The 144,179-nt window shown below is 41.1% G+C and overlaps 1 protein-coding gene across 3 annotated transcripts; it reads left to right on the forward strand.

The window, feature by feature from the left end:
• Positions 1 to 22,357: 22,357 nt before the first annotated feature.
• Positions 22,358 to 100,893, forward strand: UBL3 (ubiquitin like 3). 3 transcript variants are annotated; one of them, XM_003414019.4, is made up of 5 exons: positions 22,358 to 22,623; positions 87,570 to 87,678; positions 95,190 to 95,276; positions 100,088 to 100,165; positions 100,464 to 100,893. In XM_003414019.4, exons 1-5 carry the CDS (start codon positions 22,597 to 22,599, stop codon positions 100,514 to 100,516), a joined length of 354 nt encoding a protein of 117 aa, XP_003414067.1. In that variant the 5' UTR covers positions 22,358 to 22,596; the 3' UTR covers positions 100,517 to 100,893. The 3 variants fall into 3 exon arrangements, with proteins under 3 accessions (XP_003414067.1, XP_064131359.1, XP_023408924.1); XM_023553156.2 differs by lacking the exon at positions 22,358 to 22,623 and adding an exon at positions 22,649 to 23,047; XM_064275289.1 differs by lacking the exons at positions 22,358 to 22,623; positions 100,088 to 100,165 and adding an exon at positions 22,635 to 23,047.
• Positions 100,894 to 144,179: the final 43,286 nt, after the last annotated feature.

Here is a 144,179-nt window from a genome sequence, read left to right on the forward strand (position 1 = left end):
GACTGTGCTGAATGTGAACAAATAACTGAAAACACAGGCTCTTAGCGAAGTTGGCTTAGAAATGTTAACATCATATATGAAAATGTTGGCGTAGCAGAACGACCTAAAGAGAAAAACCTAGACCATCAGTAATTGAAATGTGCATCACTGTACCCTCATTTCATGATGATAATTATACTTCTAATTTATTATCAAGGGTTAGGATGTGCTAGAAACTGTTCTAAGTTTTAAATTGATATACATTTAATGTAGTATTCTAAATGTCTGCACTTTTCTATTTTTATTATTCCTTTTTTCAATGGATGAGGAAATTGAATAACCCAAGTTTACACATTACACATCACACGTCTAGTGGAGTCACTGGGTGATGCAAACAGTTAAGTACTTGACTAGTAGTTAAAAGGGCAGAGGTTCAAACCCACCCAGAGGCTCCACAGAAAACAGGCCTGACGCTCTGCTTCTATAAGGTCACAGGCTTGAAAACCCTATGGAGCAGCTCTACAACAACACACATGTAAACAGCAGAGTGAGGATTTAAATCCAGAGCCCGTACTCTTAATGAATACGTTATTTATCTTTTCCTCTTAGCAGCTCGAATCCACCAGGCGCTTCTTGGAAACTCTATGGGGCAGTTCTACTCTGTCCTATAGGGTTGCTATGAGTTGGAATCGACTCGATGGCACTGGGTTTGGTTTTTTGGTTTTTTAGTACAATCTATTTGAGACCATTTCAGGCCTTCTCCTTTAACAGGAGCAGTAAGTCAAAGGTTGTCGTTGTGATAACCCAATGAAGTCTGACTTCCCCCCAAGGATGAGTAAACGGGCAGGAAGGGTCCTGGCACGCTGGCCTACCAGTTGCTAGTTGCCGTGGAGCGGATTCTGACCGTGGCAACCCTACGTGTGTCAGAGTAGGATTGCACGTCATAGGGTTTTCAACGACTTCATCTTTCGGAAGTAGATCACCAGGCTTTTCTTCTGAGGCACTTCAGGCAGGACTCGAACCTCCAACCTTTTGGTTAGTAGCTGAGTATTTAACCATTTGTGCCTCCCGGGGCCTCCTGTGCTAGACTAGATGTCCAGCTAACAGGGTGACCAGCCCTCTGGATTACTGTGACTCCCACGAGACACTTAGGCTCTGTGTAATCCCTAATGGACATGCAGGTGAGGTGCATGTTAAGTGGATTATTCAGTTTAGGAAACACTATCATGAAATTCAGCCATGTGGGCAGCTGCCCGAGAAGGGCTGACTGGAGAACTGAATCAGCGATGACGAAGCCGCTCTGGTTCCGGTCGTTCTCCAACAGTGACAACCTCACTGCTCGTGTGATACACTGAACACCTCCAAGAGCAAACACGAGGCTTTGGAGAAACCTCTCCTTGGTTCTTTTATCTCCTGTAAAATATTAACAGAATGAGCAATGCGTTTGTTGATAAAGCCCCCAAACCAAACCCACCGTGGGTCAAACTACTCCGTAGAGTTTCCAAGGCTGTAAATATTTCTGAAAGTCGACTGCCACATCTTCCTGCCCTGGAGCGGCTGGTGGGTTCGAACCACTGACCTTTGGGTTAGCAGCTGAGCTCTTCACCACTGTGCTACCAGGGCTCCTTAGGCCCCCCCTAAAAAAGGGAATTTACAATTCACGCCACAAGATTAGTGTTAAGAGTTCACTTGCCCACACTCAGAAATATAATGCTTATACAGAATTTTAAGAAAAAGTTTGGATAGAATTTTATTTCTTCGGGTGCTTAAAAAGGAATTTTTGATTGAATAATTCTATGATCGAGGGCCGATTTCGATGACAATGAAAACCAGGAATAATGATTGTGTTTTAGGATACCAATTTGATAATAAATTTTATACTTATTTGGTATATTTGTCATGACTTAACCCCAAATTATTTTGTAACTAGAAAATCACATAACGCCACTAGGAATCATTCCATCTTTTTGGTTCTTGGAACATTTTAGAGGAAACTCAGTCTCGTGTACGTTTGAAAATTTCAAAGAAAATGTGGCTGCTTCTCAAGAAGTTTCCGTTTCCTCATTTGTGAAAAAGGTGGAGATGATGTCATCTCTAAGGTTCCTTCCAGCTCCAGAGAAACAATACAAAACAAACCCACCCACTGCCATCAAGTCCATTCTGACCCACTGTGACTGGGGTCACAGGTCAGCTTTACAAATCACCACTCTCTTCAGGTATTTTTTATCACAAAAAAACTTGACTGGAGAAGAAGAGGCAAGGCTGCCAGAAGGAGTGGGCTCACACAGTGCTTCTCAACCATGGCTACAACCTCTTGGCATTGAGTCAATCTCGAATCACAACCACCCTATACCAAAAAAAAAAAAAAAAAAAACCGTTGCCGTCGAGTCGATGTCAACTCATAGTGACCTTATAGGACAGAGTGGAACTGCCCCACAGGGTTTTCAAGGCTGTAATCTTTATAGGAGCAGGCTGCCACATCTTTCTCTCTCCTTAACCACTGTACCACCAGGGCTCCTTCACCCATGGCTACACCTTAGAATTACTAAGGGAGCTTTGAAAAATACAAGCATAATTTCCCAACTCTGGTGATTCCGATTTAATTGACCTGGAGGAGGGCTCCAGCATCTGTCTTTTAAAAAGGCTTCCAGGGATCTTTATGGGGGGCCAGGTTGAGAATTTCTGGTCAGCAAAGTGTAGGGCTAAGAAGGGCTGGGAGTACTTGCAGTGTGTATGGACCTGGGGGCTCTTCAGGAGTAAAAGGAGCCCTGGTGAAGCAGTGGTTAAAGCGACTGGCTGCTCATTGAAGGGTCGGCAGTTCGAACCCACCAGCTGCTCCACAGTAGAAAAGACCTGACGACCTGCTTCTATAAAGTTTATAGCCTAGAAAACACTATGGAGTTGTTCTATTCCGTCACATAGGGTCACTGTGAGTTGGAATTGACTTGAGAGAAGTGGGTTTGGTTTTCAGGGGTAAAAATAGGTCGCCCAGCTTATCCTCTCTATTCCCTTGTCTTGTTAGGTACCCTGGAGTAGGTTCAATTCTTAGTGACCTTCCACACAACAGAACAAAATACTGCCCAGTCCTGTACCATCCTCACAATCTTTGTTATGCTTAAGGCCATTGTTGCAGCCATCGTGTCAATCCACCTTGTTAAGGGTCTTCCTCTTTTTCGCTGACACTTTACCAAGCATGATGTCCTTCTCCAGGGACTAGACCCTTCTGATGACATATCCAAAGTATGTGAGAGGAAGTCTCGCCATCCTTACATCTAAGGAGCATCTGGCTGTACTTCTTCCAAGGCAGATTTGTTCATTCTTCTGGCAGTCCAAGATCCATCTGACACCAGCAATGATATCCCTCGTTCCACATCCTCTTCTGAATCTGGCTTGAACTTCTGACAGTTCCCTGTCAATGTACTGCTGCAACCATATTTGAAAGATCTTCAGCAAAATTTTACTTGGGTGTGATATTAATGATATTATTCGATAATTTCCACATTCAGTTGGATCATCTTTCTTTGGAACGGGCACAGATATGGATCTCTTCCAGTTGGTTGGCCAGGAAGCTGTCTTCCAAATATCTTGGCATAGACTAGTGAGCACCCCAGTGCAGCATCTGTTTGTTGAAACATCTCAGTTGGTATTCAATCTATCCCTGGAATCTTGTTTTTTGCCATTCCCATCAGCACAGCTTGAACTTCTTCCTTTAGAACCAATGGTCACTGATCATATGGTACTTTCTGAAATGGCTGACAACCAATTCTTTTTGGTACAGTACTCTGTGTATTCCTTCCATCTTCTTGTGATGCTTCCTGAGTCGTTCAATATTTTCCCTGTAGAACTCTTCAAAATTGCAACTCAAGGCTTGAATTTTTCTTCAGTTCTTTCAGCTTGAGAAATGCCAAGTGTGTCCTTCCCCTTTAATTTTCTACTCCAGGTCTTTGTACATTTCGTTATAATACTTTACTTTGTCTTCTCAAGCTGCCCCTTGAAATCTTCTGTTCAACTCTTTTACTTCATCATTTCTTCCATTTGCTTTAGCTATTCCACATTCAAGAGCAAGTTTCAGAGCCTCTTCTGACATCCATCTTGGTCTTTTCTTTCTTTCAGTCTTTTTAATGACATTTTGTTTTCTTCATGTTTGATGTCCTTAATGTCATTCCACAATTTGTCTGGTCTTCGATCATTAGTGTCTAATGCATCAAATCTATTCTTGAGATGTTCTCTAAATTCAGGTGGAATATACTCAAGTTTGTGTTTTGGCTCTCGTGGACTTGCTCTAATTTTCTTCAGCTTCAACCTGAACTCGCATATGAGCAATTGATGATCTGTTCAGCAGTTGGCCCCTGGCCTTGTTCTTACTGATGATATTGAGCTGCTCCATTGTCTCTTTCCACACATGTAGTCAATTCAACTCCTGTGTTTTCCATACAGTGAGGTCCACATGTGTAGTCGCTGTTTATGTTGTTGAAAAAAGATATTTAAAAAGAAGAATTCGCTGATCTTGCAAAATTCTATCATGTGATCTCTGGATTCATTTCTATCACCAAGCCCGTATTTTCTAACTACCAGTCCTTCTTTTTTGCTTCCAGATTTCACGTTCCAATCAACTGTAATTATCAATGCAACCTGATTGCATGTTTGATCAATTTCAGACTGTAGAAGTCGGTAAAAAAAATCTTCAATTTCATCATTATTTTGTTATTAGTAGTTGGTGCATAAACTTGAATAATGGTCGTATTAACTGGTCTTTCTGTTGCCAGGAACTCCAGCATTCTCTTTGGTGTGACTCTGTCAGGACCAAAAGACAGAGACTGAGTTAGGGAGAGTGAAAGGCAACTTTATTGGTTGGCCAACCAAGGGCTAAGTGCCTTCCAAGACTGCTCACAGGCAACTTGTTGAGGCTGGTTTACATAGGCAAGATGAGGTACAAAATACAAGATGGTGTGCATGCCAGCACAGAGAGTTCCAGAATGAGTAAGCATTTTCTAGGGCTTGGGTTCGATTCTCCATGAAGGAGGAACTTAGTCATTTTTGTTCACTAGCATGTCTGATCTCTACCTGGGGTGGAGAATTTACCATGCATGAGGCAGTTAATGAGCTAAAGGTCATCAGGAGTGCCAAGATCGAGCTCAGGACCTGTTTTAGTCAGTTTTGGCCAGCCCGTGGCTGCTTCTTTTCAAGGAGGAAAGACACTACTCCAGGAAATGGGCTGGGTGAGGGGTTGTCTTGAGGCTAAGAAAAAATGGCTCAATGGCTCTAGTCCTGTCTTATTCCTTGTAGGCATGTGCATCTTACCCTATCACTGACAACACTGTACTCCAGGATAGATCTTGAAATGTTCTTTTTGGCGGTGAACGTGATGCCATTCCTCTTTATTTGTCATTGCCAGCATAGTAGACCATATGATTGTCTGATGCAAAATGGCCAATACCAGTCCATTTCAACTTACTAATGCCTAGGATATTGATCTTTATGCAGTCCATTTCAGTTTTGAGGACTTCCAATTTTCCTAGATTCATACTTCATACATTCCATGTTCTGATTATTAATGGATGCTCACAGCTGTTTGTTCTCATTTTGAGTCATATCACATTAGCAAATGGAGTTCCCAAAAGCTCTATGCCATCCACATCATTAAGGTTGACTTTAATTCAGGAGGCCACTCTTCCCAATTGTATTTTAAGTGCCTTCCAACCCGAGGGGCTCATCTTCAGGAACCATATTAGACAATATTCTGCTGCTATTCATCAAGTTTTCACTGGCCAGTTTTTTCAGATGTAGACTGCCAGCCTTTTCTTCCTTGTCTGTCTTAGTCTGGAGGCTCTGCTGAAACCTGTAGACTATGGGTGACCCTGCTTGTATTTGAAATACTGGTGGCATAGCCTCCAGCATCACCACAATATGCCAGCCACCACAATAAAAAAAAGAAAAAAAAATTTTTTTTTCTACCACAATATGACACTTTAATTCTATTCTTTATAACCAAACTCCTTCAAGAGCACAACCGTCAAAGCTACTAACATACGCACATTCATTCTGCTCTGCCCTTGACCTTAAAGAGTAAAGATTAAGGGAGGAGAGTCCATTGCAAAACCTGAAACAAATGGCATTTAGTTTCAGTGAAAAGACCTTGGCCAATTGTGGTAGGGCTTAACATTTCATGAGACCTTTCCTGGGTACCAGGCACTGTGTTGGGGGCTTCATGTAGGTTTTCTCATTAGAAGTTGGCAACCCCAACTAATGTCAAGCCCATGCATGTCAGAGTACAACTGTGTTCCATAGAGTTTTCAGTGGCTGACTTTTTGGAAGTAGATCGCTAGACCTTTCTTCTGAAGCCCCTTTGGGTGGACTCGAACCTTCAACCATTCAGGAGTCTCCCCTCCTCCCCTGTTCTTTCAAAATGCAATTCAGGTACAAGTACGCCCTGTTTTTCGAAAGTTAACTTTACACTACTTTGGTTTTACAAAACACCTACTGTTGTTGTTAGGTGCCATCGAGTTAGTTCCGACTCATAGCGACCCTATGCACAACAGAACTAAGCACTGCCCGCTCCTGCGCCATCCTTACAATCGTTGTTATGCTTGAGTTCATTGTTGCAGCCACTGTGTCAATCCACCTCGTTGAGGGTCTTCCTCTTTTCCCCTGTTCCTGTATTCTGCCAAGCATGATGTCCTTCTCCGGGGACTGATCCCTCCAGACAACATGTCCAAAGTATATAAGTCGCAGTCTCGCCATCCTTGCTGCTAAGGAGCATTCTGGTTGTACTTCTTCAGAGACAGATTTGTTCGTTCTTTTGGCAGTCCATGGTATATTCAATATTCTTTGCCAACACCACAATTCAAAGGCGAGAATTATTCTTTGGTCTTCCTTATTCATTGTCCAGCTTTCATTCACATGCATATGATGCGATTGAAAATACCATGGCTTGGGTCAGGCGCACCTTAGTCTTCAAGGTGACATCTTTGCTCTTCAACACTTTAAAGAGGTCCTTTGCAGCAGATTTTGATTTCTTGGCTGCTGCTTCCATGGCTGTTAATTGTGGATCCAAGTAAAATGAAATCCTTGACAACTTCAGTCTTTTCTCCATTTATCATGGTGTTACTCATTGGTCCAGTTGTAAGGATTTTTGTTTCCTTTATGTTGCAATCCATACTGAAGGTTATGGTCTTTGATCTTCATTAGTGAGTGCTTCAAGTCCTCTTCACTTTCAGCAAGCAAGGTTGTGTCATTTGCATAACGCACGTTGTTAATGAGTCTTCCTCCAATCCTGATGCCCCATTCCTCTTCATATAGTCCAGCTTCTGGTATTATTTGCTCGGCATACAGATTGAATAGTTATGGTGAAAGAATACAACCCTGACACACACCTTTCCTGACTTTAAACCAATCAGTATCCACTTGTTCTGTCCAAACAACTGCCTCTTGATCTATGTAAAGGTTCCTCATCAGAACAAGGCCAGGGGCTGACTGTGGAACAGACCATCAATTGCTCATATGCAAGTTCAAGCTGAAACTGAAGAAAATCAGAGCAAGTCCATGAGAGCCAAAATATGACCTTGAGTACATCCCACCTGAGTTTAGAGAGCATCTGAAGAATAGATTTGACACTAAAGACCTACTAGTGCCTGTTTTTGCTAACTGAAAGAAATCTGAAGATGATTTTTGCTTTTACAAGGAAAGGGAAAAAGTGGAAAGAAAAGCAGAAATATCGTTCAACATTTTGCAGCGAGTGGTTAACAAGGCAGTGAGCACCCTGAATAATGACAGTGGCATTGCCAAGCTTCTTCCCTGGGGAAATACACTCAGCATCTCAACAAGCCGCCATAGCTTTGAACTGTGTAGCAGGGATTACCCAACAAGCAAGGTGGGCACAGGCTTAATTGTGTTGATTTGCTGATCCGTAGTACACGAATTGAGACAGATAGGGCTAACTGTGCTGGCGGAACAAAGAGCTGTTGGAAGACTACCATCTAGAAGTTGGGTAAACAAGAACCACGCCCTGTCAACATGAGATAAGGCTGAAACAACCCGTGAATTACTATCTCCTTCTTAGTGTCTTTTTCTAGTCCCTTTCCCCTTCATAGGCTCCCACATGCGCAGAAGAACAAAGTGTGACCACTGTTTAACCTTCCTTAGCCCTGTGAACATGGTGCTGTAGTGCCAAAGATCAGCGCACTTGGGCTATATCCCATAATAAGTGATGCCAAGGGCTGCCGAGAGGATTCCATCTTGAATATCAGTGGGTTCCATCTTGGGTTCCAGATGCGTGGGCAACCTAAATAACATGCACCGCCATTCTGAGAAGTACCCAGCCCTTGAAAGAAGCCCACTAAATATTCATTACTCTGAAGTCCCCACCGAACCCATGTGAGCCCTAGCCTTTCTTCCCTTTTTGAGTCAGTCTTTTGGAGAGGCTTAGATCCCCGCTGACTCCTTTTGCTTGACTCAAGCAAAATAAAGCTTGCTGAAGATAAAGTTTCTCTTTCACCTGTATTCTTACTCAGGAAAAGACAAGGACCCTTTGTGTCAGATAGGCAACTGGTAACAAAAAAATGTGAAATTGTGTACCACAGATTAGCAAATCAACACCATTACACCCATGTGTACCTTGTTTACTGTAAACCCACGTGTACCTTGCTTACTGGTTAATCTGGCCCTGTGTGACCATCTGTAATGTATCTGGATTTATTTTGTACATCCGTTAGCAAGATGTGGCCTAAGGTATTAGAGTTTGTAATGTTACCAATTGCCAATCTGACACAAAGTGTCCTTGTCTTTTCTGAGTAAGAACACGGGCGAAAAACAAATTTTATCTTCAGCAAGCTTTATTTTGCTTGAGTCAAGCAAAAGGAGTCAGCGGGGATCTAAGCCTCTCCGAAAGATTGACTCAAAAAGGGAAGAGAGGCTAGGGCTCATATGGGTTCAGTGGAGACAACAGAGTAATGAATATTTACTGGGCTTCTTTCAAAGGGCAGGTACTTCTCACAATGGCGGTGCATGTTAATTAGGTTGTGTGCGCATCTGGGAACCCACTGATATTCAAAATGGAGTCCTCTCGGCAGCCCTTGGCATCACTTATTATGGGATATAGCCCAAGTGCACTGATCTTTGGCACTACATCACCATCTTCACAGGGCTAAGAAAGGTTAAACAGTGGTCACACTTTGTTCTTCTGCGCATGCGGGAGCCTGTAAAGTGGGAAGGGACTAGAAAAAGACACTAAGAAGGAGATAGTAATTCACGGGTTGTTTCAACCTTGTTTCATGTTGACAGGGTGTGGTTCTTATTTACCTAATTTCTAGATGGTAGTTTCTTTTTTTTCTTTTTTTTAGTCTTTTAACAGCTCTTTTGTTCTGCCAGCACAGTTAACCCTATCTGTCTCAGTAAGGGTTTTGTGTGTTATTTGGTATGATTTGGTGGGTTATTTTTTGGGTCTGAGAAAGCTAAAAAAATTTTACCATATAAATTAATGGTAATTATTCCTTCACTTTATGCCATTTCAGTTAATGAAAGGTTTCATGGGAATGGTTTACTTCCGGATAGTAGGTGAAACCTGTAACTTGTTACTGTAAATTATTAGTCTCTTTGAAAAGTATGTAAATCTGAGAGGTCTCCTCAAAAATCTGGCAACTACCTCTTTGAAATGTAACTTCAGGTGAGCCTCCCAGAACTTTCTGTTTCCTAGAAGGAGATTAGCATAAACTCAGGCGGCCCAGCCCTATCTCCTGGCCAGGAAGATCAGAAAATTTACAATTCTCTTGAAAACAGGATTGTAAGGGAATGTATCCCCTTAGCTATGCAGTGGTTAAAGTTCCTTTTTGTCTTTTCTTTAGCGGATTACATGTGATACATCACATTCTGGTTAAATGTTTATTCCGTAACAATATTTTTCTTTCTTTTCTATTTTTGTGGATAGGTTTTCTGGGTTGGGAGTAGAATTTGTTCTTAGTAACTTTTCTCTAATAGCTTCCATGAGAAGTTTAATATGGGTTTTTTTTTTTTTTTTTTAAGTAAGCCTTTGAAGTGACTTTTAAACTGGAATTAAGGGAGTCTTAGCTTAAGAACTTAGACACGGCTAGTCGTGGCACAGTGGTCAAGCGCTTGGCTGCTGATCGAAAGGTCTGAGATTTGAACCCACCAGCCTCTGTGAAGGAGAAAGATGTGGCAGTTTGCTCCCATAAAGAGTACAGCCTTGGAAACCCTATGGGCATTTCTACCCTGTGTTCTTGGGTAAAAACATCACAAAGTTTAGTAAAGCAAAAAGAAAGGTTTTATCTGGCATATATTCAAAGAGGCAAAAGTGGGAAATGGACAAGCATGCTGCCAGAGCCATGTCTGTCCAGCTTCAAGAAATGTTACAGAATAGGCAAGAATGGGAAAATGGACAAGCATGCTGCCCCAGTCTGAGAAACCCTACAGAGATCCCACTGTATATTAACGTTACAAAATGGGCAAATTCATTGAAACCTTCACCTTTTCACAGATTGGCTAGAAACCGTTAAGTCATTGTGATTCAACATTTTGAATTGTCTTTCTTAACAATCGTTGATAAGGGTTTCAGTAACAACAGTCAGGAGGATCTTCATTGGTCCAACAAATCTTACTCTTCACTAAAAGCTAAAAGAAAAAGATAAGAGTGGAAAGTATGTGGGTCTTTTGTGCTCTGTTTATTATTTCTTTGTGAAAGATTCCCTAGAAGAGGTTTCCCAAGATCGTCCTAGCTATTGTCTTGGTTAAGTGCTACGGCTGCTAACCAAAAGGTCTGCAGTTCGAATCTGCCAGGCGCTCCTTGGAAACTCTATGGGGCAGTTCTACTCTGTCCTATGGGGTCGCTATGAGTCGGAATCGACTCGATGGCACTGGGTTTGGTTTTTTGGTTTTCTTGTCTTTATACCTCAGAGCCCAGGTGATGTGTCCTTGCGAGTCCAGCTCCAGCTGGGCTACATTCTAGGACAGGGAATAATGGCTCCAGTATTATCTCCTAAATCACCTGTCCTATGGGGTCACTATGAGTCGGAATCAATGCAATGGCAATGGGGTTGGGTTTTGATTTAGAGCTGTGATGGAAGACCCTCAATGAGACGGATTGACATAATGGCTGCAACGACAGGCTCAAACATAGCGATGATTATAAGGATGGAGCAGAACCAGGCAACACTTCATTCTGTTGCATAGGGTACCAACTCAAAGGCACCTAACAACAACAACAGAGTTGTGATCTTCTTCAGCAATGGGCCCTGACCCTGGGGTATGACCATGACAGAGACGGTCTTTGATACAAAAGTCTGGGGTTCCAAGTGGCTTCAGACCAGGCCAGCTTTGGGCAAAACTGGATGGAGGCAGCAAAGCCTGTCTTCAATGCTCATGCTTCCATTTTCTCTACCTGTGGCTGGTGTTTTCCTGGAGCCCCTACCCTGGCATTGGTGCGAACTTTCTCTGCCTCTTGCAACATTCTTCTACTTCCTGATCTTTAATAAATGACAGTGGGTGGTATAATGAGATAATGAACTAAATTATTATCTGGTTAAAGGTTACTAGCTTTATATATGAGCACTGGTGGTGCAGTGGTTAAGTGTTCAGCTGCTAATCGAAAGGTCAGCAGTTTACCAGCTGCTCCTTGGAAACCCTATAGGGTAGTTCTACTCCGTCCTATAGAGTTGCTCTGAGTCAGAATCGACTCAACAGCAATGAGTTTGGTCTTTGCTTCCATCTAGTTCAAATTCACAAGTTTCCTTGAGAAGACCTGTATGGAATGATCCTCAGATGGACTTCATTCCAGGCCTTTTAGATGGCAGGTGGAGGAGTGATTTAGAAAATAATATTGGAATCATGATTCCCTGTCCTTGAGCATAGAGAATGTGACCCACCTAGAGCGGGCTCGAAAAGGTTCACAAGGACACATCAACTGGGCCCTGAGGTACAGAGACAATAGCTAGGATAATCTTGGAAAATATCTTTTAGGGATCCTTTCACATAAACTCATCAAGTAGAACACAAAAGATTTTTTCCACTCTTTTCTTTTTCTGTTAGCATTTAGCAAACAGAAAATTTGCTGGACCAGTGAGGACCCTCTTGACTGTCTTTACTGAAATCTGTACCAATGATTGATTAAGAAAGACAATTTAAAATGTAAGATCATAGTTTCTAGTCAACCTGTGAAAAAATAATGCTTTCAATGGTTTTGCCCATTTTGTAATGTTAATATATACTGGTGATTCTGTAATATTCTCTGGACTCTGGCAGACGTGGCTGTGGCAGCACGCTTGTCCGTTTTCCCGCTTTTGCTTATTCTGTAATATTCCTTGGATTTGGGCAGACATGGCTCCGGCAGCATGCTTGTCTGCTTCCCACTTTTGCCTTTTTGAATATATGCCAAATAAAACTTTCTTTTTGCTTTGTTAAACTTTGTGATTTTTTTCCCTACAACAGCAGATACATTTGAACAACTTTATGCAGATGTAATTAACTTGTCATAAAATTCACTCATTTAAAGTGTACAATTTAATGGTTTTTAGGATAGTTACAGAATTGTGCAACCATCACCATAACCTAATTTTAGAACATTTTCATCACTCCCTTCAAAAAAACCTTATACCCGTGAGCAGTCTGTCACTTGGGGGGAGATATTTTTAACAGGCCATGGATCTTATTCATTAGCCTTCCAGGAATTGACACTCATAATCTCTTAGAAGGGGTGTTAGAGATTTATTTAAACCTCCTCAGGTTGTTACCAATCGCCACTCTGACACAAAGAGTCCTTGTCTTTTCCTAAGTGAGAGTACACGTGAAAGGCAAACTTTATCTTCAGTAAGCATTATTTTGCTTGAATCAAGCCAAAGGAGTCAGTGGGGGACTAAGCCTCTCCAAAAGGCTGACTCGAAAAGGGAAGCAATGCTAGGGCGTATATGGGTTCAGTGGAGACAACAGAGTAATGAATAGTTAGTGGGCTTCTTTCAAGGGCTTGGGTACTTCTCGGAATGGCAGTGCATGTTAATTAGGTTGCTCGTGCATCTGGAATCCAAGATGGAACCTGCTGATATTCAAGATGGAGTTCTCTCAGCAGCCCTTGGCATCACTTAGGGGATATAGCACAACAGCACTGATCTCTGGCACTACATCGCCATCTTCGGAGGGCTAAGGAGGGTTAAACAGTGGTCACCCTTTGTTCTGCTGTGCATGCAGGAGCCTGTAAAGGGGGAAGAGACTAGAAAAACACTAAGAAAAACACTAAGAAGGTGATAGTAATTCACAGGTTGTTTCAACCTTATCTCATGTTGACAGGGTGTGGTTCCTGTTTACCTAACTTCTAGATGGTAACCCTTTAACAGCTCTTTTGTTCTGTCAGCAGTTAACCCTGTCTGTCTCAAGGTGAAGACAGTGAAGCTCAGAGAGGCCAAGTATCTTGGTAAACCGCACACAGCTAATTCCTGTCAGAGTGAGGTCTTTGGATTTCTGGTGAAGTGTTAAACAAAAATCATATTAAGCCAATAATAGAAATTGGTTGAAGTTTATTGAATATACAATTTGCAAATTGAGGTAACATTTTGACTAGAGTGTCAGAAATATTCTGAAAAGAACTTCCAAAATTAACTGATAAACAAATTTGTGGTCAGGAAGGTTTTTCATACAGCGTCGTCTTGAAGAACAATTAAAATAATTACTGACTCACCCTAAACATGGCTCCCATTCTGATCCTTAGAGTCTGTTTCCTGAAACTGACTGAATTCTTCAGAAGAGCAAAATACCAAGGCAAAATGGTCTTAATAGTTTATCTAGACCATTGTTTCACTCAAAGGTGGCTTTTAGGAACCACTTTTTCAAGACTGAAGGTTCAAAATGACATTTAAGGGCCATAGTCTGTATTGGTTACCCCAACTTCCATGAAAGCCAGAAATCTGAATTCCAGGAGAATTAAAATGAATTTGTCAGAGTTTATTTTTCTCAACACAAAATGCTGTGTCATTCACTTCCTTCAAACCAATGCTGACAGTAGATTAACGGTACCAAGATGTTATTCTTCCCTGCTGTGGTCAGATGGGCCCCCTCCTATAAACTTCCACCTCACCTGCCCTAGTCCAGAAGCAGAGAGTAAAGACAAGAGAGTGTGAAGACATCTGCAGGTATCTAGCTTAATGCTCCATCATGCAGTAAGTGTGTCAAGGAGGAGTTATAAAGAGCTTTATTGAGAATAATGCCTCAGCAAGTCTTAGAAGAGTCATTGTAAACACAGCTAGATGCAGCAACTTTACTTTTAAAAGATGCAGCCTTTTGGAGTGGTGGCAGCGGTAGCTGGTAGCAAACAGCAGCCTCATGGGTCAGAAATGTCAAGGGCTTCTTGGGCTGGTGGTGGGGGTCATTACATCCCTTCCTGTAGGGCTGCTGAAATACAGCAACAACAACAAAAAAAAACTCGTTGTCGTTGAGTCTACTCCGACTCATGGTGACCCCATGTGTTACAGAATATAACTGTTCCACAGGGTTTCCTTGAATACCAGAAAGATGTTTACCTGTGTTTTATTGACTATGCAAAGGTATTCGACTGGGTAGATCACGGCAAATTATGGATAACATTGTGAAGAACGGGAATTCCAGAACCCTTAATTGTGCTCATGAGGAACCTGGACATAAACCAAGAGGCAGTAGTTCCAACAGAACAAGGGAATACTGCGTGGTTTAAAATCAGGAAAGGTGTGCATCGGGTTTGTATTCTTTCACTATACCTATTCAATCTGTGAAGCCCTGGTGGCATAGTGGTTAAGTGCTACAGCTGCTAACCAAGAGGTTGGCAGTTCAAATCTGCCAGGCACTCGTTGGAAACTCTATGGGGCAGTTCTACTCTGTCCTACAGGGTTGCTATGACTCGTAATCGACTCGGCGGCAACGGGTTTGGTTTTGGATATTCAATCTGTATGCTGAGCAAAGCAATTAGGATGAGGATAACAGCTGGGAGAATCGTTCAGTGCTGAGAAGCTGTACTATATGAAGAAGAATACAGGATCAGGATTGGAGGAAAACTCAGTTAACAACCTGCGGATATGCAGATGACACAGCCTTGGTTGCTGAAAGTGAAGAGGACTTAAAGTACTTACTGATGAAGAGCAAAGACTACAGCCTTAAGTACAGATTACTCCTCAGTATAAAGAAAACAAACATCCTCCCAACTGGACCAATAAGCAATATCATGATAAACGAAGAAAAGATCGAAGATGTCAGGGATTTCATTTCTCTTCGGATCCACAAACACCACCGTGGAAACAGCAGTCAGGAAATCAAACAACATATTGCATCGGGCAAACGTGCGGTAAAAGACCTCTTTGAAGTATTGAAAAGCAAAGATGTCACTTTGAGGACTAAGGTGCGCCTGATCCAAGTCATGATATTTTCAATCACCTCATATGCATGCAAAAGCTGGACAATGAATAAGAAAGGGTGAAGAAGAATTGATACCTTTGAATTATGGTGTTGGCAAAAAATATTGAATATACCACAGACTGCCAGAAGAAGGAACAGGTCTGGTTTGGAAGACATACAGCCAGAGTGGTCCTTAGAAGCAAGAATTCTTCGTATCATGTACTTTGGGCATATTATCAGAAAGGACTAGTCCCTGGAGAAGGATATCACGCTTCGTAAGGTAAAGCGTCAGTGAAAAAGAAGAAGACCCTCAATGAGATGGATTAACACAGTGGCTGCAACAATGGGCTCAAACATAGGAAAGATTGTGAGGATGGTGCAGGGCCGGGCAGTGCACAGGGTCGCTACGAGTTGGAATTGACAACACCTCTTTTTTTACAACACAACAATCTTTATAGAAGCAGATCACCAGGCCTTTTTTTATGGTGCTGCTGGGTAGATTTGAGCTGGCAACGTTTCAATTAGTTGTTAGGTTCCAGCGAGTTGATTTCAACTGATAATAACCTCATGTGACAGAGTAGGAAACCCTGGTGGCATAGTGGTTAAATGCTACGGCTGCTAAGCAAAAGGCCAGCAGTTCGAATCCACCAGGTGCTCCTTGGAAACCCGATGGGCGAGTTCTACTCTGTCCTATAGGGTCACTATGAGTCAGAATTGACTCAATGGCAGTTTTTTTTTTTTTTTTTTTTTGGTGAGAGAGTAGAACTGCCCTGTAGTGTTTTCTAGGCTGCAATCTTTATGGGAGCAGATCATCAGGTCTTTCTCTCATGGAGCCACTGGGTGGTTTTGAACCACCAATATCTAGGTTAGCAGCTGGGTGCTTAACCATTGTGTCACCAGAGCTCCCTATGACTTGTAGTTGACTCAGTGCCAATGGGTTTAATCTTTACAGGAGCAGATCACCAGATCTTTCTCTCATAGAGATTCTGGGTGGATTCAAACTGCCCACTCTTTAGCTAGCAGTTGAGCTCTTAACTGTGATGACACCCAGGAACCTTGAAAAACAGCAGAGGAAGTGTGAACTGGTGCTTCTATTAGACCTGCCAGCTTCCCCTTCTTGCCTTTCTACTTACAGTTGCACTTAGGCCCCAGAGCACTGAACAGAGAGGTCACTGGATAAAAGCCAGGGCTAGGGGTAACGTTGAATATCGACTAATTCTTTTTGGTATAATGACTCTATAACAACCAAAAAGAATTAGTTGATATTCAGCCATTTCAAGAGGTAGCATATGATCAGGAACCGATGGTACTGAAGGAAGAAGTCCAAGCTGCTCTGAAGGCATTGGTGAAAAACAAGGCTCCAGGAATTGATGGAATATCAATTGAGATGTTTCAACAAACAGATGCAGCACTGGAGGTGCTCACTCGTCTATGCCAAGAAATATGGAAGACAGCTTCCCGGCCAATTGATTGGAAGAGATCCACATTTATGCCTATTCCCAAGAAAGGTGATCCAACCAAATGTGGAAATTATAGAACAATGTCATTAATATCACACGCAAGCAAAATTCTGCTGAAGATCATTCAAAAACGGCTGCAGCAGTATATTGACAGGGAACTGCCAGAAATTCAGACCGGTTTCAGAAGAGGGTGTGGAACCAGGGATATCATTGTTGATGTCAGATGGATCCTGGCTGAAAGCAGAGAATACCAGAGGGATGTTTACCTGTGTTTTTTTGATTATGCAAGGGCATTTGACTGTGTGGATCATAACAAAGTATGGATAACTCTGTGAAGAATGGGAATTCCAGAACACATAATTGTGCTCATGAGGAACCTTTACATAGATCAAGAGGCAGTTGTTTGAACAGAACAAGGGGATACTGACTGGTTTAAAGTCAGGAAAGGTGTGCATCAGGGTTGTATTCTTTCACCATACCTATTTAATCCGTATGCTGAATAAATAATACGAGAAGCTGGACTATATGAAGCAGAACAGGGCATCAGGATTGGTGGAAGACTCATTGACAACCTGCGTTATGCAGATGATACAACCTTGCTTACTGAAAGTGAAGAGGACTTGAAGCACTTACTGATGAAGATCAAAGACCACAGCCTACAGTATGGATTACACCTCAACATAAAGAAAACAAAAATCCTCACAACTGGACCAATAAGCAACATCATGATAAACAGAGAAAAGATTGAAGTTGTCAAGGATTTCATTTTACTTGGATCCACAATCAACAGCCATGGAAGCAGCAGTCAAGAAATCAAAAGACTCATTGCATTGGGCGAATCTGCTGCAAAGGACCTCTTCAAAGTATCGAAGAGCAAAGATGTCACCCTGAAGACTAAGGTGCGCCTGACCCAAGCCATGGTATTTTTGATTGCATCATGTGCATGTGAAAGCTGGACAATGAATAAGGAAGACCAAAGAAGAGTTGACGCCTTTGAATTGTGGTGTTGGCAAAGAATATTGAATATACCATGGACTGCCAAAAGAACGAACAAATCTGTCTCTGAAGAAGTACAACCAGAATGCTCCTTAGAAGCAAGGATGGCGAGACTACGTCTTACATACTTTGGACATGTTGTCCGGAGGGATCAGTCCCTGGAGAAGGACATCATGCTTGGCAGGGTACAGGGTCAGCAGAAAAGAGGAAGATCCTCAACAAGGTGGATTGACACAGTGGCTGCAGCAATGAGCTCAAGCATAACAACGATTGTAAGGATGGCGCAGGAGCGGGCAGTATTTCGTTCTGTTGTGCATAGGGTCGCTATGAGTTGGAACCGACTCGACGGCACCTAACAACAACAACAACAAGGGGTGGGGTGGAAGACTTCCCAAGTGTGTCTCAATATTCCTTCTGAACTCCCTGATTAGTTGAAGCACCTTCAACTGCCCTTATATCCTGGCAAGCTGTGGGGGAACATTCCTTGTGGGTGCTAAACATGGAGAATGAGTGCCCAAGTAACAGTCGTTGTTGGATGCCCTCGAGTAGACAGCAACCCCAAGTGACAGAGTAGCACTGCCCCACAGGGCTTCCTAGGCTGTAATCTTTATAGGAGCAGATGGCCAGGTTTTTCACCTGAAGAGCAGCTGGGTTGGTTTGAACTGCCAACCCTTTGGTTAGCAGCCAAGCGCTTAACTGTTGTTTCCCAGGGCTGCTTCCAAGTAACAGAGGCCCTGGAATTTTTTTTTTTTTTTTACAGCCTCAGAAACATCTAGATGTAGTCCCAAAGCCTGAAATCAGGATGAGATTTGGGGCCCTTTTTCCTCTGCCGTTTGTTTCTTTGGGAATCTATTCTATCTTGCTTCTCCCTGTCACCACCCTAACTCATCACTGGGTGACGTTGACTCCTTGGAGTGCTTGGAAATTCTCCACCCAGACCACTCAAAGGGCAGGTACTCCAAACATTCTGATGAGGAAAAACCTGACTATGGGAAATGAGACTGGCTACTGGACAATGAGTTCCCTGAGGATAGTGACTGGATCATTCCTTTTGTAAAACTTCTGGTGCCTAGCAGAGTGCCTGGCATGTTTGCTGAATGAGAGAATGAGTAGTGACATTTCACATCAAATGGTGCCGATTATTTACAAGGTGCATGATTTCATCCTCGCAACTGCCCGGACTTTGTCCCTGCAACGTAGGAAAGTGTTTTACAGATGAGGTCATACAGCTGCAGGTGGTTTTCAGACTCTAAATTCATGGGCATTTTTACACAGGTGGCACAACCAATAATGTGCTCAGTAGCTAACTGAAAGTTTGGTAGTGCTAAGACAGGGAGCAAAGGCCCTGAGATCAGAGGGTGCCTGTTTGAGAACTAGCGAAGAGACTGCTGTGGTTAGAGGAGAAGCAAGTAAAAGAGAAATAGACTATACTATCGGCGAGGTAATAGGGGGTTGAGTGTAGAACCTAGAGACTTAATAAGACAAGGAACAGAGGGGCCCCCAAATCTGCAAACAAAGTAACAAGAAGTGGGCCAGGGCACAGAAACAAAGCCATTCCCCAGAACAATGGTGCAGGGTATCTAAAAACAGCTTGCAAACTTCTTGAAAGTTGCCTTTCAAAACCAGCTGGAGAAAACCAGGACCAGGGACATGCGCAGAACATCCACCTGTGACCGCTGTGTGACCTTCCACCAGGGGCAGTCAGGGGCTGCAGCCCCAGCAGGGGAATTGAACCCAGGGAGCCAGAGATTGCACAGGCGCGACACCCCATAATAAGTCCTGCTACGAACCCCAGAGGCCTCCAGGACAGCAGCCATCTCGGAAAGCTGCTGCGTGAGCACCTTAGTTAACATATCCCTGCCTGTGAATAAACATGAATTTCCACCCCCCTCCCCCCAAAGAACTTTTAAAAACTGGAGCTGTCTTTTGTTCTGGGGTGTGGGTGGGAGGTAAACGTTGCTCTAGGCCCTCCTTGTCTCCGCTTGCACGCCTCTTCAATAAAGCTTTGCTGGTGTGGAAACCTACTGCCTTACCTGCTCATTCTTGACCAGAGAGAGGCAAGAGCCCGTATTCCAGTAACAGTGCCAGTCCAATTAGAAACACCTCTGAAGAAAGGTCTGCTGATCTACTTCCAAACATCAGCCACTGAAAATCCTATGGAGCACAGTTCTACTCTGACACACACAGGGCTGCCATGAGTAGAATTGACTTGGTGACAACTGGTTCCTGGTTGTTTCTATAGTACCCTGCCAAAGGACTAAGAGATTTGGAAAGAGAGATTCAGATAGATATTGGTAGCTTCTGCCTTGTGTTCCTAAACTTGTTGTTGTTGCTGTTAGGTGCCCCCAAGTCAGTTTTGACTCATAGCGACCCTATATACAAAAGAAGGAAACACTGCCCAATCCTGCTCCATCCTCACAATCGTTGTTATGCTTGAGCCCATTGTTGCAGCCACTGTGTCAATCCATCTCATTGAGGGTCTTCCTCTTTTTTGCTGACACTCTAACCCAGCACAATATCCTTCTCCAGGGACTGATTCCTTCTGATAACACGTTCAAAATATGTGAGACGTACTCTCGCCACCCTTGCTTCTAAGGAGCATTCTGACTGTACTTCTTCTAAGACAGATTCGTCTGTACTTTTTTTTTTTTTTTTTAGCAGTCTGTGGTATATTCAATATTCTTCTCCAACACTATAATTCAAAGGCGTCAATTCTTCTTTGGTCTTCCTTATTCGTTGTCCAGCTTTCACATGCATATGAGGCGATCAAAAACACCTAGGCTTGCATCAGGCACACCTTAACCTTCAAGGTGAGGCCTTTGTTTTTTTTAAGTCTTTAGAGAGGTCTTTTGCAGCAGATTTGCCCAACGTTGATTGTGGACCCCAGTAAAATGAAACCTAACCCTGGGGTAGACATATTTTTTACTTATGTCTCTCAATATTACCATAATTTTTAGCTATTTGCTAATCATTGTAGATGTTTCCAGTTGCCATTGAGTCAATTCCAACTCACAGTGACCCCATGTGTGTCAGAGTAGAACTGTGCTCCATAGGGTTTTCAATGGCTGATTTTCACAGCGGTAGATTGCCAGGCCTTACTTCTTAGGCATCTCTGGGTGGACTGGTACCTCCACACTTTCTGTTAGCAGCCAAGCACATGAACAGTTTACACCACTCAGGGACACTGCAGGTGTATCAGTTTTCAATTACATTATGAGTTAAATAGACTTTAGGGACTAACCTGGTAAACTGGTGAATCCCCATGTTTGTAACAGCCATTTCCTGATACAGATTTGGCATGATACACCATTGTATCTAATGTAGTTTTTGATAATTTCAATTAACTAGACTGCAGCTTTATGGCCCAGGGTGTTGAAGAAACACATGTTCAAACATTCTCACTACTTAATGAGATCCCTGTTTCTGCTGAACCTCTGTGACCTTAATGGAAATCGATGATTGCTTCTGATCTTCCAAATGTAATGGTGAGGGGGACCTAGGCGAAATCACTGTACAAAATGCTTTGAGATTGTAGGACTTCTGGAGAGCACGCTGTAATTAAAATAAATCATTTTGCTTAAAGCTATACCTTCCTAAACTCTGTGCAGATAGTGCATGAGGGAATTTCTCCCTGCAGACTTATTTAGCTCAAATAATCCCTTTGATCACAGCACTCCTCGTACAAGGTATCACCTAACTCCTGCGCGGTAGCTCAGCTCAAGCAGGGAAGGGAGCTTTCCTTTCCTAGCAACTGTTGCTATGGGGGCGTGGCTTGGGACTCGGGCGAGGACGCACTACGTGGCCCCCTGACCCCTCGCTCGCGCGGACTACAATTCCCATGATGCTCGCGGGTGGTCTCCGTAGGGACGCACTTGGTGGGGGGCGGAGGCCGCGGTTTGCGGCGGGGGGGCGCCGTGCTCTCCGCTTGTCCCCGGCTCCCGCTCGGGCCGCCGCCGCCGCCTCCGCCATGTTGGCCTGAGGGGCGATGACAGGAGGCGGCCGCGGCGTGTGGGACTGAAAAGTAGCGGCGGAAGAGGAGAGACAGGGCTCTGAGAGGAAACCATCGCCGCGTCTTCCGGGGAGCTCGGCGGGGAGGGGAAGGCGGAGACGGGGAGGCGGCGGCGCGGGAGGCGGGGAAGACGATGCGCCCCGAGAGCCGGCGCTGCCGCCGCCGCCGCCGCTGCCTGGAGGCGCCCGCAGCCTGACCTGAGGCCGGGCTCCCGTCGGCCCGAGCGCGCTCGCTGCCTCCGGCCCGCTTCGGCTGCGGACGAGGTCCATGCCCTTGAGCGCTCGGCGGCGCGGCGCGGCTCGGCTCTCGGTCTCTGCGCGCCGCCCGCGTCCATGTGTGGCGACATAGCGCTCTGTGCACTTCCACCCCGGGCGTCCTCCTCCTGCCTAATGAGGACTTGACTCGGAGCGACCGTGAATCATCGCCGGGGCTGGAGAGGAGGAAGGCGGACGTGACCCGCTCCCGCCCGCTCCATGCCCGTGTGTCACTCGGCGGGGTCCACCTGGCGCGGCCGGTCCTGGGGCTGCTGCTCGCGCTGCTGCTGTTGACGACGCCGCCGGGGCTGCTGCTCCATCCCGGAGTCCCCTCCGCGCCGGCCACATCCAGCACATCCAGCGCCTGGGGACTGGAGCTCCTCGGCCAGGCGGCGCTTGGGCTGCAGGATAACTTCGTTTTGGGGAAGCGCATCACGAACCCCTCCAAATCGGGAAGACTTCTGTCTGGCGTGTGACGATCTCTGCTCCGTGTGCTCGTTTGCTTTTCGCGTCCACGTCTGGGTAGCTATCAAACGGCAAGATGTCCAGTAATGTCCCGGCGGAGATGGTAAGTGGAGGAGGAACGCTGGCAGGATTGGGTCCAAGTGTGGTTTCCAATCCCGTCTGATCACAAGGGCCGCAGGCACGGGGTGAGGGTTTGCGGCGGACTGTTGGAAAGCCTCCGTGCTGGGGGATTTGGAGAAGTTGGGGCCCCTGGTTTTCCTCTTTTCGAAAGTACAGTTTTTAATCTGGGTTTTCTCATTTGGGTGGGCGTGTTTTTACACCATCGGGAGACAGTGGAGAAGTAGGGAGAATGGAGCGAGGTAGCTTGAAGTGGAGAAAATCTGTGTCTTTGCCAGAAGCCTCGAAAACACTTGCGTCTTAAGGCTTGGAAAGCGTCGATGGCAGTGGGTGTCCCTCCGGGCCACGGAGGGCGAGAGGGAAACGGACGGGAGTGGTGCCTCCGTGACCGAGGAGAGAGCATTCACGCAGTAGGTACACACTGGGTATTTTTTTTTTTTTTACGAGAACAGGGATGTTCTTTAAGAAGTCTGTTCGAATTTGTGTTACTTCCCTGTGCTTTCGGGAATTTCCGGGTGAGCAGGTGTGGCATCAGGAGTATTAAGGTGTCTTGGAGTTTTCACAAATCTAGACAGACTGTTTCTTTGCTCTCTCAGTGAACATTCCAGGACTTTTAGTACCAAATATTCGCCTTTTAAAGCCGATGAAACGCGTTGTCGAGTCTTTTATCGCTGCGTGTTTGGAACTTGAAACAAAGTCCTCTTCATTGGGGCTTATCTGCTTGTTTGTAAAGGTTAAGGTTGTGGCTCTTGGCTAACAGTGACTGTAGGCTTCCAGTGCTGGGGGGTGGGCTAGCCCGACCCTGAGACGATACATTGTAGCCCTGAGGGCAAACATAATGCAGTTAACAAGAAGGGGAATAATTCTCTTTGTTGAAAGAATTGACGTTAACGTAGTTACGCTCTCTTTTATCGAGTTAACGTTTGAGTGTGTATTCCAGTGAAAAAAAGAAATTGAACTTTGCTGATGATCAAATTTCCAGAAATGTCATGTTTCCATAGGAGCAAACCTTATTTACAGATATTAATTAAAAAAGAGCACCCTAAACGACGTTTTTTGACCTTGGTTTAAAGACATTTTGCTTCTGCTTTTCCATTTAATGTGCGATTTGAATGCAAAGGAACCATAACGTTCTGGCTCTTGAGTGGCCATTTGGCAGCCTCGCAGCCTGCTTCCTGAGCCTTAAAACCCATGCATTGTCCTTTTAATTTTCCTTTCACTTACGGTGTGCACGCAGGAGAATCGTGCCTGGTTCGGGCTGGCTGGACAGATCTCCAGGCTGCTCTGGAAGTTGTCTGGAGAGGTCTCTAGACAGAGCTGAGAAATGCTAGTTCTCTTGTTGGGGGAGTTCTCTGTGGACTCAAGCCCTCCAGCAAAGATCTGCTCTTTCTGAAGCCTCCATTTTACGTCACATTCGCACTGCACGATATGTTCACCCCAAGTACTATCTATTCTGTCACAGAAGTTGTCACGGAATAGGTATCTGTCATTAAAACAGTGCCACTGCTTTCCTGAGGCCCCGTGGTGAAGAAAACCTGGAATGTGCGTAGCTTCAGCCACAGACTGAGACGATTTGGGGAATATGGTGTTGATTCCAAGTCAGCGAGTGGAAGCTACTGTTCACATCAGGGAACTTGGAAGGAGCGGCAGGGTCTTGTTACACTAAGAAAGTAACAGCTGCCGTTAGAAAAGAGGACTGTGTCTCTGTTCTGGACTGGATTTGAAGGCCTTGATGATTTTTGTGTGCTTTGAGATCCGTTGGTGAAAGGTGATGTGCAAGGGCAGAGCGGTCTTATGTAATAAACATACAGTGCCCTGACGGTGCGATTTCAGAGCTCAGAGTAGATTGTGCTGAGCGTTTTTTATGTCTCCTTTTCTCGATGGCCAACTCGGAGGCCTTGAGACTGTTTTTCCTGGGTGAAGGCTCTATAAATCTCCATTTGCTCTTACTTGCCTTGCATTTTGGCTTAAGAAGTGCTTTTATTTGCTATGCACCTGGAATTCTCAACTTTTTGAAATATAACATGATAAATACTAGTTAGAAGTTGGTGGTGAAGTACTTCGTATTTGTTATACTTTTCACAGCAATAATTGATGATGAATCTGCATTTACATTCATGAATTGAAAATGAGAACAATTTTTACCACTCTTTGAATCTTGAATCTTGAAAAGCCAGTCCCTCCTTACCCCCGCCTCCCATCCACAAACAAAGTAACATTTCTTTGCAGCTTAGCTGTAAATTGATGAGGATACAGACTGTTACAATCCAGGAAACTGGCAAGTGGGAACACAGACTTTTGCCGGGGAGGTAAAATTTTAAGGTTTTGAAGCGCTGACAGCCAGCGTGTGCAATTTAGAAACCAACGTTTCGCTCTTCACATTTTGATGGTGCTTTTTGTTAGTTGTGTAGGAATAATCCTATTTCAGGGATGGGGTAGGGTAGTGAAGTTGTAATTGCTGTCACGTTTTCATTAGAGATAATTCATTCTTGAGCTACAGGAACGGCTGAATTGATTGATTTTTTGGTACAGTCATCTTATCGTTATGATTGTGACTGACTTTAAAATAGATTTTTTTAGCATTGGTTTTTGTTTGTAAATATAACTCACCTTTAAAATTTATTTTTCAACATTTAATAAATTTTTGCTTACCAGAAGGAGTCTCATATTTTTTATAATTCGAACTTAGTGAGTCAGTCTTTTTGGAGGGGGAATGACACACCTAGAGAATGGATTTGCTGTGCTTTTGAAGAAAAATAATTTACAGTTGGCACTTCTCCAATTAACGTTCAGTAAAAGTATGTCCTATGAATAGTATCAGTATTTTTACTTAAAATACTAGTTTTTCTTTTGCTGAGGGTAGTTGAGTTTGCACTAGGATTTACTAATATCACAGTGTAACTTATTTATGAAACGAATTTGAAAATAGCTGAACAGAATATTATTATATTATATTAAATGATTCCTTACCTTTTTTTTTCCTCAGCCAAAATCATAGTTCTTAATGGGGCGCAGTGTTCATTGTTTATGGTTGTTGAATGAATTATTTTAATGACTGTCAATTTTCTACAAGAGAACTATTTGCCCCTTATGTTACTAAGGCCTAAATCTGGGTAGATGAAGGTGGTAATTTTGCTGTACGGGTTGTCATTTCTGGAGAGTTACGAGGAAATAAATTATTGTATCTATAAAAGTATCGTATATAAGATGTAAGCTACCATTTAGAGCTTTGGACTAAAATTATACTTTACAATATCTTAAATCTGAAAACCCTTCCTAAGAGAGGTATTGGCATTGTGAGAATAATGGCAAAGCAATTTAGATATTTGAAACATTTTAGTTAATAAAACATTTAAAGAAAAGCCCCATCTCTTTTAAGGCTATTAATGTTGAAATTACAGTAGGTGCAGCAGTTTTTAGTTTTGAGTTAAAGGAGATAATGGCAATCTGAATTTTTTCGGTGCGTTTTATGTGCTTAATGAATATTGTGATTTCTGTTGTATCTCTTCCATCTGTGGAAGAAATATTGGAGCCCTCTGGTGGACAGCAAATTACAAAAATGAATTTCCTTTCAAATTGAACTTTTATCATTTTTCCAAGTTAAAGTGAGGTGATAGATGTAGTTTACACCAGAGAAGAATTGCCTTGCTAGAAAAAGGTCCAGAGAAGAGAGTATATTGCAATCTAACCCCCCTACCCCCACCTCCTGCCGATTTTCTCCCTTTACTTAGGGCTCTTCTTTCCCTATTGTCCTGTTAGAGATCTTACATCAAGTCTAAGTTAGGAAGTTTTATGACACTGAAGAGTAGATAAGTACCAGTTACACGTATAAGTGTGTGAATTGATGAACAGCTTAATAAATAATGCATGTCTAATGGGATGTTTCTCCAAATTGTTTTATTTGCATGTGTCTTATATTTGGTGTTTTGAATTACACATTTTTATCAACATAAGACAAAGTATTTTCCTCTGCTTCGAACGCCATCTCCTTTCCAGCTCTCTGAAGCCTTCCCTATCTCATGTACCTCCTCTGTGGAAACAGTTTTGTTCATTCTAACCCCCAGTGATCTTTCCTTCCTATAAGCTGTTTCCTGTCAGTGTCTTTGATGTTCTTATACAATATAAAATTTATATGAATATAAAACCAAAAAACCAAACCCACTGTCTTTGAGTCAATTCCAACTCATAGCAACCCTATAGGACAGAGTAGAACCTGCCCTATAGGGTTTCCAAGGAGTAGCTGGTGGATTTGAACTGCCAACCTTTTGGTTAGCAGCTGTGCCACCAGGGCTTCTATATGAATATAAGTCATATTTATTCTGTCTCCCATAGTTTCTAAAATAGAATAATAGACTTTAAAAAAAAAAACTATGTTGAATTATTTTCTTGACTGAGGAAACATTATTTTCTTTGTTATTTATGTTGTTTGTTGTTGCTGAGTAGATTCTGACTCATGGGAACCCCATGAGGGCACAGAGCTGTGCTCCATAGGGTTTCCAGTGGCTGTGACCTTTGAGAAGCAGATCAGGCATGTCTTCCAAAGCACCCCTGAGTGGGTTTGAACTGCGAAAGCTCTCCACTAGTAGTTGAGTGCTTACCCATCTGTGCCAACAGGGGACAGGTGAATATGCTCCATACTGCTGCTATCTACTACTAATTAGTAATGGTGTTAAATATGAAGTCTGTGATGTCTCCTTCTGTTGTTACTGTTAGGTGCCATTGAGTCAATTCTGACTCATAGCGACCCTATGTACAACAGAACCAAACACTGCCTGGTCCTGCCCCATCCTACAGTCATTGCTGTGTTTGAGCCCATTGTTGCAGCCACCACGGTGTCAGTCCATCTCATTGAAGGTCTTCGTCTTTTTCTCTGACCCTCTACTTTACCAAGCATGATGTCCTTCTCCAGGGACTGGTCCCTCCTGATGACATGCCCAAAGTACGTGAGATGAAGTCTCGCCATCCTCGCTTCTGAGGAGCATTCTGGCTGTACTTCTTCCAGGCCAGATTTGTTCCTTCTTCTGGTAGCCCGTGGTATATTCAATATTTTTCTCTAACACCGTAACTCAAAGGCATCAGTTCTTCCTTGGTCTTCCTCATTCATTGTCCAGCTTTTGCATGAGTATGAGGCAATTGGTAATACTATGACTTGGACCCTAAGTCCTCAAAGTGACATCTTTGTTTTTCAACACTTTAAAGAAGTCTTTTGCAACAGGTTTGCCAATGCAACACATCCTTTCATTTTTTTGACTACTGCTTCCATGGGCACTTGCTTCTATTATCACTTTATCTGTGAAAAATATTCTTTTACTCTTAAAGCTGAAACTTATTTTAAATTAGTGAATAAAGTACTGATGACTTTCCTAGTTTTCATAATGTAAAACACTAAATGTGATTTAGGAAACTGAAGTATACGCTTCTTAAATGTGCTCTTCGTTTTCAAATTTCTTGCATTCTGGGGAAAAAAACGAAAGTGATGGTAGAATTCACAGTAATCCGTAAACCCTGGGAAACAAGTCATTCTGAACCAGTGGGTTTCCTTAATACATTAAAGTTGTGTTTTGAATCATCCCAATCTAACAGCTTTGGGTTATTGTCCTGTTTGCTTAAGCAGAATGTACTGTGTATGAGTGAACTTATTATTAGCCATGTAGAGTCATCAGTGGAATGATCTTAATGCAGTTCAGTGAGCGTTTGTTGAAATAGCTCTCTGGGTAATTTTTAATTATTCTGTAAGCTACAACCGTGATACCCTCAGAACCTGACATAGATTGTAAAGCTTTGTGGCTCTTCACTAGATCCAAACCATTGCCATTGAGTTGATTCCGACTCATAGTGACCCCATGTGACAGAGTAGAACTGCGCCGTGGGGTTTTTTTGGGCTGTAATCGTTACGGAGGCAGAGCCCTAGTCCTTGCCCCATGGTGCTACTGGATGGGTTCTGACCCACCAGCAGCTTTTCTTTCACCCAAAGTTGCAAATCCTTTCTTTCCTGTTTGAAGCCTGGTTTACTAAATTTGTATTTCAGAAGATACACCCAGGTGGAGGGACTGAGGCTGTCTTGTGACCTGAGAGTAGTTGATCTCAGTAAAAGGGGTAGGGTAGGTACAGTCAGTCATATTAAGATTAGCCAGTGGTTGGTCTTCTATATTTCTGCCTCCTCTTCTCCTCGGGCAAACCCTGGTGGCATAATGGTTAACTGCTACAGCTGCCAACCAAAAGGTCAGCAGTTTGAATCCACCAGCTACTGCTTGGAAACTATGGGGCAGTTCTACTTTGTCCTGTAGGGTCGCTGTGAGTCGGAATCAACTCTATGACAATGGGTTTTCTTCTCTTTATAAGCCAGCCTCATTGTACCTAGCCTCTTCAAACCATTTGCTTTTTCTGGAATCAAAATGGTCTCCCTATATGCATATAGAATATCTGCTCAGAATAAACCTTATGTTCAAATTTTGCTGAGTTTTGATTATTTTTAACAGTTCCAACTACCAACCTTTAGCGCCACCCAGGGACCTTATTTCCCTAGGCCAGTCGTTTGTACTGAGTAAGGTGAAAACCAGAAACCAAACCCACTGCCATCAAGTCGATTCCAACTCATAGCGACCCTATAGGCCAGAGTAGAACTGCCCCGTGGAGTGTCCAAGGGGCGCCTGGTGGATTCGAACTGCCAACCTCTTGGTTAAGTGCCATGGCTCTTAACCACTACGCCACCAGGGTTTCCAGAGTAAGGTGAGGCAACAGTCAATTGAGTTGTGAGTATAAACATAGTAGACTTCTACGTTTGTTTTGTACCCAAAAAGGGTGAGGGTTGAGCTTTCGCATTAATGTATGGATGGCTGTGAGGCTTTCCTCGGTCCACGTTCAGGTGGTCGGGGGAGTGTGGTTTGTTGAGGGCAGATGTGGGAATTCTGTCACGTAGAGGCCAAGAGCAGCCCTGAGTTTCTCAACGATTTTGTACTTCTGTTACAGTGTACCCTGTGGTTACTTTTTAGAATACTTTAAAAAAGAAGAGTCTGTGATACTTTGCATTGACATAGGGAACCACTGTGAAATTGTTTTATACAGAGGTTCACTTGTCAGTGTATTTAAAAGAGTTTTGGAACTCGAAGATGAATTACAGGTTTTTATTGAACAAAATATGGAGTATTCTGGATACGCTGACCTGTTTCTTGATGGCAGGAGGCTATCACTAGTCTGCTTCCTAGCAGATGTCTGTGAAAAGGCAAGCTCTAAGTTGTTTCTTCAGGGCAAAACGGACATTTTAAACAGTAAGTGAGAAAATGCCTGCTTTTCAGAAGAAGCTAATGATGTGGGGAGAGCATTTTGAACACATACAGGTATTTCTAATCTGTTGAAAAATCCTCCTTAGCAAGAATTTCGGTGAACTTTGGACCCATTTGTAGGAAATTTAAAAAGCAACACCTTTATTTAGTTTGCAAAAATACCTGACTCCCATCAGGGAAAGTATTTTAATATTTAAAGATGTTCCTGTTTTAATAACATGGACATCAAGCAACTGACTTTTAAGAAAAACCTTGTCTGTTCGGTGGATAGAATGGAAAAGTAATATCATGACTTAGTAAACCAGCTAGTGACATGTTCTTCCACATAGATCTATGCATTTTGGTGAGCTACTAGGTTTTTTAGTTATGTCAGCTCTTAAAACCGAAATGACAAAATACCTTGAACTTCACAAATTGGGAATCCAAGGCTTTAAAAATAAAGAGGCGTATTCAATAATAGTGCTTTCATTCAATGTTAATAGTAGTAGTATTTTTTAGTGATTGCAAAGTTAATAACATAAAACTTGTGGAAGCCAGAAACCTGTGAGAGAAGGAAATCTCAAGTATTTTCCACTAAATAGAGAGTGATGGAAAAGTGGTGTCTGTACCCTGTCAAAGGCGGGAGACTTCTGAGACCTGGAAAAACAAGGCAATCCTCTCACAGGTTTCACTGTAGTTAAAATAGTTCATAGTTAAAATAAAAAGTAAAATTAAAACAGTATTTTTATTTTTTCATTTCCATCTTAGTATGTGCCTTATAAAATACACGGTATAAGTGAGTATAAAAAAAAATTTTTTTTATTATATGTATGTTGAAGGTATATGCTTAAATATTTTCTACTTGTGATATTCAATCAAAAAGTAGAAGCCACTGCAAGATAGCTTCAGATTTCTGAGTATTTTAAGTTCTTGAGTTTGATGTTTTTAGTTTTTCTGTCTCCTGCCTTACCGAGCAATTCTTTCTTTCTGTGGTCAGTATAAGGAGCCTGCTGGTGCAGTGGTTAAGCACTTGGCTGCTAACCAGAAGACAGACAGGTAGGTTCGCCGGAGAAAGATGTGGCAGTCGGCTTCTGTGAAGGTTACAGCCTTGGAGACCTTATGGGGAAGGTCTACTCTGTCCTATAGAGTCACTGTGAGTTGGGATCTACTTGACAGCATTGGGGTTTTTTTTCTTCTTTTTTTTTTTTTTATGGTCAGTATGCCTACGTAGCCCTCTATTTACAACAGCTGATTCTGGTTTGCTGTGGGTATGAAAGCCAGATTTCTAAAGTTTATTCGAATAATGTGTGTCAAAAATTGGAATAATATGTGTCAGGTAGTGTACAAGTTGGATTTTCAGAGGTTGCTCAACAAAAAAAGTGTGCGAGCTTTATTTCACAGACTTGATCCACATCCTTTGGTTGTTTAGAGATCTGTTAATTGGAGGAGGGCAGATTTTGGATAGTGAAGTACTAGGTGGATGACTAAGAAATAAAATGACACGTGTGGTTTCACTTCGAGTTCCTGGGGGGAGAGCTGGTGTTTGTCACGTACTTGCTCTCTACCAGGGGTGATGCTTGGTGCCCTACATTCCATTCAATCCTCACAGTGCCCCTGGGTACGTACAGGTGATATCACATCTTTATAGGTAAAGAAAGGGATAATGCCCACCGGGGAGGACCACCAGGAATGCCTAGGTAGTGAAAGGAGTTAGGGCTCTGAATTTGCTGCAGCCAGAAAGAGCACGTAGCAGAGGAACCACGTGGCATCTCAGTAAGCAGGGCGCAGTGTTTTGTGGGGTTGGAGCTCTGGCTTGAATGCTGTCATGCGTGAAGTGGAGGTGGCTCAGTAATTGGGCCTCTCAGCAGTCTTTGTTACAGAGGTGGGAGAAATGAGGTGGGCTGCAGAAGTCATTGGTAAGAGAGGCACAATTGCTCAGAGAAAGGGAAGTTGTTAGTCATTTTGGAGCTGTCCCGTGGCCTTGGTCTTCTGTTGGCCTTGTCTGTGTCTCTTGGAGACATCACAGTCTGATTATCAGCAGACTGATTTTTCACCTTCTCATAACCTAAGTTGAGAGAGGGTAAGGGACTTGTTGGAGGTCACATAGTTAATAAAAAGTAGAGCGAGGATAAGAATCTGGGTCTGATGGCAGTCCTGATAAGCACACTGTGACCCTCCCTCCTACCATACCTGAGCAAACAGCCCTAAATTCCTCAGGCACATTTTCCAAAGCGGAATGCTCAGATTCCTTCCCAGCACCTTGCTCCAGACAATCCTTGCTGCTAGAGCTAGCAATGGGATAGGGATGAAAGCTATTTTGTGTACCTCTGTAGTATGCTACGTAACCTCTGGGTCAGGATTATTCTCATGAAGGTGGGTTGTCTTACTGATTGCTAAAATTCAAGGGCCTTTTCTTTAACCTGTCGTATATATTTTTGTTGAACAACTGAGTATTTTCCTATTAATTTACCACTTGAAAAACTCTTACTGCTTTATATATGTAACAAAGAGATTGACTTATAAAGGACTTAATGCTTTCAGGGCATTTTATTTTTGTCTTCATACAGTGAGCTGCTTATATATGATGCAGAGTCTTTATTGATTAATTCAAATCTGATAGCATTTTAAAATGGCCTAACCAAAATATATACATGGGCAATTTTCTGACTAGATTTTGCGGAGAAAATGTTCTTTCTGCTGAAGAAAATTGCCCAAGTTTGGCATTATATCCTTTATTTATGTACCTAAATTGAGGTGGCAATTCATCATGTCTAGACAAAATGTTCTCTCATAAAAATATTTAATTTTCTTTACTTTCATTTAAAACTAGTGTTTTGTCGTAGACGTATTGCTTTCATAGCCTACTTTTTCCGTTTAGCCATTTCTCACGGTTATCTATCCATACAAATAAATAAAGAGCTTCATTGTATTTTTGAACTGATTCTGATAGATGTACATAAATTATTTAGCTAATTTTCTGTTCATGGGCATTTAAAAGCTATTATAAAAAATGATATAGTGAATATTCTTAAACATATCCCTGTCTTGTCTGATTACCATATTTTTTACCCAGATAGCACTGTGTTACACGTTTTTTGCCAACCGCACAACCCCTTCGTGCATTATTTTCCTAGGTGCGCTATGCCTATCTTTTACAAGGGAGTGTTATTTGCGAAAAATACGGTATTTCTTTAGGATAAAATTCTTAAAAATATAGCTACTGTGTTAAAGTATACTTATTTAAATTTTTTTCTGGGGAGGAGGGAGGAAAGATAAATATTCCCTAATTTTAAAGAACCACTGAATTTCTGGATAAATGTAACTTACTCACTATGCATTATCCTCTTAATATGCTGTTATTGTTGAGTGCTGTTAAGTAGATTCCAACAGCATGTGACAGAGTGGAACTGCCTTACAGGGTTTTCTTGGCTATAATCTTCATGGGAGCAGATCTCCAAGGCCTTTCTCCCATGGAGCCTCTGGGTGGATTCAAACCATCAACCTTTGGGTTAGCAGCCGAGAGCTTAACCCTTGTGCCAACAGGACTTCTTTTTAATATGCTAGTGTTGAGGAAAAGTTACTAAAAAGAAAAAATCTACTCCCATCCCAGGAAACCTCTGTACAAACATAATCCATGGGTAGAAAAGACAAGTTTTATGATTGAATAAATGTTAAACCAGAATGTGGTGTGGCACAGGCAGTTCTTTAAACAGATTGCAAAGACAAAAAGAAATCTTATCCTTTATGCAGCTGAGTGGATACAAGTCATTACATTCATGTTTAAGATAAAATTGTTAATTTTCCAGTATGTTATGGCAAGATACCTGAAGTTATGCTGATCTTCCAGGAAACTGGGAGGTACGGGTGTGAGCTTCCTTGATTACATTTCAAGAGATGGCTGCCAGGTCTTCGCAGAAACATCTTTGGTTTATGTACTTTTTGGAAATACAAAGATTTTACCATTATTGGTTACTATTTGTCTAACTAGTTAGTAGTTATCTGTCTTGGAGGAAGTACAACCAGAATGCTTCTTCGAAGCAAGGATGGTGAGAGTTGTCTCACGTGCTTTGGACATGGTTATCAGGAAGACCCTCAACAAGATGGATTGACCCAGTGGTGCAACAGTGGGCTCAAGCGTAGCAACGATGGCGAGTTTGGTGCAGGACCGGGCAGCGTTTTGTTCTGTTGTACATAGAGTTGCTATGAGTTGGGACCGACTCCACCAACAGCAACTAACAACAGCAACAACAGTTATCTAAAGCGAATTCTGAAAGGACAGGGCAATAGAGGAATTTATTCCCTTATTTTCAACATGGAGAATTGAACCCTCTAATATTCAGTTTGTATTTGTCTTTACTAGATTATGCTTTGTTTATAATTTTGCATGAAAAAGATTGACTAGTAAGTTGAATTTCTTACGAAGTATTTGAGAGATCTAGGTATCAAGGTTATGCTGACCTCTTAAAATGAGTTGAGAAAGGTTTTTGTTTTGTTTTTAATTCTCTGGAATAGCTTGTGAAGATTGGTTTTATTTCATCCTTAAGTGTTTGGAAGATTTCAGTGGCGAGGCCCTCTGGGGTTTTGTTACGGAAATTGAGACCATTCCTTCACTACTTACAGGACTGTTCCCATTTGCTGTTTCTTTGTAAATTTTGTCAAGTTTTGCTTTTCACAGAATTTGTCCATTTCATCTGAATTTCCCAATTTGGTGTGAAGTTTTTCACAATACCCTTTTTTTTTTTTTCCATACGTTACCTGTAGTGATGTCTGCTTTAAAAATTCCTCCCTCTTAGTGGTAATCTTACTGCCTCCTCTTTTTTTGATCTCGGTCTTTTCAAAGGGCCAATTTTCAGATTTAAAAATTTGTTTTGTATTGATTTCTGCTTTGGCCTTGATTTATTTTTTTCTGTTTTTTTTTACTTTAATTTACTGTTCTTTTCAACTTCTTGAGATGGTTACTTAAATCGTTATCAGTCTTTCTACTTTTTAAAATATATGCAGTTAAGTGTATGAAATTTCCCTCTAAATGCTGCTTTAGCTGGATCTCAAAAGTTTAACATTATATTTTATTATTACTCATTTCAGAATATTTTTAAGTCTTCTTTGGTGGTGTCTTCTTTGACCTGTGGATTATTTAGAAATATATTGCTTAACATCTGAACATTTGGCAATTTTCTAGATCTATTTTTGTTATTGATATCAGTTTACTACTACTGTGGACGAGGAGTCCCTGGGTGGTACAAAGCACTGGCCTACTAACCAAAAAATGGATGGTTCGAACCCACCCAGAGGTGCCTTGGAAAAAAGGCCTGGCAGTCTGCTTCCAAAAGGTCACAGCTATGCAGACTCTGTGGAGCACGGTTGTACTTTGCACACATGGCGTTGTGCTGAGTTGGAGTCCACTCAGGGGAAACTGCTGGTCTAGGACCATTCGTTCTGCTTCAGTTGTGGGTAACCTGTTGACACTTGCTTTATGGTCAATTTTAAGAAGACTGAGTGCAGTATTCTATATGTATTAATTAAGAAGATTTATTGTTGTTAGGTGCCATTGAGTTGGTTCTGACTCGTAGTGACCCTGTGTACAACAGAATAAAACACTGCCTCGTCCTGTGCCATCTTCACAGTCATTGTTACGTTTTGCTCCAGGGTACAAACATCACAAAATTTAGTAAAGGAGAAAGCAAGTTTTATTCAGCATATATTCAAAATGGTATAAGTAGGAAACGACAAACATGCCGCTACAGCCATGTCTGAGGGATGTTCCAGAATCATCAGTATATATTCACATTGCAAACGGGCAAAACCATTGAAAGAGTCACCTTTTCACAGCTTGGTTAGAAACTGTGATCCTACACTTTGTCTTTCTTTACATTCGTACAGGTTTTAGGACAATCAGCAGGGTCTTCATTGGTCCAACAAATCTTACTCTTCACTAAATGCTAATAAAAAAAAAGATGAGAGCGGAGAGTATATGGGCCTTTTGTGCTCTGCTTTATGATTTGTTTCTGTGAAAGTTTCCCTAAAAGGTGTTTTCCCGAGATTGGCCTAGCTATTGTCTTTGTACCTCAGGGCCCAATTGGTGTGTCCTTTGGAGTCCTTGTGAGGCCAGCTCCAGCTGGGTCACATGCTAGGACAGGGAACAGTGGCTCCAGCCTTATCTCCCAAACCAGTGTGAGTCCATTGTTGTAGCCACTGTGTCCATCCATCTCTTTGAGGGTCTTTCTCTTTTCACAGACCCTCGGCTTTACCATAAAATCCTTTAACATTACAACTTGAAGCTTGAATTTTTTCTTCAGTTCTTTAAGCTTGAGACATGCTGAGCGTTCTCTTCCCTTTTGGCCTTCTAACTGCAGGACTTTGGACATTTCACTTTCCTTTGCCTTCTCGAGCCGCCCTTGGAAACCTTCTGTTCAGCTCTTTTACTTTATCATTTCTTCCTTTTGCTTTAGCTACACCGTGTTAAATAGCAATTTTCAGAGTCTCTTCGGACATCCATTTTGGTCTTTTCTCCTTTCCTGTCTTTTTAATGACCTTTTGCGTTCTTCATGTGTGATGTCCTTGATGTCATCCCACAGCTCGTCTGACCTTCGGTTGTTAGTGTTCAATGTGTCAAATCTATTTTCGAGATGATTTCTAAATTCAGGCGGGGTATACTCAAGATTGTGCTTTGGCACTTGTGGACTTGTTTTAGTTTCCTTCAACTTGAACTTGCATATGAGCAATTGATGGTCTGTTCCACCATCGGTCCCTGGTCTTCTTCTGACTGATGGTCTTGAGCTTTTCCATCATCTCTTTCCACAGATGTAGTTGATTTGATTCCTGTGTATTCCATCTGGTGAGGTTCGTGTGTATAGTCACTGTGGATGTTGTTGAAAAAAGGCATTTCCAATGAACATGTCATTGGTCTTGCAAAATTCTGTCATGCAATCTTTGGGATTGTTTCTATCACCAAGGCCTTATTTTGCAACTACTAATCCTTTGTTTCCAGCTTTCACATTCCAATTACCCGTAGTTATCAATGCATCTTGATTGCATGTTTGATCCATTTTAGACTGCTGAAGTTGGTAAAATCTTCAGTTTCTCCATCTTTGGCATTAGTGGCTGGTGCATAAATTTGAATAATAGTATTTACTCCTTGTATGCATGTGGATATCATCCTGTCACTGACAGTGTTGGACTTCAGGATAGATCTTGAAATGTTCTATTGGCAGTGAATGTAATGCCATTCCTCTTCAGTTTGTCGTTCCCAGCATAGCACAGCTCAAAGTGAGAAGAAACAGCTGCAAACATCCGTTAATAATCAGAACGTGGAATGTAAGAAGTATGAACCTAGAAAAATTGGAAGTTCTCAAAAATGAAATGGAATGCTCGAAGATAGACATCCCAGGCATTAGTGAACGGAAATGGACTGGTGTTGGCCGTTTTCAGTCAGACAGTCGTGTGGTCTTCTGTGCCATGAATGACAAACTGAAGAGACAAGGGAGCGCATTCATTGTCAAAAAGAACACGTTTATTAATTACGTTCAAATCTGTATTACTGACATTTTTGTCTTTTTATTAGTTAGTTGAGAAAAGTATGAAAATGTGCAACTTGGCTTGTGATTTCATCTGTATGCTCTGAGATTTAGCTGTGGATAAATTCGAGCTTGTACTTTCCTGTTGGATTGATCCTTTTGACTTTATGACACTTTTGTCATTTTTATCTCTGGTAATAATTCTTAAAGTCTTAGTTTTATCTGATAATATCACTTTTTTGGGCTACTCTTTCAATGCTTTCTCTTTAACTCTTTTTTTCTTTTACTTAAGATGACTTTCTTTAAGGATTATATAATTGGATTTTGTTTTTTATTGAGTTTGATAATCTCATTTCTTTACATTTACGTGTGCTTCAATTTACCATCTTAATATTTGTTTTCTGTTTGCATCATTGGCTCTTTATAACTTCCCCCCTCATTCTTTCTTTTTTTAAATAATTTTTATTGTGCTTTAAGTGAAAGTTTACAAATCAAGTCAGCCTCTCACACAAAAACCCATTTACACCTTGCTACACACTCCCAATTACTCTCCCTCTAATGAGACAGCCTAATGGAAACCTTGGTGGCATAGTGGTTAAGTGCTACGGCTGCTAACCAAAGGGTCGGCAGTTCGAATCCGCCAGGTGCTCCTTGGAAACTCTATGGGGCAGTTCTACTGTGTCCTATAGGGTCGCTATGAGTCGGAATGGACTCGACGGCACTCGGTTTTTTTGTTTGTTTGTGGTTTTAATGAAACAGCCTGCTTTCTCCCTCCACTTTCTCTTTTCGTGTCCTTTTCGCCAGCTTCTAACCCCCTCCACCCTCTCATCTCCCCTCCAGGCAGGAGATGCCAACATAGTCTCAAGTGTCTACCTGATCTAAGAAGCTCACTCCTCACCAGCATCCCTCTCCAACCCATTGTCCAGTCCAATCCCTGTCTGAAGAGTTGGCTTCGGGAATGGTTCCTGTCCTGGGCCAACAGAAGACCTAGGGGCTCTGACCACTGCGGTCCTTCCAGTCTCAGTCAGACCATTAAGTCTGGTCTTATGAGAATTTGGGGTCTGCATCCCACTGCTCTCCTGCTCCCTCAGGAGTTCTCTGTTGTGTTCCCTGTCAGGGCAGTCATTGGTTGTAGCCTGGCACCATCTTGTTCTTCAGGTCTCAGGATGATGTAGTCGCTGGTTCATGTGGCCCTTTCTGTGTTTTGGGCTGGTGATCGCCTTGTGTCCTTGGTGTTCTTCATTCTCCTTTGATCCAGGTGGGTTGAGACCAATTGATGCATCTTAGATGGCTGCTTGCTAGCGTTTAAGACCCCAGATGCCACTCTTCAAAGTGGGATGCAGAATGTTTTCTTAATAGATTTTATTATGCCAATCTTGCTTTCTTATTTGTTGATATCCTTTTTTGTTATTCATTCTACATCCTGTTTTAGCTTGTTTGTCTTAAATTCTTTTGCTGTTCTTTTACTGCCTAACACTGCTGTTAGTTGCCCTTGAGTAAGCTCTGACTTAGGATAACCCCTTGTGTGCAGAGTAGAAATGCACCATAGGGTTTTCAAGGTTGTGACCTCTCAGAAGCAAATGGCCAGGGCTGCTTTTCAAGGTGCCTCGGGGTGGGTTCCAATTGCCAGCCTTTCAGCCAGTAGTGGATTAATGGATTATGCCACCCGGGATCTCCCGCTGCTTAACCTGGAGTTTACAATATGCATCTTTGACTTATTTGAGTCTGTCATAAATTATGACGGTGCCTCACAACAATTTAACCCCATTTGTCCCTCGTCCACTTTTTGCTTTGTTTTAAACTCTGAAGACATTGTTGTTGTTTTGATGATGACGATGGTGTTGCTGTTGTTAAAACAGCCCTTACTTATTCAGCTTGTCCTCACATTTACCCTTTCTGGAAGTCTTCATTTCTCCCTGTTTTACTGTATTTACATCTGGGTCATTTCCTTTTGTCTAAGGAGCTCCCTTTAGTATTTCTTTTAGTGCAATTCTTCTGGTGATGAGTTTTGTGTTCTTGTTTGCCTGAAAAGGTATTTATTTTGCCTTCATTTTTAAAAGACCTCTTCTTTCAGCACTTCTGATATGTTATTTTATTGTCTTCTAGCTTCCACAGTTTCTATTAGCTTTTCTATCAGCTTTTGGTCTTATTGTTGCTTCTTTTGAAGTTACTATGTTAGCCTCTAGCTGTTGTTAAGGTTTATTCTTTGTCTTTGGTTCTCAGCAATTTTACTGTGATGTGCTTATATGTGGCTTTTAGTATAATCTTCCTGCATGGTGTTGTAGAGCTTCTTGGGTCTGCCCTGCCTGTCTTTTGTCACTTTGGGAAATTCCTTAGGCAGTATCTCCGTAAATATCGTTTCCATCTTATTTTCCCCTTTCTTTCTGGGGCTCCAGCTACATGTATGTTAGATCATTTCATTGTTTCCATACTTTTTTCCTCTCTGTGTATCAGTTTGAATATTTCCTGCTGAACGTTCTTCCAGTTCACTTTTTATCTTCTCTGTCCAATATCCTATTATACACAGCTCTTTTTAGTTTCAATCCTAAAGTTTACACACATTCAAGTTATCTAGTGGAACTGTCTATATTTTCATCAAATTTTTTTTTAGTGTGTTACATGATTGTGTAAAGTTCCTGGCTAATGACTCTTAAGTCTAGATCATCTGTGTCCAGTTGTCATGTTAGGTCATAAAAGGAGAAACTGGCAAGGAGGAAGAGTGCTCAGCAGTAGCAGCTGTGAAGAATAAGGACAAATTTTAATACATTTTGTGTAATTTGGTGAAGGCTATATGGGTCAACTCATTGTCAAGTGTTTCCATGTGGTCACAACAGTATCAAATAATAGCAAATACAATTCTGATCATTTTCTTCCAAATTGAAATGATAGGCATAGAAGGATTCAATATGTCTACTTTAAAAAAAGTTATTACAATTTTTCTCTTTTTTTTGGAGCTTCTGCCTTCTGGACCAGGCTGCAGATTCTGGGTTTATTTATTTCATATTTTATTGTGTGTTAGATGAAAGTTTACATGGCAAATTAGGTTCCCATTTAACAATTTTTATACAGCTTGTTCCCTGACAGTGGTTACATTTTCACACTGTGTCAACATTCTCATTATTTCCATTCTTTTTGTTCAGTTGCCATTAATCTAGCTTCCCTGCCCCTCCATAGCTTCTCATCTTTGTTTTAGGGTAAATGTTGACATATAGTTGACTATTTAAGGAAGCACTGTATTCATGGGTGATATTGTTTATTTTATAAGGCCAATCTATTGTTCGGATGAAAAGTGACCACCAGGAGTGGCTTAAGTTCAAAGGGTATACTAAGGCAGTAGTCTTGGGGGTTGCTCTCGTCTCTGTCAGTCCAGTAATTCTGGCCTTTTTTAGGAATTTGAGTTCTGCTATACATTTTTCTCCCTTTCTGTCTGGGACCTTCTATTGTGTCCCTAGTCAGGACAGTCTGTAGTGGTAGCTGGGCACCGTCTAGTTCTTCTGGTCTCAGCTAGATGAGGCTGTGGTGCATATAGGTTATTAGTCCTGTGGACTAGTTTCTTGAGTGTTTGGTTTCCTTCATTCTTTTTTTTCCAGAGAGTTGTATCTTCCCAATTCTTTTGTCAAAAGATCTTGCTTTGCTACAATCTGGACAAGCATCAGTAGTACTTGATCTTTTGCTCTGAAATTGATACATTATTAATCCTGCATAGGTAAATTTCTCTATTACCTAATAACAGTGTTGTTGGTTCAGTAGCAGCCATTCAATTCAGTTCATGCTTTGATGCAGAGATGTTGTTTTCTTGTTAATTCTCCGTACCCAGAGAAAGATAATTTTACTAAAAATTTGGGGCACCTTGCCTCTCAGAGGTGCTGTCAGACTCCTCGCTGGCATAGGAAGCAAGCAAATGGCTGTTTCATCTCCCCAGGTACTGTCTACCCTACTCCTTTGGGACTTAGGACAGGCAGCCAAGACAAATAAACTGGGAGAATATTTTCCCAAAAAATCTTTATTCTGAAGTAGGGGTAGGTTCACTCGTAAGTTGTGCATAGTGAAGATATGGGCTTTTTATTGTGTTTTTGTCTTTTAAATTAAGCCAGGACATAAGTCATTTTTCAAGTAGAACCTGATGGATATCCAGCTGACATCTTTGTGGGATTGCTCCAGTGGTCACCCTAGGCAACAGAGTTTTGAAGATGGATGGGTGGGCAAAAGGAATATCATTCTACCCTGAACTTGTAAAACCCTCTTCTCATTTCACAGGTGACTTGAATAACACATAGATGTTATACTTATCTGAGAAACACACCAAAAAATAACCACAAGCACAGAAGACATCCTAGAACAGGGTCGCCCACTTTGACTCAGTTTTGAAAACATAGTCATTATGTATATGGTCAGATTATTATTAATATTAGCTAGAAGAATAGGAAAGCTACTCTTCTAAAAAAGAAATTTTTTTTTCTTTTTTAGAAGAGTAGCTTTCCTAATTTGACTTTTTTTTTTTAGCCTGAACATTTAATATTTTTTTTAAATAAACTTTTTAGAAGTTAAGGTAATCATAATTAAGGAGTAACAAATAGAATAATATGATTGCCATTCAGCAATAAGTGAACTGTAACTTATCTTCTGTAGTAAAAATGAATGACACTCATCCCTTCTGTGATTTCTCAGTGTATTTGACCAGTGGCTTCTAAAGGGGACCGTTTATCTGGCCTGTCTTGTTTTGTCCTTCCGTGGTCATATTTTATCTGTCTTCATTAAAAAATCTAAACTTTATTGCTTGTTTTTTTTTGTTTGTTTGTTTTACTTCAATTTTGTAACTGATTAGAAGGGTAATAGATTTATTGTAAAACATTTAAAAGACAAAACATTTTAAAAAAGTATCACCATTCATAAAATTTTGTCACTTGGATATAAAGGCTGTGAACATTTTTGCATTTTACCCACTAGACTATTTCTGTGTGTGCTGTATGTAAATGTGTGTGTACTTTTGATGATTCATTTTGAAATGTTGTGCTTTGGGGATTCCTTACAGACCAGATTTAAATATTTATGCATCCTTTCGTAGGCGGTGTGCATTCACTCAGAAGAAAACATTTTAAGTCTTTGCATTTTTCCAAAGAATAAAATAGCCTGCTGCTTTTAACACATCATATATGTACCATTTTTCCTTTTTAAAATGTAATCCTTCAGGGGGTTCTGTAGGGTCTAACATGGATATACCAGGGACTGGAAACATTTTTAACGTTTTAATGCAGTAATTCTCTTAAAAACAAAGCAAGAACTTAGCTAAGCCAGAGTACTTTATTTAAGTGGGATCAGGAGGAGGAGTTTGAGTTTATTTATATTTGAGATTTGTAGGGATGCTGATGCAATTTCACATAAGGACTCAACTTATTTACTTTTTCCGCCTTTGTTCAGTACTGTGCTTTGTCCCATTTCCAGGTTTGTAAATACATGTGTAGTACTAGACAATAATACCTTCATACATCTCTGTATTTGAAAAGATTTTTAAAAAGAATCTTATACTTAAGAATTTATTTATAGTGCATTTCTCCTCCTCACCCACCTGTTAAAAGTATAGATAAATTGTAAACGTATGACTTATACGGTTTATACGTACCGTTTGCTTGTCAGAAATCACATTTGTGTAAAGTTCGTTGACTTTATAGAAGCATTACTGAGTTCAGTCTCTGACAGTTCCTAAGCTGCTTTGCCTGCCAGATACATTCATCAAGGCAGCATATTCCAGTGATGGCACTCTCAATTTTATCCAAATTAAGGACAGCAACACTGTTTCTCAACAGTCCTGAATGAGAGCAGATTTCTACATTTTATACTTTAAATAATTTAGCAAAGGGCTGTACAAGACCAGTTGCAGTTACCAGAAAACTACTTATAAAACAGTTCTTAATCTCATCTAAATTTATTGAGAGCCATTGTTTGTTGGTGAGTCTCTTTGGGAACTTTTTGTGCAATCAGATAATTCTGATTATGTATTTCTTACGAAGTCAGTATGACACCATAAAGCAAGCGTAAGTTTAAAGAAAGCTAGTCAAAGTTTTTATGTGGGCTTCCATCAGAGAAGATATAAAGTGAGTAAAAGGTTTTTATTGGCGTACTAAACTCTGCCACCTGTGGGATCCATATTCAGTGAAAAAAATGATTCAGTGAAAAAAAAAGACGCACAGTAGAAAACCGAACAAAGAAAGTTAGCATGTTCTTTGGGAAAAAACAGGGTCTTCAGTCTCCAGGTAGAATTCAGTCTGCAAAGCAGTAGTAGCACAGTCTCTAACTTTGTTCCAGAAGTTTTAAACTTAGACCTTCCAATAAAGCTTTGTAGAATGGCTGCAAAAGGTGTCACATCTGGCTTCCTGAGCAGCTTGGTTAGTCACTCAAGAAGCATGATGACTGTGAAATGACAAGGTAATAATACTAAGAGTAATAACGTGCACGGTAAACAAGTTCTGTTCAGATAGTTATACAGCTTTACTATGTGAATGAATAACAAAGAAGGTATTTTGTTTTTCTCTGTGAAGAGTTTCATGGAATAAATCAAACATATGTTCTACAAATACTGGGTTAAAAAAAAGTGTCCAACATCGAAACATGCTCAGATTTCATAGCCTTTTGGTGCTTAAGTCAGTAGGCCTTCTTGTCTCATGCCAAGTTACTTTCAATATATAAATACGATTTAGCTGGCATGCATTGAGTGCTTCATGCATATTAACTCAGTAACGTTTTTCCACAAGGCTGTGAGGTACGTATCATTATTATCCTCACCTTGTAAATAAGGAAACAGAAACATGAAGAAATTAAGCAATTTGCTGGTAACTGGTGGAGCCAGGATTCGAACCCAGGCATTCTATTTCCAGAGCCTGTTAGGTAACAAGTGACATCTGTGGAATTCTGGGAAGGTGTGCTGTGCCATGAACACTACATTTACTGGAGATAAGGCAGTTCATTTTGTGTAAGCACGTAGTAAGGTTATACAGCAAAAAGACAGCGTTTGTCTCACAAATAAATGGCAAATAAGCTACAGGGTTGACTTCCATATCTTTAGTATGCACTTAAGTTTACTGTTTGTATCCGCTTAGAGTCATAACCTAGCCTACTGATTTGAGCAGTGTCCATAGTTAATTCTTGAGAAGTGAAGGATAATTGAAGGAGAAAAAAAAAAAAAAGCTTGATATATAATGTTTTACATGTGTAATGCCATTTCAAATATAGAAACCATGAATAAAAAATAAACTCCAGGATCGCAAGGAATCTGGGGAGCAGTCTAAACCTAAAATGAATTCTGTGTTACTGTGAAAAGCCAGCAAGAGCCTGCTCATCTCTGGTACATCTTTTCTTCACAGCCACTAACATACTACTGTCACTAGGGACTTCATTACAAGAGCTTCTTTTCAGAAAAGAAATAAAATACCATGTGTTGGAAGTGCTGTAAGTTGAGAGAGATGTTGGGCTTATCCAGACACCATAAATCACCCTATAAAGTTTATTTGTAGAACCTTGTACATTTCTGAAGTGGTTGACATTTTTATCCTTGCAGTTGTCTGTAGAGAAGGCTTGGACGGTGGGGGAATTATTGTCCTGGAGTTATCCCTGTGGCGGAGGTGGAGGTCTCGGGCCCTTTGACATTAATCAGTGTTGTTCATTCTTTTGAGGGTTGGGTGATCCTTGGATCTTTTCTAAATTATTTCTCTTATGTGTTCTCATCTAAATTTTCTTTTTTAAAAAATGTCCTTTCTTGTAGAAAAGCATAGTTTTTGGAAAATACTTATTTAAAAAATCTGCATAATTTGCAGTTTCCTTTATGTTAAAGAGGATTAGGGTGGAATTGTGACTAAGGTCACATCCCTGATCCAATATAAAGGGAGTTTCCCTGGGGTGTGGCCTGCACCACCTTTTGTCTTACAAGAGATGAAAGGAAGGGGGAGCAAGCAGAGAGCTGGGGATCTCATACTACCAAGAAAGCAGTGCTGGGAGCAGAGCGCGCGCGTCCTTTGGACCTGGGGTCCCTGCACAGAGAAGCTCCTGATCCGGGGGAAGATTGTTGAGAAGGCCGATGGAGAAAGCCTTCCCCTGGAGCTGATGCCCTGAATTTGAGCTTCTAACGTACTAGACTGTGAGAAAATAAATTTCTCTTTGTTAAAGCTGTCCACTTGTGGTATTTCTGTTATAGCAGTGCTAGATGACTAAGACAGGTTGTTCCTACTATTCTGTCATAATTCTCTTTATTTCTACCAAGTCAGTTGTAACATCCCTTTTCTTTCTTATTTTGATTACTTGCATCTTTTCTCTTTTTACTTCTCATTCTAGCTAAGGGTTTGTCAAATTTAATGGTATTTTCAAAGAACCAACTTCTCATTTTGTTTCCCTCTATTCTGTTTTTGATTTTATTTTTATTTATTTCTGCTCTGGTCTTTGTTGTTTCCTTTCTTCTGGTAGGTTTAGGCTTAGTTTGCTGTTCTCTTTCTAGTTCCTGGAGTTGTCAAGTTAGGCTGTTGATTTGAGATCTTTTTTCATGTAGGCATTTATTGCTGTAAGTTTCCTTCTGAGTACTGCCTTCACTGCATCCCATATATTTTGGTGTCTTATATTTTTATTTTCCTTTGACGCTAAGAAATTTGTCATTTCTTCCTTGACTCCCAAAGGAAAACCAAACCTGTTGCCGTCGAGTCAGTTCTGACTCATAGTGACCCTATAGGACAGTGTAGAACTGCCCCATAGGGTTTCCAGGGAGCGGTTGGTGGATTGCAACAGCCACCCTTTTGGTTAGCGCTGAACTCTTAACCACTGTGCCACCAGGACTCCTCCTTGACCTCACAGGTAGTTTAAATACTGAGTTGTTTAATTTCCATATGTTTGTGTGTTTTCCAGGTTTTTTTTTTTTTTTTCATCATTGATTTCAAGCTTCACTCTGTGGTGATCAGAGAACATAATTTTGTAGGATTTCAGTCTTGTTAAATTTATCAGGCCTTGCTGTGAGCTAAAATGTGGTCTCTACTGGAGTAGAATGTATATCACGCTGTTTGGGGTGGAGTGTCCTGTATAGAAACAGTTCTTGAACAGAGAAACCGCTTCGGATGATCAATTGGCTTTAATTTAGAAAATAATTAATTTTCCACATTCCTTTCTTATTGGAAGAAAAGAAATAGTATTTGTACCCTCTGGTCAAGTGACCTGGACCATTTGCTCTTTTTTCCTTTGCTTTGTAAGAGATTAGTAGTTATTTAAATAATTAATGTTAAGTGTCTCTCAATTCCTGTGGTTTGAAGGCTTTAAGATATTATTAACTTTCTCTTCCTGGCTGAAGAGGATGTGTGTGATAGTTTCTTATTTTCCTTAGTCATTCTAAATTTAGACTTCTTGATCAAGAATTAGAAAGCTTGTGAGCATATGTGGACTAGAGGTAAGGTATGACTGTTTTCTTATTTTTAGCTTTTTGCCCTTCCTTTTTTCACCCCACTGTGTATAGGGTCACTGTGAGTCTGAATCAACTTGATGGCAATGGGTTTGGGTTTTTTTGGGTGTAGCTAAGGGTGAGTGTAGAGCTAAGTGCTGGTGTAATGCAGCCCCTGGGCCAGAGCATTTACACGTTTTATGTTCTTCTATATTGTTGTTGTATGTTCTCTTGAGTCAATTAGGACTCATAGCAGAGTAGAACTGCCCCATAGGGGTTCCTAGACGATAATCTTTATGGAAGAAGATCACCAGGGCTTTCTCCCATGGAGCTCCTGGGTGGGTTCAAACTGCCAACCTTTCAGTTACCACCAGGGTTCCTTATATTCTGTCAGGATTGAACTGTGTCGGCGAAAAATGTATGTCAGCTTGGCTAGGCCCTAATTCCCAGTATTATGTGATTGTCTTCCATTTTGTGATTTGATGTAATTTTCCTGTGTATTTTAAATCCTAATCTCTGCCTGTGGTTAATGAGGCAAGATTAGGTTAGGTTAAACAGGATTAGAGTGGGATACAACACCCTTACTCAGGCCATAGCCCTGATCTGATGTAAGGAGAGTTTCTCTGGATGTGGCCTGTATCACCTTTTATCTTACAGGAGATAAAAGGAGAGAGAAGGGAACAGAGGGACAGGGACCTCAGACCTCCAAGAAAGAAGGACCTGGAGCTAGCGGGTTCTTTGAACCCAGGGTCCCTGCTCTGAGAATCTCCTAGATCAGGTGAGGATTGATGACAAGGACCTTCCCCCAGAGCCAACAGAGAGAAGCCTTCTCTGGAGCTGGCACCGTGAATTTGGAGTTCTAGCCTCCTAAACTGTGAGAGAATAAACTTCTGTTTGTTAAAGCCATCCACTTGTGGTATTTCTGTTGCAGCAGCACTGGATGACTAAGACGTATCCTGTACTAGGGACTTAAGACAGGGACTGAAAAAATCTGAGTGAACCATAGTGATTTGTGGAACTGGCAGCTGCATCAAATTTTTGAAATGTACTTTGGTCAGCAGTTCAGGCTAGAACTCATGAACTCAATGAAAGCAAAAGGTTAAAAAAAGCTCTCTAAATCAAATCTAATTTCGAATGCTAGGCTCTACAGAGAAAGCATTTCGAGTCTTACTGCCATTCGCCCAGTTCCTGGCCCTTTCGTCTGTTGTGGATTGGCGCTGGGACTGGCCCCGGGCCCAGGTTTGTACATGCATGCGTACGTGCACAGTGAATGTGTCCTTAAGGACCCCTTCTAACACACGGACGGTTTTAGAAGTGGTCTCTGCTGACTGGAAATGTTTTATCGGTGATTATGTTCTCCTACAGAGTTTGGTAACAGTGACATTTAAAAAAAACCAAAACCTCTAGAGAGCCAGTCCTTTCTGATACATTGAAGTTTACTTTTGTTTTTGGCCTCTTTCCTGTTCTGTCCTGACCCATTCTCCCATTCCCAGCGCCATGCCAACCCATCATAATACCAAACTGGGGCAGGGCAGAGGGGCCAAGCAGAGATTGAAACACAGAGGGGAGTCTGGACAGCTTGAACGGTATTTTTTAAAATTCAAGGTTTCTGCTGCTTCTGCATCTGTCACACTGGAGACAAAGTAAACAGGAAACTGGGGTTTCGTTATGACAATTTATGTTTTCATTTTTAAGCAAGATATGGCAGTTTGCTTTTTTTGTAGCCTACTGAACTGTAAATACAAAAGCCAAACCTGCTGCCGTTGAGTCGATTCTAACTCATAGCGACCCTGAAGGACAGAGTAGAACTGGCCCATAGTTTCCAAGGAGCAGCTGGTGGATTTAAACTGCCAACCTTTTCATTGACCAAGGAAATAACAACAGAGATCTCCAAACAGCAAAAAAATCACACCAGTGAGTGTAACCAAATTTATAAACTTTAACCCTAGAATATTTCCAGAGTTCAACGCTTTGAGTGTTTTAGCTCTTATTTAAGTTGTAGTTTAAAACCGATGATCTCAGCCTTACCTCAGCCTGTTGTAGATTGCATTGTGTCCCCCAGAAGCATGTGAATCAGCTTGGCTGGGCCTTGATTCCCAGCATTGTATGATTGTCCACCATTTTGTCATCTGATGTGATCTCCTGTGTGTTCTAAATCCTATCACTGTGATGTTAAGGAGATGGATTAACTGCAGTTGATGAGATCTACGAGATTAGATTGTGTCTTAAGCCAATCTCTTGAGATATAAAAGAGAAGTAAGCAGAAAGACAGGGGACCTCGTACTACCAATAAAGCAGTGCTGGGAGCAGAGCACAGCAGAGCAGGTCCTTTGGACCTGGGGTTCCTATGCGGAGAAGCTTCTAGTCCAGGGGAAGATTGATGACAAGAACCTTCCTCCAAAGCCCATGGAGAAAGCCTTCCCCTGGAGCCGAAGCTCTGAATTTGGGCTTCTAGCCTGCTAGACTGGGAGAGAATAAACTTTTGTTTGTTAAAACCATCCACTTATGGTATTTCTGTTACAGCAGCACTAGATAACTAAGACACAGCCTATACATCAGGAGATATACAGCAGGCAGCTCCTGTGATAAAGTCGCCTTACTACTAGTTTGTTCTGGAAGTGAATTCCCTAAACTCCATTATCGTATTCCGTAATAAAATCAGTTTCTTCAGTACCACGGAAACCCTGGTCGTGTAGTGGCTAAGTGCTACGGCTCTTATCCAAGACGTCGGCAGTTCTAATCCACCAGGCGCTCCTTGGAAACTCTACGGGGCAGTTCTACTCTGTCCCATAGGGTGCGCTATGAGTCGGAATTGACTTGACGGTAGTGGATTTTTGGGTTTTTCAGTACCATGTTGCTTTAATTGTGAGAAAGAAGGAACACTGTATAAAGCGGTATAATAATAAATCATTAAAACGATACTGTTAATCTTAAATAACTTTTTATGTATTTCCTTAATAAGTTTGCCTTTGCTTTAAGTTTTTAGGCTTATCCAGGCTCTGATTCTTATTGAAGATTATTTCTTCCTGCCTCATTGCAAAGAAAGACTTATGACTTGAAAAAAAAAAAAAAATCTGAGCAAAGAGAAAATAAAGGTAGAGTACTACCGTAGGGCTAACTAGAAGTATTCCTTAAGATTCTATTACAGATTAGTCAAGTTTGGCTAGAAAATTGACTCTGAGCTTCCTATGGGTATGGATGAAAAGAGATACTTGATCAAAGATAAGATTAGCATTGTTCATAAAATGAAACTGTAACAGTTGCTTAGGAATAGGACATTTTTTCCTGACACTGATTCTGAGGAATAGGTCTTCATAAAGGAGGCAGGGTGATAGCGTAAATAGCTCTCTCCAGGTAAATATAATAGGGGGTCTTGAGTGGCAAAACTTCTAGTCACAACTGGACAAAAAAAAATTTTTTTTTAATTCTGTTGCCGTAGAGAATATACATAGCAAAACAGTTCAACAGTTTCTACATCTACTGTTTAGTTACATTAATTACGTTCTTGGAGGTGTGCAACCATTCTCACGTTCCTTTTCTGAGTACTTCCTTCTCCATTAACATAAATTTACTGCCCCTTGAGTTGCTGTTGTCAATTTGATCCCATATATAGATAGTTCTTAAAATAGCATAATGCTCAAGGCGCACATTTTTTAGTACTTAAGTTAAACTATAGTTTGGTTTTAAGATGATTTCAGGAGATTTTTTTTTTTTAAAGGTTTAAAGATTATCTCAGGGCAGTAGTTGCAGGGGTTCACTCAACCTTCATGGCTCCAGGGATTCTTGAGTCCATGAGAATTTGAAATTCTGTTCTGCATTTTCCCCTTTGATCAGAATTTTTCTGTAGAATTTTTGATTAAAATGTTCAGTAATAGTGGCAGGGTGCCGTCCAGTTCTCCTGGTCTCATGGCAAAGGAGGCAGTTTTTCCTAGAGGTGATTAGCCACACATTCCACTGACTCTCCTTCTTCCTCTCCTGCTCCAGGTGAATAGAGACCAATTGCTGCGCCTTGGATGGCCACTTGTAAGCTTTTAAGACCCCAGGCACCACATAGTGAACTAGGAGGTAGAACAGAGGCACTAAACGTGTTCTTAGGGCGGTTAACTGGGATGTCCCATGAACCCATGACCCTAAACCTCCAAACCAAGAAACCAAATCCCATGAGGATTTTGGCTGTACATAAGCAGTGTCAGTAGCTACTCTTTTTTTTTTGATCAATGATATATATATATATATATGTCTGTGTTACAGATATGATTCTTTACAGAACAGCGCTGTCTAATATGCAAATAGCATATATAGTTTAAAAATTAATAGCCATGTTAAAAAAACTTTAAACAGGTGAAATTAATTTTAATAATATGTTTTAACCCAATATATCCAAAATACTATCTCAACAAGAAATCAACATAGAATTATTAGTGATTTGTTAACATTTTTTTCATACTAAGCTTTCCAACTCTAGTGTGTATTTTACACGTAACGATGTATCTCAGTTCAGGTGTCAAGTTTTCGTTAGACATACTCAGTCTATATTTTATTTTAATAATATGTTACTGTGTTTAAGGTGAAAGCTTACACAACAGTTTAGGTTCCCATTTAATAATTTCTACACAAATTATTCAGTGATATTGGCTACGTTTTCACGATGGTCATCCTCATTCATTCTGTGCTGGTTGTACCATTTCCAGTATTCTAATTTCTGTGTGTTTTATCTTTTCATCTTTGCTCTAGAGCATCTTTGACCATTTGGTCTCTTATAGATGATTTTCCTAAAGAAGCTCATTACTCACAGATGATACTCCCTATTTTTTGAGACATTCTGTTATTTAGCTAAAAGGTGACCTGAAAGGTTAATTTCAGTTCAAGGTTTAAAGAGTACCTGAAGGTGATAGTCTCAGGGAGTCCTCTAGTCTCAACTGGTCCAGTAAATCTTGGACTTTTTAAGAAATTGAATTCTGTTGTATATTTTTCTTGCATTCTATCTGGATCCATCAATTGTGGCCCTGATCAGAATGATTGTTAGCGATAGCTGGGCACCATCTAGTTCTTCTTATGTCAGAGTAGATGAGGCCATGGTTCATGTAGACTATTAGTCCTGTAGACTTCTTTGTTCTCAGAATCTTTGGTTTCCTTCTATATCTCTTTTGTTCTGGACAAGTGGAGACCAGTAGTTGCATATTAGCCTATATTTAGATTTCATAAATACAATGTCAGTAAATGAATAGAGAGAATTGTCGACATAGCCCTGATGGCCCTTTTGGAGAGACTTCTTGAAGGGCACAGGAATTAAGCAAGGCCTTTAAGAATGGAAAAGATTTAGATGGAGAGCAACCCAGGTATGAGACCATTAGTACAGTTTCAGCCGACATTGGAGAAGAAATTGGGAATGGAGGTGGAAAGGCAAAGTAGGGAGAAAATTTTGATTATTTTGGAGGTCGGTATGAAGACATTTTGGCATGTGAGAGAAGGTAGAGAGTCATGTTAAGAATGTTTTTAGCTGCAAAAATAAACAGACAAACTTTAAAAACCTAAATAATAGGTCCTTTATCAATAAAGATATTACATTATCTCACATAATCAGAAATCTCCAGGGCTGGTGTAGCAGCTTAGTGACGTCATCGGGTAGCCAGGTTTTTTCCTGTTTTTGGAGATGGGCGTTTCATACTTGTGTTTTTTGCCCTGTAATTTCAAGATGGCTGCTGTAGCTCCAGCTGTCACAACCAACTAAAAGGCAGGAAGGGCCAGAGGGGTAGAGTGGAAGGCATGGCAAATATGGTCCAACTACAGTATCTCTTCAGCAACTCTCTACTCTTATAGGCAAAAGATTAGCTCTCCTAGAAGTCCCCATCAGCCTTCCCTTACAGCTCATCGTGCAGACCTAGGTCACGTGGACGCCCGTAACTGCAGGGGAGTTTGCTATAGCTCTTATGTTCTCTTCCTGTATTAAACATCAATTCATTTAAAAAAATACTCTTACTTAGGAAGAAAGGAAACAACCATGGCATGTATCAGAAAATATTGTGTTTAGTTATTTAAAAAACAAACAAAAAACGTTGCCGCTGAGTCAACCCTGACTTATGGTGACCCCATGCGCGTGAGGGTTTTCAAGGCTGTGATCTTTGAAGTAGATCGCCAGGCCTTTCCTTTAGGTCACCTGTGAGTAGGTGTGAACTGCCGATTTTTTTCTTTTAGTCAAGTGCTTAACTTTTTGCGCCACCCAGGGACGTCTGTTTAACTATTAATAACTGCACAGTCATACTTAAACCAAAACCCATTCCCATTGAGTCGATTCTGACTCATATAGAGTAGAACTGCCCCGTAGGGTTTCCAAGGAGTGGCTGGTGAATTCGAACTACCAGCCTTTCGGTTAGCAGCCAAGTGCTTAATCACTGCACCACTAAACCCACTGCTCTCGAGTTGATTCCGACTCAAAGCAACCCTATAGGACAAAGAACTGCCCCACTGCACCACTAGGGCTCCAAAAAATATACCTAGTGGCTTAAAATAAGTGAGTAATAATAATGCTTTCTGCAACAAAAAATCTGGTAGGTGGCAACCCAGGGTTGGTACAGTGGCCTGAGAATACCCTCAAGGGACGTGTTTCCCTGCTCTACTCTTCTTAGCTTGTGGATTGCCTCCTCATGGCCCAAAGATCACTCTACTTCCAAATATCATACCATGTTCTAGGTGGTAGAAAGGTGGAAGGGCAAACGGCTTTTCTCTAGCAGTACTTCGAGAAGGTACTCCCTGTCCAGGTACTTTAACCTATCCTGCATTGATCAGAGTGTATCAAGGATCCGTGCATGGTGTTAGAAATTTAAGCTGATCTCCTGGAGGCCTTAATTTTGGAGGCTTGGAATTTATATTCGTTCAAAATGAATGGAGGAATACACCAGCAACGTAATAGCTAGCCTGTCTAACTAAGTAGTTCTTTGCCCCTCAGCGGCATGCATGCAGCCTCTTTCCTAAGCAGAATGCTGGTTCCCTATCATAGATTGTGCTTTAAACAACATTGGTTCAGATAAGGCAAATCATGTGCTTTAGCTGAATTCAGAGTATCTAGTTTACATGTAGAAAACTCACTCTTGTAGGAAAAATGCCTGTATTTTCACCTAGTAGAATATTAAGTGGTCATTACGTATTTATGAAGGCTGTGTACAAATACGCTGCGAACCACTGGGACTACTCTAAGTTGCTATCGATCTCCAGGTTACAGATCCAAAGGACATTTCTCAGTCCTCGTCTTACTTGACCTCTTAAGCAGCACTTAAGACCCTCTGGTTGTCCTTCAAAGAATTTCTTTTCTTGGTTTCCATGACCCCATATACATGGTTTTCCTGCTGTCTCATAAGCTATCCCATCGCAGTTTCCTTTGCCAACCCTTTATTTGATTTTTAAATGTTAGCATTCTTCAGTGCTCTCTCCTGGGCTCTCATGGCTTGTCTTTCTTCTCTCCTTTAGAATAAGATCAATTCCTAGGCTTTAAATATCACTTAAGGAGACCTGGTGGCACAGTTAACTGCTCAGCCGCTAACCCAAAGGTTGACGGTTCAAACCCACCCAGCCGCTCTGTGGGAGAAAGACCTGGCGATGTGCTCTTGTAAAGATTACAGCCTAGTGTGGGGACCGTGGCCTGAGGAAACATCTAGCTCAATTGACATAGTTTGTAAAGAAAATGTTCTACATTCTACTTTGGTGAGTAGTATCTGGGGCCTTAAAAGCCTGTGAGCGGCCATCTAGGATACTCCACTGGTCTCACCCCTTCGGAAGCAAGGAAGAATGAAGAAAACTAAAGAGACATGGGAAAGATTAGTCCAAAGGACTAATGGACCATATCTACCACAGCCTCCACCAGACTGAGTCCAGTACAACTAGATGGTGCCTGGCTACCACCACTGACTGCTGTGACAGGGATCACAATAGAGGGTCCTGGCCAGAGCTGGAGAAAAATGTAGAACAAAGTTCTAACTCAAAAAGACCAGACTTACTGGCCTGACAGAGACTGGAGAAACCCCGAGAGTATGGCCCCCGGACACCCTATCAGTTTAATAATGAAGTCACTCCTGAGGTTCACCCTTCAGCCAAAGATTGGACAGGCTCATATAATGAGACTAAAGGGGCACACCAGCACTGCAGCAAGGACTAGAAGGCAGGAGGAGACAGGAAAGCTGGTAATAGGGAACCTGAGTTTGAGAAGGGAGAGTGTCGATATGTCATGGGGTGGTTAACCAAGGTCATAAAACAATATGTATACTAACTGTTTAATGAGAAACTAGTATGTTCTGTAAACCTTACTCTAAAGTACAATTAAAAAAAAAAAAGGTTACAGCCTAGAAAGCCCCTATGGGGGCAGTTCTACTCTGTCATATGGGGTTATATGGGTTAGAATTGACTCCACGGCACCCACCAACAACAAATACCACTTAAATGCTGATGACTCCCAAATTTATATTTCTGGCCCAAACTCTCTCCTCTGAATTCCTTAATCATGTGGTCAGTTATTTATTTTACATGTTTTTTTCTTTTTTTAATCTCACAGACGTCTCAAATTTATGCTGCATACTAGAGATTGGCATCATCATTCCCCCAGTTGCTTAAAACATATGTAATCTTAATTCCTTAGTTTTCTCCATCATTTACATCCAATATCTCAGCAAGTAGTGTTGTTTTACGTCTAAAATATATAAAAACCAAAACCAAACCCATTGCTATTGAGTTAACCCCAACTCATAGTGACACTGTAGGACAGAGTAGAACTGCCTCATAGCGTTTCCAAGGAGTGGCTGGTGGATTTGAACTGTCAACCTTTTGTTTAGCAGCCATATCACTTAACCACTGTACCACCAGGGCTCCCTAAAATACTTACCTAATATCACCATGTTCTCATCACTGCTTCCACCCAGTCCAGCCTTTGCCAGCCTTCTAACTGGTCTCTCAGCTTCTGTTCTCCCAATAGTTTATTCATGTAACGTCCACGGTGATCTTAAATGTAAATTGGATCATGTACTCTCCTGCTTAAAACTGTGCTGTGGTTTCACATTACCCTTTGGGTGAGATTCACAGTCCTTCCCACAGCCCTCGGAGATCTGGCTCTGCTCGCTCCTCACCCTCTTACGTGCCACTCTTCTCTGTCCTTATTGCTTACCTCCTGTTTCCTCAAATGTGCCAAGTTTTTTTTTCCCACCCCTTTTCTGCGTTGCGGTGTTCATACATGCTGTTCCCACTGCCTAGAATGTTCTACTGCCTAATTTTTTCATTTCTGGCTCCTACTCCAGGTCTCAACACAAGTATCACCTCCTCAGAGAGGCCCTCAGTGAAGGCCTTCCTAAAGTTCCCCCTCTCCTAGTTCCCTATTCTAGATCACTGCTGTTTCCTTTATAGCTTGGTTACTTCTGTATCTGCCTTCCTCACTGTACCGTAAGCTACATGAAGTCAAAGACCTGTCTGTGTTGTTTAACCCCATGCACCCAGTGTGTCCATAGTAGATGCTCGAAATATATATTTTGAATGTATGATTAATACCATGGAGAAATGCTTTTATTTTTTGGAGGGCAAGAAAGAAAATTTTGTATCGAGCATCGTGTTAGTGGGGGCGAAACAACTCAGAAAAGGAAGGTGAAAGTGGTTGCATAGCTCAAAGAATGTAATCAGTGTCACTGAACTGTCCATGTAGAAACTGTTGAATTGGTGTGTGTTTTGCTGCGTATATTCTCAACAACAAAATTTTTTTTTTAAATCAGACTCCCGCTACCTAAAGACTAGCATTTTTAATGCAATTACAATAATCATTACATAGTTCTTTAAAAGAGTACAGTGCTCAAGGCAGACATTCTTTACTAGTTAAGCTAAATTATTATTTGATTTTAAGAAGACTTCAGGGGATATTTTTGGCTTAAGGTTTAAAGATTATCTCAGGGCAGTAGTTTCAGGGGTTCATCCAGCCTCCATGGCTCCAGAAAATCTGGATTTCATAATAATTTGAAATTCTGTATTTTCCCTCTTCTATTCAGGATTTTTCTATAGACCCTTTGATCAAAATGTTTAGTAATGGTAGTTGGGCACCATCCAGTTCTTCTGGTCTCCTGGCAAGGGAGGCAGTTGTTCATGGAGGCAGCTAGCCACACATCCATTTCCTCCTTCTGTTCCTGCCTCTCCTTCTTCTTCTGTTGCTCCAGGCAAGCATGATTTCATCTTTTTCAAGTTGATGACATATTCGAGTCGTTGATGATTATAATTAAAGTTCATGACATATTTGAGTCATTGATGATTATAATTAAAGTGGTGTAACATGGTATGTATGGAATACTGATTTGGAAATATAGCCCGGTCCCCCAGTAGGGAAAAAAGCAGAAAGAGACTGTTATTGTCAAGTGCAGACACCACTATTGACACAGGAGCTACTGAATAAAGCATTACCAATCACAAAAGACCAAAAAAAAAAAAAAACCAAAAAACCCCAGTGCCATCAAGTCGATTCCGACTCATAGCAACCCTATAGGACAGAGTAGAACTGTCCCACAGGGTTTCCAAGGACCATCTGGTGGATTCGAACTGCCAACCCTTTGGTTAGCAGCCGTAGGACTTAGCCGCTACACCACCAGGGTTTCCATCAGAAAAGACAGTAGAAGGAGATATGAGCATGCAGAAGCATGGATATCAGAGGCAAATTTTAGAATAAAGAAAAACCTTTTTAATACAATTTACATTTAAGGCAAGGAGCTCCTCACTTAGTGTTTATATTGAAGATCTTGATCCAGCTCAAAAAGGATTAGACTGGGGTCAGTAAATACAAGGCACCTTTGCCACTTTAGCTCTGTGCCCCCTGTCCCCGGTCCCCACCCCAGCCTTACCCTTTGCCTATCACAGACATGGATAATTAATCACAACCCATTTTACACTGAGCCAGAGATGGCTTCAGAGCCCTTCTTAATTGGAGTGTTTTTGGCAGCCACTATAAATCAATAGAAATTGGCAAGAATGATAAAAACTGTGTTCTAGCATTAGATATTGTCTGGTTATTGTCCTTTCTTAAATTGACTAATGTATAGGTTAGTTAAGTTCGCATATGACCATTCAAGAGGGGATAGACTACCCACTAGCTAAGGAATACCCAAACTCTGTTTTTCCCCCATGGTGTAGTTTTATCCTATTGGATAATTTGCATATAACTTACTAATATAAGATACAAGATGCTACTTTGTGTGCACATCAGTTTTTTTTCTAGAATGGCATTTCCAATGCCACGAGTTTTCTGGAAACCCTTAGTGTAGTATTAAGAAATGGTAGAATTGCTTGCAAAGAATTATTTTTAAATCTAGCCTGTGTATAATCTAATGTTGGATAGTGGCATGGAAATGGTATATAATGAATATTTAAAATAGTGCTCTGTCTTGTCATCTTCTTGCATGTCATGGTGTTCAACCATTCACATAATAGAAAATAAAGGGAGAACAAATTATCTGAAAATATAACAGCAAAAAGTTCGTAATACTCTCATTGTGTTAAAGGAGTGATTTTCCCCCCAAATTGAAAGAGACTATTTTTAATGAAAAAGTTATAGCCTACATAACCATGTTTCCCAAAGGTAAGGTGGTGTTAGTGACAGAAAGGCCTTTTTCAACGTAGAGAGGCCCATCCTTTCATCTAGAGTCCCTGCAGAGGGGGCCCAGGCCTATAAACATAACTTGAAAAAGCTCTGAGGTTCTGAATCTCCATTGCCCTCAAGGACTACTGAGATGTGGGAACTTTAGAAATGAGGTGAAAAATTAAAACTGAAGTTTGTTTTTCAGACGATTTTAATGTGGGGATTACTGTGGAAACCTGCTGGAACATTTAATTTTTTCATTGTTGTAAAATAGCAGACCTGCTTATTTTGATACATAAGTAAATCTGTTTTACGTAAAATACCAGTACTAGTATTTCAGAAACTTTAGATACCTTTTAATCATTGTGTAGTGTTTTTATAAAGGTTTTTTTAAAATTGTTAGTTTAACTTAATTGAAATGGTCTCATGGTTCTGATTCAGGTGGTAACTTTGATTTCTTTATTTTCTAGTTTTTTCACATTAGCTAAGGGGTCTTTGGATGCCTGAAATTCAGGATTATATGTAACCAAATTGTGTGTGTGTGTGTGTGTGTGTGTGTGTAAGTGTATGTGAGTCCCCCCGCCACACGTGTGTATGTTGATGAGATCAGCACAATGTAGGGTGATGGGATGAATCATAAATGGTTTATAAATATAACTCATGCTCCTTGTAGAACTTTGGGAAACTAGAGAAGAAGATAAGGTAGAAATTTAAAATCACTCATCACTCTATCACCCAGTGATAACAGCTATCAACATTTTACGTGTTACTTTTTTTCTCTCTCTGTCATGCTATAAATATAGTTTTATATTTTGCTTTGTAAGATTAACATTATGGAGTGATCATTTTCTCAGGTTATTAAATATTCTTTAAAAACACAATAGTTGAATCTTAATGTCATAGAAAATACACAAAAATGCCTAGCACAGTGCTTGATTATAGCATTCAGCAAATCTAAGTCACCTTCCCAGACCCAAAACCCAGTGCTGTTGAGTCAATTCCGACTCATAGCGACCCTACAGGACAGAGTTTCCAAGGAGCACGTGGCGGATTTGAACCACCAACCCTTCGGTTAGCAGCCGTAGCACTTAACCACTACGCCACCAGGGTATCCAAATTAGAGTTGAAAAATTCTTAGAAGATATCTTGAGTCTGATCCAGTCTTCTCCCTCGTGCAGCAGACACCTGCACACATCTGCAGAGGTCCTCACGGCGATGACAGGCTTGCCTCTTCATAAGCTAACGTGTGTCTTTTCTTTCCAGCTCTGATTATTTGCTTTCCTTTAGGTGTCCCATTGGTCCCAGGGGTGCCCTAAGCACTACCAAGGATTAGACTGTATACATTCGTCACTGTCAAAACCTTTCAACTCTGTATGAAGGTGGCTCTCCTGCCTGCTTTTCCCTAAGTCTTTGCTTCTCTGGGTGGGTTTTTCCCCCTCCTAACATTTATTTATTGTAAAAATACAGTAATTTAAAAAAAAATCAAAGTAAGGTCAGCTAGTTCACAGTCTCCCCTTTACACAACAAGTATTTTCTCTTACAGATTTTAGTTCTTACTTTACATGGTTTTAGTCATAGTTTAAAATGTAATTTTTTCAAAATCCTAATTCTGATAAATTGTGTGGTTCTCCTTCCACCCATTCCTTCTTTCTTTGTAGAATAGATCTTTCTTTAATTAAAAAAAAAAAAAAGTCTGGAGGTAAAATTCACATAACATAAAGTTAACCATTTTAGAGTGAACAGTGCCATTTAGTACATTCACAGTGTTGTGCAACTACCGCTACTATCTAGTTCCCAAACATTTCCATCATTCTCAGTAAAACTCCTTGATGATTAAAGCAATTTCCCCCACCCCCTTCTCCCAGCACTAGGAGTCTGCACTCGTCCCTATAAATCTGTCTGTTCTGGATATGCCAGGTAAATGGAACCATACAGTACGTGACCTTTTATGTCTAGCTTCTTTCAGCTTATTGTTCTGCTTTGGAGGTGCGTCCGTATTGTAGAATATTCTTCATTTCTCCTAGTACTTCACGGTACGTCGTTTCTCCTGAGGGCTGAGTGATATTCCATTGTGTGTGTGCGTGTTTTGTTTATCCATTGATGAACGTTGAGCTGTTTCAGCCCTTTGGCTGTTGTGAGTAGTGCTGCTGTGAACATGTGTGTACAAGTTTTTGTGTGGACATATGATTTCGTTTCTCTCTGGAGTAGAACTGCTGGGTCATATGGTAATTCTGTGTCTAACTTTTGATGAACAAACTGGTTCTCACATCTTTGTTTTTTAAAATCGTAATTTACTTTTAAAGGTCCTTAAGTGTTTAAGACCTATAGCTGTTTATTGCCTTTACTTGTAAAGAATTAAAAAAAAATAAAGCATACCAAATTCAATCTTTGATAAAAATTCCACAGTTTTAGCATTGTCCTCTTTAGTATCAGATATACCTAGATAGTTTTAGTCTTTTGTTCATGGAAAGTTAAAAAAAATAATAACTTGTAATTTTTTTCTGTATTGGAGTAACCCATCAAAATAGTCACTAAATAGATTCTTATGTTCAAATTTTTTAAACCTTTCAATTTAAATATACACCATGTGACCAGAGAGTCATTTTAGGAAGCTTTATTTTCAATTCATTGATTCTGCCATTGCAAAACATACTTTCACTTTTTGGTCATTTTATTTTTTGGAATATCCACAATTGTGCAATTTGTCCTTTTGAGATTTAAATCTATCTTGAAAACAAGCAAAACTCATTCAAAACAAAGGCTGATAAGTAAAATGATAAACTGCATAATATTGTTCTAACCCAGTAAAAAAAAAAATAAGCATAGGGAAAAAAACAAACAAAAAAAAAGCGCCAAATGGCATTTCTAAAATAATAAGACAGTCTTCCTATGAGTTAGAATTGACTCAATGGCAATGGGTTTGGTGTTTTGTGTGTGTGTGTGTGTGTGTGTGTGTAATGCGGAAAGGAGGTAATGCAGAAAAAGAAGTGGAAAGTAGTCCTAAATTGGATCTGAAATACATGTTTTGACTTCTTCTCCACCAGTGACAATTGTGTACATCCGGTCAGAGGGACAACTTTGAAGAAACATACTCACCTGCATATATAGTTGTCTTTTGTTACAGACTCTTAACTTTATAGTCTTTGTATGTGGAAGCATGTGGTTAAGAGTTATGGCTGCTAACCAGCAAGTCGGCAGTTCACATCCTCTAGGTGCTCCTTGGAAACCCTATGGGGCAGTATTCCTCTGTCCTGTAGGGTCGCCATGGGTTGGAATCGACTTGACAGCAGTGGGTGTTTCGGGGGGGGGGTTATAGGGAAGCAAAGAAATAAAATGTGGTATTGTAGTTTATTTAATTGAGATACCACTAAAATATTATACATGGCACAGTGGTCAAGAGCGTGATTGCTAACCATAAGGTTGGCAGTTCAAATCCACCAACTTCTCCTGGGAGACTCTGTGGGGCAGTTCTACTCTTTCTTCTAGGGTTGCTGTGAGTCAGAATCTACTCGATGGCAGTGGGTTTGGTTTTGGGTGTATATTTTCAGTTAGTCTTATTCTCAAATGATTTGAATTTTTTTTTTGCTCAGTACTTTAAAAGTGAAGTTATTCTATTGCCCTAGATTTCTCCAAGAATGTGATCTTGATAGTTCAACAAGTTAAAGGCCTTAGCCAAGTGATTATCACCCAGGGCGATTTTGCTCCATAAAAAAAAACCAACGCATAGGAGACATTTTTTATTGCCATCATTTATGGGCTGGGTGCCACTGGCACCTAGTGGGCAGAGGCCAGGGATAGTGTTATGTAGACTTTACAATGAATGGGACAGCCCCCACAACAGAAATTATTTGGTCCAAAATACCAATAGTGCTGAGATTCAGAAACCCAAAAACTATATAAAGTATTTATAAACATCTTAACAGTTTCAGAGTTCCTTTTGCTAAATTACTGCATTTGAGAAATAATTCATGTATGCTTTGTGAAGTAGCTGTGCCACGGCATAGTAATGCCACTTAGAAAGCTTTGTTTTTTCACATATTTTATGATTATGTGATTCAAGTTATATTATCCAGATTTCAGTTTTCAGAGTAAGAATGTCTAAAGACTGAAAAATGGGTAGAGTGATTGCAGATGTTTAGAGGACCTTGAGTGTTTGGAGTAAGGATTGGAGTAATAGTTGGTAAGTGGGTGGACTTCTTAGGGTGCCTCTGCAGTGGCCGCTCTGCTTCTGAGAGACCGCGTGGTGACCATGGTAATCACGGCCGCCTTCTCTTCCTCTCTCATGGCCTGATGATTTTATTGATGGACTTTAGGGAGGATGATCAGCTGGTTCATTAAGGGTATTTAATAATGCTGCCACAAATACCCAGTCTGTGCAAAACCAGCCAGTGGTGGAGAAGAAGTAGAAGGAAGTAAAGACACAACGGAATGGAAGGCACTGTGATTCCTGCCTTTGAGGAGTTTACTGTCTAGTTGAGGAGCGTAGTTTCCATACATGTTTAATTAATACTCAGAGGATTTATAGACCTAAATGTATGGGGAGCCTGATGTATAAGATAGGAAGTAATTGAGCAAGGTTAGAAAAAGGACAAATCAAGGGCAACCATTCTTTTTGATTGAAGCTAATTACTCTTTATATATAAATATAAGAAAACAGAGTAGAGTCTTAGAATTTACAATGAAAGTTTCGTATTTATTTTATTTGATCTTTGCAGTAGCCATAAAGATAGATTAACAGATATGTAAATTAAAATGCATCCCAAATGTATGTAGGTAATATATGTAAGGAGCCCTGGTGGCACAGTGGTTAAGCATTTGTCTGCTAACCAAAAGGTTGGCAGTTGGAATCCATCGGCAGCTCCTTGGAAACAGTATGGTGCAGTTCTACTCTGTCTTGTAGGGTCACTATGAATTGGAATCAGCTCGACGGCAAAGGGTTTAATATATGTAATGTAACTTTAACTTATAGATTTGAACATGTTGAGGTTGTGAAAATATATTGGGAATATCAGTATGAAATTAGAAATGGTCCATCTCTAGCCCCATCCTGTCCAGTGAACATAAATATGTAAGGACACCTTAAAGAGTAGAAGAGAGATCCCTCCCCCCCGCCCCAGATAACCACATCTTGATGAAGATATATCCTGTAAAGACATTACCAGTTGCCATCGAGTTAGTTCCTACCCTTGACTACTCCGTGTATGTCAGAGTAGAACTGTGCTCCATAGGGTTGTTTTTTTTTTTTAATTGTACTTTAGCTGAAAGTTTATAGCTCAAGTTAATTTCTCATTAAAAAATTTATACATGTATCGTTTTGTGACGTAGGTTGCAATCCCCACGATGTGACAGCACGCTCCCCCTTCCTGCCCTGGATTCCTTGTGTCCATTCATCCAGTTCCTGTCCCTTCCACCTTCTCGTCCTCCTTTGGGACAGGAGCTGCCCATTTGGTCTTGTGTATTTGATTGAAGTAAGAAGCACGTTCCTCACTTGCGTTATTGTTTGCTTTATAGGCTTGTCTAATCTTTGAAAAGTAGGGTTCCGGAAGGGTTTCAGTTCTGGATTAGCAGAGTGTTTAGGGGTTCCTCCAGTAAATCCGGTCTTTTTACATGAATTTGAGTTCTGTTCTTTCTGTTTCTCCTACTCTGTCGGGGTGGTGGTTGTTGGTAGCCGGGCACCATCTAGCTCTTCTGGCCTCAGGCTGTGGAGTTTCTGGTTCCTGTGGTCGTTCAGCTCCACAGGGCTTTCAGCTGGCTGGTTTTTCAGAAGGAGACTACTGGGCCTTTCTTCCTAGGTGCTTCAAGGTAGATTCAAACCTCCAACCTTATATACAGGGTAGCTTTGTATCACCCAGGGACCCCTTTAAAGACATTAAACTCCCTTAATTCTAAGATTCTGTGTTCTTCAAACCACATTTTTCTTCCAGCTAAGCCTGTTTCCTTCGCTGTGAGCATAATGTCTCCTTCATAATGCAGCAAAACACCCAGCACATAATTTTCTCTCTTCTCGCTTTTCTGACCTGAAATGTGTAATTTTAGTGGGGAGACAACAAAGACAGACAAGCAAACTAAAAACTAAACTATGGGGAATAAGAAAAATACTATAGTAATTTATAAGGCATTTCTACAAATTAATTTATAAATAATTAAGTTATAAATACGTTACTCATTCCATGACTTTGTAATTGAAATGCGAGTGGATAAAAAGGAGAGGTTCATAACAAACCGTGTTTTTTTATATGACAAGTACTTCCTACACTCCATTTTTTTTTTCCAAAAACCTTCCTGCAATTTCTCTAAATCTAGAATATAAAGCCCTCATGGAATAGCAGCTAAGTTTAGGATATTACCTGGTGAAAAGGCTGAGAGAAATTACAAATAATATCCCTTAGTAGAATGGCCTTACCCTTTCGTGATCACAATTCAGACTAAGTCATGAAAGAGTTTGAAATTAAATCATATATTATTTTAACACCTAAAAGAATCGTGAATAACAAATTATGGATAACATTACCGCAAAGAATGGGAATTCTAGAACACTTAATTGTGTTCATGAGGAAACTGTAGGTCAAGAGGCAGTCCTTCAAACAGAACAAGGGGATACGGCGTAGCTTAAAGTTAGGAAGGGTGTGCGTCAGGGTTGTATCATTTCACCATACCCATCCAATCTGTATGCTGAGCAAATAATCCGAGAAACTGGACTCTGTGAAGGAGAACAGGGCATCAAGATTAGAGGAAGACTCTTTAACAACCTGTGTTGTGCAAATGATTCAACCTTTCTTGCTGAAAGTGCAGAGGACTCTGATGAAGATCAAAGACCACAGCCTTCAGTAGTGATTACACCTCAACATAAAGAAAACAAAAATCCTCGCAACAGGACCAATAAGCAACATCATGATAAGCAGAGAAAAGATCGAATACTCAAGGATTTCATTTTACTTGGATCCATAATCAACACCCATGGAAGCAGCAGTTAAGAAATCAAAAAACTCATTGCGTTGGGCAAATCTGCTGCAAAAGACCCCTTTAAAGTGTTGAAAAGTGAGGATGTCACCTTAAAGACTAAGGTGCACCTGACCCAAGCCGTGGTGTTTTCAGTCACCTCATATGCATGTGAAAGCTGAATGATGAATGAGGAAGACTGGCCTCGAGACCATGGACTGCCAAAAGAACAAACCTGTCGTGGCAGAAGTACAGCCAGAATGCCCCTTAGAAGCAAGGATGACAAGACTATGTCTCACGTACTTTGGACATGTTGTCAGGAGAGTTCAGTCCCTGGAGAAGGACATCACGCTTGGTAAAGTAAAGGGTCAACAAAGGAGAGGAAGACCCTCAACGAAATGGATTGATGCAGTGGCTGCAGCAAAGAGCTCAAGCATAGCAAGGATTGTGAGGATGGCGCAGGACCGGGCAGTGTTTTGTTCTTTTGTACATAGGGGCGCTATAAGTGGGAACCAACTTGACGATGCCTGACAACAACAGAATTGTGGCCCTAAAAGATAGGATATATGTTGAAAAGCCTTTTGTGACTAGCTTCTTTTCATTTAGCATAATGGTTTTGAAGTTCATCCGTGTTGTGGTGTATGTCAGTACTTCCTTCCTTTTTATGGCTGATTACTCCATTGTTTGGATATATACCGCGTTTTGTTTGTCCGTTCATCAGCTGATGAACATTTAGGTTGTTGCCATTTTTTGGCTCTTATGAATAATGCTGCTGTGAACATTTGTGTACAAGGTTTTGTGAGGATATGTTTCAGTTCTCTTATGTATATATCCGGGAGTGGAATGTGCTGAGTTACGTGGTAACTCTATGTTCAACATTTTGAAAAGCTGATTTTCAGAGTGGCTGCACCGTTGTACATTCTCACCAGCAATGTTTAAAGATTTCAGTTACTCCACATTTTGTCTTATCTTCCTAGTGGGTTTGAAGAGCTATCTGGCTGTGGTTTGGGTTTGGATTTCCCCTGACTCAGTGATGCTGAGCGCCTTTTCACGTGCTTATTGGTAACCGGGTATTGCCTTTGGCTTGTGATTTTCAGGTTAAAGTTTTGTAAGTTTATAGGCAGTGCTAGAACATGTACGAGAATTTAAGGTTCACCATTTTTATAAACTGACTTTCTGAGATTTGTCAGGATTAGTAAGAACTGGGAGATTTGCCATCAGATAGGTAGTTGAAAGACTTAAAAAAAGAAACTAGAACCTATTCACTTAGTAGCTGCAGTTTAAAATCTAAGTAATTCATCGAAAGCCACTGATAAGAGATACATTTTGCCATATTTTTAAATTGTATAAAATTTTCAAGCTAGCTTTATAAGCTTAATGGAGGACTGACTTTAAATTCGTAACTCTCATAAATCAAATATTAATTTTTTAAACCAAAACCTAAGTAAATCTCTAAATGCAGTGAAACCTGTGAGAGCAGGAATTCAATGGGACTGCCTTGTTTTTCTGAGTCTCGCACATTTTCCACCTTTGACAAAGTGCAGTCTTACCACTTTCCTGTCATTTTCTCTTACTGGAAAATATTTGAGTTTTCCTTCTCTGACAGGTTTCCACCTTACACAGGTCCTGGCTTTCACAGGTTTTACTATAGTATTTTCTGTGCCTGAGAAAACAACCCCTGGCACAAAAGCTAACTCCAAGGGCTCCAAAAAACAGCTGACATCTTCAGCCTTTTATTACAGCAAAATGTTTATCATCGGATTGCTTCTGTCGTGCCAACTCGGGAGTGCAGTGGATCCTTTCCGCTTTCTTTATCTTCTGTTCTTTTCCTGTCTCTTCGGGCTCTCTGTCCTAGGACTCCAGCAGCAGAACTAAATTATTTTTAATGCCATTAAAATTATTTCTTCATTTAAAAAACGAAATTGCTGCTACCACTACTTCTTACAGGTACTTCTTGATATTGGTTTTACATAAAATGGGAGCTTGGACTTGGTAGAGACCTTGGGGTCTTAGTTTAGCTTGTGCTTGGACCAGTTGGCTTGGCGCATTCTTGGGCAAGTTATTCAGTTATAGGAAGTGTAGTTTTAGGAATGCCAGTGTGATTCACAAGTAGTTACACATCGTTTTAGACAGGTTTGATTACTCTGAAGCCAACTTGCAAATCAAGGAAGAAGCAGGCATTGTCCCTAATTTCAGGGTTCCTGTAGTGTAACTGGGCCCCTGGGTGGTACAGATGATTAAGTGCTCAGCTACTAACCAAAAGAAAACCAAACCTGTTGCTGGCGAGTCGATTTCAACTCATAGCAACCCTATAGGACATAGTAGAACTGCCCCATACGGTTTCCAAGGGGCACTTGGTGGATTCAAACTGCAGACCTTTGGGTTAGCAGCTATAGCTCTTAACCACTACACCACCAGTATTTCCAAAGACTGGTATTCAAATCCACCCAGAAGCATCTTGGAAGAAAGGCCTGTCGATCTGCTTCTGAAAGGCCACAGCCACTGAAAACCTATGGAGTAGTTGGTTTTCTACCCTGACACACGCAGTGTTGCCATGAGTCGGAATCATCTCCGTGGCAGCTGGTTTGGGTTTATAGTGTAATGGTAGATAATGTGTTCACTGCTGTTTGACCTGGAGGGAAATTTCCAGCTGGTCTGCTTAACTTATATCTTGGTCATGGGGCAAGCTTTTTCTTTCACACTCCTGTTCCCACACAAGGTACCCAAGTATCTAGGCATGTTGACCTCCCAATTGTCAGCAAGTTGTGGGCTCAGCAAGGAGTCCACACTCCAGCCCTCACTCCCCTCCCTTGAGTCCGAGGTCCTTTTTCTTTCCAGTTGAGAACTCTTAGTCCCTTCGTTTCTTTCACCCATCTGAGTTGTCATTTAGCATCCTCTCCATCCTCCAGCTCATCACCCCTGCCCCATTCTTCTTGTCTTTGCAGAAAAACTGGTCCTACAAGCACACCAAGGAATCTTTCTGATTCAGAACTCTGTTAATACTGTGGTTTCTTTAAATCTTTGTTTCCTGGAGTGAGGAGATGGTAGAACCAAGATGAATACTGCCAGGACAGCAGTTACGGAGGGAAATTTATAGAAAACAAACAGGTTGAAGTACCAGGCTAGAGCCCTTCCCCGGTAGGTAAAACACAAGACAAGGAACTGGAGTCGGAGGTTAATTCCGTGTATTTCTGGACTGATTGATTAGAAGAAGTTGTGGCAATATTTGCCCCGACAGTTAACTTCTTGACAGGGTATTTTTCTTCTCTTTTCTTTTTTAAAAAATCAGAACAACTCAGGTTTATTTGGGAAGCATATATTTTGGGAAGAAATGGGGGCAACCCAAGTGTTGCATCTTACTCAAGGGTCATGTTAATATAGACTGATCCTGAACTAAATTCTGGGAACCAAGCAGTTCATTAAATTATGTTTGACTGAGTGGTGAGACCATTTGAGTTTAGAACCAACAAAAAAACCCAACCCACTGCCGTGGAGTTGATTCTGACTCATAGTGACTCTATAGGACAGAGTAGAACTGCCCCATAGAGTTTCCATGGAGCGCCTGGTGGATTCGAACTGTCCATCTTTTGGTTAACAGCTGTAGCACATAACCACTACGCCACGAGGGCTTCCTTAACTTCAGAAGAACCTTAAATATTACATGAGCTGTCTGACTTCAAACCATGGTAGACTTTTGAAAAATTGGATGCTCTGTGGGCTGAAATTATCTTTATTTAAGCTGTCTTAATTATTTACATTAAAAAAAAAAAAACTTGCATCTTTGGATGAGTGCCACAAAGCAGCACTTTAAAGTTTATACAAGTTGTATTCTGCATGTATGCTAGATTGTCATTCTTGTATCTCTTAGTTAACAGCCTTCTGAAGTATCTGTATGAAATGTATTTATTTTGAAGCAGTTTTTAATACTATTACATTTGAGAATTTAAAAACTCATGACCGTATTTTTATGCAGATAATGCATACCTTCTTCATTTGTTTGCCAACCATTCCCTCCGCCCTCGAATTATTTTCACAAGTGCTGCTATACCAATTTTTTTTTTTTTTTACATGTTGCTGTAAAAACTAGTATAGCATGCTTACAAAAATACCTCGGGTGGGGTGGGGAGTGGTTGGCAGACCAACAGAAGGCACACATTATTTGCATAAAAATATAATAGTCCATCTTAAAATAATGTAAAGGAAATTTTTATAATGATCCAAGTGTATTGTAATTCTTGGCATCACAGCATTGTCTTTGGAAGCCTTGACTTTTTAACAGTAATGGTCATTCAGTTCACACATTTATTATGGCTTTACTGGGCTCATAGGTAAAATTATTTTTAAATGTACATGGTTTAGTATAATTCTTGTAGCCCTCATATTTTTCACTACATATTTGGATATGCTGTATAACACTTTGTTCTTATAGAAAATCAATGGAATATTCAAATCAGAATAATTTTGTGGAGATATTTTTATTCACATGAGAAAGCTAGTTAATATAACTGTAGGCAATTACATAAGATAGTTTATAGAGAAAACCATTTTTCATATTTTAAAAAATATTTTTTCCCTTTCCAGAGACTGTGGAACCTGATGTAGGATTTTAGTAAATAACTAACATCGGTTTCATTCTGAAAAAGATCTAAAGAGAAATAGAGAAGTATATACACCAATATTGGCCACCAGACAACAAATTCGGGTTGTATTGAGCTACTCTCAACTTCTCCCATGTTTCTTAGCTGAAAATGCCTTGATAGATTTGAAGAATACCTTCTGGAGACATACATCTCAGAATCTCTAAGAAACGCAATATAAAGCACTCTTTGAGACATAAATATAAAAGCTATGAATATCTCTTGTGATGTTTGTCCATCATCCTAAAACTAAGGTCTTCCTGTACAGATACTCTTGACTAGCTGCCCAGCTGCCCTTTGCCGATGCTGCCACCTAGTGTCCAGCATGCTGTCTGCCCAAGGTTGCTTTCTGCCACCCCGCTTTCCTCCTTTTTTCTTACCAAATTGTTCTTTAGACAATCTTATTTAACTCGTGCCCTCTCTATCTAGTTTGTTATCCAGTTACTTCAGAAGAACCTCATGCATTCTCTCCCCCTTCTTTCCTTCTCTCTCTTTATTCGATTCGTGGATCGAGAAGGGATCATACTTGTGGCTACGAGCGGTGCGATGCGTACTTTTGTATGTCTGTGTATGAAGGAAAGTTTCACTTTTGAAATGGCATTTGAGATCATAAAACAAAAATCATTGCCATCAATCTTTAAAGCCTTTGAAAATAAAAAGAATAATAGCAAAAACTGATAGACCATTGAGACAGTCACACTCCTAAGAACTTCTATATTAACCCATCTACCCTTACTGCAGCCCTGTATGGTCAGTACTGACTCATCCCCATTTTACAGATGGGGCACAGCTGAGAAGTAGAGAGCGAGGCTCGGACCCAGGCGGTACCTTAGAAGTTCCCTCATAATATTCCCAAAAGTCCTTATCGTCCTCATTTCAATTAAGTTAAATTTGCCTTTTCCTAAATACCAGCGTTCAATGCAAAAATTACCATTTTATTCTACTTTTTAAAACTTTTTTTAATGGCTATAGGCAATTGAACATAGTAGTTAAAAGCACAGACTCGGGGCCAGATCAGGATTAAAACCCATCTCTGCCACTTTTTAGGTGTGTGATTTTGGGCAGGTTATTTAATTTCTCTTTAGTTTCTGCCTTAGTAAAAATGGATGTACTCGTTGCCGTCAAGTGGATTCTGACTCAGAGCGACCCTGTAGGACAGAGTAGAATCGTCCCGTAGGGTTTCAAAGGAGCTGTTGGTGGGTTTGAACTGCCAACCTTTTGGTTAACAGCCAAGCTCTTAACCACTGCACCATCAGGGCTCCCAAAATGGGTATGATAATAGTAATTTCCCCATGGGGCTGCTGTGAGGGTTAAATAAGGCAATATATAAAAAAATCCTAAAGGGGATCTGGCACAGAATAAGGGTTATGTGTCTTAGCTATTATCAGTAATGTTACTACCTTTCACTGCATCGTTCTTGTTGTTGCTCAGTGCCGTGGAGTCGGGTCCGACTCATAGCGACCCTGTGCACACAGAACGAAACGCTGCCCGGTCCTGCGCCATCCTTACAATCGTTGTTATGCTTGAGCTCGTTGTTGCAGCCACTGTGTCAATCCACCTCTTTGAGGGTCTTCCTCTTTTCCACTGACCCTGTACTCTGCCAAGCATGATGTCCTTCTCCAGGGACTGATCCCTCCTGACAACATGTCCAAAGTATGTAAGACGCAGTCTCGCCATCCTTGCTTCCAAGGAGCATTCTGGCCGCACTTCTTCCGAGACAGATTTGCTTGTTCTTTTGGCAGTCCATGGTATATTCAATATTCTTCGCCAACACCACAATTCAAAGGCGTCAATTCTTCTTCGGTCTTCCTTATTCATTGTCCAGCTTTCACATGCATATGATGCGATTGAAAATACCATGGCTTGCTTGGGTCAGGCGCACCTTAGTCTTCAAGGTGACGTCTTTGCTCTTCAACACTTTAAAAGAGGTCCTTTGCAGCAGATTTACCCAATGCAATAGGTCTTCTGATTTCTTGGCTGCTGCTTCCATGGCTGTTGATTGTGGATCCAAGTAAAATGAAATCCTTGGCAACTTCAATCTTATCTCCGTTTATCATGTTGTTGCTCATTGGTCCAGTTGTGAGGATTTTTGTTCTTTTTATGTTGAATTGTAATCCATACTGAGGGCTGTGGTCTTTGATGTTCATCAGTAAGTGCTTCAAGTCCTCTTCACTTTCAGCAAGCAAGGTTGTGCCATCTGTATGACACAGGTTGTTGACGAGTCTTCCTCGAGTCCTGATGCCCCTGTTCTTCTTCATATAGTCCAGCTTCTCAGAGTATTTTCTCAGCATACAGATTGAATAGGTATGCTGAAAAAATACAATCCTGGCGCACACCTCTCCTGACTTTAAACCATTGTTTTGTCCAAACAACTGCCTCTTGAGCTATGTACAGGTTCCTCATGAGCACAATCAAGAATGTTCTGGAATTCCCGTTCGTCACAGTGTTACCTGTAATTTGTTATGGTCCACACAGTCGAATGCAGAGCAAGTGTATTTTAGTCATATTATTAGGTTAAATGTAATCCAGGTACAAAAATTTACAAATGAAGCCTTGGGGTGCAAAGATTTATAAATTAGAATCAGTTTGGATCAAATTAAGGAGCCCTGGTGGTGCAGTGTTTAAGTGATTGGCTGGTAACCGAAAGGTCAGCAGCTTGAACCCACTCCCCACTCCACGGGAGGAAGATGTAGCAGCCTGCTTCGGCAAAGATTACCGCCTTGGGAGCCCTGTGGGCTGGTTCTGCTTGTCCTAAGGGGTCACTATGAGTCAGAATCTTGATGGCAGTGAGTGGGATCAAGTTATTTAGTATGTGCTTGGTTAAAGCCATTGATTATAGAGTTGTTCCCTGAGGGCATTAGGTCCTTCACACATAAAAATATATGTATCAGCATCACCAACTCCATTCCCGAGTGAATAGCTTAAGTACTTGACTGTGAAATGAGTGTTCGTTATCCTTTCGTTCAGGAGCACCAAGAAAAGAATATTTGGGCTCATGTACGTAATAACTGTAGTCGCCAACTTGAGTAGAACTCTGCCTGTGTTATCTTGTAGTCCTGATGATGCATTTGATTGTTGCCCACAACTGCCGCATAAAGCCAGAATCACACGTACATCCAGTTTCACGATCTTGGGAGCACACACTGAAATGGACTTGCTAATTCGCTTTTGTAGGTTTCCGATTTATTTCAGCAGTCGCGTGGCAGGCAGATGATCAACAGAGGGCAAAAGAAAAGAAGTGTCCACACATAGGGAAGACGGCTACGAACAAATCAGACAATTATCCAAGGACTTGGGCTTGAAAAGAGCAGAATGCACTGTAACCAGAGAAACAGTTCAAGAATGAGAAGATCCCTGGCATTGCTCTACAAAATACCAAACCAGCATCTTTTTGCAAATTTAGAAACTTTGGTTCACAGTTTTAAAATAATTGTCTAAGGTTATGAGTTCACCAGGAGATAGATCCCAGTTGCCGTTGAGTTGATCCTGACTCACAGTGACCCCATGTGGCAGAGTATAACAGCCCCATAGGGCTTTCTAAGCTGTCATCTTTATGGAAGCAGATCGCCAGGTCGTTCTTCCGTGGAGCCAGTGGGTAGGTTCAAACCACCAACCTTTGGGTTAGCAGTCGAGTGCTTTAACCACTGCATCACCATTAAGTACGGCTGCCCTCTGACCTGAGCTATGTGCTTACCAGTGCCCACTTAAATATAGCCCACAGCCCTCAGGGACGTGTGAGGAATTTCAGAAGTTCATCTGTCCTTTTCCTTAACCATTTCTTTAACTTCTTTTCCTTTTTAGCTCTAATTTGGACTTCAGTACTCTGTGGTTCTGTTTTTCTCCTCAGCGCAGCCGTCTGTCGCCTTTTGTTTGCTCTCCACTGTAAACTGCAGTGTTCTGATGCTGCTGGACTTGTATCCTGTAACGGCCACGTAATATGGCCTCTCGGGGTTTTTAAATGAATAGTATGATGCATTCCCCTTCTGTGACTAACAATTAATGTATGCTAATTAACGTTTTTAACTTAGAAAGTGTACACAGTTGCAGAGTTTTATGCTATGTATATATTTTCTAATTTTATTTTGTTGTTGAAACTATACACAGCAAAACACGTCAATTCAACAGTTTCTGCACGTGCAGTGCAGTGACATTGATTACTGTATGCTGTATTTTATCCATAATTTCATTTCACACCACACAGTAACAGTAGTGCGTCTGTCACGCTCATCGATCTCGTCTCTGCTCGCTGTGCAGAGCTCTGCTGCCAGTTTGTCAGACCGGTCCGAGGTAAATCGACAAGTCATTAAGGTGTTCAAATTTAATCAATAATAATTAATAAAACACAACTGTATTCAAGTAAGAATTCTTAAATATTCCAGAACCATTAATTTATAAATGAGAACCTCGATGTTAAGGGCAGTGAGCTCGTGGCTGTCTGGGGCACCACTAAGTGACAGCATCACTCGTCACAGGTTGATGCCAATTGTCTGTGGGAGCTGAATGGGCTGCAGAGCACAGGCGCGGGAGGCGCGGGAAACAATCGTTTTCTTTATAGGAAGAGAATGTATTCTTCCTAAACAGGAGAGCTTGCTGTCACTTTCGAATAATGAGTTGACTGACAAGCATATTATAAAGAATTGGATGATTTTAAATGCTTTTTTCCTTTTTCCCTCTTCATGGCACTTGGTGTTATCACTGTGGTGTGTTTCAGGGCTTGTGGTCTGTGACATTGTGTATGGAAAACAAGGAGTATGTCATCCCCTAACTGTACATAACAGTTCAAAATATTAGGCAACTTTTTTAGGAACGTTGCCTGTAGTCTGGCATATGCTGGTACCTAATTCGTTCATTTTTTATTACTTATTAAACACCCATTGTTTTCAGGCCCTATGACCGAGGTTAACTACGTGAATTAATTTAGAATGCTCCACTTCTCCCTTTTTTGATCTTTCACTAGAATTTTTATTGGGAAACAAGACACAGCAAAACATACCTCATCTCTGAAATTGTTTTGCAGCCACACACATAAGAAATTATGCCTCGTGCTAAGAGAATTATTAAAAAGTTTGGGGATTGGTTGTCTTCCCCCAAGGACCGTGATTTAATTGGAGAGTTAAGACACATGTATAAACTGCATCTTTCTGCAGTGAATGATGTGCTGCATGTAGGGTGACCTTTTAATTGTCCAAGCAGAGGTACTTTTGAGGATAAAAGGAGGCACTGCTCATAATAACAGTGAGACAGCAAACATAAACCACAGTTGTCCCAGGCCATCATGGACATGTGACCGTCAGGGGTTGGCTAGAGCTCTGAAGGAGGAAGGAATGAGCAGTCTAGCTGGAGCCACATCAGCTTCAGCAGTGGCATTTGAATGGAACGAGAGCAATCAGGAAGTCGTTTCGCAGAGTCTTGGCAGGATGAGATTTATAATTAAAATATCAATTTGGCTGGCATAGAGATTTGGGTAGGGATCTATGTGATCTTAAGCAGTTGCTTAACCTCTTGATGTCCCAGTTATGTTCTGTGAGGTGGAGATAATAGTACCTGTCTCAGAGGGCCATGTAGGGTTAACTGTACCTCATGCAATGTACCGCGCGGAGCACTTAGCAGGGATTAGTAAGTGTTAAGATTTCTATAAGAGACTGACAGCTTTTCAGTGATAAAAGCTTTCAGCAGTGTGCAGGATGCACTGGGGCTAAGAGATGGGTGGCAGAGGGAATTTGAAAGAATTTAGTACCTGTGCGTGTAAGGGGAGATGAGATAAAAGGACAGGAGTCAGTGATAACTGCTCCTCCAAGCCTGAATTACTGGGAGACCAAGAGAATTCAGCAGAAGTGATTAAGTCAGGAGGAATACCTGTTATTTGGGGGCAAATAAGTTCAAATTTACACATTGACTTTGAGGGGAGAGGCTACTCATTAGAAACAGCCAGCCGGCAGGCAGTTAGAGAAATGAAAGTGATGCTCCATGTGGAATCAGTTTGGGGAGAGTCCAGACAGGAGACCATTGGAGTCTTGGAAGTGGGTGAGCTCTCTCAAGGTTAGAGTGTTGGAGTGGGGGAGAAGATTGATGCGGGAACCCTGACAGAAGCGCGTATTTGGAGTATAAGAGAAAGAAGAACTGAAAGAAGGATCAAAGAAGTGGGAATCCTTGCCCGACTCCTAATGACCTGGTAGAAGAGAGTAGAACTGCCGCATCAAGGGTTTCCAAGGCTGTAATCTTCATGGAGGCAGACTGCCACATCTTTCTCCTGCTGAGAGGCTGGGGGGTTCAAACTGCCAACCCCCTCACGGGAGGTAGTGTTCCAGAAAACACACTGGGAAACTTGGTGTAGAAATGTGGAACGTGAGCAAGGAGAGACTTTGAAGACGGAACGAATTGGTGCAGTGGTTAAGCGCTCAGCTGCTGACTGAAAGGTCACCAGTTCAAACCCACCAGCCACTGCGTGAGAGAAAGGTATGGCAGTCTGCTTTTGTAAAGATTGTAGCTTTGGAAGCCCTGTGGGGCAAGTCTACTCTGTCACATGGGGTCACTATGAGTTGGAATCAACTTGATGGTAATGGGTTTGGTTTTTTGGTCTTACAGGGAATTAAGAAGTTAATGATAAGGAAACGAAGGCAATGGGTTTACGTCATTCCACCTCAATTAATTCATATATAAAGTATGACTGACAAGAATAACTTGGTCATTACTGAATGTGTGTCCTATGTATATTATTTTCTAAATAACATGACCTTTTTAAAAAATGCTAACCATATGATATTAAGCTGCAAAGGACCTTAACAACCATCGAAAACAGTCCCTCAGAGAACTATTAGTATTCCTTTCATGAGAGAAAAACACACATTAAAATTTTCTTTTGTAGCGACAGCCATAGCGTCTAGTCTAAACCATTGTCTCCATGATGTTTTAAAAGTAGGTGGGAAAGATAAGCCTTCTTCACCTTTGTATTATAAGGTGTCCAACATATGTGAATTTTAGTCTAACTAACATAAAGACCATTCCCAGGGTCTGTCTTGCTCTTACAGTGATACAAATACTTGATTCACAATTGTGTTGTAAAAGGGGGAAAATAACTTTGATATCCTCTATGTAAGCAGATTATCTTAATCACTGCTCTTTCAACATTTTTGAAGATAAGATAGTATGGCATAGAGCTGATGGCTGCCTTTCTATTACAAATAAAATTTGTTTTCACATCAATACACCATACTCAATAAATTTGAAAATCAGTGAACAAATTTCTTTTTCAGTGACCTGTTTGTGTTAGCCCTGCTGCCTCCTGAGGTGGCTGAATGTACACCCGAAGTCCTGTAGAGTCGGGAACTATGTTTGGGTCATCTTGATGTCTTCTGTAGCACCTAGCATAGTGCCTTGTGTTCAGTCTTTGGAAGCATCAGCTGAAAATAGAACACTCTTCAACACTCTGGTATAGGCCCTGGGCCCATTCAGAGATCCAGGGTGCATTTTAACCTATGAAAGGCTCTGAGAAGGTTTGCGGTGAAGAAACTGGTTTGCCTGGTTTAATCCAGCATTTCCAGCTTTATTATACAGTCAGTACTCCCTAGAAGCTCCATGGCTCAGAGAAATGCAGGATTAGGTTTTAGTTAGTAAGTAGTAGGTTAATTAAGGAGTATTTCATCCCAGAGGTCGTGTGAATTCTCAGAGAAAAGAAAGCCCTTCTGGAGTGGCTGCTTAGGATATGTAGAAGGAACCAGGGGAAGATCACGAGGGTGTTTGGGAAGGCATTGAAGCTTGCTGGAACAAGCCCGGCCCAGGAAAGAGAAGACCTGGGTTCTGCTTCTGCCACTAACTAGCTACCCCGTCAGGGCCTCTTGCCACTCATCCTCTCCCTACCTATGAACTAGACAGGGATGAATCCTGCGATTCTCTCCAGTTTTTAAAATGATTCTGTGTTGAGTGATTAAGGAAGTAGTACTGAGAATTTGGAGCAGAAATAACTGCAATAAAGCGTAGATTAGGAGGGAGAGGGTCTGGGACTTGGCACGCACAGCAAAAGGGTGAACCCCTCCAGGGCTGTATTGTGAAGGGTTTCAAATAATGGCAAAGCCAACAAAGTGCAAGAAGTGTAGGCATCTAAAAGACCCATCCTGTGTCCTACCTGTGTTACCCCAGGTTCTTACTTGGCATGACTCCTATTGGCCAATAAACAAGAGAGCCACGTGGGAGAACAAGAAAGGCACCTTTATTTGGTCGTACAAGGAAATGGAGTCAGTCGGAGCTGCTGCTGCCAAGACAGCTCACAAAGGGCGGGTAGGCAAGTTACTTTTAAAAAAAGGGCGTTACAGGTAGGGAGTTCATACAAGTTACATCAGCAACATTCTTAATTGTACTAGGCAGGTGCAGTGGGGTTTACATATAACCTTCAAGCAAAAGCAGGATTCAAATGCAAAGTGGGTGGGGTGCGAACCCAGCAAAGGAAATGATTTTGCAGTACAGCACTGTAGGGGAGGAAGCCAGGAAAAGAATACAGCACTGTGGGGGCTCTGTCTCACCTGCATTTCATTGGAGTAGCTAGGTGATTAAAAAAAAAACCAAACCTATTGCTGTCGAGTTGAACCCGACTCCTAGCAACCCTGTAAGACAGAGTAGAATTGCCCCATAGGGTTTCCAAGGAGCACCTGGTAGATTCTAACTCCCGACCTTTTGGTTAGCACCCAAAGGTCAGCAGCCGTAGCACTTAACCTCTAGGCCATCAGGTTTTCCATTTAGGGAGAACAGAAAGTATTATATATATAGTAGGTACCAGAACACAGCCCTTGCTAGAACTACATCAAATGAGATCATATATGTAAGGAAAACTTCGGTACATAGTAGGTATTCAGTAAATGTTAGTTCTTTTCCCATCATTTCAGGCTGTCTTAGCAAAACACTTCCACCATCGTGTTTCATTAATGGGAGTTTGGACAGAGGGAAGAAAGAATTGTCATCTTCCTGAAATACATAAAAACATGTTATGAATAGAGAAAACAACTGCCCTCTCCCTCCCCCTAATGTCCCCTCTTGCTTAGCCATTGCCAGCCCCTTTTCTTCTATCCTGCTTTCACATCTGCCACATTTGGTTGATAGAACCAATTGTACTCAACTGTTGTTCTTAATTTAGTGAGTCATGAGACCTAAAAATCCTCTTCAAAACAAAGGTTTCCCTAGATACAAATCCAGAGCCCCAGAGGGAGTGCTTTGGTTTCGTTCAGGTTTTCTATTTAGTTGACAGGATATATGGGAAATTGGATTGCTGTTACATGTTGTAATCTGGTTAAAGCAGTTAGTTTGGGTTCTGTATGCAGGTTTTAAAGGGAGATCCCTATAACCAGGTTTTAAAGTGATATAGAACCATGATCTAATTCCGAACAAACATGTATTCTAAGATTATAGGACTTGGTACTTGAAAAAAATTAATTTTAAGAATAAAAACCAAAACCAACCCCATCGCGGTTGAGTTGATCCCGACTCCCAGTGACCCTGTAAGAAAGAATAAAACCACCCCATAGGGTTGCCAAGGCTGTAATCTTTTTTTTTTCTTTTTAATTGTGTTTTAAGTGACAGCTCAAGTTAGTTTCTCATACAAAAATGTATACACACATTGTTATATGATCCTAGTTGCTCTCCATATAATGTGACAGCACACTCCTTTTCACCCCACATTTCCCGTGTCCATTCAACCAACTCCTGTCCGCTTCTGCCTTCTCATCTCACCTCTGGACAGGAGCTGCCCATTTAGTCTCATGTATTTTTTCTTTTTTTTTATCTACTTGAGCTAAGAAGCACACTCTTCACAAGTATCATTTTATGTCTTACAGTCCAGTCTAACCTTTGTCTGAAGAGTTGGCTTCAGGAATGGTTTTAGTTCTGGGTTAACAGAGTCTGGGGGCCATGTCTTCCAGGGTTTTCCAGTCTCAGTCACACCGTTAAGTCTGGTCTTTTTTTTTTTTTTTAAACTAGAATTTGAGCTCTGCATGCCACTTTTCTCCTGCTCTGTCAAGGACTCTGTTGTGTTCCCTGTCAGGTCAAGGCTGTAATTTTGAAGCAGACTGCCACATCCTTCCCCCACAGAGCAGCTGGTGAGTTCCAGTCACCTACCTTAGGGTTAGCAGCCAAGTATTTAACCACTGCACTACCAGTTCTCAAGAAAACAGTTCAGTTTTTTCATGGAACTTTATATCAGTTTACCAAATTTATTTTAAAGTAAATAAATGTACATTGTGAAGTATTTAAAGGAAGCACATTATGTAGTTAGTGTTGTGATTTACCAAACCGATAATGGTTATGATGATGACAGTGAGAGGTAGTTTCTAATAGCTGACCAGCTGCTTACTACATGGCAGACACTAAGTGCTTTAGAATGCATTAGACACTTTGTGCGATATAATTTGAGTCTGAAATGTATCTAGAAGAACCCAAGGTTTGTTTCTTCACTGATGTGAGAGAAAAAAAAAATCAGTCTACATAGAAACCAAGTAGGCTAACTCACTATTATTGTTAATTCATCTTTATAACCCCAACAGCTTCTCGTTCATGCTCAGCACTCAAAAAGTAATTTATAAATAGCTGAACGGTTCATATAATTTAAAAAGTATTAAATGTTGCTTTGGAATGCGGTTGTCTATTTAAATTTTAAAATGAGTTAAATGTTCTGGAAATTCACATTCCAAGTAAAATTAAGTGACAGCGACGTTGTTAACATTTTACTTGGGCACTTAAGCTGGAGAATTCTCCAGCCTTCCTTTTTACCTACCTCGCAGGGTAGATAAATGTTTCTACAATTAAAAATAGGAAATCCCATTGAGTTTTCCACCTATAAAGATTTAATATCTATTAAAATCGGCATTGTGCTAAGTGCTAAAAAATAACAATGTAGAAAAAGGATGATCCCATAGCTTCAATCCATTTAGCAAATCTCAGTGTGTTTTAAAACTCCATGCCTCAGTCTACTGAATAAGAGTAAATTCATAGAAAGAATTCAGATATATTTTCTTACAAGTTAAAATCTGTTTTCACAATGCCTTGTAATATATAACTTCATAAATGTGACTGCCATGCCGTTTCATGGGGAATAAGAAGGCTTTCTTAGCTCCTCCAATTTAGTTTGAAATTCGTTTCCTACTCTTTATTAAAAATTGTGTCTCATTATTTCATCCACGGATGATTGGGCTCAGGGGCGCTTGCTTATGCCATCACCTCGCAGACGTGTAGGCCAGTGTGTAGATTTGGGGGCTGGGGAAGGAGAGCAGAGTGTTCCAGGCAGACAGAATGACATGTGTAAAAGCAAGTACGTTTTGAGGATCTGAGAGAAGACATATGTGGTTGCAGCTTGGGGAGGGGAAGAGCTGTGACTTGGTTCCTGGCACCCTTTAGCAGAATGCTGAACAGCATGTACTTTGTGGTCAGCAGACCTAGGTTCAAATCTCAACTTACCCACTGACGAGAGTGTATTATATCGCTAAGTGTCTCCAAACTTGTAACCCCAGCTCTTAAATGGGGGTAGAAATACCTGCTTCAGAGAGGGGCCAAACAAACAAAAAACCCCAGTGCCATCGAGTCAGTTCCAACTCCTAGCGACCCCGTACGACAGTAGAACTGCCCCATAGGATTTCCAAGGCTGTAATCTTTACTGGAGCAAATCCTCAGGTCTTTTCTCCTGCGGAGCCGCTGGGTGGATTTCAACTGCCAACTTTTCAGTTAGCAGGCAAGCGCTTAACTGTTGGGCCACCAGTACTCCTTCAGAGAGGGGTTAGGAGTAACTAAATAGAGTACCTTTTACAGTAAGCCACTTAATAAATAGTAAGCTGTTAGCATTTGGACTTTTTTTTTCACTGTACCATCCCATACTGTGGAATCTCGGACTCACAGGAGCTTCCTTTATATTATATTATATTATTATGTTTTAAATTCATCCAGCAAATACGTATCTGAACACCTACAGTTTCATACATGTACTAGCTACCCCTCCTCCCATCAGTAGCCTCTCTTACAGCTTCAAGGTTATGAAATCTTCAATGGATTTCATATTAATCTTTAGTAATTCAGGCACCAAGCACAGTGTCTCAGAAAGTGTTTGAATAAATGAATGATTAAAAGAAAGTTTATGAAATATATGTAATTACTGTAGTTTAGCCCTACAATTGTTTGAATAATTTCTTTTAAATCAGTCCTACGTAGAAAAATGAGTACATTTCTGTTCTCCCTCATTCATGTTTCTTGTACATTGCAGTTTAAAAAGATTACAATGTCGTTTATGAATCCGTAGCTCTAGAAAATGAAGGGAATATGCATATCTATTTTAAAATTTCATAGCATGGCTTAAAATAAGTCACTGATCAAGTAGCGATTTTAATACGATATTTTTAGAAAATGCTATTCATCTTCAACTGCAATGAAGAAAAATAAGCAGAGATAGACATATAATACCGTGTGGATTTGTAGTGAGCTGAGAGCCTGCTTTTTCATTCTGAGATAATTTTAGATTCACGTGCAGCTGTAAGAAATGATGCAGAGATACCCCACGTACCCCTCCCGCAGTTTCCCTAGTGGTGAATGCAGAGAGACCCCATGTACCCCTCACGCAATTTCCCTAGTGGTGAATATAGAGAGACCCCATGTACCCTTCACGCAGTTTCCCCTGTGGTGAATACAGAGAGACCCCGTGTACCCTTCACGCAGTTTCCCTAGTGGTGAATACAGAGAGACCCCGTGTACCCTTCACGCAGTTTCCCCTGTGGTGAATACAGAGAGACCCCGTGTACCCTTCACGCAGTTTCCCCTGTGGTGAATACAGAGAGACCCCGTGTACCCTTCACGCAGTTTCCCTAGTGGTGAATACAGAGAGACCCCGTGTACCCTTCACGCAGTTTCCCCTGTGGTGAATACAGAGAGACCCCGTGTACCCTTCACGCAGTTTCCCCTGTGGTGAATACAGAGAGACCCCGTGTACCCTTCACGCAGTTTCCCTAGTGGTGAATACAGAGAGACCCCGTGTACCCTTCACGCAGTTTCCCTAGTGGTGACATCTTGCAGAACTGTAGTACAATACCACAACCAGGAAATTGGCATTAATAAAATCCACGGACTTTATTCATATTTCTCCAGGTTATGTGAACTTATCTGTGTGTCTGCATATCCATTTGCAGGCGCTCTGGTGGTGCAGTGGCTAAGAGCTTGGTTGCTAACCAGAAGGTTGGCAGTTTGAATCCACCAGGCCCTCTTTGGAAACCCTGATGGCACAGTGGTTAAGTGCTTGGCTGCTAACCTGAAGGTTGGTAGTTTGAACCCACCAGCCACTCAGCGGGAGAAAGATGTGGCAGTCTGCTTCCGTCAAGATTTCAGCCTTGGAAATCCTGTGGAGCAGTTCTGTTCTGTCCGGCAGGGTCACTGTGAGTTGAAATCGACTCAACAGCAGTGGGTTTTGGGTGTATTTCTTGAGGTCTGTGCAGTTTTATCACATGAGCGGATTCCTGTGAACCCCACCACAGTCAGGATACACAGATCAGCTCTATCACAGGAACCCCTGTGCTGCCCCTTCATAACCTCAGCCCCCTCACCCCCTTCTTCCCCTTGTGTGCCCTCCCTGAACACCTGGCCACCACTGATCTGTTCTCCGTCTCTCATTTTGTCATTACGTAGATGGACTCATACAGCGTGTAACCTTGTAGGATTGGCTTTTTTTCACTCACCAGAATTCCCTTGAGGTAGATTGAGAGCTTTTTGAAAGTGATTTGCGAAGAGGGCCTAACCTGTCTCCCACTGGCCACTTGCTTGTTACTGTCCTTTGGCAAACGAGTGGGAATGAGCATTGCATATAGTAGAGGCACTTCTGCTGTGGTTTCCCCAAGGACTCGCATATGAAATAGGTCCCCCACTACTCATTCCATTCTTTAGAGACTCTCCCCAGAGAATCTGGGAATTCCTTTTCTGATAAGCATGCCCATTTCTCAGTGGGAAACAGCCATATTTCTCTTAAAGGGCGTGGTCCATCTCCGTAATTGTTTCATTTCCAATCACTGTTCTAATCCGACCCATCTGCCTTTCTCCCTCTTTCCTTCCCCTGAGTTTTTCCACCCTAACTAATTGGAAACAAATTATTTTGTGAATTAAGTTCTAGGTGTGTTGTCTCCCAGTTTATATAATCTGACCAAAAACAATCGATAATTTGGCTGAAGACCTTTTTGAACTTGATATCACATGCGTGGAAGGGTTCTTGCTGTTTCCTTTGAGCTTACTGGACACCATTGTGTTAGTTCTTAGCTCTTAGCTTAGTCTTGTTTTGATTTGTTTTGCCTCAAAAGGAATTATAAAATATGTAATTCATTTGGATGCTCTAAACCCTGTACCCTGGAACTTCATTACACAATAGGTGCGCTGTCTCAGACCAAGTCATTCAGAGTCCTGACAGACGATCTGATTTTTAGACCAGTGTGTACGTGAAATGTATCACATTTGAAGCTGTAAATGAGAGTATTGTTTTTAACCCATTGTCAATGTGTTGAGGACCCCACTACTCTACAAGCAGAGATTCTTTTAAGATATTTTATAGATTGACAGCTTGGCTTCAAAGAAGTAAGAAGGTCTTTCTTGCATTCAGTGTTTAAATAATTGAGACATTATCTTTTAAAGAACTAGCTCACATTTATAGGAATTGCTGAACATTTACTGAAAGGAGCTAGAATTGACATCTTTAATCTGACCAAGGCCTGGAAGGTTCTTGCTGTAAGACAGTAAAACATGGAAAAGCCGGAACCTGTGTAAGGCAGAAACCTGTCAGAGAAGGAAAACTCAAATGTTTTCCACTAAAACGAGTGATAGAAAAGTGGTGGCTGCACCCTGTCAAAGGCAGAAAACTTGGGAGAGCCGGGAAAACAAGGCAGTCCCATCTGGTTCCAGCTCTCCCAGGTGTCACTGTATATGCACTGAACCACTGACCAACCTATGTCTTCAGGTGTTTATCTGGATGATTGCTTTCAAGGTTTCATCTAAATGTAATGATGGGATTCGGTGTTTTGGTGTTATCTATCGTCCTAAGATGTACTTGACTGCAGACCGAGACAGAGTCATGCATCTGGGCAAGGAGCAGGGTCATCTCATAATAGATATCAATACAGGACCAAGTCAAGACTTACTTCCCTATCAATAACTCAGTCGTTTTCTTTATTAGAAAACTAAGTACAGTGTACAGGTTAACATGGCCATGCAGAATTAATTTTACTTGTCACAATGCCTTACTAAATGATAGCATTTCTATAAACTGTGGCTTTTTGCTGACAGTAAAGCCCCAGAGTCCAGCAAATTCAAGATTGAGGTGTTTACACAGTGGAACCAGCCACACACCCATATGACCACTGAGAAGAGGCTGCGTTCCGTTCCCGTTTCATACACTCCCTGCCCTGTGCCCAGAACCCTACAGCCTGGGTTTGAATCTTAGCTCCGGCCCAACCAACCTGCATTTTCACTGCATCTTGAAACTGAAGAAACTGCGATGTCAGTTGTTTGTGGAGTACACGCTGTGTGCCAAGCACTGTGCCAGGCAGTGTGTTAACTTCACTCAGCAGCTTCATTTTGCGTGTTTATTGCTGTTACTTTCAGTTGTGGGTTTAAGCTTGTTTCATGAAACAATCTTTAGCTGTTACTGTCAGTTTTTCTTTCTGTTTAGATATATATGGCTGAATTATGATGAGGGACATAATTTCTTGGACATTCGTGACTAAAGGATCCTTGTAAAGTGGTTTGGAAAAGATTCCATGTAAGTTCAAAGCATAGTATGTATTTGCCAATATTCGTACATGAAGAGCACAGCCATGAATGTGCTGCATAGATGTTAGGTCCCTTGCTTGAAAAAGCACTTATGACTACTTATTGGCTATAGGACATAAATAAAGTGGTACTTCCTTACTATTTAATCATTTTTGCAAACTACTACTTGAACTTTTTTCACATGGAACTTGCAGAGCCTCTGGGTTGTATTACTTCTTTACAGCAGTGAAATTTCATCAAATCTCCTCTGTTAAGCTTTTTGGTCTGATTTCATTCGACTTAAGAAAGGCACAAGAAACTCTTACTGGATATATCGAAAGGGCTTTTCACCTAGGATCAAGGTGTTTTTTGTTTTTCTCTTTTTCAAAACTTATAATGTACGAACAGTTAGAATACTGGTTCTCATATGGAATCCAAAAGAATGACTTGTGTATATACGCATTTCTGACTTTGAACAAATTATCAAATTGGCAAGGCACTGGTGGGAGCATTGCTGATGTAGGGGAGACAGTAATCAGTGACCCCATATCTTGATGATGCCTCAGTACTTAGGCATCAGTATAGTCTCATTGTGAATGCTGGCATTTTAAAGATTTTCTGGTATTTTTTATAAGAAAAAAAAAATTGGTAACTGAAGAAGAGAGCTTGGGTAACCTGGGACCTGGCACAGTTGAAATTGGAACAATGACACCCTCTGTTCTTTGCATGTAAAGAATCCAGGCTAGATTGCCTAGTCCCAGGGCTCGGCTCTGGACCAGACCCAAACTTAGGGCGGTCTTATTTACTCTCTAACAGAGGCCCACCCAGAGGTATGGAAAACCATGTTTACAGTCCTGTGAGTTAGGGAAAATGAATTTTTATTTTATTTTTTAAATAATATCAAGGTAATCACAGCAGGTAAAAATTACAAAGTGAGCATTTTGGAAAATATGTTAAGAATAGTATAAGGAGCCCTGGTGACACAGTGGTAAAGGCTTGGCTGCTAACCAAAAAGTTGTCAGTTCGAATTCTTCTAGCACCTCTGCAGGAGAAGGACCTGGACCTCTGCTCCCATAAAGATTACAGCCTAGGAAACTCTGTGGGGCAGTTCTGCTCTGTCACATGGGGTCACTATGAGTCAGAATTGACTCGACCGCATCCAACAACAACAAGCAAATACAAACTAGCTTGGAAATGTAAATCCAGTGAATCTCAACATTTTTAGTTTTGTTATCCCCCTTGGTGTTTTTACTGCAAGGGAATGAATGTCTGACTTTTGTCACATGCCCTGCTCTCCCCGCACCAAGAAATGTTCACACAGTTAAAGTAGCTACTATTATTGATTCCCCCGTCAACAATTAATTTGGTTAGTTTTTTTTTTTTAATAGTTTTTATAGGTTAAAAAGTATTACATAATTTTGTTTTCTCTTTTTAAGGAGTACCAACTAAGTTTTTTTCTTTTTAGTGATGAGAATTTTGAAATAGAAAATTCGTATTTGATAGTAATATTTATAACCTACAAAAGTCCGATTCTGAGCACTCTTTAGGTAGGTGAGTTTAGAAGCGCATGCATTTTGCTTTTCTTTTATTCATTTATTATGGCATATGTATGTGCATGTGTATAAAAAAATTTTTTTTTTATACAGACGTATAATTTATATACTAGAAGTAAAGTCATATACTTAGATTTCCATTCTAAAAAAACTTTGCAGAATTTAAATAAAAATAACTAGGAAGTGGCATTAGCAATAGTTTATATTGTGATTGAAATAAAATTTAAAAAATTTTTTTTACTTTAAATGTCAAGATTTATATTAAGAGAACCATTGCTTTCTCCCCCCAGATAAATTTGCGCCTCATCTTGGTGAGCGGGAAAACAAAAGAGTTCCTGTTTTCTCCTAATGATTCTGCTTCAGACATTGCGAAGCATGTGTACGACAACTGGCCAATGGGTGAGTGACCTTTTCCTCTTGAGAATGAATAATGTTAATTTTTTATGCCCCAACTTGTTTAACAAAAGTTTTGACATAGTGGCAAATATATGAAACACAAAAGCACAAATAATAGAAAATGTAGGGCCCAGACTTAAAGGGGGAGACCATTGTACCCTTCCCTAGATTTTACCCTTTGCCTCACTCATTGCAAAACGCAGGTTAAAGTAGCCCAGTGCACAAAATCTGGCTTTTGCCTTAGGACTGTTTGATGTATCTTGCAGCCCTGTCATTGGGTGCATAAATATTTAATATGGTTATATCCTCCTGGTATATTGTCCCTTTAATCATTATGTAGTGTCCTTCCTTATTCTTTGTGGTGGATTTAACCTTAAAGTCTATTTTGTCAGAAATTAATATTGCCACTCGTGCTGTTTTTTGATTATTGTTTGCTTTATATATATTTTTTTCTGTCCTTTGAGTTTTAGTTTGTTTGTGTCTCTAAGTCTAAGGTGTGTCTCTTATAGGCAGCATATAGACAGATAGTGTTTTTTAATCCATTCTGCCTCTCTCTGTCTTTATTGGTGCATTTAGTCCATTAACATTCAGCGTAATGGTGGATAGGTATAAGTTTAGTGCTGTAATTTTGATGTCTTTTTTTGTGTGTTGTTGACAGTTTCTATTTCCCACAATTTTTTTGTGCTGAGTAGTTTATATGTTGTCTTTTCCTCTTCTTCGTTGTTGTTGATTTTGTTTCTGCCAAATCTCTATTTCTTGTATTTTATTTTGATGAGTAGGATAGTTAGTCTCCTTTGTGGTTACCTTAATATTTACCTCTATTTTTCTAAGTTTAAACCTAACTTTTATTTCTTTATATCGCCTTGTCTTCCTCTCCATAAGAAAGATCAGTGACTATATTTCCTAGTCCTTCTTTATTATTTTTATGTGGTCTTCTTTTACATAACAACATCGCTGTTACCCTGTTTTGAGGGTTTTTTTTTTTTTAATCTTGATTTATTTTTGTGATCCCTGTCTGGGTCGACATCTGATTGCCCTGCCTAGTGTTCTAGTTTTGGGTTGATACCTGATATTATTGATTTTGTAACCAAAGAACTCCCTTTAGTATTTGTTGTAGTTTTGGTTTGCTTTTTACGAATTCCCTAAACTTCTGTTTAGCTGGAAATGTCCTAATTTCACCTTCATATTTGAGAGACAGTTTTGCTGGATACATGATTCTTGGCTGGCAAATTTTTTCCTTCAGTGCTTAGCAGAAGTCATCCCATCGCCTTCTTGCCTGCATATTTTCTGCCCAGTAGTCTGAGCTTATTCTTATTGACTCTCCTTTTTAGGTTTTTTTTTTTTTTTTTGTAGGTGACTTTTCATTTATCCCTAGGTGCTCTTAAAATTCTTTCTTTATCTTTGTGTTTTTGGCAAGTTTGATTATAACATGTCTTGGTGACTTTCTTTTAAAATCTACCTTATGTGGAGCTCAGTGAGCATCTTGGATAGGTATCTTCTCATCTTTCATGATATCAGGGAAATTTTCTGCCAACAAATCTTCAACAATTCTCTCTGTATATTCTGCTATCCCTCCCTGTTCTGGTACTCCAGTCACTCGTAGGTTATTTCTCTTGATAGAGTCCCACATGATTCTTAAAGTTTTATTCATTTTTTAAAATTCTTTTATCTGATTTTTCTTCAAGTATATTGGTGCCAAGTGCTTTGTATTCAAGGTCACCAATTCTGCCTTCCACTTGCTGGATTCTGCTCCTCTGACTTTCTATTGAATTGTCTAATCCTGTAATTTTATTGTTAATCTTCTGAATTTCTGCTTGCTGTCTCTGTATGGATTCTTGTGGCTTATTAAATTTTTCATTATGTTCTTGAATAACCTTTTTAATTTCTTCAGCTGTTTTATCTGTGTGTTCCTTGGCTTGTTCTGCATATTGCCTGATCTCCTTTCTTATTTCTTGAAGAGTTTTTATATCAGTCTTTTGAATTCTGCATCTAGTAATTCCAGGAAGGCATCTTCATCCAGAAGAGCCTTTGACTTTCTGTTTTGAGAGCTTTTTGAAGAGATCATGGTCTGTTTCTTTATGTGGTTTGATATTGACTGTTGTCTATGAGCCATCTATAAGTTTTGTATTAGTTTGTTTTATGTTTGCTTACTGTAGCCTAGTTTCTTGCTTTGTTTTGTTTTGATATGCCCAGATGGGTTGCTTGAGTGAGCTAGCTTAATTATTTTTGCCTTTGGAGCTCTGACATCTTATTACCAGATGGCCAGAGCTGTTATCAGGTATATGAGCTTATGAGTCCATTCACTTTTCTTGTGTGGATTCAGCTCAGGTGTCTAGGTAGCTGGTCATCAAGTGTGTGGTACAGGCTCTGTCCTACAGCCTTAGAGGGGCAGGGGTGTTTGGTGTTGATATTGCTATCTGTTTGCAGCAGGGAGTCACGCTCTGAACAGGGCAGGGGGCTGAGAACCATCCCCCAATTGTCTCTGAGAAAAGTATGTCCCTGTTCCCTAGAGTGTACAGGTGGGTGGGTTCTGCACACAGACCATGGGTACCCACCCAGTGCTTTGGTTGTAAGGACTGGGAGGTACCAGCTGTCCTTGGACCCCTGTCATGGGTGGCTGGGTGATCTGAGTGGAGCCACCAGTCCTTAGGCCCCTGATGTGGATAGGTGAGGACCCTGTTTAATAGGCAAGGTGGTGTCAAATGAAAAACACCCACCTCTCCACTGCACAGCAGAAACATTTGCAGTCTGCCAGCAAGGGCCTATTCTCCTGAAATAGGCCCCCACACACAGGTCCATGCCGGGGGGAAAGATATTCAAAGTCCATGGGCCATTTATGCCTGGACAGGAACCGCTTCTGTCCTGAGCTCACCAGGTTAGTGGAGCTGGCAAGTTATCTTTTCCCCCTGTTGTGAATTTATTCCTTCTCCAAGTCCAGGAGCATGGCTCAGAGTGCTCAAATGGGCCTATCACAGGCCCAGGGAAATCAACAGCTGCTGAAGCTGGCTTCGGGGCAGGAGGGTATGGTGAAATACCTGCAAGTACTTAGCTTTTGCCCAGAGCACAGTTCTTCTCTGGTTCTGGAGGTGTGAGTAGGCTGTGTGGCTGGCTGCTTCTCCCTGAGGAAACTGCGGCCAAACGCTACCACCAGCCCCCCACCACCGCTCCTAGGAGTAATGCCTGAGGGATCCCAGTGATTCAGGTCTGGCAACTCCTCTCCCCTTCTGAACCGTCTCTTTCTCCCTCTGCTGCTCAGTCCATTTTCTAACTTTGCCTTTGATGTTCAGGGGTCCTAGCTTGTCATAAATATAATCATGTCACTTGATTTTTTGGGTCTTTGTTATAAGAGGGATCGCCAGAAGGACCTGGCTATTCTGCGGTCTTGCCCCCGCTTCTTGCCTTAGGACTGTTCTAATGTAAATGAACATGCATATTTTAAGAAGTATCTTAGTGTCTTAGTCATCTCGTGCTGCTATAACAGAAATACCACAAGTGGATGGCTTTAACAAAGAGAAATTTATTTCCTCACAATAAAGTAGGCTAAAAGTCCAAACTCAGGATGTCAGCTCCAGGGGGTGGCTTTCTCTGTTGGCTCTGGAGGAAGATCCTTGTCCTCAGTCTCCCCATGGTCAAGGAGCTTCTTAGGTGCAGGGACCACAGGTCCAAAGGACATGCTCTGCTCCTGGTGTTGCTTTCTTGGTGGTATGAGGTCCCCAACTCTCTGCTTGCTTCCCTTTCCTTTTATCTCTTGAGAGAGAAAAGGTGGTGCAGGCCATACCCTAGGCAAATTCCCTTTACATTGGATCAGGGTTATGACCTGGGTAAGGGTGGTGTTACAATCCCACCCTAATCTTTTTAACATAAAATCCAGACACAAAATGGAGAATGACCACACAATGCTGGAAATATGGCCCAGCCAAACTTATACACACATTTTTGGGGGGACATAATTCAGTCCATGACAAGAAGGAAAACTGCAAATAGTTAATATACACACACTTGCATATTTGTATCATACCCATATATACAAAACAGAAGGTGAAAGAAAAGAAAAACTATCTTTAACAGATTATAATACATTCTCTTTGGTCTACTCTATACCTAACCTACTTAAAATTGAATTTTATACAAAGTTAATTTCTAATTCCATGTCAATTCCTGTGTTCTTTGAACAAGGCCAAGATGATAGAAAGCCCACTTAATGTTTTCATTTTCAAGACAGTAGGTATCCGTGACAAAATTTTGAGTGTGTATGTTTGGCGGCGGTTTTACTGGGGTGGGTGTTTGGCGGTGGTGGGTTGGCGGGGACGCACTTTTTCCTTTCCGTGGTTCTCTTCTGCATAATAGGACACTGTCTCGCCCCCCTTAAGTAAACCTTTAGCTTATGATCTCCCTTTGAACTTTCCCCAAGTGTCTTCTTGGCCCTTTTTATGGCAGGCACCAGAGCCACATGACTGTGCCAGCTGATTTCAGCTAATTTTACTGGCAGAAGCAGTTTGGACTTTTAAAGGCTGAGACTTGTTTCAACAAAGAACACAGTGTGTATACAAAATGAATGATTTAGATAGATCAGTGCTGCTCAACCTTAAATAATATATGGAGCCCTTTTAGGGAAGAAAATTCTCATAGGTTTCCTAACGCCCACTTAAGCTATTTTTTTTAATTAAAATGTGACTTGTTTTAAAATGTACAAACATTGGAAGTCTTTATGCTTATAACTTGTATCCAACCGTAGAACTAAAGCCAATCTATAAAGGAGATGCAGCTATAACTCTAAAAGCAATAATATTCAAACTCATATTCACACACCCGGTGATAGGGTTTTGGTGAAACCGAGTCCGTACTAGCGCAGCGGATGCGGCACTGTGGAGTTGGGCGTGCTGCCACTTCCACATGTTGTATGCTGACTCAGTTATCTGCAGATTTGCCACAAAACCTTCGTTCACACAGTGTACCAATTTGTCATTCAGCCTTCACTCGGCAAGAATGCGTCTTTGAAATATTAGGTTAACCTCCGTGCTTTTCTCATTAGCCCGTTGACAATTAAAGCAGGACTGCTTGGCACCCGCGCGATCGGTAACAGACGTGCCTGTGTGGGTGCTAAATCCCAGGGCTCTGTTTGGTTGTATGGTCATTATTTGAATCATCTAGACAATCTCTTTCAGATTATCATGAAAGTGAAAACACAGTTTAAACATTCTTGAAGAGGACTTTTAAAAGCAAAGGGTCTGTCTTTGTGGTTTTCAGAGCTGAGCTTAGGAAACACTGGTTTAGACAAATCCTTCCAAGTACTGGATCATTCTTCCCGTTAGTAGCCAAGTGAGTTAGTGCTAGTTAGTCAGGGAGGGGATGAAGCTAAAGGCTGTCACTGAGAAGACATTTCAGAAAGGTAAATTGGCTAAACATGGGGCTCATAGAGTACTGGGCTTTCTTCATAACCACGAAAAATAGCTAAGTATCAGTACAATAAGAATTTTAAATACCTGTCTAATAGTGATGTTTTACTAGCTATGTTCACAGGATTACTTTTAATCGGTTTCAACATCCATAGATATTGTAGAAAAGATCATAGAAGACCAAAAAAGCTATCCCTTTTGTGCACCCCCCCATTATTTTATTTCAGCAATATTATTGCTTGAGGTAAGAAAAAATACTTTTACTTTCATAATTGACTTAGATTATTAAAACTAGTTTTATTTAACTTCTTAAAATTCCCTGATTAAAGGTAAACAAAGGACAGGCTCAAGTGTAGCAGGTCTTTGCCATAAATAATATCCCCAAAGAATGAGCTGTATTGAAAATTGATTGTGTCATCCCTTTGTTCATCATTTTCACATAAAAGTTTTAGATTCCCAGTCTTTCCCGAGTTTGCCAAATCTGTTCTGCATTTTTAGACACTGCAGGGAATAAATTTTTTTTTATTCCTATAAAATATTTAAACCAAGAATATAGGTCTACAATGTATCAAAGTACTAAAGGTCAGTAAAAGTAAATATCTACTGATGTTAAGAATGTGTAGTAAATATTAAATCCATAGAAGAAAATCCTTTGTACAGTAGACTTCTGGGAGCAATTAGTTTCCTTTAGCAGATTGTCATGCAGTTCAGTGAAAAGATCGATACTAGATGGAATGGTCAGACACACAGCTCTTATTGGGCCAGGTGTCACCCCCGAAGTCCACTAAATACATGTTGCTAATACCTGGAGTTCTCCTTTGTCTTTAAGCATTGTCCTGTAGGTGAGTCTCAAAACGTCAGACCCTCCAAGCGGGGGAAGGGAGTAACGTATGAAACCAGTGCCGCACCCGGAAATCACAATGCTTTTTGTATAACATAATGAATTTCTGCGTCTCAAAATAACACTTGAAATATTTTTAGAAATTGTACTTCCAAAACGTCGTATCAGTTGAGAAATGTGTGCCTTTAGCCTCTTTTCTCTGTGGGTTAGAGAATCGCTGCCCTTACTTTGTGTCTGTGGAACACCTCCGTTCAGACATGCAATATCCTAGTAACAGTGTCATCCATACTAAAGTGTTGAGAGCTGATTTGATCTTTCTTCCCCAAGACGAGAGACTTGGGATAAATGGCCACAAAGGAATGCCAGAGGGTAGAGGAGAAAAACAAGGAAAATGCCCCAAGAATAGGCTGAAGACTGTCACAGACCCGTCCCCTCCAGTGTCTGGGCACCTGAGTCACTGAGAGGCAGTGGTTTTGTCAGACTTGAATTCATATTCATTGTGAACCCTCAAAGGAGAAAGAAAAGCTTTCTGCTACCCCCTTCGCTTCTGTTACTCACTCTTTTCAGATTATTTAGAGCTATTTTGTTGTGTGTTGACTGTTACCTTCTTTTATGGTAAACAAACATCATACTAGAATTTTTGACAAAGACAACTGAGGAATTCTTAAAAGTTTATTAAAATCAAAGTTTAAATAGTTACAAGTAAATGAAAATTACTAACTCCATGCCCTATTCATAAGCATCTCATTCCATAGCGTCAGTATCTTTAAACCATTATTTTTTGTACTTATTTTTTGTTATTTTCAAATCAATATATTAATTCACTTAAAAATCTTTAATAAACCTATTATTTCTAGCCTCGAATATACATTTTAAACAGGTTGCAGTATTGAAACATTATAGTCCTCTGTTAGTAACTGGTAACTGAAATTACTTTTCAAATGGTACATCTCTTTACTGGGATGAGATTTTCTCAATTCATTAGCTTTAATTTTGTAAACTCCAGGACTACAGTTTGGCACCTCTTAGTATCCTCTTTTTTTTTTTTAGTATCCTTTACCAGGCAAAGAAAAGTAGTCTCCCTCATTATTTAGTGATAAGAAAAAGAGAAAACAAAGCTGCGGTGAATGTGTGCATTGTGGCGCCTGAATTATTAAGAATTTCAAAGTGTAGTCTTTTTCTGACTGTCTAGTTGGGATCTGAATTTGTAAAACAATACAGTAGTGCCTTAATTATATGTTGAAATGCTCCTGACCATCTCACTGGATTCTTTTCAGACTGGGAAGAAGAACAAGTCAGCAGTCCAAACATTCTCCGACTTATTTATCAAGGGCGGTTTCTACATGGAAATGTCACATTAGGAGGTAATGACCACCTTTGTAATGGGGTTTAATTCCATCTCATGATGACACTGTATCTTCCTTTTAAATGCTACTGTCTTTGATTTTACCAAAAAAAAAAAAAATATATATATATATAAAATCAAATTCAGAAGGAATTTTGTGCATTTCTTTGGTATGCTTGCTCCTTTACATTTTGTATTCTGTTAAATTCAATTTTAGTACCATGAAAGTTTTTCTTACCTTATAATCTATCCCATTTTCAGTGAGAGTCCATGCTTATTATTTTATAAATGTTATTTTATTGTACTTCTGGATAATGTAATGTGAATATTACTTTTAAGTTAAAATTATGTACACAGACTAGAAAAAGTTTTCAATTGGTTTTCAAATATAGTAATAAATGGATTGGAAACCCTGGTGGCATAGTGGTTAAGAGCTACGGCTACTAACCAAAAGGCTGGCAGTTCGAACCTACCAGGTGCCCTTGGAAACCCTACGGGGCAGTTCTTACCTATGGATCTTTCAGTTTGACTCTAACTGATGTCATTGCTAATCATGTGAGAATAAAAGTAAATGACTAAAATTAGAGGCCAGTATAAAAAAAAAAAAAAAAATTTTTTTTTTTTTTTTTATAGTGTAGTGACTGAAGAGTAAATTCTAGAACCAGACTAAGTTTTATCTAGCTCTACACTTTTACCACTTACTGGCTGTGTAACCCTGGGCAAGTTACTTAACCAGTCTGTGTCCTAGTATCCTCCTTAGTAAAACAGGATAACAGTAGTGCTTAACCAACCAACCAACCCAATGCCGCTGACTAGATTCCAACTTACAGCGACCCTATAGGACAGAGTAGAACTGCCCCATACAGCTGCCAAGGAGCACCTGGTGGATTCAAACTGCCGACGTTTTGGTTCACATCTGTAGCTCTTAACCATTACACCACACGCAGTTGTGATTGGAGAAATGTAGCTCAATGGTGCCCCCTTCTGGGATATATTTTCTGTCATAAGCAAGGTTTCTGTTGTGTCTATGTGTTTCAGATGTATTCAGATAATTAGAAATTGGAAGGCAAATGAAGAAAGGTGATTCATTTAAGTATGTTTTTGTTTAAATATAGTGTCTTATTCTCTACACCTGACAGTGAAATATTCAATCTATTTTTCTTTAAAGGTAGAATATATTCATTCATTCACATATATTTATTGCATTCTTCCTATTTGCCAACGCTTGGGGATGCAGGGCTGAACAACATAGCATCTCTTCAAGGTGCCGTAGTATTATGTAGGAGAAACAGACAGAATCCAGTTTTAAAACACTGTGTTAAGGGCTGGAGTAGATACATGCCGATGATATGACAGGAGCAAGTAGGTAGAACATGTCTTGATATAAATCTCATACAGAATAAGTTTTGGGGGCAGCGGTATAACCAGTCTGAAAAGTATTTCTGTCTACTATGAGGTATCTGCCATTTGAATACAGCTTTACTTTGTTTGTAGTTCGTTTTATTATACCTCTTTGTGTGATTAGAGGGAACCAACCCTTAATGTAAGAATTGAATATTAGCTCTCTGGCTATATTGTACATTCTTTAAGGATGGGGCCATGTTTAGTCTTTTTTTTACTCCCCCTGTGGCTCACACAAGAAATTGTTAATTCAAACAATTGGTAAATGTTGCTTAAGGAACTCCTGCGGCACAGTGGTTAAGTGCTCAGCTGCTAACTGAAAGGTCAGTGGTTTGAACCCACTAGCCGCTCTGTGGGAGGAAGATGTGGCAGTCCACTTCTGTAAAGATTACAGCCTTGGAAAGCCTGTGGGGCAGTTCGGCTCTGTCCTATAGAGTCACTTTAAGTTGGAATTGACTTGATAGCAACGGGTTTGGTTTGGTTTTTTTTTAGTCATTGAATGTGGATAGTGAAGAGCACACAAGGGGATAACAACTGTCTTCAGGTATTTGCAGGACTGCTGAGGGAGAAGGCTTTAGCCTGCCCTCTGTGGCCATGTGCATTAGACTTAGGACCAATAGTGGGAATCAGCCACGGACAGATTTCTATTCAATAGAAGAAAAAAGTTTTGAACACATTGAGCCTCCTAAAGGAAGAATGGACAGCCTTGGGAAAGAGTGAGATCCTTGTCATTGGTTATATTCAAGCAGTAGGTGAATGTGAGCTTGTAGGAATATGTGTTATGGGGAGGAGTCAGTCATCATTGACTGGCTGAAGTGTGTGGCTAAACTGGGAAACCTGGGAATTCTCTGCCATTCTTGAGATTTTATGCTCCAGTAAGTTTCAGGTTTACATTTTTGGATCTCTTAAAACATAGCCTCAAATCCCCTTTTTTGAGATGGGACTTTTTAGTCATATAGGATTTCAATGTACTAAAATGTGGTAGCAGCCTTACTAACTGGAGGACAAAGAAGGAGAATATCAGCTAAAAGTTTCATATTTAATACATTCCAGGTCAGTGCTTTCCAAAGTGTGGTTCTTAGACCGTGGGCATGAAATCCACCCAAGGACACGTGTTTACAAACGTGCATCTCTCCATCCCCCAACTCCTGCCTCCCAATGTGATGCTGGATTGAAGGCCTGTTCTGAAAAGTCTGTACGGTGTCATAGGAGACAGCAGACGCACCTACAGTGAAGGAAACAGCGCTTTAAAGCCCCGTGTCTGTCTCACTTCACCTTTAATACTGTTAGCATCAGTATTTTCTGGGTCTCGTTAAAATTCAAATGGAGAAGAAAAACAGTCCCCACCAGTCAGATTTCTAGCTTCAAATGTAAGCCAGTCAGCATCTGTCCACTCCTGTCCAACATTTCTTTAAATTTACAGTTCAGTTCACTCACCTGTTTGCTGAAATTCATCTTCCTTGGCATCTCAGAGTGGTGATCTTGGCAGTGCTCCTTGGCGCCAAACTCTGAACCAGGCACCTTCCTTACATCGTCTGTCTCATTTAATTGGCACAACTGTAAGGGGCAAATACTAGAAGTAATATCTAGATTAAGGGGACCATTTAAGGTACTGGCCACTGCCGTCAAGTTGACTCAAAGCGACCCCATGTGACAGAGTAGCACTGCCCAATAGGGTTTCTAGGGCTGTAATCTTTATGGAAGCAGACTGCCAAGTCTTCATCTGCAGAGCAGCTGGTGGGTTCGAACCACCAACCTTTTGTTTAGCAGCTGAGTGCTTAACCACTCTACCACCAGGGCTCCTTGTTTAAGGAGAGGTTAACTTGCTCAAAGTGCAGGTGGCAGAGACAGAATTACTAAATTAAGCAAGGCTGGCTGGCCTGCTAGAGCCAAGAGGATAGTATGAGAGTGACACATTTAGGTATGCGTACGTTTTAACTTCAGTGCGAGGGTAGGGTGTTCCTTAGGCTTTACCTATACATTAGATGAAATTTCTAACATAAAGTCTTATTTGCATTTTAAAAACATTAATCAGGCCTAGGAGATTACCCCTCCCCTCCCAGGAAGGGTAACTTTCTTTTTTCCCCTCCTAGTGTATTTTTTTTTAGTGTATGTTTAGGAAACCCTGGTGGCGTAGTGGTTAAGAGCTACAGCTGCTCACCACAAGGCCGGCAGTTAGAATCCACTAGCTGCTCCTTGGAAACTCTATGGGGGAGTTCCACCCTGTCCTGTAGGGCCGCTGTGAGTAGGAATCGACTCAACAGCAGCAGGCCCGGGTATATTTAAGGTACTTTGGGACCATCGTGCCTCATTTGAACTTAAGCGCTTAAGAGAATAGACTAAATTGTGGCTTTTATTTGTTGTTGTTGTTTTTAGGTGCCATCTAGTCGCCTCTGACTTGTAGCGACCCTGTGTACAACAGAATGAAACACTGCCAGGTCCTAAATTACAGCTGTTCAACTTTAAATAAAATGGAAACTTGCCTTGATTACGTGAGATATAATATTGAGGATAATTTGGGCCCTCTTTTAAAAAAATGATCATCCTATAAGGCAAGATTTACAAAGTAGGTAGTAGGCGGTCATGCTTGCTAAGTGATGATCTTAAGCCTAGTTAGTTAGTGAAGATAAAGTCGTTAGGAATGTCAGAACTAAAACATCTCCCCCACGGCCCCGCTCCGGAAGCTGCTAATGCCAATACTGGCTGCTTTTCATTTTAAACACGGAGGAACAAAAGGTTTGCCGTGAAACTTGATGTTGGTGTTTGCTTTAGTGGTTCATGAATACATGGTTGTTTACTATATTATTGTTTCTATGTCTGAAATATGTTGTAATAACTTTTTACTTAGGAGTGAGAAAAATCTCTGGAAAACTCAATTAGAAAACAATAATCTTTAATAATGCCAAGACTAACCTTTTTAAGAACTTTATTTTCTAATTGAAGAATACAAGGTTGAGAATAAATATTGAAAATTAAGTTTGTCATTTCTTCTTTGTCTTCATTATAGCAGCCTGTTCAGTGCGGTAATTTTATTAGGTGACTGACAAGTAATTAGATTTAGAAACAAATATCTCCCAATGTAAACTTTTTCTTAATCTAGAAAAATTATTCTTAAAAAAATTTTTTTTAAATCCCCCCCCCGCCAAAGGCTGTCTCTGTTATTACCTGATTATGTATTTTCTGTTACCCTTTCCTCAAACAACACGGATGCACAAGTGAAGCCGATGGCCATAGCTAGGAAAAATCGTTACTTGAATTGTAAAGGCTGTTTCTAGTAACATTAATTTCATTTTGTAAAGGAGGTGCTCTCTATGGTCAGAAGCTCCATCTTTTGAGGAAAGCAATCCATTTTTTAAATGGTTTCAGTTCTAGATAGGTACTTAATGGGTCACTGTGTATGTAACACATTGTTTTCTACTTTTCACATAGCGTTAAAACTTCCTTTTGGCAAAACAACAGTGATGCATTTGGTGGCCAGAGAGACATTGCCTGAGCCAAACTCTCAAGGTAAGGCAGGCCCTGGAGACTTTCCTAGCGGGAGCCACAGAGGCAGGCGTTCCAGAATGTCTTGGTTTTTCTTGGCCATTCTGAGGGAAAGGAAATTTTCATAGTTTATGAATAGAGCTTGTCAAGCAAATAACCAGACATTTTGGAAACAGGCTAAAATTATAGAAGCATTTGTTATAGCTTTTTAATTAAAACAAAAAAAGGAGATGTTAAAAAAGCAAAAACTATTTCTTACTAGACTTGGTTCCCCCTTCTGAGGGTAGCATTTATAAACAAAACTGCTGTTTGTTTTCCACAGGTCAGAGGAATCGGGAAAAGACCGGCGAGAGTAATTGTTGTGTAATCCTGTAAACACTGTCTGCCGTGTCTGCTGAGTGCGTGTGACGGAGTCATTGTCCCTCATGCTGCTGGGACAGGAGACACCCGCCATCGCATCAGAAACCCCTAGAACAGCCTGTCTGTCGACCCATGGAACAGAACAATTACACCAACTCTGTCAACTGAACCAAGGACATTTTTCACTATGATTTTTTCTTTCTCGTATTTTTGTTTATTTGAGCAGTTTAAAGTGCATTGGTTTTTGAATGCAGTCAACCTCCAGGGGAAAAGTTAACACGTTATCTTCCATAGCAGAAACCATTTTGCTGCCACAAAATGTTCATCACCAGAACTAACAAATCAAGTGTTCCAAATACAATTTGCACTAAAGAAAAAAAAAAACAAACAAACAGATTGACATGGTTTGCCTCGTCAGCAGAATTTGTAACACGGTTTATGGCACTTAGAAATACTCGTAGATATGGTTCCACACTGGAAGACACTCAGCAGTTAGTGGAGTTAATTACTGGGCCAACTTGAGAGGAAAAAATGGAATCGAAACTAAAACATTGGGTGAATCCTACCAAAGTCAGCCTCGGGGGCTGCGCTGGCACAGAGTCCTACACTGAGTGTGACTACTTTCACTGCAACACATGAAAACAAACAAAAAACGAAATGTGCCTGTTGTCTCAACACTCAGTAGAGGGCTGATGAAACATTGTATTCCTTTACCACGTGCACTCTCGCGTCACACATAACCAAGTGCTCATTCATACCGCACACAAAGGGACGAGAGTGCGTTTCCTAGCCTTAATACGGGAGGGGTAAATTCCAGCCGCTCAGAGGCTTTTATGATTGTGCAGAAACGTTAGAAAACCTCATTTACTGATCGATTTTATGTATTTGAATATCAGCAGATTGAATTTTTCCATAATTATTGCTCATCTGTGGCTCTGTCCAGTGTCATGCATACTCATTACAGCTCAATTGAATTCTAAAAAATTAAAAATAAATAAATCTCCATAGCACTAATTTTGTTTCTTTATGTAGTTTGCATTTGGTATTAGTGCTTGCAATTGTATTAAAATTGAAAGCTGATTTTTTTAAGGCAGACATGATTTAGGATGCCGTTCTTTCTTCTGTTTTGTACCAATAATTTAAAAATTGATACGCTAAAAACAATTTGCACAGCACTAAAGCATGAGCTAGTTTCATCTAAACCTGTAAAAATATAAAAGATTTTTATATTTTTTTCACTGGGAAGAAATCCTTCCTGGGTGAAATTACAAATATGTGTAGAATATATTTAATAAAAAAAACTTATAAAATACCTAACTATAGAACTTAAATATAGATTGGCGTGTAGTATATAGAACCATATTCCATATAAATAACTTAAGCCTTTATAAAAATGAAGTTACAGGCTGACCTTATGTTCTGAACTTAGCGTCCTGGCCCTTACGAACATGAAGTGTGAATGGTTCCAGACAGTCCTCTTTGTTTAAATGTAATCAGGTTATTTTGTTCATTGTTAATGCTTTGATGGAAAGGCTTTATATGCAGTAGACCTACAAAAATACTGTTCATACTGATCAGAATTAAATTTGTATAGAGCAGAGTTTTAAAACAAATGTAAATAGCACTAAACATTTTCTTTCTGCAACCGGTACTTACAGAGTCTTTCTGTAAACTAAATAAAAATACATGGCAGTGCATTTTGGTGGTAATTTTCAAGGTCTTGATTAGGTCAATAATTGTTTAAGGACGGTCTCATCCATGTTAAAGTTTGTTTTCTACTTTTCTTTCTGAATCCTTTTCTCGCTCTTCCGATTCATGTTCCGTCGCCGGTGTCGGGGTGTGCCCAGTGCCTGCTTGACACCTGGCCGGGCTCATTTGTGCACAGTCACAGCGGTGGATGGGATTACGTTGTCTCTGTCATCGCGAAAATGTTACTTTCAAGAGATGTTAAATATTTACATGCTGTGTTGACTGTAGCACCAGTGAGAATTCTTTTACTGTTGACTAAAAGAGAGTCTGGTCATTACTTAATTGGGCCATTAAGCCATTTATGGCTCTACTTTTGTAAAACCAACTCCTGGTAATTATTGTTAATACCTCTTTTAATTCTGATCGCTCCTCTCTTTTTCCAGATTTAAAGACTGTCACGTAATTATGACTGAGGTATAACGATGGTGAAACTCTATGTATATTGTCTACTGATTTTCACGATCTTTCTCTGTAAGGCCCCACGTTACGTTTTTCCCTTTTCTTCCACAAGACCTCTCAATTTAGAGTTTGCGAAATGGGAGAAACCGGTTCATTTGTAGAGAAAGAATTGTGTCTCTTAATATCAAATATCATAGTTGTGCAAAATGAAAAAAGTAGTAGCAGTGAATTTATATATGGAAAACACCAAAAATTTAGACACCGTAGTAGCATGTACATGAAACTTAACTATTCCTTTTGAGATAGTTCCTTGGACTGTCTGATGATTAAAATGTGATCGGCCCTGTCCAAGGCTGCTGTTGAAGACCCTTCTGCCCAAAATAGCAGCTCGCTTACCTGAAGGCGAGATCTGACACATCTAATCAGAGCTCACCTCTCTTCCCTGAATTGTCTAGGCTTTAAGCATTCTGAGCAAGGCAGAGCTTCGCTATGAAAGCCCCAGCATGGCTCCCGGGTTGGAACCATTTGCTTTCTCTTCAAGATAAGTTGCTTCCTAATCTTACTGTGACAATGATAGTATCTGACATCATCATTCACATTAAATGAGGTTTTCTCTTTGCAAACATTTATTCTTAGTTTTAATGAAGTCATCGTGACCAATGTTACAGTATTTCTGTTAGCTGATTGTAATAAGCAATGTTTAATGTGAAAAGAAATTAAAACTTTCTTCATCTGTTGTAGAATACTTCCTTTCTTTCAAATGACTCCCATTCATCATTTTGGTGTATTTTCCTGGTTTTTATTTCTCCACTGTTTTTCTTTCTCTTTTTTCCTTTCTCCAACTTACTACATTCTTCAGTAGAATTCAGCTTGGTGCCAGCCTTGACTCTGCCATATTTTACCCAAAGCAAAGAGAAGTGATCAACTGAAGTGTGGGAGGCTTTCCTGTGATGTTTGTAGACCACAGGCAGGCATGTCTTCAGTTCTTTCCCGTTATCACTTTGTAATGTAGTCACTTGTTAGCTACACGGAGTAATTGAGGGGTGGGAGGCAGTCTTAAGAAGACATAGAACCTAAAATTATGGTTGAACTAGTTCGTGGACAAAATTCAGCAAAAAATACCTGGTTCTTAGATGTTAGGTGCTGTCGAGTTGGCTTCTGCTCACAGTGATCCTGTGTACAACAGAAGGAAACACTGCCCGGTCCTGCACAATCTTGAGCCCATTTTTGCACCCACTGTGTCAATCCATTTCATTGAGGGTCTTCCTCTTTTTCGCTGACCTTTTACCAATCATGATTCTTAGATAGCAATGTTTAAACCAGTATTGGGTTGTAAAGCAGATTTAATTTAAAATATGGTGTTTTGTAAGACTTTGATGATGATATCAAATGTCTGTCTTTTACATGTATTTTTTATGTTCTGCCTCTTTTTCACAATGGCAGTAGGCATAGTAAATCGACACTTGGAAAAGGAATGTCGGTCTCTTTCATGTGATCCAACCAGTAAAAAAGGAGTAGGGCAAACACGTTTGTACATGTGTGTATACACGTTTTTAGTTGCCATTGAGTTGACTCCAACTCATGGCAACCCCACGACAACAGGATGAAACATTGCCCTGTTCCGTGCCATCTTCACAATTGTTGGTATGCTCCAAGCCCATTGTTGTGTCCACTGTGTATTTTGAGTGCCTTCCTATCTAGGGGGCTCTTAGTGACCCTGTGTGACAGAGTAGAACCGGCCCATAACGTTTCCTAGGCTGTTTTAATCATTCGCGCTACCAGGGCTCTGTGTGTGTGTGTAGCTGCTTCTGTAAAGATTCTACTCTGTCACACGGGATCACTGAGTTGGAATCAGCTTGACGACACCTAACAACATACACACCTTTCTTAAAATGGCAGCTCTGGAGTAATTTGAGGTTTTTGGCAGAGACAACTGACTTTGGAGTACACATTCAAACAGGATTCAGTGTCTGACTTTCTACATTCCTTGAGGCTTACTTTGGTAAAAGGGAGGTCTGCAATGTAGTGAGAGGAGTTTTGCAGTGAAGGGACAAAATCTAGAGGGAAGAAACAGGGACTGGCCATAAGCAGAGTGGGCACGTAAGTTTCCAATTGCTGCTTCTACACTGTCCAAACCTTGCATACAATCATACCTTTTTTTGATTTATTCAGTTCTCAACTTCCTGCTAGATCAAAAAACAGCGGATAAACAACAGTTTATTCGGCATTCAAGAACCAGGACTCAGTTCCCTTCACGTTGTCTCTTAAGTAAAAATCAAAAAACCGGTTGTCCTGGGGTTGATTCCAACTCAGAGCGACCCTATAGAACAGGGTAGAACTGCCCCATAGGGTTTCCAAGAAGCGGCTGGTGGATTCAAGCTGCTGACATTTCGGTGGTTACCTGAACTCTAACCACTGCGCCACCAGGGCTCCCCCTTGCTTACCATATGCTTTTGCCTGGGATTGCTTAACTGAGTTCACTGGTCAGTGTGCCACTTGCCCCAGTGCTTCTCAGAAGCATTTTTAAAAATCTGCTAATTTTGGCACATTTCCGTTTTGATTGATGTTGTCGTTCAGGCCTCGGGTTTTAGAGACTAGCTGGGCTTTGAAGTCAGGCTGGCGTTGAGTTGGGTGACTTTGAACAAGTCCCTCAATCATTGAGCTTCAGTTTTTTCCATATATAAAATGCGATTGATACTTATTTTGTAGGATTGTTACACCAAAACCCAAAGCTGGTACTGTCGAGTCGATGCCAACTCACAGCGACCATATAGGACAGAGTAGTTTTTTTTTTTTTTTTAGAACTGACCCATAGGGTTTCCAAGGAGCAGCTGGTAGATTCGAACTGCTGTCTTTTTGGTTGACAGCTGAGCTCTTACCCTCTGTGCCGCCAGGGCTCCAAATTGTTAAAAGGATTATTTTTAAATAAACACTAGAACACTGCATATAATGCCTTGCCCAAGAAGAGTTCTCTAGACCGACAAACCTGTGAAAAGGCATTATAGAACGCGCTGGACGTCAGCAAGCACTCTAAACTTTGTGGAAGTTGTGCTAGTTGCCAGGGCTGCCATAACAAAATGCCACAAACTAAGTGGCTTAGGAGCCCTGGTGGCACAATGAATAAGCACTTGGTTGCTAACTGAAAGGTTGACAGTTCAAGCTCACTCTGCCCAGCTGGCAGCTGCTCTTCAAGGGGAAGACGTACAGCCTAGAAAACCCAATGGGGCAGTTCTGCTCTGTTGCACGGGCTCACCGTGAGTCAGAACTGACTGGCCAGCACCCAACAACAGGTGGCTTTGTGCAAGCAGAAATGTATTGTCTCAGTTCTGGAGGCTGAAGTGCAAATCAACGTGTTGGCTGGGCTGTGCTCCCTCTGAAGGCTCTAGGGAAGATCCTTTTTTGTTTGTCCCAGCTTCTGGTTTCCCCAGGCATCCCTTGGTTTGTAGGTGCACCTTCACATGGCTGTCCCTGCTCTGTCTCTTATATAAGAATAGATTAGGACCCACCCTACTTCAGTATGACTGGGTGTTCACTGTTAGATCCTCAAAGACCCTATTTCCAAACAAGGTCACGTTCACAGGTAGAGGGGTTAGGACTTCAACGTAAATTCAGGGAGGGGGGCACATTCCAGTCTATAACAACAGCTTATAAAAAGGTCAGAGAAAATATGTGAGTTGTTCTGCAACCAGACTTGAAGACAAGAAGTGGGGAGATCTCAAAAATAAACCATGTACTAGAGGAAAAAAAAAAGAGGAAAAAGCACCCAGTAATTCACCACTGAAACTTACCAGGGTATAAAGTGTGGGCGAGGAGCCCGGCTTCCACCGTGACTAAGCAATCGGCTGCTAACCAAAATGTTGGCATTTTGAACGCACCAGCTGTTCCATAGGAGACAGATGTGACAGTCCACTTCTGAAAAGATAACAGCCTAGAAAACCCTAGGGGGCAGATCTCTGTCCTCTAGGGTCGCTACGAGTTGGAATTGACGTTTTAACATAATGACATAAATCCAAATTTGAGATGGGCTTCATTGACTAAGATAAAAAAATATACTATATTGTTCAAAAGAAATAGGTTTAATAAAAAGGGTGGGAAAATATACATCAAGAAGACACGTATGGAAGTTCATTGACCCGAGCATGGAAGCAGGTGAGGAGGATCTGAATAATGATGGAAACGAAACCCAAAAATACGGTGACGTGGTTTAACTACGCGTCTCTTCTCCAGATCCAGGCTATCAATTCCTGTTCTGAATCTCCATTAGGAAAGCACGGAGGCAAGACACTGTATTCATGAGGTAGTTCAACCGCACAGGCCTTTGCTGGGAGTCTTACTCTGTTAAAGGCACAGAATCTTGACTTGCTGACGATTCCATCCCATTAGATTAACAGAAGCAACGAAGGAAAAACTGCTGCTCTGGGTTTCATTTTAGCCCAGAAGGAAGGAATGGTTCTAGCAGAAATATCAGGAGCCCTGGCAGCACAGTTGTTACGACCTCGGCTGCTAACCAAAAGGTTGGTAGTTGGAATCCACCAGCTGCTCCTTGGAAACCCTCTGGGGCAGTTCTCTGTCCTATAGGGTCGCTATGAGTCGGAATAGACTTTACGGCAATGGGTTTGGTTTGGTTTGCGGAGACGATAGTAGAGCTCTTTAGATATTGCAATGATAAAAGCCAAATAAGGCTGACTGTTGGTTGCCTCCCAGTGGCCCCTGCTCTTCCTTACTGGCTAAGCCCTGATTTTTTGGAGGGGAGGAGACTGTTGATTCCTCTCCCCACGTGACTCAAGGAGGTGTGACCTTATCCCAACTCCAGGGGTGGTGGTTGTTAGGTGCTGATGACTCATAGCGACCCCATGTGACAGAGTAGAACTGTCACATAGGGTTTTCTAGGCTATAATAGGATCGCTATGAACTGGAGTCGACTCGATGGCACACAGCAGCAACAGCAATCTTTGTTTATTGTGCTTTAAGTGAAAGTTTACAAATCAAGCCAGTCTCTCATACAAATAGTTATATACACCTTGCTATGTACTCCTAGCTGCTCTCCCCCTAATGAGACAGCACACTTCTTCTCTCCTCCCTGCATTCCCTGTGTCCATTTAACCAGCTTCTGTCCCCCTCTGCCTTCTCATCTCACCTCCAGACAAGAGTTGCCCACAGAGTCTTACGTATCAACTTGAGCCAAGAAGCTCACTCCCACCAGTATCATTATCTATCTTATAGTCCAGTCCAATCCCCATCTGAAGAGTTGGCTTCAGGAATGGTTCCAGTCTTGGGCTAACGAAGGGTCCGGGGACCATGACCTCCAGGGTCCCTCCAGTCTTGGTCAGACCATTAAGTCTGATCTTTTCACAAGAATTTGAGATCTGCATCCCACTGTTCTCCTGCTCCATCAGGGGTTCTCTGCTGTGATTGGTGGTAGCTAGGCACCATCTAGTTCTTCCTGTCTCAGGCTGATGTAGTCTCTGGTTTATGTGGTCTTTTCTGGCTCTTGGGCTCATTTTTACCATATGTCTTTGGTGTTCTTCATTCTCCTTTGCTCCAGGTGCGTTGAGGCCAATCGATACATCTTAGATAGCTGCTTGCCAGCAATTAAGACCCCAGATTCCTCTCACCAAAGTGGGATGCAAAACATTTTCTTAATAAATTTTGTTATGCCAATTGACCTAGATGTCCCCTGAAACCATGGTTCCCAAACCCCAGTCCCTCCTAGTCTGGCCTTTGAAGTATTCAGGAAACTTCTTTGCTCCTGGTTTAGTCCAGAGCAACAGCAATCTTATGGGAACAGATCACTAGGTCTTACTCCCTCAGAGTCACTGGGGGTTCAAATTCCCAACCTTTCAGTTAGCAGCCAAGCGCTTAACTGTTGTGCCACCAGGGCTCCAGGGGTAATGGCAATCAACTCCTATGATGTGATTGGTTTAGGGTTGGTCATGGGACCTGATCCTGGCAAATGAAACATGAAAGGAACTCTGCTGAGGGCATTTCTGAGAAAGTTTCCCTTACTCCCAAGGAACCGTGAGACAATTTTCTTTGCCTCTGGTCGTCGTTTTGACTGAAACTGCTACACCCACCTTAAGGCCCAGAGGGGAGCTAGCCCAAGAGCAGAGCCAACACACCTCTATCTTGCAGAGTAGAAAGACAGAAGTCCTGGCTCCTGAGGACATGGGCCAGCGGCTGATTTTGTCAAGCGTGAAGTGCCAATGTGCTAGACTTTTCTGCAGGTGATTTAATCGGTGTTTTGGCGTTTTCTCCTAATTCCAGTCGAAAATAGAAGAAAATGCTAGGCATCAACATAGAGCCCAAGCTTACAAAAATGTCAGAGAAAATATGAGGCATATTCTGTCTTCAGATCTCTCAAAAAGAAATCTCTTGCCGTGGAGTCACAAATTATCCTGCTGGTGAAGAGGCGTCCAAAGAGACTATTGAGGCCACAAGTTAGCTCTCTGATCTCATAATCAGAAAGGTGTGAGGAGAAGATGGAAGTTTCGGTATACAAATCAAGGATGACTCTATTAAGTGTCAAACACCTCTAAGAATAAGGTTCGAAAGGTCTGGAATGAGCTGGAGTTCATAGAAAATGAAAAGTACATGTTTGTTGTGTTCAAAACACAAACACACAAAACAAGACAGGGGCGGACTACTGGTTCTCAGCTGTCCCTTAGCATGATGTCTTTCTCCTGACAACATGTCCAAAGTATGTGAGACGAAGTCTTGTCAACCTTGCTTCTAGGAGCATTCTCGTTGTACTCTTCCAAGACAGATTTGTTCGTTCTTTTGGCAGTCCAAGATATATTCAATATTCTTCGCCAACACCACAATTCAAAAGCTTTGATTCTTCTTCAGTCTTCCTTATTCATGTCCAGCTTTCGCATGCGTGTGAGGCAATTGAAAACACAATGGGCTGGGTCAGGCACACCTTAGTCCTCAAAGTGACATCTTTGCTTTTGGACACTTCAAAGAGGTCGTTTGCAGTAGACTTGCCTGATGCGATGAGTCTCTTGATTTCTTGACTGCTGCTTCCATGGGTGTTGATTGTGGATCCAAGTAAAATGAAACCCTTGACAACTTCAATCTTTTCTCTGTTTATCATGATGTTGTTTATTGGATTTTTGTGAGGATTTTTGTTTTCTTTATGTTGAGGTGTAATCAGTACTGAAGGCTGTGGTCTTTGATCTTCATCAGCAAGTGCTTCAAGTCCTTCACTTTCAGCAAGCAACATTCTGTCATCTGCATAACACAGGTTGTTAATGAGTCTGCCTCCAATCTTGATGCCCCGTTCTTCTTCAAATAGTCTAGCTTCTTAGATCATCTGCTCAGCATAGAGATTGAATAAGTATGGTGAAAGGATACAACCCTGACGCACACTTCTCCTGATTTTAAACCATGTAGCATCCCCTTGTTCTGTTCAAACAACTGCCCCTTGGCCTATATACAGGTTCCTCATGAGCACAATTAAAGTGTTCTGGAATTCCTGTTTTTCGCAATGTTATCCATAATTTATTATGATTCACACAGCCGAGTGCCTTTGCATAGTCAATAAAACACGGGTAAACATCTTTCTGATAGTCTCTGCTTCCAGCCGGGATCCATCTGACATCAGCAGTGATATCCCTGGTCCCACGTTCTCTTCTGAATCTGGCTTGAATTTCTGGCAGTTCCATGTCGATGTACTGCTGCAGCTGCTTTTGAATGATCTTCAGCAAAATTTTACTTGCATGAAATATCACAAAACAACAAAGTACTGCTACATGCAACAGCATAATGTTGAGTGAAAGAAGCCAAACATAAAAGACACACAATGCATAAGCTCATCTAAATAAACTTCCTGAACCCACAAAACTACTCCATGGTGACAACTGTCAGAATATTGGTCACCTTTGGGGAGAGGGTGCTATTAACTAGGAGAGGACCTGAGGGAGGCTTCCGGGGTGCTGGACATGTTCTGCATCTTGAAATGGGTTGTTGTTACTTGCAGGTATACTTTGTTCTTGTTAAGCTGTTGTTCTTGTGTGCCGTCGAGTCAATTCTAACTCACAGCAACCCCGTGTGACAGACCACAACCGCTCCATAGAGTGTCCTAGGCTGTAATCTTTATGGGAGCAGGTTGCCAGGTCTTTTCTCTCATGGAGTCGCTGGGTGGGTTTGAACTACCAACCTTTCGCTTAGTAGCCGAGCGCTTAACCATTATGCCACCAGGGCTCCTCGCAGGTATAATACACATGTAAAAATTAATTAGGCTGAACATCTCATATTTGTACACTTTATTGTATTATAATTTTTAAAAAGTAGGTTAGACCTCAATAAAAATAAGCTGAAAGGAAAGAAGTATTTTGTGAGCACCTACCGTGTGCCAGGAAAAGTACAAGGCTCCTGGGATCCAACGGCAGAAGTCCGGGTCCCCTCTGAGTTTACTGTGTTTCCATCCTACACCTAACTTTGGACATTATTTCAAATATTTTTACACATAAACCAATAGAAGAAATTGCTAAGGGAAATCTCAAAGTCTTGACAATATGAATAATACAATTAAAAAAAAAATACAATTTGAAAAATTTCAAACCTACAGAAAAGTTGTACAAATAATACAATAATGTAGTGAACATTATTTATATATACACATATATACATCAAGGGAGCCTGTTGGCACAGTGCTTAAGGGTTTGCCTGCTAACCAAAAGGTTGGCAGTTCTGATCTACCAGCCACTCCTTGGAAATTCTATGAGGTAGTTCTACTCTGTCCCATACTGTTGCTATGAGTGGGAATTTGGTTTTTTAATATATATCGAGGAGCCCTGGTAGCGCAACCTTTAAGCACTTGACTATTAACCCAAAGGTCAGTGGTTCTAAACCGTCAGCCGATCCTTAGGAGAAAGATGTGGCCGTCTGCTTCCATAAAGATTACAGCCTTGGAAACCCTGTGGGGCAGCTCTACTCTGTTCAATAGGGTCGCTATGAGTCAGAATCAACTCAACGCAACAGGTTTAGTTTGGTTATGTGTGTGTGTGTGTGTATGTGTATTATGTATATATACCAATAGAGATCCCTGGTGGCGCAGCAGCTAAGCACTCACGTGCTCACTGAAAGGGAGGTGGTTCAAACTCACCCAGCAGCTCCATGGGAGACAGACCTGTCGATCTGCTTCCATAAAGATTACAGCCTAAAAAACCCTATAGGGCAGTTCTACTCTATCACGTGGGGTCACTAGGAGTCCGAATCAACTGATGGCACCACCAACACACACACACACACACACACTCACACACAATTCATCAGTTGTTAACTTTTGCCTCAGCTGTTTTCTCTCTTTATGTAGAAAGAAATGGATGTAATACAGAGGTAGAGATGTCGGGGTGCGAGCTGAATATTTTGACTGTACAAATATCATGATACTTCAACTCTAAATACTGTAACCTGTATTTTTCAAAAAACACTAACATACTTTTCACTTCACACTCGGGAAATTTAACATTGATTCAAAGTATATTACCTAAAATACAACCAATATTCAAATTTCCCCAGGTGTTGCAATAATGCCCTTTAAGCTCATTTACCCCCAATCTAGGATCCAATCAAGTAACATGCATTTCATTTCGTTGTCATGTCTTTTTAGTCTTCTTTAACCTAGGAGAAGCTCCTAGTTCTTTTTTGTCTTTTTTTAAATAATATTTTATTATGTTTTCAGTGACAGTTTACACAGCAAATTACATTCCCATTTAACAATTTCTGCACAAATCATTCAGTGACATTGATTATAGTTTTCATAATGTGTCAATGTTCTTATTAATTCCATTCTGATTGTTACATGATTTTTTTCTTTTTTTTCCTTCTAAATTTTATTTATTTTGTTGTTGTTGAGAATATACACAGCACAACATACCCCAGTTCAATAGTTTCTACATGTACAATTTAGTGACACTGATTACATTCTTGGAGTTGTGCAGCCATTCTCACCCTCCTTTTCTGAGTTTTCTTCCACCATTAACATAAACTCACTGCCCCCTAAGGTTCCTATCCAATCTTTTGAGTTGCTGTTGTCCATTTGATCCCGTATGGGTAGTTCTTAAAAGAGCACGATGTCAAGAGCTAAATTATTGTTTGATTTTAAGAAGACTTCAGGGGATATTTTTGGTTTAAGGTTTAAGGATTATCTCAGAGCAATAGTTTCAAGAGTTCACCTACCTTTCATGGCTCCAGAAAACCTAGAGTTCATGACCATTTTCTGCATTTTCCCCATTTTGATCAGGATTCTTTTGTGGAATTTATGATCAAAATTTTCAGTAAGGGTAGCCAGGCACCATCCAGTTATTCTGGCCTCAAGGCAAAAGAGACAGTTGTTCACGGAAGCAATTAGCCACACATTCCACATCCTCCATTATTCCTGACCCTCCTTCTTCCTCTGTTTCTGCAAGTGAATAAAGATCAGTTGTTGTACCTTGGATGGCCGCTTGCAAGCTTGCAAGGCACTACACAACAAGCTAGGAGGTAGAACAGAAGCACAAAACATGTTATTAAGCCAATTAACTGGGACGTCCCATGAAATCATGACCTTAAGGTCTTTTTTGTCTTTGAAGGCATTGTTTCTGAAGGATCCAGGACAGTTATTTGGAGCCTCTCAAGTCTTTGACCTCTACACTCCCATCCCCTTTGCTCTCATTTGTCCTTCAGACCTTTCTCCCAACTTGTAGCCTTGAGTCTCATGTCATCACACAAGAGTACTCATTACCTTGTTGTAATCTCCTAGTTGTAGACTCGTTGTTGTAGCCTCCACTGGCCCCAGGCTACTCTTTCCTATGCCTTGGCTTTTAACTCTTGGTTCCCTGTCACTTGCTTTCTTCACCCCTACTTCTCTTCTAATCCTTGGTGACTTAATCCACATGGGTGGATGATTCCTCTGTCACCTTGTTCCCTGACCTTGCTGCCTCAGCCATTCACTCCCGTCTTCACACTCTAGATCTTTTTATTACCAGTGACGGCAATCCCACCACAATCTCAGTGTCAAATTTCCCATTCTCCACCTACCATCTCCCACCGTCCAGCTCACTCCATCCAGCAGCCTGACACCAGCAATACTTCCCCCAACCCTGTCTAGGTCTACAGTCCATTGATCCTATTACATTGTAACTGTGCTTACTCTTCGTTATGGATCAAATTGCATCCCCCCTAAATATGTGTTGTAAATCCTAACCTCTAAATCTATTAGTGTAAGGTGTGTCTTAAATTAATCTCTTTTGAGATATAAAAGCAGATTAAGCAACTAAGCCAGCAAGCTGAGATGGGGAGATATAGGTCCCACACCACAGGAAGATCACCAAGGAACCAAGGAACAGTAGCTAAAAAGAGACAAGGACCTTCCCCCAGAGCCGACAGAGAAAGAGTCTTCCCCTGGAGCTAGCTCCCTGAATTCAGACTTCTAGCCTCCTAAACTGTGAGAGAATAAATTTCTACTTGTTAAAGCCACCCACTTGTGGTATTTCTGCTATAGCAGCATTAGATGATGAAGACATTCCTCATGACTTTACTTCTCTCCCTACACAGCTAAACTTATTGTACCCTCTTTATAATCCTCTCCTTTGTATATACTCTCAGCTCCCTTGTCCCTCTCCTGCTTTGCTTCGCAGAACCCTTTTTGTTGTTGTGTGTTATTGAGTCAAATTCGACTCCTAGTGCCCCCATGTGACAAAGTAGAACTGCCCCATAGGGTTTTCTAGGCTGTAATCTTTTTGGAAGCAAATCACCAGATCTTTCTCCCATGGAGATACTGGGTGAGTTTGAACCACTATCCTTCCTGTTAGCAGCTGAGCACTTAAGCATTGCACCACCAGGGCTCCTTGGCAAAACTCTAAACCTACTTAAATCTGATTCTTCGTCCACTCTGCACTTATATCTGTGCCAGCCAAATAGGGGTAGGGAAAAGCACAAACTATTCGGACTGGTCTCAGTTTAAGAGCATGACTTCTAATCCCAAGAGAGTTCTTAGTGCTGTCGAGCAATTATATCGCCTTCTTCTGGTCCATTCCCTCTCACAACCACGTGATGACAGCTGCTCCACTTCTCCAAACAGCCTTCCAATTCCTTCTTCTCCATCCTTGCTTTTTATTTCACTGAGTAAGTAGAAACAAACAGAAATTTCACGAGCTCTGTCCCTCTCCCCGTACATACAACTCACCAGAATCTGTAAACATATGCTCTGCTTCCTTTCTTGTTGTTGTTCATTGCCATTGAGTAGGTTCCAACTTGTGGGGATCTATTTACAACAGAATGAAACATTGCCTCGTTCTGCGCCATCTTCGTGATGGTTGGTATGCTTGAACCCATTGTTGTGTCTACTGCATCAATCCATCTCATGGAGGGGTTCCCTCATTTCCACTGACCCTTTACTTTTCCGAACACGATGTCCTTTTCTAGCGAGGCTCTTCCTGTTGATGTGTCCAAAGTAAGCAAGCCAAAGTCTCATCATTTTTGCTTCTAAGGAACATTCTGGTTATATTTGATTTGCTCATTCTCCTGTTAGTCCATGGTATATTCAACAAAAACAACATCACAGTGAATGAAAAAAAAAAAACTGAAGTTGTCAACTATTTCATTCTACTTGGGTCAACAATCAATTTCCATGGAAGCAGCAGTCAAGAATTCAGATGACATACCACATTGGGCAAATCTGCTGCAAAAGGCCACTTTAAAATTTTTGAAAAGCGAAGATATCACTTTGGTGATTAAGGTGTGCCTGACCCAAGCCATGGTCTCTTCAATCACCCCAATTGCATGTGAAAGCTGGACAATGAAAAAGGAAGACAGAAGAAGAATTGATGAATTCGAATTGTGGTGTTAATGAAGAATATCGGATATACCACGGACTGCATTTTTTGTTCGATACTCTTGTTTGAGATCAACACTTTGAACTGTACATTAGATCTCATTCCCAGTAACTACTCACTCAAGGACATCCAGCCATTCTCCATGTCCTATGCACCATCAACTTTGCTCTTTCTACTTAATCACTCCCGTAAGCATATAAGCACGTCATTCCTTTTATTTAAAAAATAAACAAAATTAAGGCTCCCCACTTCCATCTCTAGTTGCCACCTACTTCTTTTAAATCAATTTTATTGATGTATAATTTGCATACAATAAAATGCAATGCAATATTTTAAGTGTATTTTTTTTTATAATTTGCATACAATAAAATGCAATGCAATATTTTAAGTGTATAGTTCAATGCGTTTTGACAAATATTTACATCCTTGTATCCACCACCATAATCAAATTGCTATTCATATTTTCTATTTTGTCATATATCAGTTTTGGATATAAGTGTCTTTCAAGAAATTTCTCCACTTCATGCAACCTGTCAAACTTATTGGCATAATAAAGTTGTTATGGATTGAATTGTGTCCTCCAAAAATGTGTGTCAATTTAACTAGGCCAAGATCCCCAGTATTGTGTGATTGTCCACCATTTTGTCAGTTGACGTGATTTTCCTATGTGTTGTAAATCCTACCTCTATGATGTTAAGGAGGCAGGATTAGAGGCAGCTATGTTAAGAAGGCAGGACCCAATCCACAAGATTAGGTTGTGTCTTTAACCAATCTCTTTCAAGATATAAAAGAAAGAAGGGAGCAGAGAGATATGGGGACCTCATACCACCAAGAAACAAGAGCTATGAGGATAGTGTGTCCTTTGGACCCGGAGTCCCTGCACTGAGAAGCTCCTCGACAGCGGAAGATTGATGATAAGGACCTTCCCCCAGAGCTGACAGAAAGAGAAAGCCTTCCCCTGGAGCCAGCTGAGTTCAGACTTCTAGCCTCCTAGACTGTGAGAGAATAAACTTCCGGTCGTTAAACCCATCCACTTGTGGCATTCCTGTTATAGAGCATTAGGTAACCGAGCAGTCGTTAATAATATTTCCTTGTTACCATTTTAATGTCCGCAAGATCTGTAATGATTTCACCTTTTCCATTCCTGGTATGGGTAATTTGTGTTTTCTTGTTAGAGGCGTATTGCTTTTATTGCTTTTCTCAAAGAACTAGTATATTGTTTCATTGTTTTTTTTTTTTTTTTTTTCTTTCTCCCATTAGGTATCCATTTTCTATTTCATTGATTTCAACTCTTTTCATTATCTCCTTCCTTCTACTGCTCACGGTTTTAATGTGCCCTTCCTTTTTCTAGTGTCTTAGGTTAGAACCGTAGATTTTTTCCTTTTAATATAAATATTTGAAATATAAATTCCCCTATAAGCACTGCCTGAGCTGCATCCCACACATCGTATCTTGGGTTTTTATTATCATTCAGTTAGAAAAGATTTTAGTTTTCTTTGCATTTTCTACCCATGGATTATTAAGTAATGCATGTTGTTGTTGTTACGTGCCGTCAAGTCATTTCAGACTCACAAGCACCCTGTGTACAAAAGAACAAAACACTGCCCAGTCCTGCACCATCCTCACAACTGTTGTTATGCTTGAGCCCATTGTTGCAGCCCCTGTGTCAATCCATCTCATTGAGGGTCTTCCCTTTTTTTGCTGACCATCTACTTTACCAAGCATGATGTCCTTCTCCAGGGACTGATTCCTTCTGATAACATGTCCAACGTATATGAGACGTAGTCTTGCCATTCTTGCCTCTAAGGAGTATTCTGGCTGTACCTCTTCCAAGACAGATTTGTTGGTTCTTTTGGCAGTCCATGGTATATTCAATATTCTTCACCAACACCATAATTCAAAATCATCAATTCTTTCTTGGTCTTGCCCAGCTTTCGCATGCATATGAGGCAAGTGAAAACACCATGGCTTGGGTCAGGCTAAGGCACCTTAGACCTCAAAGTGACATCTTTGCTTTTCAATGCTTTAAAGAGGTCTTTTGCAGTAGATTTGCCCAGTGCAATGAGTCTTTTGATTCCTTGACTGCAGCTTCCAAGGGTTTTGATTGTGGATCAAAGTAAAATGAAATCCTTGACAATTTCAGTCTTTTTTCCATTTATCCTGATGTTGCTTTTTGGTCCGGTTGTGAGGATTTTTGCTTTCTTTATGTTCAGGTGTAATCCATACTGAAGTCTTTAATCGTCATCAGTAAGTGCTTCAAGTCCTCTATATTTTTAGCAAGCAAGATTGTGTCATCTGCGTAACACAGGTTGTTAATAAGTCTTCTTCCAACCCTGATGCCCCATTCTTCTTCATATAGTCCAGCATCTTGGATTATTTCCTCAGCATACAGACTGAATGAGTATGGTGAAAGGATACTGACACATACCTTTCCTGACTTTAAACCTCCCAGTATTCCCTTGTTCTGTTCAAACAACTTCCTTTTGATCTATGACCAGGTTCCTTATGAGCACAATTAAGTGTTCTGGAATTCCCATTCTTCGCAACGTCATCCCTAATTTGTTATGAACCACATAGTCGAATGCCTTTGCATAGTCAATAAAACACAGGTAAACATCTTTCTGGTATTCTCTACTTTCACCCAGGATCCAGCTGACATCAGCCGTGATTTCCCTGGTTCCATGTCCTCTTCTGAATCTGGCTTGAATTTCTGAGAGTTCCCTGTTGATGTACTACTATAGCTGCTTTTGCATTATCTTCAGCAAACTTTTACTTGTGTGTGATAGTAATGATATTGTTCGATACTTTCCGAATTCAGATGGAATATTCAGGCATCAAATCGACTACGTCTGTGGAAAGAGAAGATAGAAAATCTCAGTATCATCAGTCAGAACACAGCGAGCGGTCGACTGTGGAACAGACCATCAATTGCTCATATGCAAGTTCAAGTTGAAGCTAAAGAAAATTAGAACAAGTCCATGAGAGCCAAAGTATGAACTTGAGTATATCCCCCCTAAATTTAGAGACCATCTCAAGAATAGATTTTGTGCGTTGAACACTGACTGAAGACCAGACGAGTTGTGCAATGACATCAAGAACATCATACGTGAAGAAAGCAAGATGTCACTAAAAAGACAGGAAAGAAAGAAGAGACCAATATGGATATCAGGAGAGACTCTGAAACTTGCTCTTGAACTTCAAGTAGCTAAAGAGAACAGACGAAATGAAGGAGTAAAAGAACTGAACAGAAGATTTCAAAGGGCGGCTCGAGAAGACAAAGTAAAGTATTATAATGACATGTGCAAAGATCTGAAGTTAGAAAACCAAAAGGTAAGAACATGCTTGGCTTTTCTCAAGCTGAAAGAACTGAAGAAAAAATTCAAGCCTCGAGTTGCAATATTGAAAGATTCTATGGGGAAAATATTAAATGACGAAGGAAGCACCAAAAGAAGATGGGAGGAATTCACAGAGTCACTATACCAAAAAGAACTGGTCGGCATTCAACCATTTCAGGAGGTAGCATATGATCAGGAACTGATGGTAGTGAAGGGAGAGGTCCAAGCTGCACTGAGGACCCTGGCAAAAAACAAGGCTCCAGGAATTGACTGAATACCAGTTGAGATGTTTCAACAAACGGATGCAGGGCTGGAAGTACTCACCTGTCTTTGCGAAGAAATTTGGAAAACAACTACCTGGCCAACTGACTGGAAGAGATCCGTATTTATGCCTAGTCCCAAGAAAGGTGATCCAACAGAGTTCAGAAAGTAATGTATGGTTTATTTCAAAGTAGGGGTATTTCAAATATCTTTTCATTATTGATTTCTAATCTAATTCCATTAAAGACAGAAAGTACTCTTTGTATTATTTCAGTTCTTAAAATTAAAAAAAAAAATTTTTTTTTTAATTGAATTTAAATTCTTTAAATTTTTGGCACTTGTTTTATGGTTCAGCACAGAGTCTATCCTGGTTAATATTCCATATATGTGCTTGAATAGAAATTGTGTTCAGGTCTGACTGATTTTCTGTCTGTTCCATTAGTTACTGAGGGGAGAATGTTGGCATTTTTAAGTATAATTCTGTATCTGTCCAATTTTCCTTTCAGTTCTGTCAGTTTTTGCTTCTTTTCTTTGAAGCTGTGTAAGTAGGTGTGTAAGCGTTCAGGGTTTCTATACCTCTTTGGCTCTTTTATCATTACAAAGTGTTCTTCTTTATTCCTCGTCATATTATTTGTTCTGAATTAAATTTTTCTTCTGATATTCCTATCACCACTCCAACTTTTTTAGCATTAGCATTTGCATAGTATATCTTTTTTCCATACTTTTATTTTTAACCTATTTGTGGCATTATATTTAAAGCACGTTTTTAATATACTGTATATAGTAGGCTCTTTTTTTGTTTTAAAATTTAGCCTGACAACTTTTGCTTTGTAGTTAGAGTATTTATACCAGTCACATTTAAAGTTGTTGTGGACATAACTGATTTAAAGTCTTGGCATTGTTTTCTGTTTTTCTCATCTGTCCTTTTTTCCTTTGTTCTGGTGATGCAGTGGTTAAGTGCTCTACTGCTAACTGAAGGGTTGGTTTGAACCCACCAGCCGCTCTGAGGGAGAAAGATGTGGCAGTCTGCTTCCATAAAGATGACAGCATTGGAAACCCTATGGGGCAGTTCTACTCTGTTCCATAGCGTCGCTATGAGTCAGAATCTACTCGTCCACAAGGAGTTATCCTTTGGATTGGGATTTTTCATTTTATCTCTACATTTGGTTTAATGGCCATGCCATTTCTTTTCATTTAGTGCTTGATCTAGGGTAGACAATATGCCTCTCTAAATTATCAGCTTACCTTAAAATAACATTATCCCACTTCACACATAATTCAAGAATCTGAAAACAGATTGCTTTCATTTCCCCTTCTGTCTTATGCGCTATTGTGCCATATAGCTTACCTTTCTAGAAGTCCCCAAATAAATACATTGTTATAATTATTGTTTTAAACATTTGATTATCTTTTAAAGAAAATTTAAAATGATTTTAAAGAAGACTTTTATATTTACCCATATAGTTGTCATTTCTAAAGCTCTCATTGCTTTGTGTAGATATAACTTGCCATCCAGTATTATCTCCTTCAGTCCTTTGTCTTTTAAAATAGCCTTACTTGAGACCATAAAAAAGTTGGTAATGCTATGTTCGTCTTGACATTTTTTAGTAATAAAGGAAATCCGAATAATTAGAGAATCTCTGAAATACATGATTTGAGCAGCAGCAAGAGCTGTGTTTAAAAATAGATTTTTGACTCAGTACGACCCAATATCGCTGAATCGCTGCTGAAAAGCTAGTTCCGTCTCAGACTTCATGGACAGAATGATAAAGCCTGGAATATGAGCCATAATATTGTGCTCCAGTTTTGTCAGGTCATGTGGAATGTTAGGTTCAGTTCTAGGTTCCACTTTTTCAAGTTTGTTACACCTTGGTGTGCTCAAGGAGGCCAAAAGGGATACTAAAGGGTACAGAAATGATGGGACCATAGTTGGGACCATCAGAGGAGGTAGAGATGTTTCACCCCTAAAGAAAGAGAGGAAACGACAACTGTCTCCAAATATGTGAAGGGCGATTATGTAGATAAAAGGAGCCTTGATGGTGCAACAGTTCAGTGCTCTGCTGCTAACCAAAAGGTTGGTGGTTCAAACCCACCCAGTGACTTCAGGGGAGAAAGACCTGTTCCAGTAAAGATTACAGCCTAGGAAATTCTATGGGGCAGTTCTCTGTCGTATCGCTATGAGTCGAAGTCAAATTGACAGCACTTAGCAACACCTAACAAATGTAGAAAAGGCATTTATACCTACTGAAGGGCGGCAGTGGTCAGAACAGAACTAATGGGTGGAATTTCCAAGTAAGCAGATGTTGACACAGTTTGGCTGAGAAACGTGCAGAATGGGAGGAGCTATTTTTGAGTAGTGGGTCTTCCAGCATAGGAAGCTTCCAGACAGAGGCCATCAGAGAGCACAAATCCCTTGCCACACGGGCAGACTGTAGAGATGATGGGTATAGGATGAATGAGTTACCATTTAAGCTCCCTTCCAAACCTGATTCCACCTCTCCTTTCTGTCCTTCTTCCCCGCATCACTGGGATTTTCCTGCCTCCACACATCCTCATTCTCATTTACAGGTATCCACACCTCCCAGAATCTTCCCTCTGGTATGTCCTTCTTTGTCAATCCAGGATGATTTTGGGATCACTACTTACCTACAAAGACTTCTTTACATCTTCAATTTCTCCGGACAGCCACCCCCATGTTTTAACTGAAATGTGACCATCCCTTAGTATATTTGTCTGAGCTGAGGTTCCCTAGAAAATAGAGACTCAGGCAAAATTTACATGCTATGGCTTTATTGGGAGGTTCAATCCCAGGTAATAGAATGAGAAGGGAAAGAGGGAAAGCAAACACAACGTGGTACTTACGAAACAGACCACAGCCCTAAGACAAAGCCCAACCAGCTGTTCCTGTCCGTGGGACATTTTCCAGACAGACTTTAAAACCTGGAAACAGACCACTGAGGGGAAGGAGGGAGAGGCACTTATCTGCCAGTCCCTTGCCTTCTCTCATCGGTTAGATTTTCACTGGGGGCATTCACTTCCCTTTGCTTCTTGGTTGGTGTTTTAGGCTGGGTTCTCTAAAGGAGCAAAACCGGTGAAGCACATATATAAATACACTGAGAAATATTTACTTCAAGGAAATGGCTCGCACTATTGTTTTTTTTTATTGTGGGGGCTGGTGAGTCCCAAATCCATGGGTCAGGCGCCAGATTGGAGGCTTCTCCTGACTCCTGTGGTTGCAGGGGCTGCCGAATCCAAAATCTGTAGGTCAGAGAGCTGGCCGAAGGCTTCTCTAAGAAATGGAGGTCAGGGCACAAGAGATGAGCTCAGGTTTGAGAGAGAGAGCCGAGCTTTGCCAGAACATCCGTATACATTGGATGCAGGACACACTCCCAAAGAAACTCCCCTTCCAACTTAATGACTGCTCACATCAGATCACAAGATGGAGGATGATTACACAATATCTGCCAAACCACTGAGTATTATGGCCTAGGCAAGTTGAAACATAACATCAACTATCACAATTGGTCACTGATCCCGGGCAGATGGTGGTGAATCCACGTCCCACACCCCACTGTGTGGTACTTTTCTGAGCCTGGAAGTGGTGGGAGAAGTCAGGGGCTCTATGCTGTGGTTCCCATCTGGGTAGGAATGCCGGAGATGGTGACTGGTCCCCACCCCACAACATGCTAAGCAGCCAGCATTGTTAGGAGATGAAGCTCTGTAGTGGCCATGGAGCAAGCAGCCAGAGCCTGGGGGCATGTGGGGCCATGTGAATTTGGGAGATAGGTAAACTCGGTCCATAGGACGTTGTTCACTTAATCCAGCTCTCAAAGAGACGCTGTCATTTCCCCCACGTGTAGGGCAAGATGGTGTCACCACAGCACGGTTCCTCAGTCTCAGTTTTAGGCTTCTTGCTCCTCTGTTCTCATTCCATCACCCCTTCTCTTTTGAGACTTGCAGCCCCCAGTTCTGTTGTTTGCACCCCCCCCAGTTGTTCTATCAAGGAACCCTGGTGGCGCAGTGTTCAGTGCTCAGCTGTTAACCAAAAGGTTGGCGGCGGTTCTAACCCACCAGCAGCTCCAAGGCAGAAAGACGTGGCAGCCTGCTTCTGTAAAGATTACAGCCTTGGAAACTCTACAGGGCACTTGTACTCTGCCCTACAATGTTGCTAGGATTTGGAATCAATTCGACAGCAGTGGATTTTTTTGTTTTGTTTTGTTTTTAAGTTGTTCTATCCACCCTCTCACCCCTCACTGCTGTCTTCTATGTTGTTGTTAGTTGTCATAGAGTTGGCTCAAACTCATGGTGAGCTCACATACAACAGAATGAAATGTCGCCTGGTCCTGTGTCACCTTCATGATCATTGGCATGTTTGAGTACATTGTCGAGGTCCCTGTTGTTTCCCAACCTATGAGAGTCATCTTCCAGCAGTATATTGGGCCACATTCTGCTGTGATCCATAAGGTTTTCATCGGCAAATTTTCAGAAGTAGATCACCAGGCCTTTCTTCCTAGTCTGTCTGGAAGCTCTGCTGAAACCTTTCCACCATGGGTGACCCTACTGGTATTTGAAATACCAGTGGCATAGCTTCCAGCATCGTGGCAACATGTACGACAGACAGACAGATATGCAGTGCTTGTCTTTATAAACTGACAGAACTCAACGGAGATGTCACAGCCTGACTCACTGTCTTCCTTTCCACCAGACCGTACCATCCGATTTCAGTGTTTGACAGCTGACCCTGCTGACACCCAGACCTCCAGTCCCTGACCTTCCCTACGGTAGTCCTGTATCTCCATATGACTTTGGTCACCCATTCTCTTAAGACCACGTTTTAGAAGCAGAATGGTGGCATGCTTTATTGGTTCACTTGCTCATCTCCTCTAAACCGATGTTTAAATGTCATCTTCTCAACAGGCCTATCCCAACCGCCTTAATTAAGATATCAACCCTCCACATCCTCAGCAATACCCAGCCTCTTCAACCTGTTCCACAATTTTCCCTGTAACATTTACCACCTTCTAACAATTATATAATTTACTTATTATATTTATCATTTACTTCTAGACTAGATCTCATAAGGTCAAGGATCTTTGCTTTTTTTTGGTCACTAACACACCAGGGGCCCTGCTGGCACAACAGCTAAATGCTTGGCTGCTAACCGAAAGGTTGGTTGTTTAAGCCCACGCAGTAGCTCTGTGGGAGAAAGACCTGGCAATCTCTCCCGTTAAAGACTAAACTTATTGCTGTTGAGTCGATTCCAACTTGTAGTGACCCTATAGGACAGAGTAGAACTGCCCCATAGAGGTTCCCAGGAGCACCTGGCGGATTTGAACTGCCGACCCTTTGGTTAGCAGCCATAGCACTTAACCACTATGCCACCAGGCTTTCCTCTTAAAGACTACAGCCTAGAAAACTCTATAGAGCAGTTGTACTCTGTAACACACGGGGTTGCCATGAGTCTAAACTGACTTGATGGCAAATAACAACAACAAGAATTATTTTGGCCAGTCCTTTACAAGCTGTGTAATTTTGAATAAGCCATGTAAACCCTCTTCCTCAGCTACTCTTTGATCTATTCAAGCAAAAGAAAACGCCAATCGTACTGCCCTTTGAAGAATGTTTTAGGGACAAATGAAAAGTGGTATGTAAAAATGTATTTATACTTATTTATAAAAACCAAAAAACCAAACCCGTTGCCATTGAGTTGATTCTGACTCATAGCAACTCTATAGGACAGCATAGAACTGCCCCATATGGTTTTCAAGGAGCACCTGGTGGATTCGAACTGCTGACCTTTTGGTTAGCAGCTGTAGCTCTTAACTACTGCGCCACCAGGGTTTCCATGCTTATTTATATTTATAGAAAATGTATTACCAGTTGCCATCAAGTCTATTCCGACTCATGAGGACCCCATGTGTGTCAGAGTAGAACTGCGCTCCATAGGGTTTTCAATCCTATGACCTTTTGGAAGCAGATTGCTAAGCTTTTCTTCCGAGCCACCTCTGGGTGGGTTTGAACCACCAACCTTTCAATTAGTAGTTGAGTGCTTAACTGTCTGTGCCACCAAGGGATTCCTATGATATATATAAACCTTACAAACCCGTTGCCTTCAAGTCGATTCCAACTCATGGCAACCCTATAGGATAGAGTAGAACTGCCCCATAGGGTTTCCAAGGAGCAACTGGTGGATTTGAACTACCAACCTGTTGGTTAGTAGCTGAACTCTTAACCGCAGTGCTGTCAGGGATCTATATAAAGCTTATATATTATATATATATATAAATTTTGTTGAATATCTTTATATTTTAAGTATAAATATATATTTTTTATATGTAATGATTTAAAATTCCCTAAATGAACAAGAAAAGTAATAGCTTACCATGGCAACCTGACCCCAAAGACAACATGAAATCTAAAGCTCTAGGGACCTGTGTTAGTTTCCTATTGCCAGTGTGACAAATTATCACAAACTTAGTGGCTTAGGACAAGGCAAACTTGTCATCTTGTTGTTGGGTGGATTAGAATCTGAATTGAGTCTCACTGGACTAAAACCAAGGTGTCAGCAGGGCTGCCTTCCTTCTGGAGACTCTAGGGGGAGACTTGCTTCCATGCCTTTCCCAGCTTCTATTGGCATCTGCATTCGTTGGCTGGTGGCCCCTTCCTCCCTTCTTCAAAGCCAGCAACGTTGGGTTGAGTCCTTCTCACATTGCATCAAATGGAGAATTGATGCCTTTGAATTATGGTGTTGGCAAATAATAATGACTATACCATGGACTGCCAGAAGAATAAGTAAATCTGTCTTGGAAGAAGTGCAGTCAGAATGCTTAGAACCGAGGATAGCATGATATTGTCTCGTGTACTTTGGACGTCTTATCAGGATGGACCAGTATCTGGAGAAAGACATCATGCTTGGTAAAGTAGAGGGTCAGCATAAAAGAGGAAAACCTTCAACAAGATGAGTTGACACAGTGGCTGCCACAACGGGCTCAAACATAGCAATGATTGCAAGGATGGCACAAGATTTCGCAGTGTTTCGTTCTGTGGTACATAGTGTTGCTATGAGTCGGCACCTAACAATAGCAACACATTACATCTCTCTGATCCCCTCTTCTGCCTCCCATTTCTGCTTTTAAAGACCCTTGTGATTATACTGAGCCCACGCAGATAATCCAGGATTAGCTCCCCATTTTAAAGTCAGTTGATTAGCAAACTTAATTCCATCTGCAAACTTAGTTTCCTTTTGCCATGTAGGGTAACATATTCACAAGTTCCAGGGATTAGAACATGTACGTCTTTGAGAGTCTTTATTCTGCTGACCATAGGATCATACCTTGCATTCTTAATTTATGAAAATAAAATAGACCCCAGGCCCCCTTACTGCTTCTCAGAAGCTAGCATGGTATTGTAGAAGGAACTTGAATTAGATGTATATCTGCTTAGAATTCTGGCTCCTTAACGCAACAGCCAGGGAAACTGAGGTAGTCATGTAGACAAAATTCACTTACAAAATGAGGAAGACATTATTCATTTTATCAGGTTGCTGGAGAATTAGAGATATGACATATGCAGAGTTTCTAGAACTTGCCAGATGCTCAATGAAAGTCAGTTCCCTCCACCAGCTTCTGGTAGTCCAGGAATCTTTTCACCAAGTACTGCCTCCACTAGTGCTTATGTCCTGCCTCCTAGTTCATTGAATAGTGCTTGGGGTCTTAAAAGCTTGCAAGTGGCCATCCACAGCAACAGGGGAAGGAGAGTCAGGAATAGGAGGAGGATATGGAATATGTAGCTAATTGCCTCCATCAACAACTGCCTCCTTTACCATGAGACCGGAAGAGCTGGATGGTACCCACCTACCGTTACTGAATGTCTTAATCAAAGAGTCTATAGAATCCTGATCAAGAGGGGGGAAATGGAGAACAGAATTTAAAATTTTCATGGAATCTAGATTTTCTGGAGCCATGGAGGCTGGCTGTACCCCTGAAACTATTGCCCTGAGATAACCTTTAAATCTTAAACCAAAAATATCCCCTGAAGTCTTCTTAAAACCAAACAATAGTTTAACTAGACCCCTTTGGGATTAAGGAAAGAGTAATTACGGGGGGAAAAAAAAAGAAGAAGAGGTTGTGCTTATTGTTTTTATAACTTTTGTATCAATTTCAGGCAATACTGGTTAATCCCTTGCTTTTTTTTAATGAAGATGAAGATGTCATTTCTTCTCCCATCTAACCCCCTCCCAACTTTTTAGGTTAAGTGATTAATATTTTCCAGATTTGTGACACTTACCCTGTTATTATATGAGTTCTCAAAATTATTTGGTTTTAATTCTACATTTAAGTGAATTCCATATTCACTGCCAGTCTTTTTTTTTATCAGAGCCTCCCTATTCCTGAGGGTTTTTGTTTGTTGTTTGCTTGTTTTTAAACCATAATGCATTATCAGTCAGTAACGTCTTATTATAAAACATTTTTTAAGAAGATTCTTGTTACTCTCTCTGTGAAGATGTCTGCCTGTTGTCTTTACATTTGAATGATATCTTGACAAGATATGATAATCTTAAATCATAAAAAATTACAACCCTTTAAATGTTTTTAGATATCACTTCCTTGTCTTCTGTCTTTGATTGTTATTTTGAAGAAGGCTGGGGCTGGTCTATTTTGTTCCTGTTGATTTGTGTTATCCTGGATGCCTAGAGATTTCTTTGTTTATGTCTAATGTTCAATAGCTTCATCAGAGTATGTCTAGTGTAGAGCCTTCAGTATCAAAATCTCTGAGAACACAGAATGGGAAATTTTTTGTATATATCTTTGAGTACACCTTCTTCACCACTTGTCAATCTGCTACTTCAGGGACACCAATTATCCCCATGTTGGATTATCTTCATGTCTTCACCATATCTATTGTCTTCTGTTTGCTTTAACATTTCTGTCTCTTCCATGTGCATTTAGTGAGATGACCTCAAGTCTTTCTTCTGTGTTGGCTCTCTGATTTTCAGCTATGTGTAGTCCTTTGCTTTTTCTAATTTATGTTGTACTTCTGTAATTATGATGTACTGGTGCTTGAGGGAATGGGTGGGAGGATGTAAGGAAAAGAAGGAAAGCTCAGCTGCAGCAGAGTGGTCTTTTCTAGAGGAACTGTATTTTTATCTCTCTGCTGATGTGTTGTTTAATGTCTGGAGCTAGAGTTCTCTCCATCTCATAGGAGGGTATTTCACATTCTTCTTGCTGTTCTTAAGGGGCCCTGATGGGGCAGTGGTTAAGCACTCAGATGCTAACTAAAATGTCTGTGGTTCGAACCTACCAGCTGTTATGTAGGAAAAAGATGTGGCAAGCTGCTTCCAAAAAGATCACAGCCTTGGAAGCTCTGTGGGCCAGTTCTATTCTGTCCTATAGGGTCGCTATGTGTTGGAATTGACTCGAGGCAATGGGTTTTTCAGTTTGGATTGCTGTTCGTAGATGCCATTGCATCGGCTCTGACTCATAGCTATCCTGTACATAACAGAGCAAAACATTGCCTGGTCCTGCACTATCCTCACCGTAGTAGATATGTTTGAGTCTCTTGTTGAGGCCACTGTGTCAATCCTTCTCGGTGAGGGGTCTTCCTTTTATTCGCTGACCCTCTACTTTATCAAGCATGATGTTCTTCTCTAGGAATTGGTCCCTCCTGATAACGTGTTCAAAGTAAGAAAGACAAAGTCTCACCATCCCTGCTTTTAAGAAGCATTCTGGCTGTACTTCCTCCAAGACAGATTTGTTCTTCTGGCAGTCCATGATATACTCAATATTCTTTGCCAACACCATAATTCAAATGTGTCAGTTCTTCTTTGGTTTTCCTTTTTTATTGTCTGGCTTTCATGAGGTGATTGAAAATACCATGGCTTAGGTCTGGCTCACCTTAGTCATCAAAGTGACATCTTTGCTTTTTAAGATATTAAAGAGGTATTTTGCAGATTTCCCTGATGCAATACATTGTTTGATTTCTTAACTGCTGCTTCCATGGGCATTGATTGTTGATCCAAGTTTCTCTGTTCATCATGATGTTGCTTATTGGTCTAGCTGTGAGGATTTTGGTATTCTTTATGTCAAGGCGTAATTCATACTGAAGGTTATAGTCTTTGATCTTCATCAGTACATGCTTCAAGTTGTCTTCACTTTTAGGGAGCAATGTTGTGTCATCTGCATATCGCAGGTTGTTAATGAGTCTTCTTCCAATCCTGATGCCGAGTTCTTCTTCATAGAATCCAGCTTCTCAGTTTATTTGCTCAAGATGCAGATTGAATAAGCGTGGTGAGGAGATAAAACCCTGACACATACTGTCACAGATTGAATTGTGTTCTCAAAAAATGTGTGTCAGCTTGGCTAGGCCCTCATCCCCAGTGTTGTGTGGTTGTCCTCCATTTGTGATCTGATATATTTATCCTATGTGTTGTGAATCCTAAACTTTATGATGCTAACGAGGCAGGATTAGGGGCAGTTATGTTAATAAAGTAGGACTAGATATATAGGGTTAGGTTGTATCTTGAGTCAATCTCTGTTGAGATATAAAAGAGAGAAATGAGCAGAGAGGAGAGGGACCACATAGCACCAAGAAAGAAGAGCCAGAAGCAAAGCGTGTCCTTTAGACTGACATTCCTGCACTGAAAAACTCCTAGACCAGGGGAGGATTGATGACAAGGACATTCCCCCAGAGGTGACAGAGAGAGAAAGTCTTCCCTTGGTGCTGGCACCCTGAATTTGGACTTCTTGCTTCCTAAACTATGAGAGGATAAACTTCTGTTTGTTAAAGCCATCCACTTGTGGTATTTCTGTTATAGCAGCACTAAATAACTAAGACACGTACCTTTTTTTATTTTAAACCATGCAGTATCCTTTTGTTCTGTTCGAATAACTGCCTCTTGAACAACATCCCTATATGGGGTTAACCTCAACCTTCGAATTGTTCTACTAATTCAGGTGTAATCCTTGCTAGTCCTAGAACCTTCATTTCAGCTAGAGAATCAGCTCCATTTTTCACTTTCTCCCATTCCTCTACCCCTCCATCTCCTCAGTCTCTCTCTTGACTCTTTGACTTGTTGTAAAGTACTCTTTCTGTTTACTTCTTACGTTGCTGTTCGCAAACGGAGAAAATAGTAAAATCTATAGACTCCCTTATTTTATATACTTATTTAATCACCTGCCTTTTGAGGCTCACTCACCATCTTTGACTTACCCTTCTCATTCATGTGTTAATCATTTCATTAGGCACCTACTGTATACCACACATTGGGGGAGATACTAGGAGTTTTAAAAGAAGTAGCATAGTCTCTGCTCACAAGGAGTTTATGGTTCATTTCATTACTCTTTCCATCAGCCATGAAATATTCTCAATTTGCTATTAATTATTATTCTCTTCCTCTCTGCTCCTATTGCCCCTGCTACCATCCCGGTCTTCATTTTCTCCTGTACATATTACAAACAAAAAACCCATCACCATCAAGTTGATTCCGACTCATGTGACCCCATGTGTTACGGGGTAGATCTGCTCCATAGGGTTTTCTTGGCTGTAATCTTTTTTTTTTTTAATTTATATATTGTGCTTTAGGTGAAAGTTTACAAATCAGGTCAGTCTCTCATACAAAAAGCCATGCACACCCCTCCGTGTACTCCCAGCTGCTGTCCCCTTAATGAGGCAGCACTGTCCTCCTCTCCACTCTGTATTTCCCATGTCCATTCAGCCAGCTCCTGTCCCCCTCTTCCTTCTCATCTCGCCACCAGCCAGGAGTCGCCCACGTAGTCTCGTGTGCCTTCTTGACCTATGAAGTTCACTCCTCACCAGCATCACTGTCTGTCTTATAGTCCAGGCCAATCCCTGTCTACAGAGTTGGTTTCAGGAATGGTTCCAATCTTGGGCTATCAAAGGGTCTGGAGACCATGACCGTCAGGGTCCCTCTGATCTCAGTCAGACCGTTAAGCCTGGCCTTTGTGCAAGAATTTAAGATCTGTGTCCCACTGGTCTCCTGCTCCATCAGGGAGTTCTTGGCTGTGAACTTCATGGAAGCAGATCACCAGAACCTTCTTCCATGGTGTCACTGGGTGGGTTTAAACAGCCCACCTTTGGGTTAGTAGTCAAGCATTTTGCACCATCCAGCGACCAGTATTATAGCAAGAGTCTTCTACATATTCCTTTTTACCTAAGACTTCCTGGTAACAAAGCTAGCCCGCATGATAGTTTTAGATAAATTTTGTTTCAAAACCACTTTCATCATGACTTTCCTCTGGTTAATGAATTATCAATGACTTCCTACTCTGGCCACATCAAATCCAAACTCCTGTGCACAGGTCTCCATTCTATGGCTCCAAGCTCTCCGTCTATAATGAACACTGTGTATTGACTTGCTCAGTATCCATTCCAAACCCTTTCTATAATTCCCCCCTAAACTGCACAGGTGAAAGTTAAAAATTACATTTTCCTAACTCTTTTGCAGCCAGAGTTCTAGTTGTAATTTAAGTTCCTCCTATCAGATGCACTGAGGTGCAATTTTGATTCACAAATGAATTATCTGGAAAAAGAAACTGGGCCTGATACACCCATTTTGCTGGTAAGGGTTGTGGCAAGGGAGGGGGATTCTGGTTTGGAAGCAGTAGACGCCTGATATGATTAAAAAAAACAGTTGCCTTCAAGTCAACCCCAGCTCCTGAAGACCCCACTGGGTTTTCAATAGCTGATTTTTGGATATAGATTATTGAACCTTACTTTTGAGGCACCTCTGGGTGGACTTGAACCTCCAGTCTTTCATTAAGCAGCTGAATGCATTAACTATTTACACCACCAGAGTAAGCAGCTTCTTAATATGGCATCTTTCTGGTTATGGCAGAGACACCAGATCACCTGGCGGTCCAGTTCTGCAGTAAGGTTAAGTGGGAAATTCTTGAAGGTTTAGCTTAGAGATTGTTTCTTTATCCTTCCCAATCTCTGAGTAATACACGCCACTGAGTCCTTTCTAAGGAGCCCTGGTGCAATGGCTAAGTGTGCTCGGCTGCTAACCAAAAGATTGTTGGTTGGAACCCCCCAGCTGCTCCATGGGAGAAAGACCCGGTGATCTGCTCCTGTAAAGATTACAGCCTAGAAAACCCTATGGGGCAGTGCTACTCTGTCACACATGGCCACTATGAGTTGAAATCAACTTGACAGCACGTAACAACAAGCCCTTTCTGATTGAGACTTAAACCAGTTCGAACGGGTTAATTCATGGCTGATGAAGCGAAACTGGAGTAGACCCAAATTTTTTTAATTTGGGTGATCTGGAACCATAACTGGAATAGGAAAAATTATAGGTCAAAGCCCTGGAAGGGGAGACTTAGAAGAAGTGTAGTGAGCCCTTTCAGGAGCCTTATGCATGAGACTGGATTATTGCCACTACTGAGGAGAGTGATACACATTCAAAGTGTCATGGCTGGCTGCCATCTTTGAGTGGGGCACCACTGTTTCCGACTCTGCAAAAAATCCGATGGGCAAGAGATTTGGTTGCTATGCAATGTGTACACCGCCCTTTTTTTCTAAGAGGGAGATTAAGTTTATAGCAGGGCTTCGACCCATAATTTTTTCTGTTCCGGTTATGGCTTCAGTTCACCCAAATTTTTAAAATTTGAGTCTGTTCAGGTGTCACTTCCTTGGCCATGACTGAACCTGGAAGAACCATTTCAAAGCCCTTTTTCTGATTAAACTAGTTAGAATAGATCTTGGTTTCTGCAATTAATAACTTTGACCAATATAGCACCGAACTTTAATTCTCACTTTTCCCTAAAACCTATCAGACTAATATCACCTCTATCTCCAGAAATATTCCATATTCATTTCCATGTCCATATTTATATTCAAATCCATATTAATTCTATATTCTTGTAACTTCCTTTATTCTTTTTTTCTCCCTGACCTGTATCTATCTCTACCAGGACCTTGAATTTTTCAGATCCAGGGTGAGAACCCTTCCTCCTGGGGGCTAATCTGACCCTCACTGATCATCTACAATGGACATAAAATCACAGCACTGCAAGTTAGGAGCCAGGTTTACAGTCTCATCTCTTCCACTGACCAGTTGTAATACAAGAAAAATTACATTTTTACACAAAAAATTGGCATAGCGTGCTTATGAAAATACCTTGTTAGGAGAGGGTGAGGTTGGCAAACAAACGTAGGATGCATGTGTTATTTTTGTAAAAATATGGTAGTTCTCAGTTTGCTTCACTGCAACTGTGGAGGTTGGACCATATGAACACTACAGTCTCTTCCAATTCTAAAATGTTTAATACTCTAAAACTTCAAGAAAAGCCACTTCACTATTCAAGAGAGGCTAGCTGCTCTTTGTTGTTGTTGTTATTGGTTGTCAAGGCGGCTCTGACTCATGGTGGCCTTATGTATAACAGAACGAAGCCCTGCCTGATCCTGCACCTTCTTCATGATCATTGCTGTGTTTGCATCCATCATTGTTGCTATTGTGTTAATCCATCTCATTAACAGTTCTCCTTGTTTTCGCTGACCCTCCACTTTACCAAACATGATGTCTTTTTCTGGTGAAAGACGAACATTAAAAAAGGAAGACAGAAGAATTGACACATTTGAATTACGTTGTTGGCAAAGAATATTGAGTGTGTCATGGACTGCCAGGAGAATGAACAAATCAGTCTTAGAAGAAATACAACCAGAATGTTCCTTAGAAGCAAGGATGGAGAGACTTAACTCCTTTACATTGGACACGTTATCAGGAAAGACCAATCCATAGAAAAGCTGCTCTTATACACATTCTATTTCAAACTCAGTGACATCTTTATTTCCTGACACCTTTTTCTTCAAGGTTGATTGAACACATGTGGAATTGTTTGTTTTAATCACTGGAAAGAAAGCCCCTGCAGCTGGCAGTGCCAGGCACAGAGCAATGAAGCACAGAATTATTTTTTAACAAGGCAATTCCTTCTCAGAGTGTGGTCACTGCTTTATGGACAAAGTAAACAACTTGCATATGTTCAATTACCCGCCTTGTCCACTGAGACCTCTTGGCCACAACTCAGGGCTAGCTGGTGAAAGCCAAAGCCAGCTCTCAGTACATGGTCCAAGGGAGGCAGCCGACCAGGCCCAGAGGATGGAGCCGGGGCCACACTGGGCTTCATTACAGGGCTCAGAAACTGGGCATGAAAGCAACTGTTGACCGAGCCCAGGGGGGGTGATGGATTTGGCAGAACAAGTAGGCCATTGTGATAGACCATACCCAGCCTTCTTCCTTCAGAGTGAGAAATAGGATGCTCTGATTTCTACCCTGGAGTCATCCCTGAATCAAAGGCAAACTGCTATGTGCCTCGTCCATGCAGGGGTATTGGGAGTCTTGGTGGTGCAGTGATTAAAGCACTCATCCACTAACCAAAGGGTCAGTGGTTTGAACCCACTAGCTGTTCCATGGGAGAAAAGACTTGGCGATCTGCTTCTGTAAAGTTTACAGCCTTGGAAACCCCATGGGGCAGTTCTACCCTGCCCTATAGGGTCACTATGAGTCAAAATCGACTCAATGGCAACAGGTTTGATTTAGTTGGGCAAAGGTATCATGCTACTCAGGTGAACAAAGTGCCATAGAGGAGTAAACCATGGAGGAGCACCCTCTCTGTGGGTAGGTTCAGTAGGCCAAGGAGCATGTTAGCCGTCCCTAACCCATCCTTGGGAAACTCAGGGCAACTTTGTATACCCAATTGCAACAACTGTGCTCAGCCTTGGTGATCAAAGATTAAGCGTTCAGCTACTAACCAAAATGTTGGTGGTCCCAAGTTACCCTGAGGCTCCACAAGAGAAAGACTTGGTGATCTCCTGGGAAGATCACAGCCTAGAAAACCCTATGAGGCAGTTCTGCTCTGCCACATTGTGTCATCATGAGTCAGATCGACTTGACATCTAACAACAACAATGCTCAGTCCATCTTTTTATCCAAGTGCTCCTTCCCTTTCTCACCTTACTTGAACTATCCCATGAAATGCCTTCAGAGAAGTAGGCTGTGGTCTCTGCTTGAATCAAGGGATGATGTAGGAAATGGCCAGATGAAAACGCTTCGGTCTGCTTCTTTATATGTACCTTACATGTGCACGCCAAAGAAATAAAGCGCATAAGCAATCTCTTTGATCTCTTCAAACACACAAACGCAGACACACACACACACACAATTATAGCTCCATACCATGTGGCCTGGAGTCTTGGCACTGTCTTGCCCTCGCTGAAGTGTCCTGGCACCTCCTTAGTGTCCTGTTTCTGGTAATTGCCACTCACCTCCCCACACTGCGCACACCCCCTGGACACCTCCCTCAGCTGAACATACATCATCTTGGTCCCCACTTTCCAAGGGAGGGAGATTAGACAGTTCCTTAGCTGTCCCGGCTTTGGACATTATTGATCAAATTATTACAGAAGGAATGCGTGGCTAATTGCCTCCATGAACAATTGCTTCCTTTGCCATGCATAAAAATGGCATGGCGTCAGACTTTGTCTAACTTCAGGAAAAACTTCAGGAGGAGGAGGAATAATCGAGATCAATATCAGCTCAAGGCTGATTCCTCTGAGGTGGAGGAATACCTCCACACTCCAACCTTTTTACCAACCCTGACACCAGTCACCCCTCCACAGCACTCTCTACTGCTCTGCTGGGTTTGATAATTGGTTGCAATGAACACACAGGACTCAGACTGTATTCATGATTGTGGGGTTATTAGGGAAGTGTTGTTGTTGTTGTTAAGCACCATTGAGTCGGTTCTGACTCACAACCCTGTGTCCAACGGAAGGAAACACTGGTCCCGGGCCATCCTCACAATCGTTGTTATGCCTGAGCCCATTGTTGCAGCCACTGTGTCAATCCATCTCGTTAAGGGTCTTTCTCTTTTTTGCTGATGTCCTTCTCCAGGGGCTGATTCTGACAACACACCCAAAGTATGTGAGACGCAGTCTCGCCATCCTTGCTTCTAAGGAGCATTCTGGTTGTACTTCTTCAGAGACAGATTTGTTCCTTCTTCTGGCAGTCCACGGTATATTCAGTATTCTTCACCAATACCGCAATTCAAAGGCATCAATTCTTCTTTGGTCTTTCTTATTCGTTGTCCAGCTTTCTCATGCATATGAGGCAATTGAAAACACCATGGCTTGGGTCAGACACACCTTAGTCTTCAAGGTGACATCTTTGCTTTTCAATACTTGAAAGAAATCTTTTGCAGCAGATTTGCCCAATGCAATGTGTCATTTGATTTCTCGACAGCTGCTTCCATGAGTGTTGATTGTGGATCCAAGTAAAATGAAATCCTTGACAACTTCAATCTTTTCTCCGTTTATCATGATGTTGCTCACTGGTCCGGTTGTGAGGATTTTTGTTTTCTTTATGTTGAGGTGCAATCCATACTGAAGGCTGTCGTCTTTGATCTTCATGAGTAAGTGCTTCAAGTCCTCTTCACTTTCAGCAAGCAAGGTTGTGTCATCTGCATATTGAAGGTTGTTAATGAGCCTTCCTCCAGTCCTAAAGCCCCATTCTTCTTCATATAGTCCAGCTTCTCTGATTATTTGCTTAGCATACAGATCAAATAAGTATGGTGAAAGGATACAACTCTGACTCACACCTTTCCTGACTTTAAACCAATCAGTATCCCCTTGTTCTGTTCAAACAACTGCCTCTTTATGTAAGCACAGGTTCCTCATGAGTACAATTAAGTGTTCTGGAATTCCTATTCTTTTCAATATTATCCATAATTTATGATCCACACAAATGAATGCCTTTGCATAGTCAATAAAACACAGGTAAACATCTTTCTCGTATTCTTTACTTTTAGCCTGGGCCCATCTGACATCAGCAATGATATCCCTGGTTCCACGTCCTCTTCTGAATCTGGCTTGAATTTCTGGCGGTTCCCTGTTGATGTACTGCTGCAGCCACTTTTGAATGATCTTCAGCAAAATCTGCTTGCGTGTGATATTAATGATAGTGTTCAATAATGTGTGTGTTCCGTTGGATCACTTTCTTTGGAATAGACGTAAATATGGATCTCTTCCCATCAGTTGGCCAGGTAGCTGTCTTCCAAACATCTTGGCATAGACAAGTGAGCATCTCTGGTGCTGCGTCTGTTTGTTGAAGTATCTCACGTGGTATTCCATCAGTTCCCGGAGCCTTGTTTTTCGCCAATGCCTTCAGCGCGGCTTGAAATTTTGCCTTTAGTCCCATCAGTTCCTGATTATATGCTACCTCCTGAAATGGTTGAACATCGACCAGTTCTTTTTGGTTCAGTGACTCTGTATATTCCTTCCATCTTCTTTTGATGTTTCCTGTGTCGTTTAATATTTTCCCCATAGAATCCTTTAATGTTGCAACTCGAGCCTTGAATTTTTTCTTCAGTTCTTTCAGCTTGAGAAATGCTGAGCGTGTTCTTCCCTTTAGCAGGTTACAATTCAGGATCAGGATCAACTTGAAAGTAATAAGAACAACTCAAGATACAGTTCTTTGATCAAAACAGCCTGCTCTCAGCTGTGCCCAAAAGCAGGCCTCTCTCTTGGCCCCTTGAGGACAGGCTCCTCTCAGCTCTGGCCTCTGCCCTGCTCAGGCAAGTACTACAGCTCTTTCTTTAGCCCCCCGATAAATGCTTGGAGGCACCTGCACTCTGCCAGGAAGCCTCCTGCCCAAAAAGGCACTCAGCTCTCTCGCCCCATGGTTCGGCACACCCACTGTAGCTGCCTTGGTCTGTGAGCCAGGAAGCCCACAATACCATCTGATGCCAGTCTCCTGGTTCCGCTGCTGACTTTTCTCTGCTGCTGGTCTCTGCTGTGCTTGCCACCATTTCTTACCATCTTGCGCTGTCTCCAGTGTTACAGTTCCCTCTGTCTCCTGAGTCTAGGAGGTTCTCAGTGGAGGGACAATGGGTTCAAAAGATGAGCTCCACTCCTGCCTCTTTTTCTTGACGTTAGTGAGGTACCCCCTCTTGCTTTTTGGAATTGGCTCTTTCTAATCCTTATGAGATAGTAAAACTGACCAATCCACTGCAAGGGTTCCATATACCTTATTTGCATGGCCCTGCTCCCACAAGGGTTCCATGCTCTTTATTTGCACTATTAACAGACTGTTCAACCATCTGGTGGGCCACAAGCACCTTATTTGCATACCCTTACCCAATCATTTTGTGGGAGTCACAAGACCATGCACGGCTGGAAGGACTACATAAAGTAATTCATTACACCACATCATGAGACCAGAAGAACCGGATGGTGCCTGGCTACCATTACTGTATGTTCTGATCCAAGATTCTATAGAAGGATACTAATCAAAAGGGGGAAAATGTGGGACAGAATATCAAATTCTCTTGGAATTTAGACTTTCTTGAGCTATTCAGGCTGGATAAATCCCAAAACTATTGCCTCGCGGAAATCTTTAAACCTTAAACCAAAAATAACCCCTGAAGTCTTCTTTAAACCAAACAATAACTTAGCTTAACTAGTAAAGAATGTCTGCCTCGAGCATTGTGCTCTTTTAAGATCTATCTATATGAGACTAAATTGACAACAGCAGCTTGAAAGATTAGATAGGAAGCTTAGGGGGCAGTGAGTTTATGTTAACAGAGGGAGGAACAATTCAGAAAAGGAAGGTGAGATGGTTGCACAACTAGAAGAATGTAATCAATGTCACTGAACTGTACACACCCATTTCCATCGAGTCAGAAGTGCTACAGCTGCTAACCAAAGGGTCAGCAGTTCAAATCTGCCAGGCGCTCCTTGGAAACTCTATGGGGCAGTTCTACTCTGTCCTATAGGGTCGCTAGGAGTCAGAATTGACTTGACGGCAATGGGTTTAATGGGTACTGAAGTGTACGTGTAGAAATTGCTGAGTTGTTTTATGTTTTTCTGTGTATATTTTCGACACCAAAAAATAAATTATTTAAAAAATTATTACAGAAGATCTTTGTACAACTTTCTCAGAAAATGTATTTTTCTTGATAAATAAATTGCTTTGGCCTACTTATCAGATGAATAATCTCAGTAATGTCTTTCTTGGTTGCTTGGATACTCTCAGCTCTGTTTTATACCCGCTTGCAGGAGCTACCCTAGCCTGGTTTTCTGTTGATTATCCACACACCCACCCAGCCATTATACAACCCTGTTGGTGTTGTGGAAAAAACACTAACTCAACACTCTGACAGATGTGTTTTAAATCCCAGGTTTACTGTAAACAAGTCAAATGAATGCATGCATATTATATGATTTCTCTAAACATCAATTTCTCTATGTGAAAATAGAGATATAATACCTACCCTTGAAGTTGGTTTATCATTGTTAAAATTCGACTAGCTAATATCTGTAAAAACCTGACACATGGTAAGTGCTCAGACCTTGAGGATTCCTTTTCCTTTTTCTTTTTTTTGATAGACCCGTCCTAGCTATGCATCCTACACAAGCCATGGTGGCTCAGTGGTAGAATTCTCGCCTTCCATGCTGTAGTCCCGGGTTCGATTCCCAGCCAATGCACCCCAAGTGCAGCTACCACCCATATGTCAGCGGAAGCTTGCATGTTACTATCATACTGAGCAGGTTTCAGCCAATCTACCAGATTAAGATGGACTAAGAAGAAAGACCTGGCAATCTGCTTCCAAATATCAGCCAGTGAAAACCTCGTAGATCACAACAGTCCTATCTGCAATCAATTATGAGGATGGCACAGGACTGGGCAGCATTTTGTTTGGTTGTGCATGGGCTCGCCCTGAGTTGGGGTCAACTCGATAGCAGCTAACAACATGCTGTGTGTTGACAACTGCATTTTGTAGGTAGGTAAGATATCCATAGTAAACAAAGAAATAAACATTAAAACTGACACGTTGTGTTGGCCCAGCTCACACCTGCTTGGTGTGTGGTTTCAAACAACAGAGCACTCCCAGCCCAGCCCTTGCCAAGATGGTGTAGATGTGTGAGCCAGAAATGCAAATTTGTTCTCTGGACTCTCAGTTCCCCAAAACTGCAAAGGGGGATCTCCGACACCAGCTCCTAAGTAAGAAATGTAGCTGTTACTGTAAATAGTTGAGAATGGTCTCTAAGATTACAAACGAGCACGAAAGCTGGGAAAAATGTCAGCGCACATCTATGGGTAGCCTAGAAACAGATGCTGAGCCTGGTAGAAATATGTGCCCACAAAGAAGTTTGAGCTGTATGTTTGGGGTGCTTCGTGGTAAAGATGCTTTCTTCTAATCTGAGCTTCAAGCAAATGACAACTTTGGCAGCTCTCAAAAAATTATTTGATTCATCAGAGGAAGCCTGAGGCACTGGGAAGAAAGCAGGGAAAGAAATAGGCCTATTCTTGTGATCCAGCAACCTACATACACAGTCTTGTCAGGAAGGTCAGACGGTGAAAAAGGAACAAGAAACTAACAAGAATCAAATTCAACAAATATTTATAGAAAGAGGAACACACGTCTAGTTAATGCCTGTTGTCCAGGTGTAATTGTTTACAGTCCTCCCCTTTCACTCTATTTATGGACATCTTTGATGCATTGAAGGAGCCCTTGTGGTGCAGTGGTTAAGCACTCAGCTGTTAACCGAAAAGCCAGCGGTTTGAACCCACCAGCCACTCCATGGGAAGAAAGGAGTGGCAGTCTGCTTCCGTAAAGATTACAGCCCTGGAAACCCTATGGGGCAGTTCTACTCTGTCCTACCTATAAGGTTGCCAGAACTTAGGATCAACTCAACAGCAGCTGGTTTGGTTTTGGTTTTACTGTGTACTAAAGGAGCCCTGGAAACCCCGGTGGTGTAGTGGTTAAGAGCTATGGCTGCTAATAAAAAGGTCGGCAGTTCGAATCCACCAGGTGCTTCTTGGAAACCCTATGGGGCAGTTCTACTCTGTCCTATAGGGTCTCTATGAGTTGGAATCTACTCAACGGCAATAGGTTTGGTTTTGGTTAAAGGAGACCTGGAGGTACAATGGTGCAATGCTCAGCTGCTAACCGATCTGCTCTTGTAAAGGTTACAGGCTAGACAACCCTATGGGGCAGTTCTACTCTGTCCCGTAGGGTCTCTATGAGTCAGAATCGACTTGACGGCACACAACGACAACTGTGTACTAAGGAGTTCCTGGGTGATAAAAATGGTTAACACCCTTGGCTGCTAACCAAAAGGTTGGAGGTTCTAGTCCACCCAGAGGCACCTTGGAAGAAAGGTCTAGCGATCTACTACTGAAAAATCAACATTGGAAACCCTAAGGAGCACAGTTCTACCCTGACACACATGGGGTGGCCATGAGTCAGAATCCATTAGGCAGAAGCTGGTTTTTGGCTACTAGGCTAAATTTTTGCTGGATGCCAAGGGATAGGAAGAGCGAGAGACAAAGGGGCCGTCATTGTTTAGAAAGCAATGAGTTTCTGTTCACGGTGATGGGAAATTTGGCAACAATTATGGGTGATGGTTGCATAACATGATTAATGTAGTTGGTGTCACTAAATCGTGCACCCAAAAAATGTCGCACCGGCAAACGTCATGTTGTGTATATTTTTACAACAATAAGAAAGTTGATTTATTAAATACATATTTATTTAAAGTGTTATTTGAAATACCATAAAAACTACATAAAATGAACATCGAATCATAAATAATTACAAATAAAATCATATTAATCAATCTTTTTTCAGAACCAGTCTTGAAAAACAAGTGAGTCAGTGCTGTCACTGTTGAATGGTGAACATATTTAAAAAATTTTTTTTAATTGTGCTTTAGATGAAGGTTTACAGAGCAAATTAAAAAAAAAAAATTAAACAATGCATGTATTGTTTTGTGACATTGTGTCAACACTCTCCCCTTCTAGACTTGGGTTCCCCATTGCCAGCTCTCCTGTCCTCTCCTGCCTTCTAGTCCTTGCCCCTGGGCTCATGTACCCGTTTAGTCTCATTTTGTTTTAGGGGCCTCTAAGCTTTGGCTGAAGGGTGAACCTCGGGAGTGACTTCAGTACTGAGTTACAAGGGTGGCCGGGGCCATGGCAAACATATTTTTGTTGAAAAATGGCAGCTACTGAAAAAGCTTTTTTGCCATATACTAATCAGAAGATTTGTAAGGAGAAGCTAAAAGCTAACTCCGAATATCTCCTTAGGCTCCATCTTCAACTAATCTTGTCTCCCATTGCTAACTCTGAAGAATAATTTGTAAAATAACTTTTCGGGTTTTTTTTTTTTTTGCAAGGGTAGGACAGGCACTGGAAGTTTTTATTGATACAAGATATAGTTTTCTTTCCAAAAAAAGATGTTTCTGTTTTATCTTTTTCCTTTCTGCTTCATCATGTACATGGAGACTCCAACACATAGTTACCTGTATGAATTTCAATAATATAGCTTATATTCTACTAATCAGAAAAATCTTTGAATTAGTGAGAAATAATCATGCCATAGGGCTCTTCTCCTCATAGGAGGGACAGAGAATTCCCTCTAAACTTCAAGAATGCAGCTTTTGCCTATTTGAAAATTTAATGCAGCATGGAATTCTCTGGGTACATGATTTCAATTTCAGATTATTTAAATATTCTGAAAAAGTTTCATCAACAAAAAATCTCTGTAGTTCAATATCAAAAATAGAACCCTGACTGACATACTATTAACTATGACTATATAACTATTAATCCATTGCTATTCTCATGCATTCATTCAAAAATCATTTCTTGAAGATACACTATAGGCCAGATCTTCTGCTAGGCATTAAGGAAAAATGGAGAACACTAGATATTATGTCCTTAAGGTGCTTATGGTCTCATGTGAGACACAACAAAGAAACAAAGAATTGCAAATGGAGGATGATAACTGAGTACTAGAACAGAGAATAGGAGCCCTGGTGGTGTAATAGTTAAGCACTCAGCTGTTAACTGAAAGGCTGGCTATTCGAATCCACCAAGAGGCTCTATGGGAGAAAGACTTGGCTATCTACTTCCTTAAAGATCACAGCCAAGAAAACCCTATGGGACAGTTCTACCTTATCACAGGAGGTCACTGTGAGTTGAGATCAACTCAACGGCACCCAACAACAACAAGGACAGAGGATCAAGTGATCAACAAAGATCTTTCTGAGGAGGTGAGAGTCACAGAGGATAACAAAGAGCCAACCAAGTGAACAGAGAAAAGTGTTCCAGGCAAGGGAGAGTTCAAAGGCCCTGAGCAGGAAAGAGCTGTGTGTATTCCAAGACTACAGGGGCGGCCAGTGTGATGAGGGCAGAGAGAGAGAGAGCAGAGCTGGGTATGGGATGAGGTTGGGAAGTTTATTGTTTTTTATAATTTTATTTTTGTTGTTGTTAAGAATATACACAGCGAAACAGAAACCAGCTCAACTGTCTCTACATGTACAATTCAGTGACATTGATTACGTTTTTCAAGTTGTGCAACCATTCTCACCCTTCTTTTCTGAGTTGTTCCTCCTACATTAACATAAATTCACTGCCTGCTAAGGTTCCTACCTAATCTTTCAAGTTGCTGTTGTTAATTTGATCCCGTATGGACAGTTCTTAAAAGAGCACAATGCTCAAAGCAGACATTCTTTACTAGATAAGCTGAAGTGTTTGGTTTTAAGGAGGCTTCAGGGGATATTTTTGGTTTAAGGTTTAAAGATTATCTCAGGTCAATAGTTTTGGGGATTCATTTAGCCTCAATGGCTCCAGAAAGTCTGGATTTCATGAAAAATTTGAAATTCTGTTTTTCATTTTCCCCGTTTTGATCAGAATTCTCCTTTGATCAAAATGTTCAGTAATAATAGATGGGAACCATCCAGTTCTTCTGGTCCCCTGGTAAAGGAGGCAGCTGTTCATGGAGTCAATTAGCCACACATTCCATTTCCTCCTCCTATTCCTGACTCTCCTTCTTCCTCTGTTGCTCCAGGAGAATAGAGACCAACTGTTGTAACTTGGGTGGCTGCTTATAAGTTTTTAAGACCCCAGGCCAATTAACTTAGATGTTTCATGAAACCATGACCTAAATCGATGAGGTTGGAAAGTTAAGAGGAACCAGAACAGGTAGAACCTTGTGGGCCTCAGAAGGCACATTGGCCTTTATCTTCAGGGCAATGGAATGCCTCTGAAGAATTTTAAGTAAAGAAGTGACATAATCTGCTTTGTAAAGAATAGTCTCG

Source organism: Loxodonta africana, chromosome 23 (assembly GCF_030014295.1).
Source record: "Loxodonta africana isolate mLoxAfr1 chromosome 23, mLoxAfr1.hap2, whole genome shotgun sequence".
NCBI lineage: Eukaryota > Metazoa > Chordata > Mammalia > Proboscidea > Elephantidae > Loxodonta > Loxodonta africana.

Coding starts and splice junctions, on each gene's coding strand:
- UBL3 (XM_023553156.2), top strand. CDS start 22,958: ATGGCAGTGGGTGTCCCTCCGGGCCACGGAGGGCGAGAGGGAAACGGA. Junction 95,277..100,087: donor TGGAAATGTCACATTAGGAG/GTAATGACCACC, acceptor CTTTTCACATAG/CGTTAAAACTTCCTTTTGGC. Junction 100,166..100,463: donor GCCTGAGCCAAACTCTCAAG/GTAAGGCAGGCC, acceptor TGTTTTCCACAG/GTCAGAGGAATCGGGAAAAG.